Genomic DNA, 121896 nt, shown 5'->3' with positions numbered 1-121896 from the left:
ACGACGACAATAGCTCATGGTTTGGGAGAGACTTTCGAGACTGTTCAGACAGCAGCTAGAGTATGACCGCAATGAATAGTCTGATCGATTTGCAACTAGTAAGTTGTAGAGGCTAAGACAACTATCTCAAGCGTCGAAGGAGATAGGTAGCGATATGGACTGCCCTCATCCTCAACTAAGGTCACCTGAAAAAGGTACAACAATATTTTTAGTAGTGTGAGACATGCCTCGGCCGGTGATTGCTGATAGAGAGGCATCAAAGAGATGATCGAGCACACCCGGGCAGGACTGGGAATCGGCAACAGCGACCAGGGCGATGCCATCGTCTTTGTACCTCAGGGGGTAAGAATTTGTAAGGAAAGACCGCCAGGTTCATATGGCATCTCGAGCTGTGCTATGCGATAATGGTGAATAACGTATAGGCTCATTCAGCAGCACCGGCGCTAAAATTTGCCTACATCTATACCTAAGAGCACCTCAGTCGTTCTAGAGCGTCGTAGTTAGAAGGTGGTCAAACATGACGTTGATTCACAATGCTTGTCACAGGCGATGCTAGCAGTCCATTTCATACTGAGCAGTGTGCAGGCTAGGAATTTGAGTTAGTAACGACAGAACATCATACTTGGCCTAGAAAATTAAGTTCCTTAGATTTCAAAGGGTTTCACAACATGTTGATATTAGTTGTGTATAAGCGTAAACTAACTAACATTTAGCAGGTGTATTCTTCTTTATGTGCAAGTTGTAAACATTAGCATAAATTCTACAATTAGATACGCTGCTGGGATAGGAAAGGAAGATAGGTCTAAGAGGAGCTTGCGTTTCTTTGTTGGTTTCGTAATCAACGACTTCAGGTTATAGCAAATCCCAGTAATTATACTCATCACATACGACCATACCCACTGGAGAACTCGGGATCCCGTCCGCTCTCCCATACATAAGCTAGTGAGGGCCGGATTAGTAGTTGGGTCGGTGACGACCAGCGAATACCTGGTGTTGTATGTAAAATGGACCTTTTTGTCTTCTGTAAGAAATCACTCTTGTATTTTAACAAGGCTTAGACGCAGGAGGGAGGGAGGAAGGGAGGCCTTGCTTAACCTACTTAGTATTACCTTAATACGTTGTTTAGATATTGCAAGGTCTAGCAGAACAAGCTAACCTTTATCTTTAAGCTTGTTTTATTATGCTTACTATGTATTATAAAGATGTCTCCAGCCTTGCCTTGTGAAGGCTGTATTACATAGCTGAATAATGCATTTTAAGAGAACTGACTTAACGCAGTGGCGTAAGACACATGCAAATGTTGTAGAAATGCAGCAATGAAGTTGCTTGAATGATACATTATACATTGATATTAATGCTTCAAGGAACCACATCTAGGTTACTGTTGTTATGTAAAGGGTATGTGAAAAGTCATGTCGTGGTCTAGTTCCTCCTCAGTTGTTTTTCGCAACTAGAACCGCACAATGAACGGCCCCTTGGCATACCAGTCGTATGAAGGTACATAAGAGACACCTCGCTCATCTGAAAAGACCAAAGCCGCAATCAATCCTGGGGTATTGGTCGACAATGTATGCCGAGATCAACTCGACCAACTCCCTCAACGCCTCGCAAGCATACCCATAAAGTGGAAATCAGAAACAAACTAAAGAAATGGAGGGACAGCATGTTTGCCCTTCAAGGGGATCCAAGAAGCAAAACTCCCTAGAACCTTTTCTTCTGTCGGGTCTTCCATTCTGCCCGGGTCACCCTCATCAAAATATCCTCATCCTTCACTGGGATCCAGGATGTCAGCGCCTTCATGGCGTTCTCAAAGTCCGAGTCGAGAAGGACCTCGCGCAGTGCATGAATCAGAGCCGTGCTAGTAGCATGTAGAATATCGATGCCGTCCATGGTGGTCGACGAACTGGACACCTTGGGAGAATCAGAGGGGTTCTCCCCGAGGAGTAGAAAGACGTCCCAGACGCGAAGCTGGGCGGCAAAAGGGATGGATAGGTTGAAAAGCGTCAAGTACCATCGCGTGCCATATGCGGTAGGGTCGATGCAGAGCTCGGCCTGAGAATAGTCAGTACGGCGGGGCTTCATGGATCGAAAGTAATGACTGTGTCTTACCAGTTTCTTCGCGACGTCCTTGCCGTCCAGCCACTTAGTCTGCATATCGTTGAGAGCCGCCATCAGTCCATCAAAGCCAGGGCTGTAAAGCTTCTCGAGTCCTCGCAATTGCCACATGCGGACGAGCATCACAAAGCATTTCTCCTCGTCGAAGTAGCAGAGCAGTGTCGCGGCCAGGGAAGCCATGCCCTGGACGTAGCCTGTGTTTGGAAAGTAGAGCGAGAGCGCGTGCAGAACCCGAAACAGCAGACGCTGACCGCCCTTGTAGCGCTTGCGAAACATAACGTGTCTGCTGATGGTGCGAGGAACGTCGAGGTCAATCTGCACATCATCTGGCGATCCCCTACACTGGAGGCGATGGAAGTCGGTGATGATGGAGTCCTCGGACGGAGAGTCCTTGTGGGACCTGGCGTGGGTTGCCATGAACGAGTACCAGGCGGACGCTCTCCATCGGTCGGGGATGCCCTTCCACGTCCTATCGATGAGCTTCTGGTTCTTGACGTCAAACTCGAACTCCATGCCTTCGCCGTCTTTTCCCTTTTTGATGACCCTAGCCATTTTCCGCCACTTCTCGGACCTTTCCCATTCTTTCTTCTTAATGGCTTCGGAGATCTTCTCTACGCTTTCTTCATCCCCTAAAGACAGAGAAAGCATACCTCCGGCAATGTCCATCCAACGCCGTTCCTGGTTATGAGGAAGCAGGTTTCCCGCCTGCCTGACTACCGACCGAGCCGATCGGCGAGATGCGGCGGATGCCCTGGAGGTTTGCGTGTTGAGGGATCGAGCGGACACCTTCCTACTGGGTCCTCTAGAGGGTAGCCCTAGCCCGAAAACATCCCGTTTCGACAGTCCGTTCTTTTTTCTGGGGGCGTATTGCGACGACTTGAGCTCCGTTGGGGTGCCGCCTCTCGACTCTGGCTTACGCGGGTTGATGAAGCCATATCGGTCGACGTCTTGTCCCTCGACATCTTCCCAGTCTTCAAGACCGCCCGCCACCTCATACTCGCTTCGCGTTTCGGGCCTTTGGGAATATGAACTTCCAGATCTTGGAGTACCCCATGCGGGAGGCTGGAGTTCGGCGACGCTGTGGACGAGACATGGGTTAGCACACCGACTGCGAGACTAGACAGGGAAAAAGGAAACCATACGGATCGTTCTCAAGATCATCCGTCGGAATCTCGACGGTCGCCTCGAGACGATCGCCAACATCCGACGGTCTGCCTCCGTCTTCCCATCGGAGACCTTCGCCGGATTCATAGAGCGATCTCACCTTTCGAGATTCCAACTCCACGTCCTCTGACAAGACGCGAATGCTGGGAGTCGTCATGGCGGCTTGCGACGCCGAGTCAGCAGTCGCCTCTGCCGTGGTCGCTTCAGTCGTGGGTGTCTGGGTTGCGCTCATATCGTTGGCGCAGGCGTCTGTGGTGCTGGCGGCGGTACTCTGGGGCCGCTCCTCGTAATGAATGTGGAGGATTGGGGTGGCTGCTGTTGCAGGGGCATCAGCGGGGGCAGGTCCCAGCGCGTGGGCTTCGTCCGTACGTGACTTGTCCGCCATTGTTTCGTCCGTGGTTTGTGTGGGGAAAGGACGACGGCCGCCAAACATGAGACTGCCTCGATTGGAGAACGACAAGGTCTTCAGGAAATCATCATCGATGAGGTTGTCGGTAGGGATGGAAATTGAGATGGGGGAAAAGTTGCCGGGATCCTTGCTCAGGAGGTCGAGAGTATCGGGTATGTCGACAGGGGAGAGGTTAGGCGAGTTGTCGGAGGTTGTAAGAGAGGAGACAGACGGTTGGGGGATCATTTGCGCTGCTGCAGGTGACAGGTCGCTTAACCTTTTATTCCGCAATGCAACTGGGGAGTCGACGGATAAAGTGCTACTTAAACTGTCAGGCGCCTTTCGTTGGGCGATTTCAACCTGCGCGACGTGGTGGTGGTCCATGATGTCGGACTGTTTGCCGGTTGAAGGCGTGCATCGACCGGGTTGCCGCTGTTTGCTCAGAGACCACTCAGCGGCGGAATTGAGGGAGTCGTTGTCGCAGACGAAAGGTATCACACGCTCCTCTGATTGTTGTACAACTGCGATGTTTGGATTCGGGGCAACGATCTTCTCGTATGTGTGCTCCCCGTCCTCGCACTCCTCGGCAATGGTGGCCGAGGAAGATGAAGTCGCTGCAAGCCCAGAATCCCTCTTCCAGTCGTTGGCCGTGGTGTTGCAGGCAGGTGTGCGGGAGCGGAATGCAGGGTGTTGATCAATGGTGGGAGGGGGGGTCACGACGACAGGGCTGGGGGGCGGACTCGAAAGCGAAGAGGATGCAGAAGTGGAAGTGCGATGCGTCGAGACTGAGGAGGATCTTGGGGAAGCCCGCGTAAGAATAGGGATAGGAGGCTCTGCCTGGACCGTCTTTTCATAGCGGAGGGCGATGAGGCTAGTTTCGTCCTTGAAGGGCACGAGCGTAGGCCGGGACTTCAAGCGCATGCTGGCGAATTTTTGGGGCGCCATAGCGTGGTGTTCTGGGTGCTCCGGCCGGGGGGTGAGTAACCAAGCTGGGGTCGATCCGACCGTGCTTGACGGAGCCGCTGTACCAGTGCAAATGTAGTAACAAAGGCTGCCTCTGCGGTTGGTGGTGCGTCAGTAGGAGCACAACAGGCCCAAAGATGGTTTGGGATAGGTGGCCAGGGCGGTGTAAGTGGAGGTTGAGTGGCTCACCGTCGTGAAGAGCGCCGAGGGTCGGTAAGCTTAGGATTCAGGTGTGCCAATCTCAAGGTCTGGGGGGTGGGGGGGCTAGGCGAGCGCTAGCCAGATGAGAACAAAAGAAGACCCCGAGGAAAGGAATGGCGATTCGGACAGCGACTCGAGAAGCTAGGCAAGGTTAGGACAGGCTTAAGTAAGACAGGTTACAACGTCGGTGGTGGTCGAGAGTGGTGTGATGCCGGAAGGGAGGAGGAGGAGGACGACGACGAGGAGAGCGCGATGAGGCACTCGAACGAGGAGGAAGAGCTTGGGAGGGATGAGGAGGAACGTAGAGATATCGTCTTGGAAGATATGATAGGCACGAAGGATGATCAATGGGAGATGGAAAGGAAGAAAGACAGCATTGAGAAGAAGAGGAGGAGATGGCAGTATGACATACCTGTAGACGAGTTGAAGGGCTTCGTCGGGTGACGGTGTTATAAAACGCACAGGCCGCAGACAGAAAACCCAGCCGGAAGTAGTAGACGAAGGTGAAGACGAAGGTGAAGACGAAGGTGAAGACGAAGGTGAAAATGACTCTGGAGACGCGTTCGTGCCAGAGGGAATCTGGAGGTACTTAATGTCAAGCAATCGAAGCAGACAACAGAACCCCGTCGGAGCTGAAAGAGGATGTATATGTGTGTGAGAAACCCTGGTGATTGAAGGTGCAAATACAAATCCAAATAGCTGGGAAGGAGGTGAATGCGATAGGCATGGAGGAACCGAGGAGCTGGGCATCCTTTCTTTTTTCTCTTTTCGCAACATCTACCATCAACATGCCCCTCACCTCCTCCATTTCCCATCAGTCCTCGCCATATTCGCCGGGGAAAGTTAGAAAGCGGCATGAGTGACAAGTTTGATGGGCCTTCTTCCAGCCCAGCCGCGTTGCAAAAGCAGGAGGCGGTGGCAGCGGTGGTGGCAGCGCCAGCGAGAGAGAGAGAGAGGCAGTGGACATAGGGCGGTCGGGGTGGAGTACCTACCTTAGGTATCCAGGTTCCTTCTTAGGTACCTACCTAGGTAGGTAGACAGCGCAATGGATACCATATCGATACGTACCCCAGATAGCTTCCCAAACGGGTTAGAGATCCATGATCCGCCTCGATCCTATTGGCCTTGAATCGGCCTAGGACAGCCCATGTGGAGTCCTTGGGTGCGTTTTCTGGTAAGTGGGTGTACTCGTTTGAGCCACCATCACCACCACGTCAAAAGCTTTCTTTTATCTCTATTGCCGTCGTACATAGTAGTAGTAGTCAGGCACCCCGATGTGGAAGTGCATGGGAGGCAAGGGGGAGACTGGCCAGGCGACGGAAGAAACGACGACGAAGGCAGTCCACCCACGGCCAGCCACATCGTCCGTCACCCATGCGACGCAGCACAACAAACGCATCGTGATAGAGTCATTGGTCCGGGGATCTAGCTACCAGTCCACCAAAGGGCTCCGCAATTCCCCAGTTCCCGCCATCTGGTCATGCATCCCTACCCAAAAAGAATGAAGGAAAAGGAAGAAAAGAAGAGCAAAAGAGAATATACGTCACAGTCATCGACATGGCATGCGGCCAAGTCGGTGAGTGAGCCCCCCTCTTTTCTCTCTTCTCTATTCCTTTCTCTGCCAACCACCGGTCATTCCTCCAGTATTTACCGCTACTCGGGGTCATTCGACCCTTAGTCCACATTGATGCATGACGGGCCCAGTTCTTCATGACCGCCAAATCGATGGGGTCGGCCGCAACGACGATACCGGAATTCCAATCCCTGTTGTCGATGGTCGATCCGACCATCACCGCCCTGCTTATCCCGACGTACTCGACATCCCCAAATCTCACAAGGCGATACAGAAACGGCCGGCCGAGGCAACCGCGAGATTGGGTTGACACAGGTTCGAGTGGAAGAAGCAACACGACGTCTCGATCCTCCAGTGTCTCCTTTCTACCGCGCGGATCATGGACGCGACTCTCACTATCAGCTCAGCTGTCACTGTCTGTCCCAGAAAGCATCTCAATCTCCCAGGTCTCAGCTTTCCCCGGCGTGGCAGCCACTGCAGACCGCACGCCAACAAAGCCCGATCTCCTGCCCATTGAAATGTCAGCGGAAACGTGTCTCTCATACGCCCGTACTCACAAAAAGAAACGCGGCGTGGGCGACAAGGACCCTCCGGCAACCGGGATCCATTGCCAACAGGCTCCGTCGTTTGCAACCTTTGCTCTTTGTTGATTTCACAGCTCCTATGGCGCTAGACGCTGAATCTACGACATGTCGGCAGCCGCACTTGGTCTGGCGACCAATCCAGATCGTCTCAAACGCAGGGACCTCCCAGCGCGGAACCTCAGTCTTCTTCCCGTCCCTCTTCCCGTCCCACCTCTCCCTTGCTCTCAAGCCCGAGGAAGACCCGTTCCAATGCCGTCCCGTGTGCTCCATGGTGTGGATAGACCGAAAACATCCCTTGATCTGGATCAGCAAACAGGTAGGATAATTTCAAACACTCCGTGTCTTAGCCCCCCCCCCCCATCTCGTCAACCTGTCGTTTGGGTCTATCAGTTGAGATGGCATGTCTTACGATACGAACCCAGTCAACTTTGGATCGCAGTCAATCAGCCATTATACGCAGGGCGATGTCACCAAAGCTAATGTTACGCGATCAAGCATATGCTTGCTTGCTCACCATCTTTCCCGGGGGGACTATCCCAGCGTCAGACCTTCGCCAACTCTACCCCGGTCGATACTTGACGTTCCCTGATCTCCAGCAGCTCTGTCATCATCAGCTCCCGGGAGATCGGCTGAAGCGAAAGCTAAAGAAGCGAGATGCATCCGAGTCAACTCGGCCGAATACCATGCCGCATTGGGGGGAGAAAAAGCAATCACTTTGATGAATCTCTCGGAAGCAATACCAATAATGTCAAATAGATGCGCACACATCTCTCTGTCGCACATCTGCTCGCAAGTCATCCTTTACGGAGCCACAACACACCAACTGAGCAGGCCACCGCACACAACAAAAAACTGTCATTCATGCCCTTCTCCGTGTCTCGCGCAACGCTTGAAGTACTGACTGTCATCAGGCCCGACAGCACCAACAGTGTTTGCGTTGCACTTTTCGGTGCCCCCGCTTCCCTCGGGAGGGATAGCCGCAGCTCAGTGGCCCAGGAACAAAGATCTGACGTGGCACCTGGAGCCAGGTCATCCGGCCTGGACTCAAGGCCTTTCCCTCCTGCTACTGGACGGCTCCGCTGGCTGGGTATCCTCCGAACCCTTCAAAGCCCGCATCGGGCTCAGCCGGCTGAGGGCAAGTCGTCAAAGACCACAATATGCGATTGTACTAGGGTTGAACCAGTGATGCGTAGAGGGGTTCTGGAGCAGTAACTATCGCTAGTGGGGGGGGGGGGGGGGGGGGGTCAATTGATTATCAGGTCCAATGGCTTAGGCAATTCGCACATTGGCCGAGCTCCTCTCCAGGGTTTTAGCCGCCCTTCCCTTGTCCCCTCCCGCGCCCCCGGGTCGTCTCACCCGCCTAATGGCTGTGCCCTGAGACTTTGCGCTTCTGTCTTTCCTTTCGACAATTCATCTCAAGTCTCGACGAGATAGGCAAGTAAGGCAGAGACATAGCGGATACCCTCATGGGCCAGACATGGCATCACCGCTTCAGCCAGCGTATGTAACTCTCACGCACCGCCAACGTGGGTCAGTGCATACCGGCGTGAATGGATAATCAGACAACACACACATACAGAGTACACCATCCCACTCTTCTTGTTCTCTTCCTTCTCTCCTTTCCCCCGCTTCCGCCCTAGAACGGACCGTTGCGAGCAAACGGGCAAGCCGGGGCCACAGAGCCACCACATTCCGGTGTGAGTCAAACATGATCGTGAACGGCGAGGCCAGTCGGCGGATGAATGCTTTTGGTATAGACCAAGGCCTCCCCGCGGCCCAGACCAGGCTGCTGTTCGTCCTGGCCGGCACGACGGTTGACTAGTATCAAATATCGTTGCTCACACGGTGTCTTCCATCATCGACCGAGTCACTTTTGACGAGACCATGAACTGCACTCGTTTGCGGGACCTTCCAGGTCAGGGAAAATGACAATGCCACAATGTCTCCTTCCCCCGTGTTTGTTTGCCCTCCCGCGCCCATGTTATCCACACGTTCTGGATACTTACCATCGAATCAATCGCTATGCTTGTTGGGACAACATCGCTTCCATGCCCTAGACGGGTCCTTCCAACTTCTGCTTTCTCTTCCCGGCCAATTTTGCGTGCTAGATATGCCAAACGTAATAACACAGCTTGCCTACAGACACCCAAGCCCTGAGTCCAAGGTTGTCCATACAGGGAGGACCTTCCTGTTAGACCTCTTCGTTCTCCCAGTCTTTCTCGCTAAACATGGGCCCCTTGCGTGCGCCGCTGGCCTCAAGCTTTGATAGAAACTCGGGCGGCACCGTGGGGATGTATTTGCGCGCTCTCTCCCTGTTGACACCTCCGAAGCCAGCTCCGTACGAGACAAGCATATCTGTGACAGATGGTAGGGTGAAGGGAAGCATCAGTGCAGGATCCAGGAGAAGATTCTCTGGCGCATCATCGTCCTCCTCCTCGTCGCTCTGTGTCGCCGCCTGGCTCCCTGGCGTGCCCGTAATGGCCCCATTGGCGGGCTTTCCCTTCACTGGCGTCGACGGCGCACTGCTCTTGCGGTCTTCTTTCCTACGCACGTGTTCCGCCTGGATCGCGTTTAGATACTTGAGCGCGCTCTTAGGCAGCCCTCTTTCGCCGACCTCCGGCCTATAATGCGACGCTGCGTGAATAAGCTGCTGCGGGCTCAACCTCTTCAGTTGCTGCAGGGTGCCGACAAGGGCCTCAAGATCGTCAGCGCCGAGTGACGAGAAGCACTGAAGCCACTGCAATAGCTGGATGACGGGCGCCAGGTGCCGCCTCGCTGCGTCCACCGTCGTCTCGCCTGTCGACTTTGTCTCTCCCCCTTCGTAATGCTCCGGTTGGCGGTTGTTGGTCCGGGCCCAGTCCTCCAAAGTCGAGACGTTCATACGAATCTGCATCGCTTTTGTCCGTGCAAGATACTTGCGGTTGGACATGATCCGGTTGAAGAGCTCCGCGCCGAGCCAGTAGAGCAGTTGGGATATGATTTGCGCCGTGATAACTGAATGTATATCATAAAGGTCAAGAACGAACAAGGTAGACGACAGTAGGGAGGTGACGTTGCGCGGCGCAGGCTTCGCCCGTTGCTTCGGGGACGGGGGCCGAAAGCGCTTCTCCAAGGGCTCTTCTTTGACCTGCGCTTTGCGCTTGAATATCCTCCATTCGTTCTGGAATGCGATGTCTTCAAACCCCGGGATCGTTTCGTGGTCCAGCATCGCTGCGTCGAGCACCTTGTCTAGACGTCTCTCGGCGTCCCGGACGATGAGAATAAAGATCTCGTTGACGAGCTCAGATAGCTGAGCCTGAAATTCAACTGTGGCCTCTACGAGCCCGGCGTCCTTCTTTAGGTAGTGCAGCAGCAGGGTAGCGTTTGATATCCAAAAAGCTAGGATCGTCATGTCCCACTGGTATTGCTCTACAACATCGTTGATCTTGTCCATGGCGGATATCATCAGCTTGGCCAGCAGATCGGGGCTCGAGTGGTAGTGCGCGTATCGTGCGCTAAGGAATATCATGTTCGCAGGTACGGGCTTCTGTGCCGGCGATCGTTGGGGAGTCATGTTGGTGATGATGATGTCGAGAATGCGGTCGAGTTCGTGCTCCTGAAAAACAAACATTTGGTCGTGAAGGCACCGGGACCAGTCAAACTCGGGCTGCTCTTCCTCGAGTTCTTCGGGGTTCTGTTTGCGTCAGTAGGTAGAGCATCAAACACAATGCCAATTTCGGGCTTACCTCTGGCTGGTCATCCATGCCGACGTTGCCTAAATCAACCTCGAGGTCTCTGGCGCTGTCCATCATCATTCGTCTCCGCAATTCGTTTTCAGCCATCTCCTCCTCGAACCGATCCTGCGAGAACCCAGGGTTGTAGAAGTCGTCTGTCCCTGCATTGCCGATGTTGTAACCACTGTCGTGTAGATAGAAGGACATGTCACTGTCTGGCGGCACAAAGTCGAAGGCAGTGCGTCCGGACGAGGTCTTTTGCTCAGCTGAGGCACCATTGTCGAGAAGGGCCTTGGCGATGCTCTTATGCCTATTCGTCATCGCCCACATAAGAGCGCTCCACTGGTTCCGGTCCTGCTTGTCGACGTCTGCGCCGGCATCGATGAGGGCCTGCACCACGCCCTCGTGGCCCTGAATCCGGGTCAGTGACTATTCCCCTGCCCTGCAATATGCCTCAACTCACAAAACAACTCGCGTAGATCAGGGGCGGTGTTCCGTCTTCGTCCGGCGCATTGATATCGACGTAGGCTTTGGCCTTTCCACCGACAATGTTACTGACTCTCTCGACATCGCCATTGCTAGCAGCCATATTCAACGCCCTTTGGAGCAGGTCTTTCTTCTCGTCCTCGGAGAGTTTCTCATCTGTCAGTATCGTCTCCTCGTCGCCAAAGCCCGGGCCGACGCGGTGAGCGGCCTGGGCAGCAATCATCTCCATGAGGCGAGCGTCACTGTGTTTGGGACCTGTCGTGATATCTTCATCGTAGGTGCGGTCGTCTAGGCTTAGGTCGCCAAAGTTGAGCGGCTTTGCCAGGACGGGCGTCGTCAGAAATTGTGATTGACCTGCGCAATCGGTTGGCTATCGTCAGTAGGCAGTTTCCCCTCGTGGACCTAGCGGATGAAATGGGAGGGCGCGAACCTTGCCAGCCATCGTACATTTCCGTCTCAGGAACCAGCTCAACGGGACGACGACTGCGGTCGTCGAGGGACTTGGGCAAGTCATCGGGTAGTGGTCGTGGCTTCTTGTCGCCGAAACCACCATTAGCGTCCTCGAAGTCCATGGTGGGAGGAGGGGCAAGCAGGAGGCCCGGCAGGCATTAGTCGGGACGGGGGTATCGTTTTATGCGATGTGGGAAGGATGTTTGTTGCAGACGACGCACGGAAAGTTTCGTGGCGAGGTATTGTTGTGATGAGATTGTGGTCGAAGACTTTGTGTTTGTGTGTGTGTGTTGTCTCCCACTCCTGTCCGGGGGAAAAAGACTCGGCGCAGCTTGTTGGGTGATGTCGAGGTGTCGAGTTATTATGTGTGGTGTCCAGTGAAGGTGAAGAAAGGACTCACGGTGCCCGAGTCCCGCAACAGTACACGCCAATCGCCAAGGGGAGGGGGGCTGGTGGCACACAGGTCCATCGGGCTTGTTGCTTGATGTCACTAATTGATTACAGCGATGTGCTGAAGGAACGTCGTCAGTGAGCAAATGACCCTGGAACCATGTGGGCCGTGCATGCCCTGACTATCAAGTGCCCCACCAAGTTTTCTCTCCCCAAACTTTCCTACATGTAGGTGTTTCTTTTGATCTCATCCTGATGTGTTTCATTGTTTTAATCTCTGTACTTGCCTTGAAAAGCAAATTCAACTTTGGTTTGTCGGCGCGTTTGAAGCATTTGATGTACAAATACAGACTGTGTGCGTGTGTGTGTGTGTGAGAGAGAGAGAGAGAGAGAGAGAGAGAGAGAGAGAGAGAGAGAGAGAGAGAGAGAGAGAGAGAGAGAGAGAGAGAGAGAGAGAGAGAGGAGTTTCTGGTGGACATGACTCCTTTTTCTGCTTCGGATGTGATCTCATGCTTTTTGTTATTTGCTAAGTGTTCCTCCCTCGCGTTGGAGAGTATCCTATGGACATCGCCGACACTGAACGCTGAAACCCAGAGCTTCGTCACAGCTTATGCCCTTTTACCGAAGACGCGCAGTCTCTTAACCCCGCCGTCGGGAATAATGGTGATCTTAATGTGTGACACGGCCTTGTCATTGACCGTACTCGGGAAGTCGTGCTCCTGATCCGGACCGCACTTGCTCGGAGCTACGATTTCCGTCCAGCCGGCGGCATCCGCGCCTGGCTCACCGCTGTCGACCCATGAGAGGGCGTCAATCTTGACCTTTTGCGGGAAGTTGCCGCGGAAGTGCGCCGTGTCCACGACGACGTTCTGTACGAAACCCGGAGCCCCAAGGCGGACGATCGTCCAGTCGACGTGGTTCTTGGTCCGCGACCTCGCCGTCTCCCAACCATCACCCATATCCTTGCCGCGGCCCGGCAGCAGAAGGTTGTCCTTAGTGCCAAAGTGCTGGTCGCTACACGAGATGGCGACACCACCATTCTGGGCTGCGGCCAGGTCGAAAATGGCATCTTTATCATCGGGAAAGACGGGCACGGCGTGGCCGAATAGACGGAATCGTGCAATGCCTCCGTCCGGGTACATGTTGAGACGAACGTGGGTATACTGCTTCTTCTTAGGTTCGGCCAACTTCCATCCGAAGCGCTGGGAGGGACCGCATTCCTCGTTGCCGAGGATAGTCTCCCACTGTCCTCTACCGCCCTTCCACGAGATGACCTCGTCGTCGTCGAGGTTAAAGCAGCCCTCGACCGAGATAGAGGGAGCGTGGTTGCCGGAGAAAAAGGCCGTGTCGACCTCAACTCCATCGACAGTCCCAGAAGCGACGCCAAGGCGGACAATAACCCAGTCAAAGGGCTCAGTGTTGTGGCGTCTCGTTTCCCAGCCGTCATACCAGGCGCCGGTGTAGACCATCTTGCCCGGTTGTCTGATGGGAGGGGTGGGCGTCAACAGGTTAGAGGCCTCGGCAAACCACTCATCCGAAAAGGCGAGAATCTTTCCGCCCAGGGCAGCAGAGATCAAATCTGGTCATGTCAGCGGCTGACCTCATGACTACGCTTTCCCTGGCTGACCGGTGGATGAAGAGATGCTCACCAATGCTGCTTGAGCGGAAGGTCTTGTCAATTTCATCGGAGGCGACCCGAGTGGTCTTGACCTGCTCGAGGGTGTATTCATGCTCGCTGGCCATGGTGAGGGTTGGATGGCGGGGTATGGAGGGGTCGACGAATGACGCTAGGGTCGTAAGTAAGGTCGTAGCTTGGCTGAAAGGAGACAAAGCCGATGAAGATAATTCAAAGTCTAGCAACAAGGTTGGGAAGGTTCTCTTCTTCTTTCTGCTTCTTCGCTTTCTCTGTACAAATTAGAAGAAAACCCGAGAGAGTTGCGAGTGTCGTCCGATAAAGAGGAGGAAAAGCCGTGGGGAGTCGTTGCCTGCGCCGTCCGCGGCTCCTCAAAGGGGGAGCGTCGAGCGGCCAGTTCCGACGTCGGGCGGCCATAGCTGACGGCCGCATTGATGAGTTGGAGGCGCGGCCGGCGGCCAGAGGCGCGCGGCCGCCCGCGATAAGCAAGTCGCAATGATTCGAGTGAATTAGCTAACACCCAGGCAGCGGACCAATCTGCTGCTGTTGCAGCGTCCCCAGCTACCAGTTGCTTGTTGGGCGCCGGAGCTACAGTGCTGCCGCTGCGACTTCCCCGCACCTCATCAGTGCTAAGATGCGGGGGCAGTCCTGGGAGAAGAGCTGGCGCCTGAGATTAGGACTTGGGGACACGAGCGAAGGCCGGACTGGAGGCTCTTGGAGGATGGAGCTTGCTGGCAGCCTGCAGCCTGCAGAGTCAAAGTCTCATTTTACCCAAGACATCGATAATCCTGCAACGGTGTTGATCTGATAAAACCGCATCGGATACTTTGACCACTGTGGCTGTGAGTTACTGCCGCGAGGGCGTGCTGTTGCTGCATCAGGCGAGAGCAAGATGATGTCGTATATCGCAGCCAAGGCGACGGAGGGTGCCTTGTCCCCTCTCTGTATGGAATGGATGACACGCACACTGACGTTGTGTAGTCACCTTGGGTAAGTTCCATTGCCCGGCTCAGTTTTCAGTACAGAGTACTCGTCGCCAACATGGGGAGCCCAGCGGGGTCGACCGTCAGTGCCAAATGTCTTCTGTCAACCACGTTTCGAACCCCGTTGTCTTTTTTCAACTCCATGGGCCAATTGGGCTCTGTCCTGTCTGATACTTGCATTGACGCTTTGGCGTGCAACAGTTGATGAACAACAGCCGAGCGCGACGAGCGAATACGCATAGACGGTCAAAGACGGCACCGCAATGCGACAAATCTACAGCGACAATGATACCCCACCATGCTCTGCACATTAGCGTACCACTCCCTGCAATGCCCCTTGTGACTGGCGCGCAATCAGAAATACACGGCCTCCGATAGGTTGCAGCTCGAGACGAGCTCTCGTCATCGATGCCGCCATCGATGACCTCTACCAGAATGCCGCCCTCTCTTTTCCCCTTGCCTCCCCAACCCGAAGCGCCGCTGCCCACGGCAGAGAAAGAGAGTGCAAAAAAAATAAAATCAATTGCAACCACACTTAACATAGCCCATCGTGCTCTCTACCTTGGTTGGCATCGAGACACACCCTCTACTAGCCATTGTCCCCTTGAACAACGACATCGGAACAGTCGCATTCTCCGTCACCTAGATAGAACGAAGCAACCTCCCCGACGACCATCGGCCACAATGTCTTCTGCGACAGGACTTCCCGAACCCCCTCCTTCCCAGGACCGGGAACGGGACAGCGACCAGAATGAGTTGGAGCCCTTGCTCGGTCGACCCGGCGATGCCCAGCAGCCACCCGGCCAGTTCATCGCAAAGAACCTCGTCCTCGGTATGTCTTAGGATCTTGTAATCATCTCCTCGTCGTTGTTGCTGTAACTAACGCCGACCCCTTCCAGGCACCGGCATCATCGCCCAGTTTGGCGCCGTCATCTTCGTCGCCATGATTTGGGCCGCGGTCCTCACAAAGGACGTGATCCTTTTCTCGGGCCACCCTCTCGCCCAGAGCCTTGCCATTTTCACACTCACCCAGTCTATTCTCTCCCTGCAACCGACACACACTCCCGACCAGAAGCGTGTTGGCCAGCGCGTTCACGCGATCCTAAACTTGCTGGCGTTTCTCTTTCTCGTTACCGGCATCACCATTATTGAGTATAACAAGTTCCGTCAGGGCCCTGGCTCCCACTTCCACTCCGTCCATGGCTACCTTGGCGTCATCGTCTCCGTCATCCTGCTACTGCAGTATATCATTGGCTTCACCATGTGGGCCACCCCCAAGCTTTACGGCGGCGAGGACAAGGCCAAATCCATTTGGAAGTACCACCGCTGGAGTGGTTATGTCGTCCTTGTCTTATTGCTGGTGACCGTCGCGACCGCTGTCGACACGCCCTTCAACGAGAACGTGCTGAAGTTAAAGCTCTGGGCAGTCATCATCACTGCCCTCATGATTCTTGTTGGGATTGTCCCACGGGTACAGAAGCAGAAGCTTGGCATTTTGTCTCAGACTTGACGGCACGTGGATCGCTAGAAGTTGCATCGTGGATCGCTAGAAGTTGCATCGTGGATCGAGTGAGTGCAGAGTTGTCAAGGCCCAGCGATCTTGGGGGAAAAGGGAGTCACGGAGGGGAATACGATTAACAAGAAGGGCATATTGGCCAGATTGCAGGATAGTTGCTTTTCTTCGTCAAGGTCTGCTCGGGATTTGCTGTGTATTTTGCAACAAAGGTTTGGCTGGCAAGGCGCGTATACATCGCCCTTTGCGGAGTCTCTTGTGGTCATTTTACTTATGCGTTGTACTAGCAGTTACGAGTCTACCAATGTTTTTATTCGAGTTATCGTGCACGAACTTCGTTCTTTTCAATTGACACTGCAAATTGCCGCCTCACTGATTCATCTTCAAGAGCATCACGCTCAAGCATTTCGCGCGAAGCCGCTAAAAAGTAACGGCTCTTCAATGTCAGGATTGACATCTTGAGTGGTATTTGCATGAAGAGGAAACTGCTTTTCTTGAGTAAACCGAGCAGGTTTCGATTCTATTACTCAGAGCTTCGGGTACATTAATCGCGCCTCCGGGGTATACTATCCGCTACTACGTTGAATATCAAAACCCACACGTTATACAGGCGTGGACAGACGCTCTCAGCCGCCTGTTCAGCGCCTCATGCATCGACGCTAGACCAAAAGACTACTCTTCCAAACGTCATAAATATGCACAATAGGCCTGTTTCCTCTTCACCAACTGCTGCGTCATCCGTTGAACGTAAATGTCTGTCTGCCCCAATCCCATTCCAACTCCATAATTAAGGGAAATCAAGAATGTAAATCCACCATGCGTTTCTCATGCTTTTGTTTGCATCGAATGTTCATGTCTGTCGTTCGGCCTGTTTGCGTGCCGCTTGTCGGCCAAAGAGTGTAAAAAGTTTAAAATCTGCAGCATAGGTTACTGAATCTCTTGCTGCGTGTTGTCGTGGCTCCGTCGTGGATGGTTTGGTCTTTCGAATCTGGCCTGTTCGTAGCTCGGCCAATATTCGGACGCCGTCCGACCCTGGTTTCTTCCAGTGCTGGATAACAGCGCTACCGACAATGTTCAAGTCCTGGTGCTCGGGAGATAGCTAACCAGTGACTAGGGCGTTGAGGGAGAATGGCATTGCAACCTCTTCAATGCCACTGTCTCAACAACAGAAACAGCACACCACAGGCTCCTCCTCGTCGTCAAAGTGCTCGATGAATCTACTCCTGTACGGCCTCGGAGCACCCTGTCTTCGATGACTTTCCTCAGCTGGATGTCTTCCGATCTAGGGGAAGTTGTTTCCGACAGGCATAGGCCAATCGTCCTCTGTGATGCTTGACCAAAAGATCCATACCGCGACAACCGCGAGAAGCGTGAACAGGGTCTGGAAGAGGGCCCCATCAACTGCACCGTTGGTACCGTTGCAGATATGGGAGCTTACAACGTAGTTGAAGATTTGACCAATGGCAAAGAGGAGCAGAGCGGCGGTGAGATAAAGCATCGGTCGCATTTCGCCCAGAACACGGACGACGAGAATAGTCTCGAGGACGAAGAAGGCGACCAAAAAGATCAGCGGGACCAACTGGTACAAGACGTACAGAGCGATGTGGCGGTTTGGCGGTTGGTACGATGAGTCCCAGTAGTTGGTCCATTGAAACCCGGTATCAAGAGTAACGTATAGAGTGCCACCTAGGAGAATAGCAGCAGAGGCGACAATCAAGCCTATCGACAACGGTGTTCCGTCGTCAACAATCTGGTACCCGACGACGGCGTTGAGCATCAGGATCCATGTCGATGCAATGATCATGCCGATGTGGATTCCGGTGAAGGCCTGGACATTGGTCAGTTTAGCAGATCCCGAAGGGGCATGGCATGGTGAGAACTGACAATGCGAACATTTTCCGCCAAAGGGAATTCTCCGACAGTGAAGATTTCGCATAATTCAATGACGATGAAGCTGGCGAGGAACAGCTGCATTTCCCTGCGCGGCAAGTTAGCCTTTTGACGCAATGCTTGAGCCACGTCACAAGCTTACCTCCGACCTACTGCAGCCTTCTTGCGCTCTGACCGCAGCAAGAGATAAATAGATGCAATGATGGCGAAGGCTGCAAGGAGGATAGAACCAAGGTTTCCCAGCTTGCGACCTCCGCTCAAAGAGATTCCCGTTAACTCGCAGCCGCCCCATGGTCCTGATTGACTATGGTCATCGGAAAGCACCTGAGATAAGACGAGTCAGCACCATTTACAAATGAATTCGAATGGCGCATCGCGGCAAATCGAAATGCCGGTTGGACGTACATTGCAGACCGGCAGTGTTGAGTCTCGGCAGAAGTTCTGTGGAGGCGATCAGCATCATTGCACGCGTGGATCAACGTGGTGGACACAACTAACGAAAAAGTTGCCGAACTGTGTTGATCCCATTGTGGCTGACGGTTGCGGCGAGACTAATGGTCAAGTGCCAACGGGTTGGGTTTCTTTTCCTTTCAACACAACGCCGATATCGACCAATCCGCGTCGCGGGGAAAGAAACCGGTTTAAATGTCTCGTCGAACAACGGCGGGTGGGTTCGTAGGGCGGAAGTGGTATCAGGACAGTGTCGTAGATTTCAGCATGGAACGGAGAGGCTGTGCGATAGTTGCGAGAGTCGGTGACAATGATCCGAGTACTCTTCACTCGTTTCTTTAGTCGGAGGTTGGCGGATGGCAGCTGTTTTCAAAGTGAAATGGTGATGTTTGCTGGAGCAATAGTAAAATGATGTTGTCGAATGGCTGGCTGGTCGAGTGTGCAGGCGGGTCTCGTTTCGAAGCCTCGCATTTAAAATCGTGCCTAGTCGACCAAGATGCGACTTTCTTCCCGGTAGATTTCGATGCAGCTGGTTGTTTCCCCTCCTCAACGTCCTTCTACTCGGCTATGAGCGTTCGGTGTAGTCGTCGCGGATGGATATGCAATTGGAACAGCGATGCAACTTCTACTTGCGACCGGTAGAGGAACGAAATCGTGACTACTCGTGATGGTCCGACAAAGGGGAAGCAGGTGTAGGTAGGTGCAGTTGCAGTAGCAGCTCAAGCAGGCGCGATTTGACGAAAAAGCGTGAGGGATGTCGGAGGCGGCGTAGCGGGCGGTAGGACAATATAAGCCAAGTTGGTAGGGAGTGGAGGCCTTTGGCCCATTAGAGGTTTTGTGCCGTTCTCTTCTAGTAGGTACATTAATGGCGCCCAGGGGGTGGGAGTGACGGGGATGAGAATGCTAAGGCAGGCACAGGGTACTCGAGGCACGTCCTTGGGGGGGGGGGGGGGGGGGGGCATCATCCACGCCACGCCATGCCCGTCACACATCGGTGCATGATTACTACCCAGTCACTTTGCCTTGGAAGGAAAGCTGGCCAGCGGGGTTAGCAGCCAGTACGTACCTCGAAATGTGAAATAAATCACCAGGCAGTGTGGTGTGCGTGGTGGATGGTAGATTGGTAGGTAGGTGGCTGGGTAGATTGAACTGGCAGGAGGGAGAAGAGATGGAAGATACGTCCCGCTGTAATAAAACGCATCTCCTCCGCTGGTGACGCTAGGCTAATTGGCGCTCCCGCAGTGCGGCTGCAGGCGCCATGATTGGACGAAACAGTTTTTGGGACGAAAGGCTTCCAAGCGCATCGCGAACAATTGGCGGATCCTTGGAAGTGTAATTTGGCGAACCCGGTCCTCCCTGTCTTCGCCTTTTTAATTCGTGTTGACGCTCTGATCGTGTATGCTTCGTGCGCGTCGAACACTGAACGACGATGTATTCGATTAGCTGCACCCTTCGCTACTCTTCTCAAGGCCTTTTCGAGTATCCGCGACGGAAGGCCAGGAGAATGGCACGCTCGCAATAGAAATCCTTCGAGTAGGTACCATGTACATTCACATCGTCAACCTACCTACCTAGGTAGGTTGGTAGGTGATGTCCACACTGTGGCTGGCCATCCCTCCATCCGTCCATCCATCCCGTGGCGCCTGGCCTGCCGTTCGCCGCTGGAATCTCTGCCCAAAGACCTGGGGGACATGCCTTCAGCCAATGCTAATGCAGCAGACTGCAGCCGATCAAAGAGGATAAAAAACAATTCAATGCGAAAAGGTCGACGAAAAGGTCGACGAAAAGGTCGGCAGAGAAAAAGAACCTGCCGATATGGTCGAGCTGGAAAAAGCAAGCGTTCTCGTACGTTGCGCGATCTCAGGGCGATGGACGGGCCTTAGTGTCAAGTCGGCACCTAATTTGGCCCTTTTTCATGCGCGATGCGCAGGGAAGACCACCCTCTGCAACCTCGCGCCTCCCTTCCGTTCGGACACCAACCACCCCAACGACGACACGGCTACTTCACTCGGACCGTTGTAAACCCTTCTCCTCAGCCGCTCCCTCGCCATACCTCGACAGCCGTTCGCGAATTTGGTGATCGTCGCGTGCCCGTCTCACTTCAAGCTGTTGTGCACTCGGCCCCGCCCCTACGCCTCATCCCGGACTCGAAGCTCGGCCGCCAATCACAGCATGTCAGGACGCAGCAGACGCGCTCCTTCTGCTGCTTCTGTACTCTGTATCCGTATGAATATAGCTGTTGTAGACCACTGTCCTAGCACCACACCACCAAGTTACTTGTCTCCTCGGCCGAGACAGGAAGGGCACCATCATGCCGGTCCTGGGCTCCCAGGCCACCCCTTGCTCGCTCCAAGTGGGAAGAGCCACAACTACACTACCTGGCGTCCACATCTGTTCCATGCAAGTGGCACCTCGGTGCCTGTGCTTTCTTGCCTTTTTCATGGACATGGCCATGGGCCTCAACCGACACAAGTGTAAGACCCAACCAACCAACAAGGTCACCTCGGTCACGGCATCGCATCGCATCGCAATGTATTATTGGCTATGGGGGCATAAATTCATAAGGAACGCTTCGTCTATTGTATGTCGTCTCAATCAAAGATGCACCCACACTGTCGCCTGCACTAGCACTCTTCTTCGCACAAGGTCTTGCGTCGCACAGACGCGGAACCCGCAATCAAGAAGTCTCTGCAGCCTGTCACAGCCCGCATTGACATGAAGTATGCCAACACGCTCGAACGGGCCCTGCTTCCTCGGGCATCATGTTTACCTTAGTTGCTCATGATCTCATGTCCGTTTGGTGCCGGCCAAGGACGAACATCACACATAGAGGAATCCGAGCCGACTATAAGGCAAGTGTCCGTTTGTCAATCCGACACGCAAAACTCTGGCTCACCGACGTCCTGGCTGGTTTTACAACCCCTACCGACGAGATGGGCACCCTGCCAACCCGCTGCCAACCTTGAATCAAAGAAAGAACTCAGACCATCCGTGGTCCTCCAGTGCGAATACACGTCTCCCAATAACGCCATCAGTGTCCGTCAATAGGTCACCAACAAACTCCCATCGCCAGGAGGCTAAACATCGCTTGACGGTAATTTGACAATAAGATAAATATCGCGACTTCACGATCCGAACCAGCTTTGTGATTGCGACTTGGTTGCTATCCAACAGCGCCATCAGCTACGATGCAATTTGTTGGAGAGCTTTCGATCGCATCGCACACACCGCCGCCGGCATGGACGGAACCAAGCCGGGATAGGAAGGCCGCTAGCCTCGCTCGTCGCCCCAACCTCCCCGGGAGGGTCTCCTCGGGCCAGGAAACAGGATTGGTTTTCCTCTTAGGTCTTGGTCCTTTGGATCATCGTGAGCTACCTGTTGCATGCCAGGCACCAATTCCCGCTGCTTGTCCACCGCCTGTCACCTTAGTCTCCTGGACACGGTCCTCAACGCCCTAGCCTTAGCTTTGGTTCGTCGGTAAGCAGCTCCCTCGAACAGGCAAGGATTCCCCCGTAGTCTCGGCAACAATGTTCCTGGGTGCTCTCGTCACCTCCACTGGCCGCCTTCACCGCATGCCCTTCCTACAGCTGCCAATGTCTGCTGCCATCGTGGCACTCTGGGTTTGATTACCCACCAAGTTATCTCGTTCTGGCATCCGCCCTTTGGATGCCTAACGCGCAATGGCGCATGGACGGCCGTTGTGGGCATCGAAGACGGAGTTGGAGGGCGATGAACGGACAGGAGTAAGCTGTCATCTAGGACCGTCCCCCCCCTTTCTCGCGTGGCTACCGTCATTCGCGGGCGGGGGTCTCCCTGCTATTGAATGGGGATTGACGGTTGCTGGATAATTGTGGCAGCACAGCGCATCGCCCCGGAAGCTCGTTTCCGCCGAGTTAGGGCTCGTTTGCGACCAGGTTCAGTCAGAGATGGGAGGGGGCGACTGTCTGCCGGCGTTGTCGTCGGCTGTTTGAGTCCTTGAAGCACAACGCACATTGCGCTACTCCTACGGACGTGGATTTTACGAGTGTGGCAGTATGTCTGGAGTTGGGGTAACGACATCCAATCTGTTCAGGGCCCCATTGCGATGCAAGGCCTGCCCGTCAATTCGAAGCTTGCGGTAGCTAGCTAGGTGCTGTACTCCCTTGTGGGCACGATCTGTTTTTTGACATATTGATGGTGAAATGCGATTCCAACCCGTGAGCTAACGTGTGATTCGGCGCACGGGGCCAACATCATGGGCCAGCCAGCCAGCGAAGGAAGAATCGCAGGATAGAACAGTCACGATGCGGCATTGCGCAACACATACGCTTGTTTACGTTGCCCTCTACGCGATAAGTTATTTGCCCCCGCAGACGTGGGGACTGGGGTTCGGAAATAAAGTCGTTAGACCCCTCGTGGCGATCATTAGTTTAGTCCCGAGTGGATTGAATATGTCCGCAAGTCACAAACCGACATCGATCGGATTCAGCGTGTTTGAGGACTGGTTGTAGCTTGCATGGCTTCCCGAGCCATGCAACGATGTACAGAACATTGCTGTATTGATATCACTGGTGGACAGGCGTGGTCACAATAGGAGCTAGTCATGCCTGACCTGTACTCATCCCCCCTTCCCCCTATTTGCTTTTAATGACTGAATGATGTCGTTGGCCTCGTTGGTGTTATAGTCAGGTGAATGAATGTCGGAGCACAGAGCACTAGCTTCGAGTACTTCGAGTACTAGAGGCCCGCCGGTTGCAACCAGGTGGACATTCGGTCCTGAGTGTGCGAGGGACAGCTAAGATGGCATTCTGTAGAACTAATGGCTATCTTCGAGTCCGGTTCAACGCGCCATAATGATGCTTCAACAACATGCACATTGCCCTCCCCCTAGCTTGAGTCGATCTGCATGGAACATACAGAGCATGACGTTCCTAACGTCTACTGTTCCATTATTCTCTGCGAATATTACCATTATTGTTGCTATGGGTGGTGATGGTGACGGCGCGACATCATTAAGCACGTTTCCGGCACCACTAGTGAGGAGAGTGAAGCTGTTTGCTTGCCTTGGACCATGCGCACAGTCTGTCCCGAGAGTTCTATGTTCACTGGTGAAGGCGTATTGTTGAGTCGTCGGTTGTGCAGGGGCGGAGACTTCCCGGGCAAGTCGGGAGACGTTTGGTTTTGTAAACATGGCGAAAGTCGATATTACCGTGATGTTCCACATTCGAAAGCCCACAACTTACGGGCCAAGCCAAGTTCGCTCATTGTTAGATACCATGGTAGAAACGATAGGCCTTGTACCTCATCTTTAACTTTGTGCCTGCATTCAACAACTCCTATTGAGTTGAAGTTCTTTCCCTTATCCCGGATGCTGGCGACCATTGCATCAGTAGGATTTACGTATGGCTAAGTGCCAATCAATACAACCTTAGCTATGAGAAGATGGTACAGTCGGAGCTGGCTGTCGTTGCTTCTTCGCAGACGTCCATCCCCAACTCCGTCAGCACAAAGTACCGCCTGGTTGAATTTAGCACATCGGGTACGACCACCTTACTAGCGGGCCCCTCTTCAATGCAGCCGGGAGTGGGTGCCCGATCAACGCAGCCACGGCAGCCAAATATCGGACAACACAGCAAGAGCAATGCGCACTTTCGACTGGTTGCCCCGCAACAGCGACAAAACAAACGGCCGCGATGGCCGACTGGCAGGGTCTCGTCACAGTGACCGCCCCAAACAACAGCCTCACCGCATCACGTCACACCCGCACACCATAGACACACCCTCGTCCAGTATCTCTCGTCCCGCATCGACATCCACACGCACACTCGCCTCCCCCGGTAACAAACAATCAGGCCCGGCTTTCTTAAGACTGTCCCCCCAATATTACAGTCGTGAACTTCTGCCTCGACCTAGCCTGGGCCAGACATCCCCGGACAACATTGACTAGACACCGCTTTGCTTTGCGTCTTTACTTCGTTGCCTTTCTCTCTTATCACTTTCGAGAAAGCTCGTGTGGCGGACTGTCTGTTCTCGGCTGTCGCCGTTTATGCCATTTTCCCTCGAACGATCCAGCGCAGCGCAGTGCAGCAGCACGCGTTCCTACTATCGGCATCGATTTACGTTCCTCCCCAATACCCACTCACATTCCACGGCTTCTTAGCCTGAACTCACCATCGCTCACCCGGCTTCGAACTACGTTCCTGTCGTTGAGTCGCTCGGTTCGAGAACAATGGCTCCCGTGGAGCGTGAAGCTTCGAGAGATGCGGATCGCCCGCTGAGACATCAGCATTCAATGTCCTCTGATCAAGGCAGAGCCCTGGTACCTATGTAAGTGTGCAGAGATACAAAACCTTTTCCATCATCAACCATTCCCTACATCTTCTCCATGATGCGCTGGTCATGTCTGTTATTTGGCGTCGACTAATGAAGACCAGGTGGGATAGCTCAGATCCCGACAGGGCCCCGCCGCCCTTGCCCTTGAATCCGCAGTCGCCCGTCACAACCTCTAGAAAAGGGACATCGGCTGCCATCCAGTCTGCTCATGCGGCCTTGACTGAAAGAGCGCGCGAAAGCGCCATGGTCCCTGGCCCGTTGACGAAGCGTAGCACCGACATCTCACCGGAGCGCTCTCTTATCAAAGGATCCCATCATAAGCGAATGCAGTCGCTGCAACCAGGAAGCGTCAGAGACCTTAGCTTACTTCTTGAGAGTGGTCAGCAGTCCAACCCTCCGTCGCCGACAAAGTCTCCCGAGCGAACGACCCGACCCTCAACTCCTGGAGCCAACAGAAGGGACAGCTTTGCCGACTCGAGGAGAGACAGCTTCGCAGATAGCAGAAGGGGTAGCTTCGTTGACTCGAGACCGACGGAGAGGGAGGCCACAACACCGTCCTCAGTCACGAGCCAGACCCCAGTTGTGCGCCCGGCATTCAAGAGACAACAACAGAGTATCTTGGGTGAAAACCCTCCTCCACAATCTGCGACCATGCTTGCCATACAGAATATGCCGCTTCAGGTCCAACAAGAAAATGAGAACGCCCTTGGGAATGTAGCCAGCGGTTCCATCAACGCCGTCGTAAGAGCTCCTCAGCAGGTCGAGGCTCTCTCGGGGCAGATCTTGAGTCTCACCAGCATTGCCACAGCTCTGCAAAAGGACATGGCCCAACTGAGTCGACGAAGTCGGGACAATGCGACTGACTTGCTGAGCCTGAAGGAGGCCACCAAAGCCCGGGACGAGGATATTCGCAAAAGCCTGCGCGAACTCATCAACAATGCTCAGGACGCCGCCGCAAGCAGCAGGCCGAGCTCCCGAGACCCCTTCGTCAACAGCTTGTTCGTCGATAGCAAGCCTCACCACACGTCTCCACCCCCGAGCAAGGCCGCCCGCCCCTTTTCCCTGCCCAGAATTCCATCACCCAACAGCTTTGCAGCATCAATCGACCGAGACAACTTGAGCACGCCCTCACTATGCAACTCAGAATCTCCGGCCACAATAGCCATACTCGACAAAATCATCAAAGACATGGGCACAAAGGAGGGTCACGACCTTCTTCTCGCTCGTTTGACAGACGTTGCCGAGAAGCTAGCTGGCGTTGCCCCGGCATCGAAAGTAGATGAGCTCATTCAGCTCGTCAAAACTAAATCGGACGATGCTATGGTAGCCCGAGGCGGGGGCGGTGGAGGGGACGGCAGCTCTAAGCGACCCCGCGCAGCTGGCTTCGACGATGATTCTAACAGCATGGACTTCGACTTTGACCCCGGATACGCCAGTCAGCTGACCCATCGATCCGAGAGAGCATTGCACAATGAACCTTCCGCACGCACCGCGGCCCTGTCCGCTAACGCCTCAGAGCTTGTCAGCGACGAAGTGCTCAAGATTATCCGCACCGTCAAGGACAGCGTCGCCCAAGGAGGCGGCTTGACTGCAGAGGTAAAGGCTCTAGTTCGTGAGCTTCGTGGAGAGGTCCTGGGCATGGGGAGGGAGATCGGCAGGAGACTGGACGAAGTCAACACACAGCCTATGTCTGCCGAGCCATCAGCCAACAACGAGGACATCTCAAGGATCGTCCACGAGGGTCTCGATCAGATGAGAGAGCACATGGATGAGCTTCTCCGTGAGCACCGCCGCCAGTCTTCTGCCTCTGCGTCGTCAAGAGCAACCCCGGTTGACTACCAGGAAATTTACAACGCCATGAGAGCGGCACTCCGAGACTCGCAGGCCTCGCAGCAGAAAGAGCCCGATCTACGCCGGGAAGATGTCATTGAAGCTGTGAGGGTTGCCTGGGAGAGCTACAAGCCAGAGATCGAAACCCATGATCCGGGACTCGGACGAGAAGAGATCTTGGAATATCTCAAGGAGGGCCTACAGGACTACGTCGGCCAGGACGAACAACATGTTGGAGCCTCTCGAGAGGAGGTATTTCAGGCTGTGGTCGAAGGTCTCAAGCACTTCTCACCGCCGCGCGTGGATACGCCCGCCAGCCTTTCCCGGGATGAGATTCTCGAAGCTGTCCGCGAATGTTTGGAGGAGTTTGAGTTTCCTGTTGCACCCTCAGCGTTCACCCAGGAACTTACCCGCGATGACATGCTTCATGCGGTCAAAGAAGGCCTGAGCGGATACGATCTGCCAACCGCCGGGGCTCTTGTCCCTCACCAACACAACAACGAGGAGATCGTCACTCGACTGCAGGATATCCTCGATTACATGCGTGGCGAGTTCCGCGCTGTGACAGATGATGCGAAGCGAAATGCCGCAGCCAACGGCCGTGACACGGAGCACATCATCGATACGACGAAGGACGGACTGGAAAAGTTGCGTGCCGACATGCAGGAGTACATCAGCCACCTAAGCGGCACTGCCGGGCAAGAAGAGGTCACGCAGACCTTGCTTGGAACTTTGGACACCTTTAGGGACGAGATGGCTTCGCTGGTCGATCGTGTCTCGAGCGATTCAAGGTCGACGATAGAGAGCCACATGGAGTCACTGCGGGATACTGTCAACTCCTCCATGGTTCCAGCCACTCCACAAGTCAACCAGAAAGAGATCATCGAGGCTGTGCGAGATGGCATCGACAGCGTTCGTACTGAGCTGCGCCGACCTTTTGCTGGAGTTACCGACATCCTGGACGCCCTCCACGATGGCCTGACGGACCTGCGCATCAGCATCGACAAGGTTGCCAACCGGCCAGCGGACCTTACCGCTAATGACGAGATTCTGGATGCGCTGAAGTCCGGGCTTGACAATGTTCGCTCGGAGATTGATGGTCTCCGGGAGCAACAAGACCAAAACGACAAGGCCTTGACAACAATGCACGCTGGCGCCGTCGTCACAACAGAGAGTATCAAACAGGACGACATCAAAAACCTCGAGGTACTCATCACTCAACTGCGCATTAAGATTGAGGCCATGGAGCCTGCAAGCGTAGATGCTGTGGCCAAGGACGACCTTGCACGCATGGAAGACATGCTTCGCTCCTTGCAGGAGTCCGCATCGAAGGATGACATTCTTCGCCTCGAAGACATGCTTCGACTCGTCCAAGAATCGGTCTCCAAGGATGAGACTTCCCGTATCGAGGAGGTCTTACTCAACGCTCAGGATTCGGTGTCCAAGGAAGATGTGGCACGCCTAGAGGAAGCAATCCTACACATTCAGGAGTGGGTCAAGTCTAAAGAGAGTCCCGTCAGCACAGATGCTGCCACAAAGGAGGATGTCCAAGCTATCGAGACCATTCTGCGTAACACCAAAGGCCGATTGGATGACCTCATTGATAACGAACAAGCTGTGCGGAAGGAGCACCTTGACAGCCTCGAGAACACCATACTGGAAACCAGGGAGACTATTAACCTCATCACCACCCAAATGGATAGTCTCTCGAAGAAAGACGATGTGACTGCCGTCGAGGCTCTCGTAACGCAGGTTGCCGCAGGCTTCGAGGAGATGAAGGAGAACGCCGCCAAACAACTTGAGGATCCTGAGCGTGTTACAAAAACCGACGTCGAGGCCGTTGAAGCCGTTTGTCTCGACATCAAGAACGTCTTCGACCAAATGCTCAAGACAGACCTGGCCACACTTGCCAGCAAGGAAGACCTGAAAAAGACAGAAGCGGCCTTGAAGGAACTCAAGAATCCTCTGGCGGGGTTGCAGGACGGACTGCAAGAGGGTCTCAAGGCTCCGTTGGATGAGTTGAAGACCGAACTGAAGACGCCGTTGGAAGGACTCAAAACTCCGCTTGAGGATCTCAAGGCCAGGCTCGACGCCCTCATTGAATCGCATGACCAAGGAGGCGAAGACCGACAAGCCGAGATTGTTGGCGTCAGCGAACGAGTCACTGAAGTGAAGACCTTCCTTGAGGAGTTCCAGGGCCTGATCAAGAGCAAGCTCGAAGAGGGTGCCACAGGAATCGAAACGCTTGCAAAGCTTTTCGAAGGCGTTTCAACAACCGTGGAGAACAACGCGACCGTCGGTCAGGAGCTGAGGGACCTCACCGACTTGATGAAACTGGAATTCGAGGAGTCCAAGGCCGGTTTGGTCGGCGCCAAGTTGGAGTCAGACGAGAAGTTCCAGCAGATGACCGAAGCGCTGGCCACTAAGATCGACGAGAAGGTCGCAGAGCTGATGACCAAGTACGATGAATTTCACGTTGCTCTTGACGACCGCGCAAAGGCGGGGGAAGCCCGGGATGCCAGCACTGAAGAGGCAGTTCTGGGCACCAGAGCCGTGGCCGAGGAACTCAAGTCCCTCGTCGATACGCTTGGCGCTGCAGTCACCGACTCGATGGAAAAAATGGAGGAGGCGTCCAAGACAGTGTTCATCAAGGTTGAGGACCTCATGACCAAGTCCGAGGAGAACCACACGGACGGCAAGGCAGACCACCAGCAGACTCGAGATCACTTGAAGCAAGCTGTGGAGGCCGTTGAAGGCCTCCAAGGGCAGGTCGGAGAAATTCAGCCCCAAATCCTCGAGTCCGTCAAGGACATCTTGACGATTGTCGGTCAGCACTACGACTACGCCAAAATCTCAACGAACGACATTCAGAGAACCATCGAAGACGCCAAACCAGTTGAGCTGGCACTCCCGCCGATCCCCGAAAAGTACGACGACGCCGGTGTCCACGAGAAGCTCGACAAGCTTATCGAGCACGCTGCAGTCCCGGTCGAGAAGTACGACGACGCGACTGTCCAGGAGAAACTGGACAAGATTGTCGAGTATACCTCAGTACCCGTGGAAAAGTACGACGACACTGGCGTCCACCAGAAGCTTGATAAGCTTGTTGAGCATTCTCAGGTACCTGTCGACAAGTACGACGACGCACCGGTGCACGAGAAGCTCGACAGATTGGCTGAGCATGTTTTGGCTCCCATTGAGAAGTACAATGATGCAGTGGTGCAGGAGAAGCTAGACAAGCTTGCCGAGCAACAGGCGCTGCTGCCAGTCGACAAGTACGACGACGGTATCGTCCAGGAGAAACTTGATAAGCTTGCGGAACAACAAGCTCTGATCCCGATCGACAAATACGACGACGCAGTAGTCCAAGAGAAGCTCGATATGATTGCTGAACAGCAACTATTGATTCCGACCGAGAAATACGACGACGCTGCGGTCCAGGAGAAGCTCAACAAGCTGGCTGAACAGCAATCGCTGATTCCGACTGAGAGGTACGACGACGCAGTGCTCCAAGAGAAGCTGGACCAGCTTGCCGAAAAGCAGTCTCTGATCCCGACTGAGAAATACGACGACGCGGTTCTTCGAGAAAAGCTGGACAAGCTTGCTGAGCAACAGGCGCTGGTCCCGACCGAAAAGTACGACGACGCGGCCGTCCACGGGAAGCTGGACGAGCTTGTCGACCATAGCCATGCAGCCGAGAAGGCATTTTCTCAGCTCGAAACGCTCGAGAAGGTCCATCAACAGGTCATCCAGACCGCAGCAGACATATCCCTTTTCCTATCAAATCAAACCAAGAAAATCAAGGAGGAGGAGGAGGACCGAGAGCAGGCCCTACAGGAAGTCACTCTTGACTTGGAGCGGAAACTGACTCTCAAGGAGCAAATCGAGTCAAGCCTGCTAGATCTGAAGCAGGAAGAAGAAAGGCTCAGAACTTCTGTTGTTGGGCTTCGTACGGAGCAAGAGAGCCTCATCCGCCAGAAGACAAGGCTGACGGCCGATGTCTCATCCCTTGAGACCGCACTGCATATTCGTCGGGACGAACTCCACGACATGGAAACTCGTGCCGAAGGCTTGGAGCGGCGCATCCTGGAGGGTGTTATGGACCATTCTCGAGTCCTCCTTATGTCCAAGGCGACCAAGGGCCGTGACGCTATGAGCCGTAAACGTGTCCGAGACCAGAAGCCGGGCCAAGAGAATGTGTCTCCCGAGAAGCCTGCATCGCCCGCCGTCAACTTAGCGCTCTCTGCGAAACGCAACCTAAAGCCGCCTGCGCAGACGGGCGCTGCACGCCGCATCCTGTCCCTTAGTCAAATCACTAACAACGTCCCAACCGGCGGTGTTCAGCGCAGCCAGAGTGTGAGGACTGCTGGAGCCAAGGGTCATCGAAAGTCCAGCTGGGCGGGTGGCTTTTCCAAGGGTTATGGGGACCTCGACAAGGAGAACATGTCGTTGAAGGAGACTGAGGAGGAAAATTTGCCAAGTCCCGCGCCGGTGCCCGTGTCCCATGCTGACCCAATCGATGTGGCAGAGTCTCTGGTGGGCGGTGAAGATCCGAGCGACACGGAGACCTTGCGCCGTAGCAGTCACGGCAGCCGGGTCAGCCGTGGTAGTCGCGGCACGACAGTCGTTACCGAGAGCACCGACAACTACACTGGCGACGGGGACTACTCCGACTACTACGACGACAACCAGAGCGACCTGCAAAGCGATCTCCAGAGCGAGTGGACAGAGAGCGTCGTTAGCTCAAACGTCAGCTCCAACATGAGCTCTGATCTTGGTTCAAATCTGAGCCAGGAGACTCTCAACAATGACGTCGTGCTGTACGGGGAAACGGCCTGAATTGGTGAGGATGACGATATGATAGGCTTTGACATGAGCCATTGACGAGTACTGAATAACGCAACGGTTGGCGTTCACGGCAGATTGTATTAATTGGAGTGAAGTGTTTTGTTTCTTTTGTCTGTTTCTGTAGCTGGCAGCGCTAGAATGACCAGTCGATGTTTTCGGCATTGTGGATAGTCAGTTTGTAGGGTTCAGTGGTAGAATACAAGAGGAGCAACAGAACAAACGTATCGAGTGTGCGCCACGGTGAATTTGCTTTATGCGCCTCCGTGATCGAGTTGCTATTTTTCGAGACCCGCCAGATGTACTTAAAGGGCTGCGAGTGTCAATTTCCGCGAGTGTGAAAAAGGGTATGGTTACAAAAAGATACAGGGTTCATCTGGGCTCGACATGTGCAGTCACGACGCTGTCACGAGCCGTCATTATGCGGGGGTTTTCCTAATGATCTTCTCCTTTCCGTCCATCCACGGTTGCAAACAGGCCGGGATTGAAACGGACATTTCCTTCTCGTTCCAACCGGCCTCCAAAAGAGCAGCCAGCACTCTGGGGACGGCGAGCGCTGTGCCGTTCACGGTCCAGGGGAACGTGAGCTTGCCGTCAATTTTGGCGCGCGTGGCGAGCCTCCGCGTCTGATAGTCGGTGCAGATGCTGGCCGAGGTGACCTCGCCCCAGCCGTCGTTCTGCTGCTGGCGGGAGGGGAAGAAGGCCTCAATGTCGCACTTGCGCACGGCCGAGGCGCCGAGGTCGGTGGAGGGCATCTCGAGGACGCGACAATGCAGGCCCAGGGAGCCGAGGATCTCGGTTTGAATGTCGAGCATCTCCTCAAAGATATCGATCGTCTCGCCCAGGTCGGGGGGCGTCCAGGCGAACATTTCGACCTTGGTGAACTCGTGCACGCGGTACAGGCCCTTTGTGTTTGCGCCGCGGGCGCCGGCCTCGGCGCGATAGCAGCGCGAGACGGCGACGCGCTTCATGGGGAGCTCGGAGGCGTCGAGAGTCGTCTCGGCCTTCATTCCGGCCAATGGGATCTCCGAGGTGCCGGCGAGGGAGAGCTCCGGCTTGCCGCGGTCCGCGTCGGCCTGCGACTGAGCGAGCGCGTAAATCTGCTGCTCGCCGTTCTGATCTCGTGGCTGGAACCCGCAAGCCGAGCCGATGTGGCTGTATACGATGCTCGGCGGGGCAACCTGACGCCAGCCGTGTCTCGTGGCAACGGCCAACGCGTACTGGACGAGGGCCTGCTCCAGCTGGGCGGCTTCGTCAAGGAGGTAGTACCAGCCCCAGCCGGAGGTGTTGCCGGCGGCGGCGAAGTCAAGCAGGCCCAGCTCCGAGCCGATGTGGACGTGGGACCTCCACACCTTGTCTGATGCGCTCGGGATCACGGCCGGGTGCTCATTGATGTAGCTCAGCAGCTGCGGCTCGTCGCCGATGGGAGTGGCTTCGCTGGTGAGGTTGGGGATGCCGAGGGCCAGGGCCTCCATTTCCTCCACGAGCCGCGCCTCATCCTGCTCGACGGCGGTGAGCTTCTGCTTGAGCTCGCGCGCCTCTGCAAGCAGCTCCTCGCGCGATCTCTCCTTCATTTTGACCAAATCAGCGTCGTCGCGGCTCGAGGCCGGGTTGGCGATCTGGCGGCGCAGGAGGTTAGACCGCTCGCGGACGACGCGGCTGTCCTTCTGGAGAGCCTGCCATTGTGCAAAGATTTCGTTGATGCGTGCTGGGCTCTTACTTTGATCGGCATAGTTGCGGTCGATGCAGTTTTCCTCGTGCAGCTTCGCGTTCTCCCTGATGTGCCGAATGTCGATGATTGGCTTCGGCGCCCCCGGTGGTCGCTTGACGTCGGCGAAGGCGCGACGATGAGGCAAGGAGCGGTTAATGAGGCGTGGTGAGGCCGTGGGACGCAGTAAAGGCTTCGCCACCATTATTGAGTGGCGGAATAGACATGTTGGAGCTCTCCCCATGTCGATGGTCGATGGACGAGGTGCTATGGGTTTCGTGGGTGAGGGTACCTGAATGCCGCTCCTTCAGGACGAGTGAGTTGCGATGAGCTGAGGTGAAGGTGATATTGATATTTGGGTGAATCGGTTTACAGGGATGTGAGCAGGGGCCCGTCCAGGGGTCCATTCACTCTCGTTGGTGCATCCGAATCCGCCGTGTTGTGATAGTACTGAAGTAGCTCCAACGTCAATGAGACGAAAGAAAACAACGAATGGAAGTGTGTATGCCACAATCCCCTTGCTTATAGGTTGCGACTGTAATTCAAGCTGCATTCAGCGCTATCATGCTGCCGGGGTATCATTGCCGCGACGATGCTACAAACTTTATTCAAACCCACTGCGTCTTCTTGTACCTGCCAAACACCCAGGCTTCAATATCATCTTGGCTCCTTCATGCTAATGTGTACCCCATGCTCCTAGAGTCCAGCTAGCTTGGCCTGCAGCCCCTCGCATCAAACCGCCAGGTCCCATACTCTGACGTTGTTGGTGCTTGATGTCGACTTCGTTGGGCTTTGAGGCTCCGGCGGCCCCTTGTTGAAGCCATATGTCACGGTCGATGTTGGCCGTGGCTACCACCTTCAGCTGGCAGGCCAAACTAGCCCCCCCCCAAGGCCCGAGCGATCCCAAAGGCCGCAAAACACCCTGGACCTTTGCATGGTGGTTCCCTCGTTTCCTTAGAGAATCCTCAATGACATCCGCCGCATTGCGAAGGGTGTCGTTATCCGGGCCTCCTGGTTTTTCCGCCTCTTTGGCAGGCGGCTCAATCTCCGTCGGCCCATTGGGAACCTGTCTACTGACGCCCCTCTTCAGCAGTGTATTGGTTTTATATTGTTGTGGTGCACGCCCTTGCACGGGATCCCACCCCCGTTCGTGTACTAGCCTTGATACCTCATCAAATATCCTGCGTCTCAGGCCCACGACTCTTGAGCAGCCGCCAATAAAGACGATGCGAGACATACATGCCGCCCGGGCATCAATAGGCAGCTGAACAAGGTGCTGGTATATGAGATGATGAACGGGAAGCTCGTCATCATCGAAGCAACTGCGCGCGTACTGTGGTGCAAAATACGTGTTTTCGCATGGCTCGGACAGTTGTTGGAAGGGCAGAGTCAGGTGCTCGGCCGGTTCTACGGATTGAAGCAGAATTTCGACATTGCCTGTCGATTCACCTCCAGAAACGGGGGAGGGCGGGGCGGACTCGTCCTGTTCCTCGACCGTGGGTAGAGTATCCCTCTTAGGATGGTGGTGCCTTTTGACGAGGCTTGGAAAATCTTCCCGGTCGAGTTGACAACACCAAACCAGGCGGCAGGCAACCTCCTCGCACTCCTCAAAGCTCAGAGAATGTTGACCCTGGTCCCGTTCGCGACGAGTCTTCTGCCCATGTACTGGTGTTGTTGAAAGGGCGTCCTGCAGAAGGTTATGGGTTTCATTGACCAAAACTTTACCTCCACGAATTGTCCTTGTTGTACGAACTTCGCGATATTCGTACACACTTGTCAAAGTTGTTTCAGCCCAGCCGAGGTCCACGACCAATGCCGATCGAGTGCCTGCCCCGACAGTGGACATGACTGCGGAAGACATGAGAGACACAGTCGGTGCTTGGAAACGGTGGAAAAGAACATCAAGCGTGGCGGATAGTAACGGCAGAGGTATGGACGAGGAAAGAACGAGAGAGGCTCGCCGGGGCCGCGAATCGATGAGCATGAACCTGAATGACACAAATTAGTAACGTGTGGCCTTTGGAAGAACCGGGGGGGGCACACTTGTTCAAAGCTTCTCGAATAGCCCGATCTATTTTGTCTTCCACGAGACCCAAGTCCACAGTCCGTACATCATATTGCCAGAGCTCATGATCAGCTCCCCAGTTCTTGCCTACTGGACGGCGTCTCCAGTCATCCTTGTGTTCAGAGTCCCAAGTGCGAAAATCGCCGACGCGGCGTAGTTGCTCAGGTCCAAGTGACAATATTGCTTTGGGTGCAGATTCCCCGGCGAAGCCAAGCTTGATGAAGCGGGAGCCCAGCTCTATGAGAATATTTTCATCTTCGGCGCGTAGACTCGAGGGAGAGCCAAAGGTAGATGATATATTGCGCGAAGGCGTATGTGGGATTGCAGGACCACCAACACCTGTACCAGTTTCGGTGCGTATATTCGCGATGGACCGATGAGGGAGGCTCGAGGCCGCGGTGGACGACATATTGGGGGTTGCAGCAGCTTGGACGGTAGCGGTCGAGGTGAGAGCGACGCCCTCGAGGCCTAGCAGACCATGTTTCGCGTCGCTTGTGGTGGTTTGATGTTGGCAGAATGCGGTAAAATATAGCAGTTGGTTGATTCGATTGCTCGACACTAAAACAAAGGCAGGAGTGACTTTGTGCGCGTTTCGGGTGACAGATGTCCAGGTCGTTTGCAAATTCGCTAGGTTGTCACCAGCCGTATCCTTGGTTGTATTTCGAAAACGCAATAGAGCAGCCAAAATACAGCTGCAGGCGATTGTGCTTCAAATGTTGGAGCTCCAGAGTAGGCGGTGACTGGAAGAAGCATGACGCTATGGAGCCCTGTATGCAGGTAGTGGCCGGGGTCGGCGCACCCATGACATTCTTGCGGGGCAGCCCGAGTGTTGCATAATTTCGCCTAAAGTACGGACACCTAAGAATGCCTACCTAGTAGGTAGACATTGACCTTGCCACCCCCGTACCAGACTTCTAAGTCAAGTCAACAACTGGAGTCGTAGCCAGAGTAACCAACACACGCCGCCGCCCCCCAGCGATATCCGCCTCCTTGGTCTGCAACAGTGCACCGGTCACGTATTTGCACAAGGTCTTCAAAAGCATTGAATATCATGATCAGATCATAGCAAAGTAGCGGAATCGCCCTGCCACCGTGATACTGGAAGTTGTGGTTGTATCATTTTGGCTTGGCCCCAAACATTCGCCTTTCAAATCGTTGACGCACTCCATATCATCTTTCCAACGCTCAACCTCCCGGGTAACACTTTGCACCGAACACGTTCTTGCTGGCTCGACATCTGGTGGGTTTGGCGAGGGGCTCATGCACACAACTGACTTGCCATGGGGATCAAAGGGTACTGAGAACTGCAGGATCCGATCCACACGCTGCGCAGAAGAGCCCCTGCTGACATCGTGCTTTCAGAATCTACCGTGAACTTGGCACGGGCCAGAGGATATCTCTCGCCAAACTGGCCGTAGAGAAACTCGAAAGCTCAGGCAGACCATTGCGTATTGCCATTGACATTGCCATCTGGCAGTTTCAGGCACAGGCTGCACGAGGTAAGCCGCACCAGCAACCCCCATCCCGCCTGCGGAGCTGACAATGTCTTCAGGTGGTACAAACCCTGCTATCAGAACTCTCTTCTACCGCCTGGTGCGTCTTCTCAGTCTCGGAATACATCCAATCTTTGTCTTCGATGGCCCTCACAAACCGGCCTTCAAGCGCAACAAGCGCTCTGGCAGAGGAGATGGCGTTGCCACGGCCATGGCAAAGAGAGTGACCCGCCTGTTCGGGTTTCCCGTGCACGACGCACCAGGCGAAGCAGAGGCCGAATGCGCCCTTTTGCAGCAGAAAGGAATCGTCGACGCCGTCCTCAGCGAGGATGTCGACACCATCATGTTCGGCTGCACTCGAACCCTCCGCAACTGGACTGCAGAGGGAACCCGTGGTTCCAAAACACCAACTCACGTTAGCTTGTACGATGTCAACGCATTGCTGTCCACCGGAACCGGCCTGGATCGGGAGGGCATGGTTCTGGTCGCACTGATGAGTGGAGGCGACTACCTCCCCGAGGGTGTGCCTGGCTGCGGCGTCAAGCTGGCGTGCGAGGCCGCGAAGGCTGGGTTTGGAAAATCACTATGCCGCCTCAAAATTGACGACGACGTTCAGTTCGAGGAATGGAGGGCGAATTTGCGACATGAACTCCGTACCAACGAGAGTGGCTTCTTCAGAGTACGTCACAAGGCACTCTCCATCCCAGACGAGTTTCCGAGTCGGCAGGTTTTAAGGCACTACACCCATCCTGTCGTTTCAAACGCAAATACAGTCAACAAGCTAAAGACGGACGTCAACTGGGGCAGCGCGATAGACGTGCAAGGCCTACGGTATTTCGTCCAGGAGACATTTGACTGGGTGAACAAAACCGGTGCTGTCAAGCTCACGCGGGTCTTGTCCCCTGGCTTGCTGGTGAATAAGTTGCTGGAGAGGCATATGTCCAACGAAGCAACCAGCCAAACGCCAGAAGAGATGGAACACCAGGAGTCGTGTCTAATACAACGCATCACTGGAAAACGAACCCATCACAGTACCGACGGGATACCAGAGCTACGTGTAGCCCATGTCCCAACCGAAATTGTTGGCCTGGACTTATCACACGAACAGGATGAGGTTGTGTCCTTTGACCGTCAGGGTCTGGCGCTCAACAGCGACGACGACCTTGAGGCGACTCTCGACGGCGATGCTGAGACAGCGGGCGGCAAGACCAGGACAAATAGCACTTTTGATCCGAATGTACCTGAGTTGATTTGGCTGCCAGAAACGCTTGTCAAGATAAGTGTGCCTCTGACAGTAGAGGACTGGGAGGAGAAGCAGCGTTCTAAGGCTCTTCCTCGGGCATCGAGCAAGACGGTCAAGACGGCCAAGACGGCCAAGACGGCCAAGACGGCCAAAACCACAAAGACAATTAAGACCACGAAGTCCGCCAGCACTGCACCACACGAAGCGGGCGCTCTCGACAAGTGGGTGCAAATTACCAAGACCACAGGGACAAACCCCAGCACAACATCACAGGATAAGTACTTCGACGATGGTGACATTCAATTACCACCGCTCGCCCGGTCGACGCTCCGCGGCTCAAGCCCGCCACTACATTCGTCTGCCTCCGTCTCCGCCTCGTCGCAACTACCGACCTCGTTGCAGAGTTCAGTCAATCTAAGTAAGCAATCCAGGTCCAACGGGAAAGCGACGGCCGGCGTAGAACCGACCGGGCACCTGGGCGCCTGGGCACACGTTGGCTCACAGCATATGCCTAGGATCACCAAATCTCAACACCCCGCAGAGCCGATTATTTTGTCATCTAGCCCCATACGCGCGTCGTCTGCGCCTACTTGTCCGTCGCTGAGTCCGCCGTCGCCTCAGCACATCATAGACTTGTCAGGTCCCGATGACGCGACCCTCATCAAAGCGTCCAAGTCATTCGGCACTTTCTCGTCACCCAGTCAACCGACGGCCCCTTGCAGTCAGCCGTCTATCAAGACACGGCTGACCAGAGGGTCATCACCGGCGCTCTCCGGCATACCGCCCGACAACAAACAATCTATGAAGCAAACGCGCATGGATTCATTCGTCACAAATTTGCCCGACAAGCCATTGAATGTGGAAAGTCGGACACATCCAAACACGCGAGAAAGCAATGACGCACTGGCATACATCAGTGCCAGCAAGACCGTGAAGCCGAGTTCCCTCGGCCACAACGACACCAGCTTGAATATGCTTCGGATCACCAAACCTCTGGCAAGATGGATAGATTACGACGACGATGACGCGCCGCCCCCTATGGGAGGCGCTCCTGGGCGGGCGAGGAGAACGGCGGTGCCTCGGACGAGCGTGGGGGGTTTTTTCAAAGTCATCGATACGAGTGACGAGCATGAAAAGAACGGGGCGAAGCCTACGCCATCCAAACGATCGACAACGTCGGCCTGTAGGCAAAGCGAGGTTTCCATCATAGATCTTACAGGAGACGACGAATAACGATGCCGGCATGGGAGAAAAAATAGACAGTAGATTGATTATATATGAGATCTAATGCCGTTGCTTGCCAAGCGCAAGCTTCTGACAACGTCAAGACGGGACACGTGCTCGCCATCAATGGGTATCCAAGGCTAAATCCGCCCACGTTCAATAACAAGATCAAGTCAAACAGTTTCGTTTATCATCAGAAGAATAACCAGTATGCTTCATCATCTCATGCCGCAGCCATAGCTAACGGGGTGTGCACACCAGGCGTTTCATCGTGTTAATGGTCAACATGCCAGGGAAGATCACGATCTCCTACCGTTACGCATGTAAGGTAGCCGATTCCATCGGCCGTTCTCCCACTACTGGTGTCTAGCTCGAGCCCACTTCCCATCAGCGGCCGCACAATATCGCGGGCCATCGACTTGAGCTCATCTATGCGCTTTTCGAAGCGGCGTAGATTGTCGCGGCTATACAGCTCGGGTGTCAATTTCAGGAACCGTTTGCACTCGTCGTGGCCAAGATAGACCGACGAGGAAGCGCCAAGAGTGCGGTATGTGCGGCCGACCGTTGCCAAAGGCGGCACAACGGTGGGGAGGGCCAGTTGTTGTGGATTGCCGTTGCGGCTGTCGCGAGAGGCTTGCATCCGTCTGTCGGGAGGTGGAGGGCTGGTGTTATCTGCCAGCCACTGTCGAAACAAACTGACTGCAAGCCAGTCCAGATAGGATGTACTAGGTGTGACACGCTCACCCCGGGCTGTTATTAGGTTCAGCCGAAAGAGACGGCCCTCGACCCGGCTGACGGTCTCCTCGAGCTCGTCAACTTTGTCCTCAATGATGTCAAGGACTATGTCGGGAAGAGCAGCACGCAGACTGCGTTCCCCTGACGGCCATTGCCCAACGACGTGGATGAGGGCCTCCTGGAAGATAACCCTACTGCGCGCAAGGTAGCCGAGGCGAAGGTAAGATATTGGATACTTGGCAATCTGTTTCCATAGTCGTGACTGGAATTGAAGCAAGTGATGGTCAACCCTAGGGCCGACCACGGCAAGCGCGTCGTACAGGTCCGCCAGGGTGATGAGTGACTTGCATTGCACGTAAGCGTCGGCAATATTCACCCCATCCAGGACCGGTGGATAGTTGTAAAATATGCGGAAGAGGTTATCATAATCCCGTAGCAAATCCTGGTCGGCCTGTGAGAGAGGCTGGGCCGTCGTCGTCGTCGAGCTCGGCACGAGACTCAGGTTGGCCACGGAACGGAAAAAGTTGTGGCTTGAGTGGGCGGATGAAGAGTGCGAGTGACTAGATGTCTTGCTTCGCGTGAAAGGCATGGGCTGATTGCCGGTGCCGCCAGCGCCGCCGGGACCGAACAACGACGTGGTTTGGCTGCCCGAGGAGCCCTTGGGGTGGTCCTCGTCCTTTTGTACCAGCATTGGAATATCCCCATCCCCTGTTCCTGGATCCAATTCATAGCGCCATCGTTTCCTTGGGTTGACCGACGTCGTCAGGGCTCGGCTCGAGGCTGGGGCGTTCGATGACGAATCGACAGATGAGCCGTCGCCGATGCGGGCAACATCGCCAGAGGCGCCATCAGTAACTGGCTTGGACCACTCGTGACTTGTGCTGGCCTCGAAGAAACCGGATGATCGGGTGAGAGTGTGACGATGCAGCAGGTAGCGGTTGTGGTGGCTGCCAGCCTTGACTATGATCTCGACATCGCCCGAGTTGCTAAAGATGGGGAATTCATTCTGGGATACGTGGGTGGCGCCGCCGACGTGGGACCTGTTGTATCGCTTCGTGCGCGAAAGGGAGGGACGCGAAACGACCGAGGAAGGGCTTCGCAAGGTGAGAGAGGAAGCGGAGTCGGGATGCGAGACCATGAAGAAGACGTCTCAAGACCAAAGCTGCGGTGGTCGGGGGAGGGACAAAAAGCCTACGGCGGCTTGAACATGGAGAAGCGCGTCAGAAGGGTATCCCTAGAGCCGGATCCCAGTGTAAGCAAGATGCAGCGCAAGAAGCGCGGGGTTATCGGGAGATGTAAAGGTCGATGTTGAGAGCGAAATCTCGAATCAAGCAACAGATCCCTTTTTGTTTGCTGCGCAGCCTTTCTAGTTTGGAGGCCCTGGTTGCCGACGCTTGCGATGACGGACACCACGACGAAGGTGCGACGAGATGGGGGGAGTCAAGGCGAGGTAATGAAAGCAGGATAGGAGCGTTCTTTGGTGCCAGGCGACTGGCGGAACCTGACGAGGTGGAGCTATCGGACGGCTGGATGTTTGTTCGTGTCGCGATGCGCGGGGGAGAGTGCGTGCGCAAGTGCCAGGATGGGTAGTCGTGAGGGCAGGACCTAGAAAAAGTAGTGGTGAACTGCCCAAGGCGAGACGGTGTGGACCATCTGTACGAGGGGTTGAGAGGTTGAGATGGGATGAGGCGAAAGACTCAAGGGAATTGAGGCAGAACAGAGCAGGCAGATCAAGGAAAGAAGAGAGAGAGGAGAGGACGAAGGGAAGTTGGGCAGATGATTTGTTGGTTTATTGCTTGAACGGGCTCGATGGTGAGGTAATCAGGGTGCAACTAGGTGACCCGAGGCGAGGAGGAGAGACCAAGATACACAATCCAAGCCTAAGGTAGTCACAGGCAAGACTTGCACATGGGCGGCTTAGGTTCGGGGAGCGAAGACGCGACGGCCAAGTCACGAGCACCCCACGATGCGGGCAGCGGAGAGGCAAAGGAGTCAAAAGCAAGACGCAGACTAGACTTTGGAGAGCAACAACCTGAATCCAAACAAACAAACCTGGCCATAGCAGAACCACGGCGCGCAACACGCAGACGCGCACAGCAGATCATGTTGCAACGACACGTGGAACCTGCTCTACACACTATTTTTCAGTCTCTCGCATTCACATTGAGCCATCATGCTTCAGAGTCATCGTTGCAGAATATAAAACGGAGCTTGCAGGCGGGTCGGGAGGCACCGGCATGTTAGGGGAATCAGTGGATTGAAAGACCTTTCGAAATGCCCTCAAAGACTTGTATCTCAGCAAGCTCACCTTATTCATAGGCTAAGGGATACCGCTGGAGAGAAACGCTGCTTTCCGGGGACCCCCAAGAAAAAAGAGAATGGTCGAAAACTGAGTCGGTGCAGCCTAGGTATTCGCCTCTTCTTCACCGGTGTCCAACCATTTTCGTCCAGAGATGCAAGGGGGCAATCATCGTACAGATTGGCAAGGCAGACTCGACACCTCAGCAGGCTCACTTTGACCAATTATGAGCCCCAAACATGGAAGCCCAAACATGGAAGCACCACAATGACTGACTCCGCAGTTCGCATCCAGCAGAAACAAGGCACAACGGGGGCAGTTGACCGCGTGGATGGAAGAGGTCCGGGAGCTAACTGGACTCTCGGCGCCAGAGCGAAAGCCAATCATACCAGTCCAGTCTTTCTCTTCCCTCCACAGTGAACCCTGTTGGAATGTGATTGTTGGACTATCCGCAACCACGAACAAGACAAATGTCACGTGAGCGGTTTGCAACGTCTGGGGGAGCTACCATCAGAGATCTGTACTCAGGATTAAGGAGTGTCTGCACGTTTTGCACCTTGAATCTGCGGTTCCCGATGACCGTGATAGGCCCACATATCCCCTCTCCGCCACTGGCTCACTTGCCAACCAATAACATACCCGCATCCTGCAAATCTCTCTCCGTCATCTACCGCCCAGCCACTCGCCAAAGATGGCCTAGCACACCCTAACAATGCCGTTCCTCCGCCATCATGAGTATGACCATCTCCGGGGTCTTACCTCTAAACACGGGGTGGTGCCCGCTTCTGCTGCCCTTTCGGCACTGGTTTTGACCTAGTCAGTCGGTCTCACCATTGTCGACTAACACAGGCTCTTCCGCTCGCGTTCCGACTCGACTTTGCACCGGTTCTCGGCAAGCTTTTGTCCCGCAACGGTCTTGGGCACCCCGACAACGTGGCAGATCGCATTTCCCTAAACGAGTTCCGCCTGGCCGGCGGGTATATACACTTGCACTCTCATTTGAAGACAGGCAGATTCGTCACTATGTAGTAGGGACGACATATTTCGATAAAGATGCATTGGTGACATTCTACAGTGTGGCGAAGCCTCAAGTTCGTCGAGATCGGGAAGGAAAGAAAGAAGCAAGCAACTAGAGACAAACCAGTCTGGTCGATCGTGACCAGTCCCCGTGATACGCCCCCAATCAAACAGTTTTCCGCAGACCGACCTTCATGTGTGTGCCTGTTGATGATGCACATACACAAGAGTGTGCTCGTCTCACCCCATCGAATCCGATCCCACCAAGCGAGCTCTGCGATGAGAAAGACAAATACGCCCCCCGCCAAAGCCTGCCATTTTGTGATATGCGATTTCCCAAGAACAGCAAACGGAAAGAAATCAAATAGATGACGTCGCCGTGCCTGCTTGGCGTTTCGCACTTTACATCTCCATGTGGCTGTCGTTATCAGGTGCAAGCGTGCTTGGGCCGGCTGCTGCCGGCAGCTCTGTTGCGAATAGAGTGTCCTGAGCGTCGAAGATCGGAGGCGAGCACTTCAGGTTCCTCATGGCGCCTTCCGCATCCTTGCTAACAAATCGACCCTGGCGGAGGTCCTCTGCAAAGAGAAAAAAGCCCTCTGAGGCCTCGACGAGATATGATTGAAGCCCCTTGCTTTCGAGTCTAATGACAGCCGACGACACCGGGTAATGGTTCTCAATGTATCGAGCCCAACCGCGCGCCGCAGCTTGAATGTGTTGGTCCTCGCTGATACGCCTCCAACCAATACCAAGGTGCAAGGTAAATTGGTCGACAACGGGTTGTGCCGAATTGTCAAGAGAGTGTGTCTCGGAAGCGGAGACGGTTGGTGGCTGGGCGACCACTTGTGAACTACGCGTATCGCACTGGGTCAAGCGTTGAGACTTGTTGCTGCGAAGAGATGGACGTTGTTGCTGCTCGTGGAGACGAGTGATGGACTCCTTGACTTTGCGGGCGTTGTCCAGCGCTGCTTTCTCCTCGACCCAGGTGCCGGACTGGCTGCTGGCATCCGCAACATAGCCTCCTTTCTTGATGAGAACCATGCCCGGACCATATTCCCATTCGTCCTCAGATTGTTTAGGATCGGAGTGCGACTCAGGGTCGTCCGTTGTGAGGTTGGGGGCGGCCTCATCGCGTGAGCGTTTGCGACCAGCGACTCGTAGACTTCCAGCCGGCATTGCAGAGGGCGCGGCAAAACGCTGGAACGAAGCAGTTTGATCAAAAGGCGCGGCTTGGGGCGCGTACGACTCCATGCCATAGCTCGCTTGATGGACGGGTTGGGGTGAGAGAGCCATCACGGGTGAGGCAGAAGTGAAGGATCGGCCGAAGGATGACATGGCTGGCTGTGGTGTTAGACCTGTGTGAGGTAAGTTCAAATTTCAGCTTCAGATAGCTCCTCTACAAATCAAGATGTGTTAGTGGTGTGCCGGCTGGCCAGAACTGGTGATATGCGGCAGGGTGGTTGGCTAGTTGTGTCGACGCCGGAGTGGATGGATGTTTGGCGTATGGGTCGCGAAGCTGTGTTGAAAGACCACAGGACGAAGATTGGGTAATGATGATAGTTGAATCGGACGGCAACAAAGCAGGCTCAGTGCGGCAGGTAGGTAAGTAGGTTGGTAGAAGTAGGTAGGTTTGGAGGTGCCTAGGTAATGGAAGGCTGAAGCACCTGCTTAGTAGAAGGGAGGCGGAGGCTGTATGTGGATCATGAACCGAGGATGAAGGAACAAGTTGAATAGAAGAAAGGGAGTTTGCCCAGGGACGGGGTGAGATGAGATAGACGTGGAGGAAGGTGGATGGATGAATTGGCCCTGAAGATAAGGTGAGGAAAAGAGACGGACGAGGTTGACGAGGGAGTTGGGCGGGAGCAGAAGGAGCTATCCTTTTGTATTTCTACAGGTACATGCCAATTGACACGGAAGGAAAACGCGAGGACGGTACATGCGAAGGAGAAGGTACGGGACAGGGTCGACGAAAAAGGTTGGCGGAAGACAAGGGAACGCCGTCTTTCGAGCCTTCCCACCCCCAGTTTGCCAGTTGCGCAAGTGTGTCGCTGCGGAGAGAGCCTCTTGAGGAAAGAAGGTGTGAGTGATGAGTGTGAGCAGGTTCAAGACGAGAAAGTACGTACCTTGCTGCGCGTGCGTTGCGACTGGGCGTTGTGACGATCGGGAATATCCCAGCCTATCTGAAAGATCAAGAGGTACACAGCAGTGCTGGAAAAGTACCTTTTGACTCATGTGGCTTTCTATCACTCTGTCTGGTACTGGCAAAGCCGTGACTAAGTCTCGACCCTTGCACAAAGTTAGCAACTGTCAGCTTCTCATGTACCCTGGCGCATCCTCTTCCGTCTCGTCAAGTTGCGCTCGCTCGGGACCTTAGGTCGAGCCCCCCACTCCACCCTGTTTCTCGTCCTTCCCATATTAGGCTAGACTGAATGCCGAACAAGCTGGTTGCCGCAGTTGCTGCGGCTGCAGGCTGTCGGTGTCGCGCCTTGGATCCACGGGTGCAGTTTTGGGGGGTTTCCGAGCAGTCATTCGCCGGTGGTGGCCTGGATGCCTGGGGATCGGGAATGCGGGTTGCAGGTATTGCCTTCCGCCCTACTCTACAGAGTACTTTGGTCCAGTATTCTTACTCTCAGTCCATCCACCTCACGCACGCCCCAGTTTCCCAACTCACCCACCGACCCGGAATGGGCAAACAGGCTTGCTGACCATATCAGAACAATACGGATGCTGTAAGTACGAAGACATACCTAAGTACACGACATTGGCGTCCCACCTGCTTTGCATTGTAGGTGATCGACTCCCTCGACAGGTACATACAGTACGTAATCAAGGTGGGATGAGCTCTGGAACTCCATCATCCGACTCTGTACTTGTAGCTGAGGCAATGCGAGTTGGACGCCTGAGTTTTACATGTACGATAGGCTAGAACACCTGAGTTCGATTCGATACCTCACCTAACGATGAGAGATGTACGTACCTCTACCTCTTGCCTTCGGACCGGAGCACATGCGCCCCCGACTTCTCCAGGTCACGCCTTGAGACATCATTGCTGGCAGGGCGGAACTTCCCAAGTGAACATGCAGGGAGATGGAGCCAACTACCTACCAACCTATCCGTACCTATTTGTCACATATCCGCCCGTATCCGGGAGACGTGGAGCGTCGGCGTGAAAATACCACACAATACCCTCCATCCACTACATACTATTCATGTTGCCTCGGTGGTAATGGTTATAGTCTAGACTGGCTCGAAATAGGTTTGTTTGTCAAGCCGATATACAAGCTAGGAAGCGAAATGACAGCCAGAACACGACGAAGCTGAAACTCGGGAGACGGCATAAATCCGTCTCTATCTACGGATGTTGTATCTGTAGTATCCCATAACCATAATCTCCTGCCTATCTGCTACCCGCAACGTGACTGTTGACTCCGCTTCAGCGTTTGTCTGTCGATGCCCGGGCTTCTAATGCGCCTACGAATGCAAACCTCTGAGCCAATGTTGGTCTTGATCAACGTGCCGCTAAGCCCCTGGTACCATTCGTTTCTTCTTCATCGCGAGTCATTTCCTTGTTCTCGTCCGCCTCGTGCAACCCGACGGCCTACAAGCCAACGCCGCATCTCCGCATCGTACAGGACTGCTTCGTCCGAGTTCTCCCCGCCGCCGAGGGGCCCAACACGTCCCGGGGTGTCCATCCGGGTGGGACTTGTCGCTCCCGCTCGATGACGACTCGAACTTGAACCGGGGGTTGACGTCTCTGAAGCAAGGGAGCTGGTGCCCGGTGCCGTGCGGGACCCATGCAGCCGGCTTTGGTGTCGTATTTCGGCTGCTGGTGTCGCGTCATCGTAGATGGTTAGTCTTCGTAACGATACTCTCAAGGTTGGTGCAGGGTACGCGCCATGTTCATATGGCGATGTGACGGCTAGCGATCGTCTAGGGGGGCTATGGAGCATTTGGTAAATAGTACGGCTTGCCTCGCTCACTCTGATATCCCCTGATGACCGGACCGACTGCTGGGCAATATCGGTTAGCCATCTCTACGTTCAACTGTATGATCCGACATCAACGCACAATGCCGGGCTGGTTAGATGGTGAAGACGTTCTTGGTGTTGAGGCGAATGGGGGAGGGAGCGGCAGCCTCGGGATCGCCACACTCGGAGCAGGGTCGGTATATTGCTCGGTGGCCTGTCCCACTGTCTCAACGGCAGTGCCACTGAGCGTCATGTCGGTCTTGTCGTCGTCGTCGTCGTCATCGTGGGACAACTCTGAAGTGGAAAGAGCATCGTGCCGCGTGTCAGGAGGCGATCCCTCTCCAATGTATGTAAATGGGAAGTCTGTTCGTTCAAATAACGAATGCCATCGCGCTTTGGATGATGCCGTTTTATCTAATAGGTTGTTGTCTATTCGTCTTAGATCGTCATTGGAATCTTGTTGTCGCCCGTAGGCTTCAACCTCTGATAGGACCAGGCGGATAGTTGTTGCATCTAGTCGCAGCATGCTGGCACGTCTTTTTCTTCATAAGGGCTGGGAAAATCGAAATTTGAGGTACTTTGCAGGCTGGTCCATTGGAATATGTTGATAGTGGTAGGGCGCAGCTGGTCTAATAGCTAAGCTGTAAACTTACAGGACGTCGAACAACAACGGTTTGTAATGGTGGAGGCGCGGCAAGAACTTGTCATGTCGCCTCGGCTCAGACAAGAAGGAAGAGAAGAGGCTTACAATCGAATCCAGGCTGGAAAAGGCCAACATTTGACCGAAGTCAAATAATGCAGGAGGAAAGAACAGAAGCTTACCCGCCAATGACGGCTGTATCAGGGAGGTCATGGGTTTCCATCTTTTTCGCTTTAGAGCGGTTGGTTAACTCTTCCATGACAACCGGCAAAATATGTCAGTGATCTGTCAGTCTGCTGGCTTTATATGGACCTCTAGATTTCAAAGGAATGAGAGCTTATAGTGCAGCTTCGCAAGGGGGGAAGTGACAAACATGGCTGCGCGACTACCTACCTACATTGCTGGAAAAACCCGCTGTCTATCTACTTAGCTTGAGGTTAAGCAAGAGGCTGCAATCGCATTTGTTCCTGCGTAGACGCCTAGACGCCGATACGTAGCATTAACAAGACGAACTGGAGGAAAGGCGCAGAGAAGATATTTATTATAGCAAGTCTGGCCAACTTGCAAGTAATACTCTCGAAACACACGCGAGGTTCTATCCACTTGTGGTGCCACTCCCAGAGCCAAGTAGACAAAAAGCGCAGGCTCAGGGCAGGTTCCCTTCGTTCTGTGTGTTTCCATAGCGTTACTGCTTCCTGCATCCCGTTCATTCAACAAAAAGCCAATGGGCATAATCCTGCAACCTGCACTGATGAACCTACCTTGCTTCATTAAAGCAAAGGGCTGGGTTGCTTCTAGCATGAGTCTTTCAGAGAGTCCACTCTTCTGATTCCAGCTTTGTTGTCCCATCATGGCCTGTGCTTTCCGACCGCTCCCTGAGTGGATGATGCATCCCCCTCTCTCCTCCACTGCACAGCATAAACCATAGGCAGTTGCAGCAGCAGCAGCATTGCACTATACAATTCGACCTAGATCAGTTTGGCTGTGGTTCAATTGCTCACTCCCTACCACCTAACCGTCCCTAACCTTCCCAACCAACAGACAACATCCTATCCACTTTTTATTGTCCGCCGTGTCGTACCTCACCCTCACCTCACCTCTCTCTGCTCATCCCACAAGGTGTTCCAAGCCACACTCGTTATTCTTTCTTCTACCTCCTCACCCCTATCTGTTTATCAATCGCTCCCCATCAGCATTTTGCTGCTTCCATCCTGCCTGCCCCCCTCCTGTCCCGCTGCCAGCTCTTGAACACGAATCATGAATGGGGACCTCAGTCTATCGAGGGCCCTTGGAGGATTACGAATAGCCAATCCAGACGACACCGATGCCTCACCAAACACAGCCCAAGATGCCGCCGACACTCCCTTGCGGCCGACCGACCATCAGCCTGATCACCAATCCGACGCTGGCCTAGCGCCTCTAGACGACCCGACCGCACAACGAGCCACGACGCCTTACAGATCAACCCCAACAACGTCAGACAGCCTCCTACCCCCCATATCCAACACACAAGCGCCTGAGGGGCCATCGTCTTCCTACGACGGCTCGCCTAGCCACGTCGAATCCCATCGAACAAGCCCTAGCGCCGCGATGCGAGCAGATGTCTACCGCCAGCCCGTCTCGCCATATTCGGACCTCGACAGAGCCCCCGATAGTCGCACCTCGGTGTCTCCGACCCAACGCCCCATCTCTGGACTGTACAGTCAACCCCCCAGGGTACAAGAAGATGGTCAGGCACCCCATCTGGCGCACCCGCAGGCCGACCGGTCACGGAACTCGGTCTACGAATTGCTTGCAAGGCAAGACTCTAGGATTGCTTCAGGCTACCCAGGGGGCTCAACGCCGACGAGAGAGCTGAGCCACAGAGAGCGCTCTTCTAATACCGCTCGCCAATCCGAGCTGCCGCCCAGCTCTAGTTCTCTGCCCCCACGGAGAAGCTCCAAAGGGATGGCTGGTGGCTATGTCTCGGCAGCTGCAGGTCCGCGAGATCCATATGGTCCTGAGATGCCGCTGCCAAGTAGCAGCGAGGAGTGGAAAGATCGCGGTGCCGCTGTCGGGGTGCGAAGAGAAACAGATGCGAACGGCAAGACGGTCATTCGGCACGTGAAGAAAGGAGTCAGGGACTTCAGTTTCGGCCGCGTGCTCGGAGAAGGCTCGTACAGTACCGTCTATTTAGCCACCGACCGACAGACGCTCAAGGAGTACGCCATCAAAGTCCTTGAGAAGAAGCACATTATCAAGGAGAAGAAGATCAAGTACGTGAACATAGAGAAGAACACCCTCAATCGCCTTACTGAACACCCTGGAATCGTACGACTGTACTACACTTTCCAAGACGAGGCCTCTCTGTACTACGTTCTCGATCTTTGCAACGGCGGCGAGCTTCTGGGAGTGCTCAAGAAGACAGGCTCCTTTGATTTGGAGTGTACGCGGTTCTACGGCGCCCAGATTCTGGATGCCATTGATTACATGCACTCCAGGGGGGTGATTCACCGCGACCTGAAGCCGGAGAATGTCCTCCTGGACGATCACATGCACGTCAAGATTACCGACTTTGGCACGGCCAAGCTACTCAAGGATCCGAGAGAGGCGCAGACCGCTGGAGAGGGCGCGAGAGGACTACCGGAAAACAGCCGTGGAGACGCCGAAGACGACAGCCGAGCTGCGTCGTTTGTGGGGACTGCTGAGTATGTCAGTCCCGAGCTTCTGACTAGCAAAAACGCCTGCAAGGCAAGCGACCTTTGGGCATTCGGCTGCATAGTATACCAGTTGTTGGCCGGTCGTCCGCCATTCAAGGCCGCAACAGAATATCTCACGTTCCAAAAGATTGTCAACCTAGACTACGACTTTCCCGCCGGCTTTCCACCAGCAGCCCGGGACCTGGTTGAGCGATGCTTGGTCCTTGATCCGGCGCGTCGTCTCACGATCGAGCACATCAAGAACCACGAGTTCTTCGACGGACAGCAGTTCGGCAAAGGTCTGTGGAGGACCAAAGCTCCGCGGCTGCGGCCCTACAACCCTATCCCCCAGGAACCGACTGTGATTCAACTCAATGGCTCGGCCAACAGTCCCAACCATGTCAACACACCTAGAAGCTCTCAACCGCAGAGCTCGGCTATGAACAGCAGCTCTCGACCGGCCAGAATCATTACCGAGCTGCCGCCCCCGACCCAACTGGACATTGAATGGTCACCAGTGCTGACGAAGAATAACGAGAGGATTCTCAAACTCGGCGACCTGATGGTCGTCTCGAGTCCGCTACCCGCCGGCGGTCACAGCAGAGGTGGCGAGCATGGCGAGGGGCACAAAAAGCTGTCCAGGTTTTTTGGTGGCAGCACAACGAAGAAAAGACAGCGGCTAGTTATGGTGACGTCGAGTGGTCGCATTCTGCTGGCACCCGCCGGTGGAGAGGAAAAACGCGCCAAACAGGAAATATCATTACTTGCGCCTGACTGCTCGTGGAGAACCCAACTTGACGTAAAGGGGCAAACTGTCTGGTGCGTTGATGCGGTAAGTATCCTGGACAAAAAGTCTCGCCGCTCATCTAAGATCCGACAGGGTGGCGTCCACTACACGTTTGAGGAACCCAAAGGCAGTTCCAACTCTTCAGAGAACGGCTCAACGGCCAACGACTGGATAGAGTCTCTGGAGAGGGCCAAGGAACTGGCACTGTCTCAGAACCCTACAGGCTCTTACGCTGGCGACAATGGCTTCGACATGTCTTCGGCAGTCTCGAGTCCGTCGAGCACCCTTGGTGGGCGAGCGGGTGCTTACCCTGACGGCTTCAGCGTCAGCGATCGGTCTGGTCGAAATCACTTAAGCAAAAGCCAGGCCAGTTTGGAAGAATCAGCCTCCAATACCAAGCGTAATCGTTTCAGCAAACGGCAGTCCAAGAACGGACTGGGCCAGCAATTCTGACCATCAAAGTGCTGCATCATTTTATAAGATGCTCATCGAGACCGTTACGGATCTCGGGATGGAAATAGGCCTTGCGTCTCTCGAGCAAGGAGTGGATAGGAGTGGCCCGAGACTCGCGGCAAGGTTGTAATGCGGCAAAAATTAATTTCGTTTGACAGTAAGCATTTGGGAGCGTGGCGTATCGTTGGGTATGCACTCTTCGACCACTTTGCCTCTTTCGTCGTAGAGGATTGGTTTCTGCGGTTACATCGCTCGGTGGAAACATTCATGAATTAGGGGAGTTCCCGTCACTACTGGGAGTTTGAGAGGTTAATGCGATGATTGAGCACAACCCGCCCTCGCGGCTTGGGTGCCATCAAATGTATACGCCTAGCTCTACCATGCCTAATGGATAGGTACAGCCTGAGCGAGCGAGGCAATCGACATGGCCTTAGGAAGGGGTCGGTGCCTTGTGGAGATGGTAACACGAGCAGATTACAAAAACGTGAATAAAGCCATGTTTGTCGAGCATCAACGTGAGATTGATAGACAATGCTACCACAACCTGCCTAGGTAGGTACAGATGCGTGAATCGGATTTACCACAGGTAAGTGGGTGTACTGTTTGGCTAGGACATCCGGGACAACCCAGGATAAAAAGAATGGGTCTGACGCTTGTGGGGTCTACCGTCGCAGCAACTGCCCACGTTGGCCAATTAAGCCTGTTTGAGATGCTGCCTTGCGCGCGCACACCGTGCCTGCCGCCTGCCGCCTGCCGCCTCGCCGCCTGCGCTGCCTGCGCCGCCTGGCCATTCACGTTTTGCACAGGCGCGTTTGGGGAAGCGACGCGACCTAGGACGGTCGATAACGGCTTTCTCAGTCGAATCTTTCCAGTGACAAGTTTTCCAGTGATTCCTGCCTTGCGCGCATCTCATCAGAAGCTATCGCCAAAAATGCAGCCCCAGTACCGCCAATATGCCGGCCATGCTGGCGCACCGCAAGTTCCCCAGCGGGCTCCACATGTCCCAAATCAACGGAGAGGCGGCATCGGTATGCCCGTTCCTTCTTTACCCTTCTCAGCCTCAAGAGGCTTGAACATCCTTTTCCCTCCCCATCGCCTTTGTGTCTAGTCAGTTGCCGCGCGACATCCCCAGGCAAGCCCAAGACGACACGGCGACGACGAGGCAACGTCAACATTCACTTGAGCTAACTATGCCGCCCAAAGGACCCATCATGCCCCCGGGCCACCATCCTCAAGCAGCCATGAACCAGGCCGCCATGGCGCAGCATCACCCCCCCGGCCAGGCCCTTACCAGCGAGTTGGCCAAGCGTCGAAGCAGAAAGCCCACCGACAAGACGTTACCCGATGGCGTCGAGGATTGCATCGCAGATGCCGATGTCGCCCATAGATACAGAGAGTTACGCGACTTTGAACGTCGGCTGGACGCAACAATGACGCGCAAGCGTCTAGACATTGTCGAGACTGTTGGTCGCAACGCAAAGGTAGTGAGGAGCCTACTGAGTGCCCTGGTTTACTGCGCGCGAGACCGCGGCTGACACTATCATTTCAGCGCTACAAAACTCTCCGCATTTGGATCAGCAACACGGTCGAGGACCAGGCATGGCAGGGAAGCGGCCTTAGCGTCGACAGCTTCGACTTCACTCCCAGTGCCGAGCCTTCATACAAGGTCAAAATTGAAGGCCGTCTTCTTGAGGATGGACAGGAAGACGGCTCCGAGGAATATACGCAGAACTCGGATCACGTAGTGGGGGGCGGCGCCGCCGGCTCGAGGCGACAAAGCTCGTTGCCCACAGCCAAGAAACAGCGCTTCTCTCATTTCTTCAAAGCCCTGAATGTCGACTTTGACCGTACCCGCTCGAGAGCTGCATCGGACCAGACCGTCGAATGGAAGAAACCTGCTACAGTGAACGCTGCAGCTGGCGCCGAATTTGACGAGTTTACCTTCAAGCGCAGCGGGGACGAAACCATGAACATTACCATCAATCTGCACCGCCAGGAGGATCCCGAGCGATACTTGCTGAGTCCCGAGCTGGCCGACATCGTGGACATGCCGCAGGCCTCTCGTCAAGAGGCGGTTCTGGCTGTTTGGGAGTACATCAAGATGATGGGTCTGCAAGAGGACGAAGAGAAGCGCAACTTCCGCTGCGATGAACTCCTGAAAAAGGTAGAGATATCCACTTGCACTCTAGAGTGATTTTACACGAGGCCTGACTTCTGTCGCAGATCGTCAACGGTAGTGATGTAGGAATCGTTCCAAACCTCAACGATTACATCCAGCCTCACCTCCGGCCACTGCCTCCTGTCAGCTTACCTTACACCGTTCGGGTTGACGAGGAGTTCCACAAAGACCCCCAGCCCACCATTTACGATGTGCGGGTAGCGGTCGATGACCCCCTCAAGGCCAAGCTGGTACCCTTCGTAACAAACCCCGCGTATGCGAGCGCCCTCAAAGAGGTTGTTGCCATGGACGAGCAGCTAGCGACGCTAGTATCGGCTGTCGCCAATTCCAAGGCGAAGCACTCATTCTTCACGTCAATGAGTCAGGACCCCACCAACTTTGTGAGGAACTGGATGAGCTCGCAGAAGCGAGACCTCGAGGTAATCATGGGAGAGGCCACTAGGGGAGGCGGCGAAGATGCCACTGGAGACGATTGGAGACGTGGCGGCAAGGACAGCGTGTGGACATCTTCGAACGCGCGCGAGAGCGTCAGTGTCATGCTGGCCAAGCAGCCAACACAGGCCTCTAGGTAATAGAGCGCCATGGCAAGCTTGAGGGCACGTTGTATTATTCTGATATGTTACAAGGGGCGTCTCCCTAACAAGGAGACTCGGGCTGGATGGAGGGGCGTCAAAGGTTATGGCTGGCTTCGAACGATGTGCGACATCAACTTGTTTTCTCTCGATGCAATGGATAGTCGATACGATGGGCCATCGACAAGGGCGTTCTCCACAGAAGCAATATGTCCGATTCGACAAGTTGTTTCCGCCCAAATCTGCGTTTCGGCGGAGTATCCGGTGATAAAGCCAAAGTCCGTTGCGGCGTTTCCCCGCAAACGGGACCGGGCCGGTGATGACAAACCATGAGACGGTATTATAAGTTGATTACACGGCGCGAACCTCACCTCTAGAGTGGAAGCAGCACGTCGTATTGCAAACTCTTTCTCCTCTTCTTTTTCTTCCTCTTCTCGGTACACAAGTGAACCATGACGTCAGTCTTCGCTTCGGGCAACACGGCCGTTATTACGGGTGGCGCTGGGGGTGTCGGCCTGGCCATTGCCCAGAAATGCGTTGGCCACGGCATGAAGGTTCTCATCGTCGATCGCGACACGGAGCTTCTTAGAGCTGCCGAAAGAGAGCTCGGTGAGACTGTCACCGGCTTTGAGCTAGACGTAGGCCAGGTTGAGGGTTGGGAAAAGCTCAAAACGGTAGTCACGGGCTCATTCGGAAGTTGGTCAATCCATCGGTAACAAGACTGGTCCACAAAGGCTAACTTTTGTTGACTAAAAAGGTCGCATTGATCTCCTGGTTCTCAATGCCGGTGTAGGAGGCAAGTCCAATTGGCAAGACCCAGTCAGCTTCCGCAGGATCCTCGACACCAATCTATATGGCGTCATCAATGGCATCAGCAGCCTTCTACCGCTTGTGGGCGACGGACAGTTGTCCAAGTCGGCCGTCGTCATTACGGGCTCAAAGCAAGGCATCACGAATCCGCCGGGCAACCCGGCATATAACGCCAGCAAGGCGGCAGTCAAGAGCCTCGCCGAGCAGCTGTCATTCGACCTAAGGAACACGGCTACGTCTGTGCATCTCTTGGTCCCTGGATGGACCTTTACCGGACTCTCTGGTTCAAGGTCTGGCGCGGAGAAACCAGCGGCCGCCTGGACCGCCGAGCAAGTCGCCGAGTACCTGGAGCAGAAGATGGCCACGGGCCTTTTCTACATTCTCTGCCCAGACAACGAGGTGACAGAGAAACTGGATCGCTCGAGAATTCTTTGGAGTGTTGGAGATGTGATTGAGGGACGGCCGCCCCTAAGCAGGTGGCGTGAGGATTACAAAGAGGAGGCACAGACATGGATCGCCAAGCAGTTGTAAGCCTGGCCCCTGAGCTCGGCGTCAAGGTAGTGGGAATGCCATATCCCTGGGCACCATTACAAGAGGATATGGAGCGTTTGCTTCCTTCGCTGTCATTTCTCGAATGATGAAGCGTTGTATATGATAAACCTCATGTTAGATGCCTTCCTTGTCTTGGGAATACCCCGCCACCTCAAACGCCGGACGCAAATGCATGTCCCTTCGCCGCACAACCTATTCTCGGTCTCGGTCCTGTCACCTATATTCGTTCTGTCATTGTGTCCATAGAGCAAATAGCCCAAACCCCATCTACCTCATCGCAAAACCCCCATTCATGAGACGCTAAACGCTCATCTTTGCCTCGATCTAGCCACCACCCGACATACCATGCCTCTGAGGCGCCACCGGATTTGGCGGCATGTTTCTAATCTGCTTGATCAAGAACTCTCTCTCGTCGATGAATTGCTCGTCATCGGTTCTGTCCTCCAAAAAATGGGACAAGAACGTAAGTAGCTTTTCCCGGTTCATCAGCAAGATCTTCTGCACGGCAATTGACTTATGCGGGTTCGCTACGAAGACCTTGAAGACGTGAAAGCCTTCGTACTGCACCATTTTGCGATCGTCTCTCAGAAGATTCATGCATATCTTGAGGTGCTCCCCGCGATCGACGTAGGCGGTCATAACACTGTAGTTCGATCGGTCCAGCAGGATTTCGCCAAGGAGTTTGATAGACTGCCGCTTGGTAACATAGCTGTTGGATTGTACGAGGATGTTGTTATACTTGTCGAAGAATAGATCAAAGTTGACCGACAGGTATCTCGGAACCAGCTCCTTGTGTTTCGTGAGCAGTTCCTGTTGCGCAATTCACATTAGAGGAAGGTATGGCCACGAAAAGAGCTTGAGAGGCCAAGTCATCGGCCGTGCATAAGACTCACCCGAAATGTCGTGAAAGCATCTGCCGCCACTTCGAAGGAGCTCTTGTCGACCCAGTCAAAAAACCTCCAAAAGACGCCGTTACCGCTCTGCCGACGGTCCCTGTCTATGAGATTGATGCCCTTGCTACTAGACCCAGACTCGTCGTCGTCGTCGTACAGAATGATGGCGGCAGCGGCCTCCGACTTCAGGACCTCGCGAAGAACGGTACCGGCAGGCGTTGCGCTCTCCTTGTGTTCATAACCTCGACATAATTCGAGCAGTACTTGCGGGCGATTATTGACAACGTAGGACAAGGCTAGAGGGTCGCTTTTTGGAGAGGCGGTGGGCGGGCGGAAGCGGAAAACGTAGGAGAAGATTACTTGTGTATCTTTACGAGACTCGAATGGCAGACGCCAGAGGTTCACAGCAAGGAGGTATAGGAGGTCTTCTTCAATCAGCCCGGTGACGAGCTGGTATATCTGTTCGGGGCTGCTGTCGGACTCTGAATTAAGATTAGTCGCGGATTGCCCGAGAAAGAAAACGGAAGAGAAGACGTACCTTGTGTGCCTTGCAAGATGAATTTCATTTGGTTCAGTACCTTGGCGAGCTCTTCAGCCTGTGTAAGAAAAGCACGTTAGTAGCCTAAATCGATTTGAATGTAGATAACACAGGAGCATGTAACTAACCTTGGCGGGACCATTTGGACCTTCGAGCTTCGTTACATGATCTCTAGCCTGCTTGGGCAGGTCGACAGCGGGCCTCGTCCTAGCCCTGCCGAAGAGAAACGACATGGCGGTGGAGGGGGCGAGCACGGCCAGAGAGCGTGGGTTTGTGGTGTAGTTGATGTTATGGTGTTGTCGAGCAAATCCGGTAAAGTCGAGTCGGTCGATCACGAGGGCGATAGGTGGTTGCCGGTCGAACGAAGAAAGGAAGAAGTGGCTCCCTGATCGTGATTGTCGAGAATTATACCTTACACCGGAGACGAAGCGGGTTGACCCCTCGCGAGGAGATCGAGAGGGTACTGTCGTGTGAGGGTGGTTGGCAATGTGTTTGTATGGTTTCGATTAGCATCTACTCGGCACCGAAGACGGAAGGTACATGTGTGCAGTCGAGAGAAGGGGAAGTCTGGCAAAGAGAAGAAGGACAACTGGCGTGGTGCTAGGTCAAAGTCGAGTCGGGCGGGTGTTGTCTGATGATGATGATTGCTTTGAGATTGGACGGCGACGTCCCGACGCGGAGGATTTGGCGGCGTTGTTTGCGCAATGATAGTGGTTGCTTGGGTGCTAAGTTACCTCTAGTGGTCCCTTTCTGGAGGCACGAGGTACCTACTCCGCTTGTTTTGGCAACTTTTGGGTTGAGTCCCGCCTTGACTGGGGCAGGCAGGCGGTGGCAGGAGGAGCGCAAAGAGTGGTACAGCAACAGGTGTGTGCAACCGGCATTCTAGCAGTCAGTACCTACCTACCTACCTTAGGTAAGGCAGGTAAGTACCTAAAGACAGTTCAACACCACAGCCAAGAGCCCCTCTGGGCTTGGGTATGCACTTTACCTAGTAGCTACATTTACTTACTGCCCAGCCGGTTGCCCCGCGCTCCACGTTCCGAGTAGGTACGGTACCTCAGGTAGGGTAGGTAGGGAGGTAGGAAAGTTGATTGAGAAAAAATTACCCCACTGACTCACCCCTCGCACCAAAAGATCCAACGACCCCTCCAAATACCTCACGCCCCAAAGCCTCGCCCACCGAGAGAACCTGAACGCACTCTTTTGGTCTTGACTCACTCTGACCTGCGTCTTCTTCCCGCTCCCTGTGAGCCGCTTTTTCTTCTTTTCTTATTTGCTTCCTTTCTTTTTTAGAACTCGATCTCGTACACCGGCAAGAGCCAGCGGCGCAACAAACCATTCTCCGCCCCTCTTCGTCTCGAGGAAACACCGACGACAACATCCACCCCGCCGCCGTCTTCGGCGTAAGAATATTTGATTTGCCCGAACCACACACCACAACCCTCGTCGTGCATTGCCTTCGCTTTCGACAACAACAACAACAACCTCCCTCGACATCATGTCTATCGATTTTCCCAAGGAGGAGGAGGCCGTCCTCCAGAGATGGCGCGAGATCAAGGCCTTTGAGCGTCAGGTAAGCTAGTCACACTTCGACCACGGTTTGGGCTTTTTTGATCTTGGCCGTCATGCTAACGTTCCCTTTATAGCTTGAGTTGACCCAGGGCAAGCCCCTCTATACCTTCTACGATGGCCCTCCTTTCGCCACAGGGCTTCCTCACTACGGCCATCTGCTGGCCTCTACCATCAAGGACATTATTCCGAGATATTGGTCCATGAAGGGATTCCACGTCGAGAGACGTTTTGGCTGGGACACCCATGGCCTGCCTATCGAGCACGAGATTGACAAGAAGTTGGGAATCTCCGGCAAAGCTGCCGTCATGAAACTAGGCCTGAAGAACTACAACGCCGAATGCAGATCTATCGTCATGCGCTACAGCGAGGAGTGGCGCCACACTGTTGAGAGGCTCGGCCGTTGGATCGACTTTGACAACGACTACAAGGCAAGCATCTGTCTCTTGGCTTACTCTTGATCACTTTGTGCTGACATGCCTCCGCTCAAGACCATGGATCCTACCTTCATGGAGTCGGAATGGTGGGTTTTCAAGCAGTTGTTCGACAAGGGCGCCGTCTACCAGGGACACCGTGTCATGCCTTACTCGACAGCTCTGACGACTGCGCTGAGCAACTTTGAGGCCAACCAAAACTACCAAGATGTCAGCGATCCTGCCATTGTCATCGCCTTTCCCCTGCGGGACGATCCCGAGACCAACTTGCTGGCTTGGACGACCACTCCATGGACCTTGCCATCCCACCTTGGCCTGGCCGCCCACCCTGACTTTGAGTACATCAAAATCGTCGACGAGAAGTCTGGTAAGAAGTACATCCTGCTCGAGAAACTCCTCGGCACTTTGTACAAGGATGTCAAGAAGGCAAAGTTCAAAATCCTCGAAAAGATCAAGGGCAAGGACATGCTGGGCTGGAAGTACGAGCCCCCTTTCAACTACTTCTATGAGGAGTATAAGGACGTCGCGTTTCAGGTTCTGAATGCCACCTATGTCACTGATGACAGCGGTACGGGTATTGTTCACCAGGCGCCCGCTTTCGGTGAGGACGACTATAACGTCGCCCTGGCCGCTGGCATCGTCACGGAGAGTAGACCCCCTCCCGACCCGATAGATGACGGCGGTCACTTCACTGGCCGCGTTTCTGACTTTGTCGGCATGCACGTCAAGGAGGCCGACAAGCACATCATCAAGCACCTGAAGACTGCCGGAAAAATCGTGGTTGATTCTACGCTCAAGCACTCGTACCCAATGTGCTACCGATCCGACACCCCCCTCATCTACCGCGCTGTTCCGTCCTGGTTCGTTCGCATCCCTGAGATCATCCCTCAGATGCTGGAGAATATCAAGGGCTCTCACTGGGTGCCTTCTTTTGTCAAGGAGCGCCGCTTCGCCAGCTGGATCGAGAACGCGCGTGACTGGAACGTTTCGAGAAATCGGTACTGGGGTACACCCATTCCTCTCTGGGTCAGCGAGGACATGGAAGAGCGTGTGTGCATCGGCAGCATTGAGGAGCTGCGGGAGTTGAGCGGCTACACCGGAGACTTGACTGATCTTCATCGCGACAACATTGACCACATTACGATCCCCAGTAAGATGGGCAAAGGTACCCTCAGGCGCATCGAGGAAGTCTTTGACTGCTGGTTTGAGTCCGGTAGTATGCCGTACGCAAGTCAGCATTACCCTTTCGAGAACGCGGACAAGTTCGAGAAGTCCTTCCCTGGTGACTTTATTGCCGAAGGTTTGGACCAGACCAGAGGCTGGTTCTATACCCTTCTTGTGCTTGGTACCCATCTCTTCGGCCGTATTCCCTTCAAAAACTGCGTCGTCAACGGCATAGTTCTAGCGGAGGACGGAAAGAAGATGTCAAAGCGTCTCAAGAACTATCCGGTACCTGATATTGTCATGGACAAGTACGGCTCCGATGCTCTGCGGCTCTATCTCATCAACTCGCCTGTTGTGCGTGCCGAGCCCTTGCGCTTCAAGGAGTCCGGCGTGAAGGAGGTTGTGCAAAAAGTTCTCCTGCCCCTTTGGAACAGCTACAAGTTCTTCGAGGGCCAGGTGTCCCTACTGAAGAAGGTCGAGGACATCGACTACGCTTGGGATCCCAAGGGCCTGGCGAACAACGAGAACGTCATGGATCGTTGGATCTTGGCCAGTTGCCAAAGTCTGTTGCAGTTCGTCAACGAGGAGATGAGCGGTATGTAACCCCGATCTCGCCTCAACATGCGAACCTCACTAACACTTAATACCACCCTTTAGCATACCGTCTCTACACTGTCGTCCCTCGCCTGCTCGGCCTTATTGAGAATACCACAAACTGGTACATTAAGCTGAACAGGAGACGCCTCAAGGGCGAGAATGGCGTCGAGGACACGCAGCATGCGCTCAATACCTTGTTCGAGGTTCTTTTCACGCTGTGCCGTGGTCTTGCCCCTTTCACCCCTTTCATCACCGACACCATCTACCAGAAGCTGCGCCCCTTCATTCCCAAGGAGGCCGAGGCCGAAGATGCGCGAAGCGTCCACTTTTTGCCGTTCCCCGAAGTACGACAAGAGCTGTTTGACGAAGTTGTTGAACGTAGAGTCGGCAGAATGCAGAGAGTCATCGACCTGGTCCGGGTCTCTCGTGAAAGAAGGTCTGTTGGTCTCAAGACGCCCCTGAAGACCCTTGTGGTCATCCACCGTGACCCACAGTATCTCGAGGATCTCGAATCTCTCTCATCCTACATCAGAGAAGAGATGAACATCAGAGACCTGGTGCTTACGTCTGACGAGGCCAAGTACAATGTCCAGTACAGTGTGACTGCAGACTGGCCAGTGCTGGGCAAGAAGCTCAAGAAGGACATGGCGCGCGTCAAAAAGGCACTTCCGACGCTCAGTAGCGACGCTGTCAAGGAGTACTCGGAGAAGAAGGAAATCCTGGTCGACGGAATCAAGCTGGAGGAGGGCGACCTTGTGGTGAGGCGCGGGCTGAAGGAGGACGAGTCTTCTAAGAACCTGGAGACGAACTCTGACAACGACGTGCTCACTATACTGGACGCGGAGCTGTATGTTGAGCTCGCGCACGAAGGTCTCGCCCGGGAGATCATCAACCGTGTGCAGCGCCTGAGAAAGAAGGCCCAGCTCCAGCCTACAGATGACATCAAGATGGAGTACAAGGTCATCAGCGACCCTGACAACATTGGCCTCGAGGAAGTGTTTGTGTCTCAAACCAAGGCCATCGAGAAGGCTTTGCGGAGACCGGTCGACAAGCACGACGTCACCAAGTTGGAGGGCGAGATCTCGACGAAGCAGCAAAAGGGATTGATTATGGAGGAGGAGCAGGAAGTGCAGCACGCGACATTCTTACTTCGCCTGCTCGAGTTGTAGACATGAGGTGCCAAAGTTGATAGGGCGCTTACTGGCAGCGCATACAGACTCTAAATGACTGTTGGCCATGTCGAGCGCGGACCTGGAACCGCCCCCCCCCCCCCCAAAAAAAAAAAAGAGAGAGGCAAAATCACAAGTTTTACAATCGAATTGATTTCTATTGTGTTTCTACCACGCTCAGTTTGTCTTCCGGGCGGCAGCCTATCGTCGGGACCGTAATTAGTGATGCGATTGCCTCAACCACAACTGGGGGTAACGGTAGTGGCGGCTTACAAGGTAACAATCTTTTAACTTTAGAAACTCCTTGACGCACTTGTCTTTGTGGACGGCGTTGTAGTCGGCAACGATACACTTGCCGTATAACGAGGTCTATGCAGTGATCAGTGTTCTGCCTCCGACGAATGACCAAGACCATTGAGGGGGAAACCGACCTCGACCGAGCATTGGCCGACTGCCGCAGCGAACTTCTGGATGGGCCGCGTGCGTACCATGTCCACCTGCTTTGTGGATTTGGATAATATAAACTCAATAGATCGGGACAGTTGGATGAGGCGTGGTACAATGCAAGATGAGTGACAGATTGATGTGTGTTTGTAGGGGCAGCGTAGATGACATAATACAATACAACGCCATGCATGTATGCGAAACAAGAAGAAAAGGGAGTACAGAGTACCTCATCGCCGTTTTTGTTTGTTCAGGTCAGGGCACGACGTGAGGGCCTTGTCATGCACAGGGTATCCGTTTCAAAGCATATTGACACAGGGCATAGCACATTGACCAATCAAATCCACATCGCGACGCTAGGATCATGATGCAGCCCAGCCAACGGCAGGGTCTCCACCAGTGGCTGATCTGTCCAGTAGCCAAGAGAGGGAAGCGTGGACAAGGAGTAAACAGAAAAGAAACTCTGCTTGGGCACAGAAAATGGGAGGTCGGGGAGCTCCATTCGCTCCAACGCCACTACACCTACCTTCCTAGCTAGTTACGACCTTAGCCGGTTCCCGCAAGTCGACTTTGACCGCAAACCTAATCCTCGTTGACCATTATTCCTTCAACTATCGTCCTCGCCCTTGACGTTGGCCAGCTGCACTCTTTTTGCAGCCTACTTTACGCACGGTGGACATGGCAGGCTTAACAGCGCCACGCCCGATCAAGATTTGTTGCCATTGTTCCCGACCTTTCAGCGCATTTCTGCGAGTCTTGCGACGCGACTGAACACCCGCTCACCTAGTTGGGGGGAAAGAAACACGGGGGTAATTCGCCTTGGGCTGGGTCGCGACAACCCCCCTTCTCCCTCTCTTTCAGTGGCCGTGGATACATACCTTTGTCGCGCTCGAATGCCTTTTTAGCATCATTCGCTTATAATTCCTCTACATCAACCTCAAGTTCTGTTCTCAGCGACACGACTGCATCTAGGCCCAATCGCAAACCCAGCCATCACTAACACCACTGGAGAGCTTTTTTACCACCATATTATTATGCTCCTAGCTCGGCGCCAGTTCACATGCCGTCGCTGCCGTATCGCCCAGCGCTGGCTCCTCGTGACGGCATATCCAGCTTCGAGTCTGTCCAAAGCTCCGAATTCTATTACAGTGACGAAGGTGAGTGCGCTTCTATTTGCGCTATCTCAGCCACTCTTTGGGTCTATGCTCGCGCCTTGCGAACAAACAAACCCGTAAGCGCAATGCGACTAATGAATACTCGCAGATGTCGCTCTTCTGCACGATATCGTCACGGCCGCGCAGGAAATTCTCGAATTCCTTCCCGCTGGAGAGCGATTGGCAACAAACGCACTATTCCAGGCCTACGACGACATTCTGCCGCTCCATGGCCTCGACCCGGAAAAGGACCAACACATTTCCCGCCTCGTCTTTCGGATTGGCGGCGAACGCGGCGATGGATTGCTCGTGGAGAAACTCCGCGCCGTCCTATCAAGGATGGGTATCGGACTCGAATTCGACAGCCGCAGCGACGGCTCCAAGATTCTCTCGGACCATGGCAACGGCCCAGACTTCTACAGCGGTTCGCGTCACGAGGGGTCTGTTCAGCAGTCGCTCTCCCTATCGGCGACCGATCGCAACTCTGACTCGTCCGAAGATGAGCCCTCCGAAGATGAGCTCTCCGAAGATGAGCCCTCACCCCCCCAGCCAGCCCATCAGGAAAAGGTCGCGTATCCTCGTCATCCGGCATCGCACGAGACACACCACCTGGGTGATTCCGGATCTCCCCCAAGGTTGACGCGCACCGACCTGGGGCCGAACTCGTCGAGTTCAGAGCCAGCCACTTCTATCAAAAAAACACAATCACCACCGCCGCCGCCACCACAAAGTTATACGACCTTGGCAGTTGAAAACACGGAGCAAACTGGCCAAAACAACCATTCGATTGCCGGTAACAACAAGCAACAGGTCTCTGGCGATACTACTGCTAAGCCTGTAAACCCTCCCATTGCCGGTCACACGGAGAACGAAAACAAAACCCCGGCGCTCACCCGGTCCAAACCGGTGCGGAAAGTGAACTGGTTACTACCGCCGGATAACACCACTGAGCCGAGTGGAAATGGCGGCGGAGTTGTCCATCTTGAGAACGAGCCCGTAGTCCGTGAGTCCGATGTCCAAGAGCCGGCGAGGCCTGGACTTGCCGTTCAACAGCCTTTGGGGCATAAGATAGCCGTTCAGGGGTATATCACACACAAACCAGCCGAACACTCTTTTGAGCAAGGGCAACCTGTCGAAGAACCTGGTAGCCAGGTCGAACAAGAGGAAGGACAGGAAAATGGCCTGCAAACACGGGAAGACCTGGAAGCTGAGGCACGGTATGCTCTACTGGAACGACAATCACGAAAGGCAGCCGGGTATTTGCTACTCCTTAGAGGAATATCCCATTGGGAGCAACATGCTCTGGATAAGCTTGAACGGACAGCTGTGGCCAGGAGACATATCATGCGGATGCGTCACTTCGATTCGTGGGAGCTCGTGACGGCCGAGACCAGGTTCAAGGGCCGTCGCATTTTTACCACACGACTTCTAACCCTGTGGCTCAGACGCGCAGATGAGGCGATCTTAAATGATCATTGCGCCTTAGCTCATGCTCAGCGCAAATCCGTCCAGAACGCTCTCAGCCAATGGTCTGCCTCTTGTCCAACTCACATTAAACCTCAACATCCGTTCCGCTCTCTGAATATTTATCTACAACACTGGCATTCAGCCTGCGTCATTTCTTCAAGACTGCAGCCACATATTGAAGCCCTACGTCAGAGGCAGGAGTTGTCACAGGCCACCAGGATATGGCACCGTCAGGCTTCATCGCACATCAAGGGCGTTGCGTCGTTCCGCCGATTCATTGTTGTCTGCGGTTCTCTGAGTCAGTGGCATTTGCACACTCGGGTTGAGTTCTTCAGGGCCAAGTTGAGAGTCAGGCTCCTTCGTAGCTCCCTGTCAAGATGGCAAGCCGCTTGTCAGGCACCGCCATCCCTTGGCGAGGCCAATTTCTACGGCCGTGGCAAGCATGTCGACTCTCAAGGTGGCCAAGCGCCACGGGCACGGCAACCGCGAGGCGGGAAATTCCTCATGGACTTGTCAGATCGCATGCTAAAAACTAAGGTCCTGGGCAATTGGCAACGGCAGGCTTCGGTGTTGGCCAAGACCAGCACAAGCTCTCGCCGGTTTGCAGTGCATCAAGGAGCGCAAAAGGCCTTGGAGTCATGGCATTTCGATGTTGATTACAACAGAAGCCTCAATACGTGGTCGAAGCGTGGGTGCTTCTACGTCAGTGCCACCCACGCGTTGAAGACGTGGCGCTTAAAGGCATCCTGGAGATCCAGTACTCGAAAGTTATACGCGCAGTGCAGAAAACACGTCAAGGCTACCTTTACTAAAGGTCACCTCAGTCGCTGGAAGACAGTTACTCGTGCACATGGCAACATCAGCTGGGAGGCGATTCAACATCACGGTGTGGTCGAACGGGCTCGCCTCGTTCGCATGCTGGAAACATGGCGAGACAAGAGCAGAAACGATTGGGGTGCAGGCAGGCTTTTGACCGCCGCATGGGTTAATGAATGGCGGAGCATGTCGCAAGACCATGCGGGGACACATGACCTTGCCAATCAGGCCTGGGGACTGACACTCAAGTCTCGGTATTGGAGCCAGTGGCAATCGACCTTGCTACAGCTCAAGAGCCGCGAATACGTCGCACTCGATGTCCGGGAGAGAAACAGTAAGAAAGTGGTGCGGCGACTTCTGCTTCGCTGGAAAGGGGATAGGGATTTCTCCACGTCGCAGCAGTCGACGGCCACACGACCCAACCTTGCAAGTTCGCGGAGAGGTGTTGGGTTCGGACTCGGTCACAGCTCGGTACCACTCTCGAGGGCAGTTCACGAGCGAGCCGGCGGTTTATCACTCAGGGGTTCCAATATCCAAGAGGTCGGTCCGGCCGTCGAGGACGAGGATCATGACGGCGCGGGGTCAGGGCCCGACGTCGATGGGGTCGTCATGGACACGCCGACGCGATGGACAGGCATGGCATCTTCTGTCAGGCTGCCTTCCATGACACCATTCGCGCCGCTAACGACGCCGTTCGAGCGGCAGCTTCGGGAGCGTTACAACCAGAGCATGCCTCCAGCTCCAACAGGCCAGCTGAGCAGGCTTTCCTTTGCACAGGCGCAGAGACTCTCCGTGGCAGATACGCGACGGGCGCCCGATGATAGCATGCCAGAAGGGTCCAGCAGCAGAAAGTAAGAAATGATGAAGGCTTTGGATGAATGGGTGGCGGGGGATGAACAGCCCTCGACGAGCATGGATTATATGATGCGGTTTTGTAGATGTTTGCTTGTTGGAAACCATTAATGAGTAGATGAGGACTGCTTTGGTGTCTCTTAAGAACAGTTTGAGGGTGGAGGTTGGATGTTGGATGTTATCTGCTTGTCATGTGGTGCAGATGAGGAGCATCACGTCCATCAGTAGATGCCAACACCTCACTTGGGTAGGGTACCTAGGAGGCGCTTTCAGGGCGCAAATATGCTAGTCCTAGATTAGTGTGCATTCGATACAACAAAACTCGTGTAAGTATACATACTTGTATGCTGGCGTCATTGTTTGGCTGAGGTCCGGGGTGCTTTATCTTATCGCGGTGTTTGTTAGGTTGCGACGCGCTCCTGAACCCCCCCTTTCGTCAGATGTTCTGGAATAGCAGAGGTACGTATCGCCGACATGCTAAATCCTCCAAAGCCCAACCTACCTAGGTATGTGAAGCACTTCAATTGAGCTACTTGCCTACCTACCTGCCTACCTTACCTTAAGCCCATCTTTCGCATAGCTCAGCTCGCACCTCACCCCATCTCAAGACAACCAACTCGGTCCTCGCTCCATACCACCTCAACAGCACCTAAACAACTCAGTCAGCATTGCGTTCCCTGACACTCGCGCCACTTCTACCCACCTGAGCAATGCTGCTGTGGTCCTCTCGCTAGTAGGATGAGAGCAGTCCTCCCAGGCAGACCGAGGTCTGGGCTCCAAGCTCTTGCGACGGGCTTCTGGGACACGAGACACTTCAATGTAAGAAATGAACACATCCCTCGCTTCTCTTGCCCTTATAGTTGTCGTCGCCGTCGTCACATGTAGTGCTGACAATCTCCCCCCTGCAGGTCTACATAACCGGCAGCGCATTTACCATCCTCACCGATTCGGATACCGTTCTCCAGACCATCTACGACGACGACCCGAGTCATTTGCAAGCCGTAGCCTTTGATGAATCTTCGGGCAAGATTGCCACCTGTACCCAATCTGTCGTAAGAGTCTACAGGCCGTTTGGACAGCCAGAAGATGCTCTTAAGGTGCGTTGAAGCCGACGTCCCTCCGCTGCATCCATCACTTTTGGCTCGCTGCACACAGCAGCTAACGAAGCATCTACCTTTTAGTGGGGCCTTCAATCATCATTTCCAATTCCCGATCCTCAAAATGCCGCCGACGGCGTCTCCTTAAGCTGGGGTGGTACTGAAGAGCTCCTCGTTGGCCATTGCGCCCTCTACTTGTACTCGACCATTGCCGAGCCCGCGCAGTTATGGAACAAGCCTGTCCCGAACCCCCTGAAGGTCGCAGAGCTCTCGTACGACTCGGCATACATAGCTTCGGTTGGACTTCAAGATTGTCTAGTCAAGGTCTGGCGCCGATTGACTTATGGAGCCGACGATGTGCGCTTTGACTTGGCCTACTTGCGCCACCCGGACGTTATCACCAGTCTTCGATGGCGGAAGCCTTTCCATGCCGAGCAAACGGTCGAAAACGCTCTTTATACTATTTGCGCCGATAACGTGGTTCGCGTTTGGATAGGCGCAGATACGCATGCCTCTGGGCACATGAATCTTTGGGGGGCCATCGATTTGACCTCTGAACTCCGAGAACATAGCCTTAAATCTCCCCTTACCAGAGTACCCCTGGCTTCATTCATCATCGACGGGAGAGAGGTTTCAGCTGCCGCCGAGGTCACTGTTCAGCGTCGTCCAGTTCAGGAAGGCAAATGCGACACTGCTCTCGAGAACTTGATAACCCTTGCAAACAAGAGCCCCGAACTTTGTGTTGCTTCTGATGGCGCAGGAAACATGACTATATATGCTTTCGAAGACGTTGGTTCGAGAACTAACAAACCAAAGACCGCTGTCAAAGTCGCAAGCTTCGAGTCGCACCTACTCGACATCCGGTCTGGTCTACACGTTCAAATACAGAGCTATTGCGATCGACAGACCGGGCGGCTACATATACTGGCCCATGACTTTGATGGACAGATTCATGTCTACGAAGCGAACCTGGTGGAGTTCCTCGATACCATCAACGAGCAAAATCGTCTCACTCGGCGCTGTATCTGGTCCGGTCATTCGGCGCCCATCAAAAAGATGGTTCGAAACTTCAGTGGTCGAGCTGTTGTGTCTAGAACGGAAGAGGGCGAATGCGTTGTCTGGACCCACTCAGAGAAGAACAACCTCTCGCGGCAGAGCGTCATTCCGGGGAGCGCTCATATTCATCGCATTTGCGTCTTACGCAAGGGTCGTTTTGTTGTGTTTTTGGAGCATGACACCATCTCTCTATGGGATTGCCGGCCACAAAGGGCAATTTTATTAGAGCGACAGCCGTATGAGATTTCAGGGAAGCCACTCTGTCTCCTAATTCTACCACGGCAAAGGGTTGAGAATTATGCCGTTGCACAGATTGCCACGATTACCTCGGAGCAAGAAGGACTTGTCTGGGAGGTCAACCTGCCTCGGTACTCGCATCAGCGTACTGAGGCACACACCAATGGCCATGATGATACGTCGATACGAGAATTTTGCAGGTTCAAACTGAAGGATGCCGAAGGAATCGCTTACATGCTCCCTGTTGATCCGGCAGGATCCGCGCCGGTAACATCAAGCTTCCTGGATGTTTTTGCCAGGGATATCGCCATATCTTATACCCATACCGGCCGAGTAGATTTCTGGACAGCTAGGGTGGACAAAACGGGAAAACATGTTGGGTGGCTCTCCACGTCTTCAGCAGAGACCGGTCTTTCAGAGCCCGCTCTCGTCAGTGGAAGCACTCTCAAGAAGGCTGCGCTCGTTGATTCGGGGAGGTCGCAGCTATTCATATGGGACATCGGCGGCGCTCGGCTTGAGTTCACACAGGACTATGGTACGCACAACACCATCCAGGATCTTGACTGGACCTCAACGCCAGACTCGCAATCGATACTTGCAGTAGGTTTCCAGTCCAAGGTGGTCCTGCTTTGCCAGATGCGTTTTGACTACCTGAACAAGGGGCCGGCTTGGGCTGCAGTCCGGGAGATCAGCATTCGTGAGTTCACGCCTCATCCAATAGGCGACTCTACATGGCTAGGTGACGGGCACCTCGTCATTGGCTCTGGCAACCAGATGTTTGTTCACGGGAGAGACTATGACTTATCCAGTTCTCTGGTCAGCAGCCTACAACTTCCACACAAGAAGAACGGCGTCTGGGATCTTTTTGAGGCCGTTCAAAGGTTTAATGGCCCGCTGCCGGTTTTCCATCCTCAATTTCTGAGTCAATGTATCCTTGCCGGCAAAAGCACGGTGGTGCGGAACGTGCTCATGTCTCTGCACCAAACACTCAAATTCCTCATTGCCGGTGAGACAGTTGATGACTACCTGGGGTTGGATCCGGCAGTCTTTTACACGGACGAGGTGGGCACTTTCATGTATTGCAACCACCAGGAGACACCTCTCACTGACATCGCTACCAGGTATCACAGGCGTCAGAAGCCCATTTGGGGTCTCACTTCAGTCTTCAAACATCCAAAGACGAGGCAGACGAAACGTTTGGCGAGGAGACTGCACATGCCATCAACGAGCGACTGACCAAGGTCGGCCTTCGACAGCTCTCGGGACACGAGCAAATACAATTAGCGGATATTGTGGAATGCGTTGGCCTGGTAGAAAAACAACGCAGATCACTCGACGAGAACGGCGCTCGTTTCATGTTGTTTTTCCGTCAGCATGGCCTCCGCAAGGGCCGGACAAGCGAGATTCAGATGTCGTGGCGAGAGATTAACTGGGCTTACCACTCAACCAGCCAAGACATTCTCACTGACTTCGTTATCAAACAATGTCACGGTACCGTGCGCTGGGAGGATGCGCGAGAGAGCGGCATGTTCATGTGGCTTAGTGACCTCAACGCTTTGGTGAGTACTCTCCCGTTCCTTTGGCCAATGGTTGGCACAAAGTATGCTAACATTGCCTGCAGCGCACACAATTCGAGAACGTGGCTCGCAACGAATATACCAAGAGCGATATGAAGAACCCAGTGGATTGTAGCATCTACTATCTAGCCCTGAAGAAGAAGACAGTTCTTCAGGGGCTCTGGCGCATAGCTCACTGGAACAGAGAGCAAGGGGCAACGCAGAAGTTGCTGGCTAACAATTTTGAAGAGCCCAAGTGGCGGACGACAGCTCTGAAGAACGCTTACGCCCTACTCAGCAAGCGACGGTTCGGTAGGTTACATGCGACTTGACTCATACTATGATGCTAATGTTTGTGGCGTGCAGAATATGCGGCAGCATTCTTCCTGCTTGCCGATCATTTGCAGGACGCTGTAAACGTCTGTTTGAACCAGCTCAAGGACCTTCAGCTTGCTGTGGCAATCGCGCGCGTGTATGAAGGTGACCAAGGTCCGGTGTTGAGAAAGCTCTTGGAAGAGGAAGTGCTTGCTGTGGCAGCCAAGGAGGGTAATCGCTGGCTCGCGTCGTGGGTCTTCTGGATGTTGAACCGCAAGGATATGGCGGTCAGGGCTCTCATTGTAAGTCGCCACCCTATCGACCCAAATAGTGGTTGCTATTCTCTAATGCACGCCTTTCGTTGTAGTCCCCCGTCTATACCCTGGTGGAAACGCCTTATGCTCCTGATATGAGATCGAAACTCTTCTTGACAGATGATCCAGCGTTGGTGGTGCTATACTCGCAATTACGACAGAAGACACTCCAAACACTGCGCGGCGCGTCAAAGGTCACCCCACGCGTCGAGTGGGAATTTGTTCTTCACAGCGCCAAGCTCTACGACCGTATGGGTTGCGATCTTCTCGGTCTGGACCTGGGTACGTACCACACATGGATGCTTATGTGTCAGAGTATAAGGCTGACAAGCTTTTAGTTCGCAACTGGGAGTTCCTAAAACCAGCATCGAGCATGACCAACGGATTAGGCGGCGAGGTGAATCCGCTAAAGATGCTACGCCGACGTAGTTCGCTGGTGGTGGCAGACTTGCCCATGTCGAGCCTCCATGTCGCAATGAGATCCGGCGGATCGGGAAAGCAGTCGACTACCACAGTCTTCCAAGAGCCAGACTCTAGCTCGCTGCTCGACAGCTTCGGGTTTTGAAAGGGGTTCTAGAAAGGAGTAGCTAGCTCGCTGATTAGTAGCTCGAACACAATGAATGATAGCAGGTTTGTATGAGATGCGTGGAGCAAGCCGCAAGGCATCAATCAGCCTCGCTGTTCGTGCAATCTAAGTTCAGTTCTGATAGCTCGCTGTAGTGAGTCCACAAGCGTTGTTGGTCGACAAGTGGACCCCAGCAATGAGCGAGAATAGAGGTTGGCTTGCTTATTAAGCAGTGACACCTTTATTTGGTTGCTGCCAAGCACGTCATCGTCCAGCTCAGTTCCAACGTTACAGGAAGAAAGTACTGAGTACATTTTCCAGCTGGTATGCATTTGCCTGCGTGTTTGCCGAGCTCCGTCCGGGCCGTGACCGGACTCGGATTAGCGTTGGACTCAGCGACTGTGTCGGCCTCCACACGCTGACGGTGAGATAAGGATTCAATTACGGATCCCGTGTCACAACTTCGTGCATCATTGGGGAGGGGGCTTCGTCGACGCTCTGTTGCGCCGTCTTATGTAATTGAGTATTCGACTTCCTATTTCATCAAGCACGACATACCGCCTCAACCGAGCCGAGTGAACAACACGGCACCCCCTCTCTGCATACTCTCTGTCTCGTGGCTACCCTCATCCCTTTTACAAGCATTCTCATGCACATTTCGCGGCCGACAACGATTCGAACGTCGGGTTGTCTCATCCATCACAGAGTGAGGTTGTAACGCTCATTCCTCCTCTTCTACCCCCACCACGGGAATCGACCTCGAGTTTGCAACCCTTGGCGGCCCTCGTCGGTTATCCTTCGCATAACGCTCGCAATCACCACGTGAAGAAGTGAACATGGCTCCAGACCGGGGATACCGCGACGATGAAGGCGGGCACGATGGTCACAGTGTTGTCAGATCTAGCAGTACTATTCAGATCCACGACGCCAACACTGCGAACACCCTTAAGCAAGGACCCGTTATCAACGGCCGCAGCTTCACTCTTCGCGGTGTCCTTGTGGGCCTTTTGGTCGGCCTCGTCATCTGCTTCTCCAACATGTATTTTGGCCTACAGACTGGATGGGTAAGCACCATGACCATGCCGGCCAGTCTGCTCGGCTTCGGCATTTTCAAGGCGCTTTCTCGCCACCTGTTGTTCCCCTTCAGTCCTGTCGAAAACGTACTCGTTCAGACCGTGGCTGGAAGCATGGCCATCATGCCACTCGGCTGCGGGTTCGTTGGTGTGGTAGGTCTCCCTATCAACCGCTCTTCCCCTGCTGCCTGCTGCAAAATGTACGGGGAAATGGTCCAGACCGGTGGCTGACACGTTTCTTCAGATTCCCGCAATGAACTATCTCCTAGCTCCCGAGGAACAGGGACCCCTCAACATCCCTCTCTGGAAGCTGGTCCTCTGGTCCCTGGGCCTCTGTTACTTTGGCGTTGTCTTTGCTGTCCCCCTGTAAGCTGGCCGCGAAACCTTTCATCGAGCAAGTCCATTTAATCAACAAGATAGTCGACGACAGGTAATCATACGCGAGAGGCTGCGCTTCCCAAGCGGCTTCAGCACTGCCGTGCTCATTGGGGTTCTTCATGGCCAAACACGCAAGGCCGGTCCCGATGCCGTATCGGGTGGCTTTGCAAGCCTGGTCCCGGATCAGGATGGCAAGTCGGACCCGGCACCAGAATCTGTCCATGGTGATCCTGCAAACATTGCAGACCCCGAGAACGCCAACTTCGATGGCCCGGAGAACGGATCTCATGACGACTGGGCGCGGAACATGAGGCTACTGCTAATATGCTTTGGAGTCTCGGGCCTCTACACACTCTGCTCTTACTTCTTACCTGCGCTGCGGAACATCCCCGTCTTCGGCAGCCAGGCTGCTGGGGTTTGGTTGTGGACTTTGAATCCAAGCCCGGCCTACATCGGCCAGGGCATCATCATGGGTCCCGAGACAACTTTGCACATGCTCTTCGGCGCTGTCATTGGATGGGGTGTACTATCCCCCTTGGCCAAGTATCAGGGTTGGGCGCCCGGCTCCATCGATGACTGGGAGACTGGCAGCAAAGGCTGGATCGTGTGGGTTTCTTTAGCCATCATGCTTGCTGATGCCATCGTTAACCTTGGGTACATCGCCTTCCGGCCCCTGGCGCAACGGTTCCGCAGCGAAGGGATCACAGGACTTTGGCAGCGAATGGTGGATCAAGGGCAACAGTATCTGGGGACTGGACACGGTTCGAGCCAGGGCTACTCGGCTTTGAACACAGACGAAGACGGAGAAGCAACAAGCACCTCCAGGCTTTTGCCGGGGGCGACACAAGGCCCGGCCGTGCTTCGCAGAGCGTCGGCGTCGACAAATGATGGTTTCCGGTTGGATGAGGCAGACGCACTGCCGGAGCAGCAAATCAGCAACAAGGTTGTGGCTGTCGGCTTAGTATTGTCGATCCTGCTTTGCATCACGACCATCCACCTAGTTTTTGGTGACCTTGTCCCGCTTTACGCGACCGTCGTCGCTGTTCTCATGGCGCTCCTTCTCAGCATCATGGGTGTCCGAGCACTCGGCGAGACGGATCTCAACCCCGTTTCTGGCATTAGCAAACTTGCACAGCTCTTCTTCGCCCTCATCATACCTCAGTCGCATAAGTCGAGTGTGTTAATCAACCTAGTGGCAGGCGCCGTGGTGAGTCTTCAACAATGACATCCCTGTCTTGTGGTGTGTGGGCCGTTGCTGACAATTGCCATAGTCCGAAGCAGTATGTTCATCTCATCGATGGTCTCTCTGTGATGCAAGCTGACATGCCTAGGGTGCCTTGCAAGCGGGCGACCTCATGCAAGATCTCAAGACAGGCCATCTTCTCGGAGCTGCACCTAACGCCCAATTCTGGGGCCAGGTAATTGGTGCGACGGCAGGCGCCATCGTCAGTGCCTTTGTGTACCAATTGTATACAGCGTGAGTCCTGCCTGCCGTCTGTAAACGGCAGACGTGCTCATCTGCGTGAAAAGCTACTAATAATTCCATTCTAGAGTCTACACCATTCCCGGTGATCTATTCCAGGTCCCCACAGGCTACGTGTGGATATTTACAGCCAGGTTGGTCACAGGCAAGGGCTTGCCGCCCATGGCTCAAGAGTGGGCACTCGGGTTTGGCATTGTCTTTGCCATAACCACTTTTGTCAGGGCGACGACGACTGGCAGGGTGTGGCGGCCGCTGGTGCCAGGAGGCATTGCCGTGGCGGTTGGTCAGTGGTTGTAGAGGCACAGACGTGATGCACTAGCACTGACAAAGCCTTAGGAATGTACAACGTGCCATCTTTCACACTAGCCAGGACAGTTGGCGGTATGCTCAGCTGGTACTGGATCACAAGGCGAGGCGAGTCGAGTACGCCGCTGATTGTGTTGGCTTCGGTAAGCATACTTTGAAGTTTGTGCATGAAGAGACCTTTAACTGACGCATTTGGTTTTCAGGGATTCATTCTTGGCGAGGGGTTCCTCAGTATCGTCAACCTCATTCTGCAGAGCCTCGGCGTACCACATTACTAGGCCTGACATAGGATAGCATTTACGGTATGTGTGATGTTCCGCAATGTCCGAGACTAGGCCTTGGAACTAAGTAGCATATGAAGGCGGGAACAGACGCGTCTGAAGGTAAAGAGTGCGGAAGAGAAGGAAAGGTACGAACGGGGTAGGCTGCACGAGGATTGACAACCAAAACTAGAGACGCGGGATTAGAGCCTGACTTGGTGATAGTAATGACAGGGTTGGTAGCTTGATACAGAGTGTTTTGTTGCGAAACGGGACAGCACCGAATAACTTCTCATCATGTAAGGAAGGTGTCTATCAGAAAGTCAAGGCATTTGCAGTGGCGTTGTGCAGTCAGAGAAAGTATGGCGCTTTTATTCAAAAGTCCATTGGCCTCCGAGGGGCGTGTAGGTTCCATCATCTCTTCAGCGCATAAAAGGCTCGATAGCTTAGAGGCAATGACGAGCAGCGGAAGGTTGTCGTCCTTCCCCCCTAAAAGCTGACGACAACAACAGCGTAGCCCTCCGGATATAGATATCGCCTACAACCGCCGTGCATGGGTTGTGTTGTGTTAGGCCAATCCCCTCTTGTTGTTGGACGATTTGACGCTAAAGTTGCAATGACACGAAAAACTACAGAAAATAAAAATAATCCCACCTTTAAATCAGCAAGTCAGGCCAGTCAGGTCGGGCAGGCAATTAAGTAGGCACTTGCCTGCATCTGCTCCTGCGCCATCCAGATCTTGCCTTGGGCCCCAGCACAGTCCCACACAGCTTAGATGGTAGGTGAAAAAAAAAAATATCCGTCTCACAATTCATTCAACTGCCACTCCCAACCAAAGTCTGTTGAACCCGAGACCAACCGAGCCCAAATACGGACCAAAGCACGGGAAAGTTGTACCAAAAAAAAAAAAAAGAAAGACCCCCAGGTAGAAATAAGTGAGTAGAAACACCATCTTGTATTTCATACTCACAATATTATTCAGAGCCTAACGGGTCGGACCAGGAAAAAGGACCAGCGCAGACTCCACCCCTCCCTCCCTCATCGCTGCCATGGTTCAGGACGACATCAAGAACAAGGGTCTCGCCGAGTCCGATGTCTCGTCGGATGAGTCCGACTGGGAGGACGCCGAGCCCGAAGAGGAGGAGACTGTAACTTTCATCTCACTGCTAGATGACTCCATTTTCCCCAACATGAACGCCATGCTGCAGCACTGTCGCGAGAAGCACAACTTTGACCTCCTCGCCGTTCGTCGCCGTCTCGGCCTCGACTTTTTTGGCACCGTCAAGCTTGTCAACTTTAGTAACCTCCCCCCTCCTCCGCCTCGTCACTAGACAAACAAACATCAAACCCTATCCTCTGACCCAGGGTAATAAGGAGGTAGTGCTAATAATCGCCACCAGTTCGCCAACGCAGTCATGACGGCGCTGCCCTGCCCGAGGTCATATCCGCAGAGGATATTGCCGATGATCGGTTCATGAAGCCTGTCATTGATGATGATGCCTTAATCATGGCTCTCACCGAGCTGAACTTGGACGATGAATCGTCAGGGAACACTCAGCAGGCCACTTTGTCGTCTTCTGCGCGGGAAACTCAACTCGAGGAGGAATTAGAGAAGCTCAAGTCGCAGTTCGCCAGCTACCGTTCTGCTGTCGAGCAGACCCTTGACCAGCGGTGGGGAGATGACGCTGCCGTTACCACCCAGAGCGAGAAGTCCCGTGACGTCGACGATAAGGGGGCTCGGAAGGATGAGTCTCAGTACTACTGGGAGTCTTACGCCGCCAACGGTACTTTCCCAATTGCCCCCGCCTTCTTTTTATGATGGTCGTTCTGCTGACAAAGTTCCAGACATCCACGAGACCATGCTTAAAGACAAGGTCCGAACGGACTCCTACCGTGACTTTGTCTATAACAACAAGTCTCTTTTTAAGGACAAGATCGTCCTTGACATTGGCTGTGGAACTGGTAAGTGTTTCTTAGGACTAGAAACAATTGGACCATGCACGGGCTGATCGACCACTGCGATATAGGTATTCTGAGTATGTTTTGCGCCAAGGCCGGCGCGAAGCAGGTGTTTGCCGTTGACAAATCGGACATCATTGACAAGGCCCGGGAGAATGTCTTTACCAACGGGCTCGCCGACAAGGTCACCTGCATCAGGGGCAGGGTTGAGGACATTAGCCTCCCCGTCGACCAGGTTGACATTATCATTAGCGAGTGGATGGGCTACTGCCTGCTTTACGAGGCCATGATGAATAGCGTCCTTGTCGCCAGGGACCGCTTCTTGAAGCCCAACGGCCTCATCGCGCCGAGCATCTCAACCATATGGACGGCCCCCGTCTCGGATCCTGAGTACATCACCGACTTCGTCACCTTCTGGGATGACGTCTACGGCTTCGATATGAAATCGATGAAGGCCGGCATCTATGACGAGGCTCGCATCGAGATCATGCCCGAGGACTGTATCTGCGGCACTCCCTCGCAAATCTCATACATTGACCTGCACACCGTCAAGATCGAGGACCTCGACTTCGAGGCCCAGTGGAAGTCGACGCTATCCAAGGATATCCCATCGATGGACGGCTTCCTGATCTGGTTCGACATATTCTTCACTACTTCTCGCAAGGATGCGATCCCGGCAGGCCTTCAGGTCAAGGCCGGCGAGACGAGCGTGACCCGGCCCGGCGAGGTGGCTTTCACCACTGGGCCATCAGGTCCCGACACCCACTGGAAGCAGGGCTTCCTGATGAGCAAGTATCTGGAAGAAAACATTGGTGCCAAGGCTGGAGATGAGGTTTCCGGCCGCATTGTCTTCAAAGCGCCCGAAAACAACCCCCGCGCGCTGACCATAAGCAACACGTGGACTACGCCCGCCCAGGAGACGAAGACACAGCTGTGGAAGCTGAGATAAGAAGGCTGCTCCCCTCAGCGAGAGATCGCTATTTCAAGACAGGCAATGAGACGCGATTCGTGGTGGTTTATTCGGGGATAGATGCGAACAGATTGAGCGCGCTATCGTCGGCTTGAAAACGAAACGCCGCTCCTGGAGACCATCGCAATAATCTCATCGTACCCGTCTCATTGTGCGATGAAGTGACAGAGCCAAATTTCAGGTTTATGTGTGCAAGGAGTGCCAGTCGCAAATGACAATCTCCCGATGCAAAGCTGCTGGTCGGCCTCCCACCTCGGAAATGGACGAGTCTGTATGACACGCAATGTCCTAATATGCGCCCAGCGAACAAAGCTTGCCAAGTGACCTTGAGTACAGTGGTGACTCGAATGCTTATACCTATAGAGGAGTCCCTGCACAGAATGTCCTTCATGCCTTGGACCTATTTCCCATCGTCGCTCTTAGCCTCGTCTTCTTCATCATCTTCGTCACTTTCTTCCTCGTCGCTATCTTCGTCCTCATCGTCGCCGTCGGAGACGGTCTCTCCGAGTTCCCTGAGCTTTGCCTGTATAAGCATTGCGTTAGTTCGAACTCCCAACAAATAACCAGGCCGGGCTGACTGACCTTGTATTTGGCCACCTTTTCCTCGAGGTCGCCAAATACCATGAGTAAATCGTCAAGCTCATTTTGCGTTGTCTTTCGGTCTTCCTCGGCTTTCTTAACCGCCATGTCGTCCTGAATAATGATTTAGTAGCGGCTCCTTTCACAGCCAATCTCTTCGGGAGCAGATCTTACCTGCATGGCCTTTTCCCGAGTCTCACGCAGGTCCTTTTCAAGCTGCTTGGCGTTGGCCTCGAGTTTGACTACAAGGGTCTCCTGTTCTCGTGCCTTCTCCTCTAACTCTTCCCGCATAGCTTGTATCTCCTGCAGCTTCGTCTTCTTGGCCTGTATAGAGGTTAGGATCATGTGGGAGACCTGCCTCTTCTGCCTGCTCACCTTCATGAGATCAACCTCAAGTCGGCTGATAGTAGCCTTGAGGTCTGCCATGTCGGCCTCGGCCCGGTGGCGGACACGATCAGCGTCTGACTCAGCTGTCTTGCGCGCTTGCTCCAACTGCTTGCGATGCTCCTCCAATTGTGAGGCTGCTTGTATCTTGGCAATCTCCTGAGCTTGGTCGATCTGTTTCCTGAGCTCTTGCTCCAGAGCCGTGACTCGAGAGGCGGCATCCCTCTGGACCTCCTCCAGCCGCCTTTTGTGCTGTTGTTCAAGAGCTGCGACATGAGCGTCTGCCTTTCGTTGAGCTTCATCCAACTGTTTCTTGTGCTGTTGCTCGAGTGTTGCGACGCGGGACTCTGTCTTTCTTCGGGTTTGTTCGTCTTGCTTTTGATGTTCTTCCTGGAGAGACGTAACCCGGCTCTGCAGGTTTCTGTCGAGAAGGTCAATAGCTAGCAGCATCACGAAAGAAAGATGGTACTTACCGCAGCTCTGCATCGTGCTGTCTTTGCATACCCTCGTTTACTTGCTTAATTCTAGCCAGCTCCATGGCAGTCGTCTCCCGAGTCCGCCGATGATCGGCTTGTTCTTGGCCAAGTTGACGGCCAATCGTCTCGACACGTACTTGCGCTTCCTGCAAAGCTTGGTCCTTCTCCGTTAACTGAACTCGAAGAGAATCGACGAGTTCCCGCGAAACACCCTTCTGAATGCCGTTCGAGACTACGGAAATCTCCAACCCAGGATCCCGGTCAATACTACGGAGAATGCGGCTATAATTGTCCTTAAAGAAGTCGACAAACGTAGCATCAAAGTACACGTCGGGCAGCTTGCCCGAGCCCAAGTTGCCGAGTTTTTGAGGAGTGACTTCAAAGTCCCTTATAAGCGGGTCGCTTCTCAACTTGGACATCTTGTCGATATACCGCTCGCGTCCCATACGGGAGAGGAGGATGTTATGAAGATCGGCCCGGGGAATCGGCGAGTCCTTGGTCGAGAACTCATACAGCACGCCAAGTAACATGGCACAGAGCCCCTGAACAACATCGCCAGATGGGTATGGGTGGTTCACTGCCTGGATAAGGCTCTGGGTGTTGGACCCCTCTCCCAGAAAGTCGTTGACGGCGTCCAAGTCTTCGAAAAGCCAGCCAAGGAGCAGCATCAGATACCCTACCACAACCCGGCTGTCTTGCTCCCGGTTCAGTCCGGAGATGAGATGCGCAGCAACAGTCTGGATACTCGTGACGACTTCCTCTCCGTTCTTTTCGTCACCTTCGGTAACAGCCATGGCCATGCTCTTGGCCTCCGAGTTGTCGAAGACGAGATGCAACATGACAGTGGCAGCGAACCAACTGCGATAGGGGTTGGCCACCGCGGCATCGGAGGAGGGCCGCAGCAGCACCGTCAGCACATTGGCTGTCTCGTCGGCTCCGGTATCGTGTCCCTCGATGGCCCTCCGGAGGAAGTGCAGGCGAATGTTGTCGTGGTTGTAGAAGTACGCCTTTAGACATTCGCATGCTGCCAAACGCAGATCGAATGCCTCCAAATCCTGCACGCCGAGAGTAAGATCCAGGAGACCGTCGATCACGTAAACTTTGACTATGCCGTTTGCTTGACCAGCTTCGGCTGATGTGGGGGCTTCGAGGGGCGACGGAATTTGAAGCTGGGCGAATCCCTCCTGAAGGCTGGAGCTGCCCCTGATGATGTCGGCACAGGTTACTAGAGCCTGCGATCACAATCTTAACATGATAGCGCCAATAGACCAATGTGACGGGAGAGACAACCAACCTCTGCCTTGATTGGAAGCTGGGCTACGTGGCTGAAGGCCAGTTGGAGGGCATGGTACAACAAGCCGTGTTGCCAAAAGGCAAGCTGGTTCTGCGGCGTCCCCACGGCCCCAGCTACTAGAAACAGACGAACGACTGCCAGCAGTGCATAGATATTCCGATTGCGTTGGGTCTGCGCCCAAGCAGCAATCTCCGCATCCTCCCGCTGGGCCTTTTCTGCACCTTCCAGCAAGACGGCCAAACGACGGATACCCCCCGACTCGCGGAACAGGGACTGGTTGGAAGGATTCCTCCTGAGCAGGTTTGCGATTAGAATCAGACAGTCCTCCACAACACGGTCGCCTTCTGGCAGGGAGCCTTCCAATGATATGATATTGAAGAGTCGGTCGAAGGCATTTTCGAACGCGACGAGTTTCTGGATGTCGGTCGACGAGGGAGTGAGGAATGTGAGAAGGGTGATGGCTTCGTTCCTCACAGCTTCGCGATTGTCGTCAAGAACGGCTACTAGACGGGAAATGCCGAGAGGGGCCGTGAAGACGCACTCTTCCGTTCGCTCAGTTCGGGCAGAAAGGATGGCAGTGAGGAGCTGTAGAGAGTAGAGTCTCGAGTAAAAATCGGTCGAGTCGAGAAAGTCGAGCAGTAATGTTATGTTCTCTTGGCGCTGGGTGAACTCGTCAGCGAGCCATAGGGCAATCTCCTCCGAGGCTTCTGGGCTGTCTTCGTTGGGGCTGAAGAGCATTAGCAAAGTCTCAAGGACCACCTTGACGGTGTCGACATCTTCTGCATCCTTTCTGAGGCTGCCTATGAGGCTGCGAAGTGCTCCAGAGGCGACAGAAGCGGGAAAGTCTTTGGCAAAGCTGCGCAAGCCAAGTATAGCAGCACGGCGATCCTCGAGTAGTGTGGCCGAACTCAGGCGGCCGCTCAGAACCGTGATGGTCTCACCGACCGACTGCTTCGCTGGAGCAGTGGGAATGGAAAACATGCTGTTTTATCAAGCGCCGGCCATTGGAAGCTTCAGCAAGGCCATGGGCAGAGTTGGAGGGAAATGAGGCAGAGGCTTAAGAGGAGGCAGTTGTAGACAGGCCAGATCATGAGATACGACCAGCCAGGGGCCTAGATCCATGTCATGTACCTAGGCAATACCTGTCAAGACCAACGGCGACGAGCTGCACCCACCAACTGCAGTCTTATTAGCTCCAGCATACGGATACACTAGGCCATATTGCTTCCCTCGCCACTGCGATAATTCTAGAGTCTGCTATTAGCATAAGATGTTCCAAAAGGTTTATTTACTAAGACACAAACATAGATATAAGGCCGGAAAACAGATTATGTATCTAAATACCTCCCTAGTTGCGTTGGAGCTACAGATAAGGTATCTAGCACTAAGGCCGAAGGCACACTGTAGGTAGATAGCTCCCTTCCATGATCGTTACTTATTGGAGCCTCGCTAGTCCCTTGACCTACCTAGGTAAGTATGTCAAGCACTGACAGTGCGGATAATTGCGGGCTAATGTAGAATTTTCTGCACTGTAGCCATATTACACTACCATCAGAGGGCGTTGCTATCGTCTGCACAGTGTCAAGATACTTAGTCTCGAAACGATGCATTTCTCGTGCATATGTATTATCTTATCGCACCTTGGCTGGCTCATAGCCTTGCACCTCACTGTTGCAAGTAGACGCACAACGCTTGGTACGACGGACAAGATTCCATCCAGAATTTCACCCTAGCAGAAGATCATTGTCCTTCTTGTACAGTAGATTGAGCTCAGTACACTACTGTCGCTCGTCATCGAACGTCTGCTCGCTCGATATTCGCGCGCAAAACGCAGTACGCTTCAGCCCGCTTTCGTTGCCTTCTCCTTCTTTTGCGTTCACGAAGCCTCGGTGCCTCTTCCCTCACCAATTGCGACTCGCGACTACGACCGGACACTGCGGCTGTAACTGTTCGCGGCCTGAGTACTGCAGTAGAGCAGAACACTTGAAACTACAAAAACACAGCATACATGCGCCAAACGCCTGTTGCGACGTCTTCTTGCGACACAAGAGCTACCAGCTCACCTCATTTTCTGTACTGGAACCAAGAGACAGCCTGAAAAGGTCGATAAAACGGCCTCACTTGATCTGCTGTTCGTACACCGTATTGAACAACCGCCAAGATGGGTATCCCAGCCGCTTTTCGATGGCTGTCCAACAAATACCCCAAGATCATCTCGCCCGTCATTGAGGAGCAACCGGTCAAGATGGAGGATGGCTCCGAGATTCCAGTCGACACCACTGGACCAAACCCCAACGGTGAGGAGCTTGACAACTTGTATCTCGACATGAACGGTATCGTCCATCCTTGTTCTCATCCCGAGGATCGCCCGGCTCCCAAGGACGAAGAGGAGATGATGCTTGAGGTCTTCAAATACACCGATCGTGTTGTCAATATGGTACGCCCGCGCAAGCTGCTCATGATTGCCGTTGGTCAGTTATCTTCTCATCGTCTTGTCTCACAGCATGTTGCTGTCGTCCGCTAGCCACATAACTAACTTGTAATGTCACAGATGGCGTCGCCCCCCGTGCCAAGATGAACCAACAACGCTCTCGTCGATTTCGATCTGCGCAGGAAGCCCAGGAGAAAGAAGAGGATAAGCAAGAGCTTCTTAAGCTGTTGAAACAGCAGAATGGCGGTGTAGTGTCCGACGACAGTTTGGAAAGCGTCACGAAGAAGGCATTCGACTCAAACTCCATTACTCCCGGAACTCCATTCATGGATATCCTGGCGGCGAGTCTGCGATACTGGTGCGCATACAAGCTCAACACGGATCCGGCTTGGGCCAAGCTCAAGATCATTATTTCCGATGCGACAGTCCCCGGCGAGGGCGAGCATAAGATCATGAACTTTGTGCGGTCTCAGCGCATATCTCCCGACTTTGACCCGAACACGCGCCACGTCATTTACGGTCTCGATGCCGATTTGATTATGCTTGGCCTCGCAACCCACGAGCCTCATTTCAGAGTTCTGCGTGAGGATGTCTTCTTCCAAGATAGCAAGGCCAGGATGTGCAAGCTGTGCGGCCAGAAAGGACACGAGGCTCGTGCCTGTCGCGGACAAGCCAAAGAGAAGGTTGGCGAATTTGACGAGCAGGAGAAGAATCTTGCTCTGAAGCCCTTCATCTGGCTTCACGTCTCCATTCTCCGAGAGTATCTGGCCGCAGAGCTCAATGTTCCAGGTTTGCCCTTCCGGTTCGATCTGGAGAGAGCCATCGACGACTGGGTCTTCATGTGTTGTTTTGTGGGTAACGACTTTTTGCCTCACTTGCCAGCGCTTGAGATCCGAGAAAACGGAATCGACACCCTGACAGCTATCTGGAAGGACAACCTACCCTTCATGGGCGGTTATGTCGTCAAGGACGGCCACGTTGACCTAGGTCGTGCGCAGCTTATTCTCAATGGCCTGGCAAAGCAAGAGGACGCTATATTCAAGAGAAGAAAAGAGACTGAAGATCGGAAGGAGGCCAGCTTCAAGCGGAGAAAGCTGCAGGAAGAGCGCAACCCCAGATTCGCCAAACCAAAACAAGTCGACAATGCGGCAGCAGGCTTGACCTTGTTCCCAGCAGCAGGAGGCCCGAATGGTATCACCCACGATATGGTGGTTGGCCGCTCGTCCAACATGAATGCCAATACTGCCAACAAGAGCGCCGCAAGCGCCATTCGCGACCAACTCAAAGGCTTGATGTCCAAAACAGAGCCTGGCCAAGCAGCCGACGCTGGCGAGAAGGCGAATGGGGAGGTACCGAGCACTCTGGACCAGAAGTCTGTGCTTGGTAAACGAAAGGCCGAAGAGGCGGCAGCGCAGGCCGGCTCGACTCCGGCTACTGCGACGGGCCCAAGCACACCATCTGCTGCCGAAGAAGCTGCAGTAGACCATGTTAGGATGTGGGAGGAGGGTTATGCCGATCGATACTACGAGCAGAAGTTCCACGTTGACCGCAGCGACCACGAGTTTCGGCACAAGGTTGCAAGGGCCTACGTTGAGGGCCTGTCATGGGTGCTTTTGTACTATTTCCAGGGCTGCCCGTCTTGGGAATGGTACTACCCGTACCACTACGCTCCATTCGCCGCAGACTTTGTCGATCTTGACAAGATGGAGGTCCAGTTTGAAAAGGGCCGCATCTCGAAGCCGTTCGAGCAACTGATGAGTGTGATGCCAGCCGCTTCTCGCAGTGCGCTGCCCGAGGTTTTCCATGACCTCATGTTGAACGAGGACAGCGAAGTCATCGACTTCTACCCGACCGAGTTTGAGATTGATCTGAACGGAAAGAAGATGGCGTGGCAGGGGGTGGCCCTTCTGCCTTTTATTGAGATGCCGAGATTGTTGGCCGCCGTCGAAAAGAAGTACCCTCTGCTGAGTGCGGCAGATCAGGCACGCAACGGTGTAGGCAGAGACGTGCTGCTTCTGTCAGATGCCCACCACGAGTTGTACGATGAGATCACGACTGGGTTTTACTCCAAGAAGCAGGGGGCCCCCACTCTGAAACTCAACCCGCGGACTAGTGACGGGCTGGCCGGTAACGTCGAGAAAATACCGGATTATCTGCCACACGGGGAGTTAGTGTATCCCTTGGAGCGTGGAGGGATGCCTAACCTCGACTACGACAGGTCCCTAAGGTACGCCGAGACTCCAACTGCAGGACTGATTGATCTGTAAACTAATACTTGAGGCAGGGTTTGGTACACATTTCCAACAAGCACGCACCCTCACAAGTCTATGCTACTGCGGGGTGTCAAGCCTCCGGCTCCGGCCTTGGACCGCAACGACATAGAGACACTTAAAGGAAAGTCGAATCGTTCCGGACGGGGCTATGGCGGCGTCCCTTTCCAGCGCGGCGGCCACCACGACGGCGGTCGTCGGGGCAACTTCAGCTACGCTCCCGCCGGCGGGCATGGTCGTCAAGACCGCGGACCCCCATCTCACTCGAGCAACGGCAACTATGGACATGGACAACATGGATACCAGCCACCTGGACCACCACCGATCCAGTCGTCGTGGCACCCTCCGCCGCCAGGGCACCCTGGGTTCGGCATGGGACTTCCTCCGCCGCCGCCACCCGCGGGCTACGGTAACGATGGGCGAGTATCAAATGGGTCGTACCGCGGAGGCGGCTATGGCCAGAATCAGAACTACGGGCCACCGCCACCGGGACCCAACTCTCACTACGGCCATACTGATGGAGGTCAGCAGGGAGGTCGAGGCGGCTACCAAGGCCGTGGTGGTTATAGCGGTGGCCGTGGTGGTAATTATGGAGGAGGTGGCGGCGGCGGAAGATATAACGGCGGACGCAACAATTACCGGTAGATGAAGGACAGAATTTTTGTGTGTCTGGCCGGGGACGGCCTTTGTATGCGAGGAAGTCCCCCATCCAGTATGCAAGGGGCGGGGGCTTAGGAAACATTGATCATTGTGTTCTGTACGAATAGTGCAGACGGACACGAATAGTTGTAAGCTGTTGAGAGAGAAATGATCGGTCTTGAGGATGGGAGCCTACGACAATGTGTGAGATGTTTAACACAATAAACACAGCAGCTGAGACGATGTGTTTGTGTGGGCATTAGAGACTGTTAGCCGATGGTTGCAAATTGAAGAATTCCTATTGTCGGCATCTTGCCCAGTTTACTTCAGCCAAGTCCGAAGCAGGAAGTGAGTGATTGGGACTCACTGGTAGTATCATTTGTTAGGTCAAAATGGGATGCCCAAAGCAGTTAGTCTTCCCTTTCCAGCCGCCTGGGCTCGATTGCTTGGGGTACCTACCTACCTAGGTAGGTAAGGTGCCGACATATCTAGGTGGTAGGTACCTTGCAGACAGCAGTACGTACCTTTTCTTTTTTTTGGTAGGTGCAGGGCATTTCAACATTTGGGAGCCCGTCCCCGCTCCCCACCATCTCCCAACGCCTGCCTCGCCATCAGTCAGTAATATTCATTTGAATTGCTCCAAAGGGCACCTCCTGTGTAGTGCTCCGTAGATCAAGCTGCCTATGGCAATTAGGCCAGACAAATTCTTTTGATACGGGATACTGCTCATGGCAAGGTACGCCCCATTGTTTACAATTACGTACAATCGATAGTGACGACGACCTTCGACATCCCATATTTCGATTGCCTTGTCTCTCTCGCGACGCAAAGTCCACTTACCTACCAATCGACTAATCAATCGGACAATCTCAGACAAGAGGCACTTGTCACCCCTCCCCCCAAAAGCTCTGACCGCGGCCGACCGTTTGCATCCATTTCCTGGGAGAGCGCGCCATTCGTCCACAGCTTGGCTCTCAACTCCTCCACCTGATACAAGTCATACATCAACACCGACCGATACATGGCTGTTGTCCGAATCCGGTTCTGTTGCCGTGCCCAGTCCTGTTCGTGCCTTGTGCCGCCGACAGTTTGCTAGCTCTAGTAGCAGCAAGCCAACAATCGCCTCTACTACGGCTATCCGACGCTTCATCCCCCTCCCGCACCCACCATCGTCGCCTTTGCCTTCACCCTACCTCTCCGTACCTACTTCTCCTCCTCATCCTCAGCCCTCGCTTCTACCTACATACGACAATTATTCTGCAACATCGTGGCCAAGTCTCAATCTGAGCTTGAGGACGCAGAAAGACACTGGGTGCGCGCGTGCGGTCATGAGCTCTATTGTTCTGAAGCGCAGAAATGAACGGCGACGCTGGTCTCGTCGGCTGCCTGGTCGATAGGCTCGCCACCAGGGTAAGTCGTCCCGCCACGGACTTCTTTTCAATCTTGGACCTTTCGCTGATGTTGTCTTCTCTCTCTTTCCCTCTTCAGCTCCCCCACAGGACAGGAACCCACGGACAGGAGCTTCAACAGGACGAAATCGTCCTCATTACGAGGTCGACCCTTGTCAAGATTAGCACTTCTGCACTCGCCTTTGTGCTCGACTCCCTTGTCGCTCTCCTCGAAGATATAATACGAAACTACAAGGGCATCCCCCCACCTACACACCCGCCACACGTACTCCTTTCCGAGGTTTACGTTCTCGCTTTGGCTGCCGACTGCTGTACCGCCCATTGGGACCACGTCAAGGCCCAGGGCTTACGCCAACCTCCCGTCGGCACCGACCCCCGCCGCGTTGCCCCGGCCATTGTCCCCGAACCACTGGACGAGGGTCTTGTCAACCGCGTATTCGACTTGGTCAAATGGCTGGTTGAGCCCATCCCCGAGGGCTACGTTTTACCGTCCTCTACCATTCTCGACGACACACCGAGACATACCGATGGTGTAGCTCGCTCTACAAGCGGTCTTCCCTCCCCCCTCCCCGTTGACGCTGATGCTTCCGAGGATGATGACGCTCTACCCATTACTCAACTCGCCGTATTGGAGCCGTGCGTGAGGGTCATTGTTGAATACGTCACGGCCTCGACCTGGTCTTGCTCCTTCGACTATTTCAGAAACGTCGTGTATACCGTCCGTACCGCGGCCGTTGTGCAGGCCGCCCCCGGTCAATCAGCTGCTGCACCTGATGACGACAAGGCCTCCCTAGCGGTGCTCAAGATCTTGTCCTTCTTCTGGGTCGATGCTCAGAAGCTCGGACTCATCATTCAGGAAATATGTTCCAGCTTCCTGCATTTCCGAAAGTCCTTCCAGAACACGGTGGCCGTTGTTGCCCCCTTACTCATCACTAGGTGGCTTGACCGACATCCCCATGAATTCGTGCAGCAACACACTCTACACAAGCGCCTTGACGGCGGCGCTGACACTTTGTTTGACATGACGCAGACCGTTGTTGATAATGGTCGTAAGAAGGGAATGCTGTACCCATTGCAAACGACCCTACTCTTCCTTCTACCCGACGTGTTCGAAGTGGCTAGTAATCTCCGAGAGGCCAAGAGCAGTAGCATGGCTAAGAAAGTCGGTTTCTTGGACAACCTCCGGAAAGCCCTCAGGAACAAGAATGAGCAAGCCGCGTATTCCCTGGTGTCTTTGCTGAGAGCATCGCGTCACTTCATTGCGGAAGATGATGCAGCGCTGGTGAGCTACGCCATGGATGTGCAAGACGAGGTCCGCGAAGCCGTCTTCCGCCGGGGTAATGACTCTTCCTTGTTCGACCAAGATTTGATGACTGCAGCTTTTGTGAGCTTGGCTGAGCTGAGCCTGGACAGTTGTGTCGACTCGCTCAGCCAGTCGTATCTCAGTCTATCTTCGCCACAGGCCTTCAAGACGGCTGTTGTGCAAGGTTGCCGTTATTTTGCGCGCCAGAACGACTCTCAAGTTTATGAGCAACTCTTTGCAATGGCTGGACCGTTTATGCGTACTCAGCTCAAGGTATGTCAGGCGAGATGTGCTATTCTCGTTTCCTCTTCATCCTTCCCCTCGGACTGGAGGCGTTCTTCATTATCGTAGCCGTTGTTATGCAGACCAAGATAGTGACTAAGATGATAGGCCGTTGCGGATCTACCGGCAGAATCCACTGCCGTAGCTCTCGCGTTACCGCGACGTGACTCGAATCTTCACTCCTTTACGAATATGGCATGTGATGTTCTCAAGTTCTTGGACGCCTCGCCTCGCTCCCTCTTTGATGGCGACGGACAAGCCGAACCTACTACTGGCGCTGCCGACGAAGATGTCTTCTTATCCTTCTTATCGTGCGTTGTATCTGCCAACCCTACCATCCGAAGACTTGCCACCGGCGTTGCGAAGCGCCTCTTTTCAGACAATTCCATCTTGGATACCCTCCACTCCTGTGGCAGACTGACTTCTGCAACACTGAAGAGGGAATTCTGGAGGCGCAGGTATGACGATAGAAACTCCTCACGCAGACTGTATTACTGCACCTTGGCTAACTTGTCTTTGCAGCTCGCTGGTTCTGCTGAACATGTGCAATGATGTTACATCCGATGGAGACGGACCAACTATCAAGGCCATCCACGAGTACCTCGAGGCTCGCAAGTTTCTGCTGGCGTCACTGCGTGTGAGTTGTTGCTAAACCGACTGAACCCTGTCACGTATCAACTAGTTCACGACATTAACGTGACCTCATTTCGCTTTCAGGAGTTGTCAGATATTCCCGAAGGCGTTCCCGAAATCGAGGCAGCCTCTTCTAGGCTTGAGACGACCCTCCTCGTCTCGTTGTGTTCTGCCGATGTCGAAACCTGTCAGACAGTGACAGCGTGTATAGGCCTCTTCTTTGAGGAGAATAGCCTCGTCGATGTTGCCTCGGACGCTGCCAAAGGGTTCGCCACGCTGCTTCGCAACGGCGAGGTGTATGGCGAGATCGCCTCCAGAGCTTTCAGGTTCACCGGGCTCGTGGCTTTCCAGAAGAGAGTTCGTGGTCTGCTCCGTCGTCTGCAATACCCCACGAGCGGCATTCTCTCGGCGTGGGAGTACGGTTTTGAGAGGTGGCTGCTTCTCTCAAGGGAAGTCTCTATGGCGCCAGTTGATGCTGTTGACGAGAGAACGTTGACTGAATGGCGAAACTACTCGGGTTTCCTTGCGTCTCTGGGGGGCATTTGCACTGCAAACCAGGCAATCATCCTCGAGGAACCCACTCTGGGCGTCTTGAGATGGATCGACAGGCTTCCTTCAGAGAACCACGAAGAGCCTCTACTTGGCAGATATCTCAAGCTCAGCATCCAGCTCCTAGGGTGCGCAAGCGTTAGGATCAGAGAGGCTACCCGGGAGGTTTTGTCGAGCGAGGTCTCGTCTACGCTCTATCAGTCCCTCTTCAAGGCTCTTGAATCCGAACTAGAGGTTCTTTTCACGGGGGCATTGGCACCGAGCGATAAGGCGCAGGATGTCGAAATCATTTTTGCCGAACAAGCTATTTCACTTCTGAAGGCGCTTGTGGAGCGTCTCGAAAGTCCCTCGGATCTGGGTGCCGCTTCGGCCATACATCTCGGCGCCCTCGCACTCAATTTCGCCAAATTTCTCGACGGCGTCAGTGACAGCACCAACACTTTGCGGGTGAAGATCAAGGTCTGTCAATTGTGCGAGGCTGTCACGAAGAGAAAAGAGCATCTGAACCTTAGAGACGATGTGCGGATCAGGAACCAGCTCCTTGAGTATATCTTCGGTTGGATTGCTCGGCCTCGTTCTCCACGGCTCGACTCAACTACCAGCAGCTCGGGCGGTCGTCTTGATGAGGTTGTAAGGGTGCAAAAGGACCTCGACAAGGCGTGTCTGAAGTCGCTGGCCGAACTTACGTTCCGCCTCCCTCTGCAGCCTGGTGAAGGACAGACCGATGCTGGCACAAGCGAGCTCAAGTCGCAGATGTTCCACACATATTTTAATCGCTTCCTCTCGTTGCTCAACCACGAGTCTCCCGAGGGCGCCAGAAATGAACTCATGGCGGGCATGTCAAGTCGAGACGAAGGCGGATCCTCCTCGGAATATGCCATCACCATCCTCTCGAATCTGCTTAGTGCCAATATCGATGTCGGCCTGAAGCACTCCTTGAACATTGGGTACCACGATAACGTCGAGATCAGGACAGCATTTGTCAAAGTCCTGTACAACATCCTTATCCAGGGCACAGAGTTCAGCAATCTTACAGATGCTGCCGTCAGCGAGAAATACGATGAGTTGCTTGAGGTATGTGACAGCTCATAATCAACGCGTGGTCAAACTGCAAGGTCTCACATGCTGTCTAGCTTCTCACCAAAGACATGACGCTTGTTGCCGCCATGAGTGCCGTGTGTCCGAGCAGTGAGGTTGACGAGCTGACCGTCTCATTGCTTACCATTTTCGAGCACCGTGGTCTCAGCTTCGAGCTACTGGAAGTCCTCATAAAGCAAGAGATACAGGAAACAGGTAAGATGACCGTATTTCTGCTACAAATAGTACAAGGCCGGCAATTGATCATGCTTGTTGGACGTACAGATAACGAATCCGAGATTCTCCGAAGGACCTGCGTGGCAACTAAGATGCTTTCCGTTTACGCCAAGTGGAAGGGGCAGCCGTACCTCAAGGCTACCTTGCAGAAGGTTGTTGAAAGGCTGATGCTCACCTCCAAGGACTTGGATCTCGAACTGGACCCAGCCAGAGTCGGCTCTACGGATGAGCTGCAGAAGAACGCTCTCCAACTGCGTATTGTGGCTAAGGTGTTCATCGACGATATTTGTGCCTCGTCCTCCAGTATGCCGGCTTCATTTCGCAAGATTTGCAACATAGTAGGTCTTCCCCAACTGCGCGCCACGGCTTGATGAAGCTTATCATCTGATACTACGCTCCTAGATATCTACTGCAGTGCTTCCGCGGTTTCAAGAGGCCAAGTACACAGCTGTGGGAGCCTTTGTCTTCCTCAGGTTCTTCTGCCCAGCTATCGTTGCGCCCGAGGTCGAGGGCCTGGTCTCGACAACGCCTTCCAAGGAAATGCGTCGGGGTCTTCTTTTGATTGCCAAGGTTATCCAGAACCTCGCAAACAACGTGCTCTTCGGGGCTAAGGAGCCGTACATGTTCCCCTTGAACGATTTCCTCACCCAGAACATATACCGCGTCACTACTTTCTTGCGCGAGATATCTGTATGTATTCCCATCAGCCTGGCCTGTGCAATGCATCCTCTCCCGGGTACTAACCATACTGTAGGTACCTCCTGAAAATCTGGAAACCCCGCCCACCATAGAGTCATTTGACTTCGGCTCATGTGTCGCTTTGCATCGGTTCTTGTATGATCACTGGGATCACATGCGGCAGAGACTCGTCACCCAAGAGCGAAGGGACTTTGTGCGGTCGCCAGCCGAGGTATCTCGGGGTCGATCACCTGTCCTCGAACCTCTTCGCAACCTCATCACGAATCTGGGACCGCCGCCCTTGGCCGTCACCTGGAACAGGCCACAGATCTCTTCAAACACTCCACCGTCGTACTCACGTTTCCAGAACTTCATGCTTCGGAACGCCTTTCGTAGTACCGAGTCCTTCATCACGGCTAGGGCCGTGTACGACGGAGGCGAGAGCAAGGTGAGAACAAGCCAGAACTTCTCAATCGTCGTGGTCTGTCGCAGCAATAAGCTGACGGTCGTTGACAGGATTCTTTGTCCATTATATGTATCATTCTACGACATATCGATGCCGAGAACATTGATTATGATACTCTGTTGTATTGCTACTTGAAGGTACTGTTTGGACCCTATCACCTCCCCCCCCCCCCCCCCCCCCCCCCCCGCGAGAACAAGGCGAGGTCAACTGCCTGGCCGCGTCGAATAGTTTTAACTCACTGTTTTTAGATTGCAAGCCGTCTGTGGCATAAGCCCTTTGGTCTGCTCATCGATGCCACTTGCTACAATGGCCAAAACGAGCCCCAGGACGATCTGTTCAAAAAACTCGAACAACTTACACCAGTCGAGCTGTCCAAGAACCTCGTTAGGATCTATGTGTACAACATGAATAGCGCATTCAGGTAAGCAACTATTCAAAGCGCCGGGTGCCACATGGTGTATAGAACAACGGCGGACACTGATGCACAACAGGAAGTGTTTTCGGAGGCTGCTCAGAGTCTCTGCGAAGAGTGATAACAGTGTTTTCAATCCAAAGAACGTTGACTACCATTTGATTGGTAGTTTGCAAGATCTGCAAGCTCACTTCCACCTCAGCCAACTTCATCTCCCCAAGGAGACGATTAGCGTCGTGACGGACACTCGGTATGTATTTCAGCCTATTACTCGGCTGTCAAAGACAAAGGGCAAAATCGAAGTAGTCATCAAGGTCGGCAGCCAGTTCGTACAAGTTACGACCACCAAGAAACAAGAGGTCTTCCCTGGCTACCGGCTCAGCACCACCGTCAACGACATCTTCAGACTTGGCGAGGTTGAAGAAGCACCCACGTCAATTCAAACAGAGGACGACTCAGCTTTCGGCCTGCGTGCGGACAATGGCAAAATTGTCATGTACTTCACCAGCCCCAAAAAGGCCGACGTGCTGCAGACGATCCGTGGTGCCAAGGCTAAATATGGCAAGGACACAAGGGCACACAAAGCCTACGAGCGACTGATCCGTCCGCAGGATGTGCCGGGCACTCTGCTCAATCTTGCTCTCACGAACCTGTCAAGCTCAGACCATGTGTTGAGACTTTCGTCGTACAACCTACTTGGAGCCCTCTGTAAGGCATTTAAGTTCGGTGCAGCTTCGAATTTGATGTGCACTAAAGGTATGCTGCTATCTCATCGCCCTCTTGTGGCCTAGCTCGTCCCAGACATTATCCCTTCCTTGCATGAACGTATGCTAATGGCTTCAATGCAGACGTTTCTGTTCCGATGGACCCTTCTCATTTCATCATCAAGATCAGCCGGCAGTTGGCAACATCCGAACCACAGCTGACATTTGACTTCTTGACCGAGTTTTTCGTTGGCTGGGAGACCTTCACAGAGGAGCAAAAGCCCCTCAGCCTTGCATACATGGCACCATGGCTGCCGGGTCTACGGACGGCAGTTTTGGCAAATGAGCCAGACGCCGAGAAAGGCAAGGAGAAGATTGCCGCCTTGTTCCGGAAACTCATTGACGTCGCCATATCGGACCACGGCCTGACATACACACTGGAGCAAGTTGTCTGGCCCGCCATCTATCAGGACGAAACGATACTTGACATCTTTCTCGAAGAGCTCATGAGAGCAGCACTGAGTTTTAGCTTCGCCGAAGAACCAATGGAGGCTTTGTCCTCCATCGTCTCCGGCATGGGCAGCATCACACTGCGTGGAAAGGTCATTTCCCGGCTGCGGAAGGCGCTGAACCGTTCTTCACTTCGACCCACAAAATACTTGCCCGACAACGCCGTCTGGGCCGAAATCTGTGTCTTGCTCCATTTCTGTCTATCGCTGTCTTTCGACAACGGGGTCCAGTCTCAGCTGTACTTGCCCGAGATATTCCACATAGTCACCATCTTGGCCAACACCGGCGCTCCAGAGGTGCGCTTACTTGTTCACAGGCTCCTCGTGAACACTGTTCATGCAGCCTGTACTTCTTTCAATCTCGACGACACACGATTCAACAAGCTTAGGGGCAGCTTGGACTTTCTCAGCGAGCCCAGGAGCGAAATATTCTCGGCGCCGCCTCCATTCTTGCGCGACGGCGCCTCTATGTCAACGACACAGGATGCTGGGCCTTCGCTTACTGCCACCGAGAACCTGGCCGCTGTTCTGTTTGAGGTCTGCTCTGTTGCGGCACCTTCAGTCGACATTTCCAACGCCTGGAGGTCTCGATGGATGAGCTTGGTTGCTAGCACTGCTTTCCAAAATAATCCAGCCATCCAACCTCGGGCTTTCGCTGTCATGGGTTGCTTAGCGCGGGAAGAGGTGGATGACGACCTGCTCTACCAAGTACTTGTTGCTTTGCGGAACAGTGTAGGTCGCTTGGGTGAGGATACCAATAGTGACATGCTCATCTCCATCGTCACATCCTTGTCCAAAATGATGGCAAAACTACCATCGGCGTCTCGATATGGTCTTCAGCTCTTCTGGCTTGCAATATCTCTCCTACGACTAGTCCCTCCGGCGCTGTTCAATTGCACGGCTCAGTTCCTGGAGGCGGTCATGACTAACATCAGTACAGTAGGAGACTTAAGAGGTGACAAGATGGGCCCTCTACTACTTCAGGGTCGGGTCCAGCTCGAGGAGGCTGCTCTGCCTCTGGATGATGCTTACGGCATTCACTTTACGGCCGAGAACTTTCATTTCGCAGTCTGCGCTTGTCTCGCCCGCGGCCTAGCCGACACCACAACCAAGACCAATGCAACAAGAGTGCTGTCAGCCTTCTTGGACATGGCCGGCAATCCTGTAGGAGGTGTAGGCCATCCATCAGACGACATTTCTCGATCACCCTACATGGCTTTGATCCTAGCACGAACTGTAGGGAGCGACGAGCTCAGGGACAGCCTATGGCTTGCTGGAATTAACCCTCTACTGTTGGGGGATGTGACTGGGACACAACGATATGAGGACCTTGGCGGCATGAAAGACAAAGATCTCCTCCTCAACACGGCCATTGAGTTGATTGACTTCCAGTATCTGGAGGATGCGCTGCAGAACCGGACCCTTCGATGGTTGACTGAGCTCGCAACAGTTAGACCGGCCGTCATTATGCATCTGTAAGCTGTATTTATTCGCACCTTGGATAAACTCATCCTGTACCGACCACTAACATTTCTCTAGCTGCGGCCCTATTGTCTCCATCCTGGACGATGTCCTCCTGCATTGTCAAAACTCATCCACGTTAGAGTCAGCGCAGTCGCTTCTACATGCTCTCACGTCGAACCCAAAGTTCGCTATAGCATTAGACTCCACTACTGTGCTGAACGACATCCTTGAGGACATGGGCTTCAGCGGGCTGTGGCGCTCATGTTCCTTTAATTTCAGTCAGGATCAAGATAGGAAATGTTTCCTTCTTACAGAGAAGCTTATAGAGGTATTTATAAGTCCTTAAGTTATATCTACTTTAATATTATACTAATAGTAATACAGCTTATTATAGTATAGTATAAACATATACTATAGGAGGATTAAATAGGCTTATATTTAATATTAACTTTTTATTACTTTCTAGTCTAAAGTTTTCTCTTTTCTAACTTATAAGCTACTTTTATTAATAATAATTAGTGTTGAATGGACTTTATATGTGCACGCAGGTACTAAAAATGTAGGGTGAACTAAAGATTGAATATCTGTGACTGTCCTTTCTAACTACAGGATTGGGGTCGTACGAGTTCGTCCGGCCTTAAGTTATTTAGGCTAAGCTAAGTGATAATTCCCCTGTATATAAGTAAGTGCTGCACAATCTAGTCTGTGCACTCTGTTCCTAAGTTGTAGGTGTTGTATAGTTATATAATTATATTATTCTAATAATTAGATTATATACCTATATAATATAAGAGATAGAATTTCTACTTAAATTACTAAAAGTAAAGAGGCTGCTTTATGCTATACTGAGATACTATAATGTATATACATAGTAAGTAGCCTATTATAGTAAGTAGCCTACTTTCTTCTTCCTCTTCTATACAAAAAACAGCCTCTATTTATAATGTCTTAAAAATAATACCTTAATACTAATATACTAAAGAATTACTATATTATAAGACTTATATATAATTAATAAAGATAACTAGCCTAAAAGAAATAGTAACTCTTAAATAAGTTATTAATACCCTTTAGAGTACTATTATATAAAAATTAATGTATATTTAATAACTATAGCAATAATAACTTATTAATTACTACAATAGGTACTAATAACTTTGCTTATTCTAGCCTTCTAACATTTATAATTAACTTTTATGCAAAATATTACTAATTACCTCTTTTATAGCTAAAAACTACCTTTTACACTTATTATAATCCTTTATTAACATCTCTAAAGCCTCTTTTTCTAGCGTTTTATACCTCCCTTTTAAGATCCTACTTTACCTTCTTATTAACTTATTAATAATACCTTTTAGCTTATTATTGCTTTTACTATATTGCAAGCGCAGCATTTTAGCACTAATAATTGTAATAGCAAACTACTATAACTTTATTTACATTATAGGTTTCTTTAGGTCTATATTTTTAGCACTATAGTATTTAATTTTATTCTTTTATAGCTAAAGGTCTAGCATTATTATTTTAGTTAGATTATATATTTTATTATAGTTAGTAATAATACCCTATAGATTAAGGGCCTTTAACCTAATGCATTTAGGTATATTAACTTAGTTTGTAGTAAGATATAGAAGCGCTGCTAGTAAGAATTATATTTAATAGCATAGTTTAGTTTTAAGCTTAATAATAGTATAATAAGATAATAGGTATATTCTTAGTTTAAGTGTATTTTAAGCATTATAAAGGATTTAATAAAAAGGAAAAAAGCTGCTAGTGCAGCCCTATATTTAACATTAATAATAAAGTTATCTCTATTAAGGTTGCAAAGCTAACTAACTACCTTTATAACCTTTTTAAAGCTATCTCTACAACTCTTATAAGCCCTTTATAAAGGTAACTTATAGGTATACCTAATAGGTACCTTACTACTAAGAAAGGCTTGCAAATAGTTGTAGCTATTATTAACTATAGTTATTAGGAACTTAAAAAGTTAATATTTGCTATAGCTATATTAATAGCGTATTTTAAAATAGAGATAATAGTTTATAGGATTAAGTATAAGATGTATGCTTTTACTATATATTTATGCTGTATGCCTTTTTAGGCGTTACACCTTATCCTTACTACCTAGTTAGAAGGATAAGAAGCTTACTCTATCTAAATAAGTTATTAACTTAATTAATTAAGAATTTTTACTATAACTTAATAATATATAAAATATAGCTAGTTGCCTTCTTAATAAATATAATATAATATATATTAAACTTTAATAAGTCAAGAATTTTATATAATGTATATATATAGTAAGCAACGCATTATAGTAAGCAATATATATTCTCCTACCCTCTAGCTATTTATATAAGTTAATTAGGCAGCATTATATAAAATTAAATAAAACTACTTATTATCCTCTTCTTTAGAGGTCTTTTAAACTACTTAATATGTTTATACATTATATTTAACGTACATGCATAGCAAGTGGCCCATCATAGCAAGTAGCCCACTTCCTCCTTCCTCCTCAAACTTCAACTTTACATCAACATTCCTCTACATACAATAATAAGTTCTTCTTTAAACAAAAGTTATATTATCCTTGCAATTAAAGCTATTAAAAAAGACCTAAATCTATTTATACAAAAAGCAGCCTCTATTTACAACATCCTAAGAACAACACTTTAATACTAATGCGCTAGATAATTACTATACTACAAGACTTATACAAAATTAATAAAGATAACTAAGCTAAAAGAAATAGTAATTCTTAAATAAGTTATTAACCTAATTAATTAAGGATTTCTACTGCAACTTAATAATATATAAGATATAGCTAATTACCTCTTTAATAAATGCAACGCAATGTATATTAGACCCTAATAGGTAGAGAACTTTATATAATGCTAACTACAACTAAAGATGCATTTTTAATATAGAATTAACTATTAGAGGGTGTTAGCTAAAGATCCTGCAATTATACAAGCTTAGTTTACCTTTATATAAAATACAATTACAAAGTATAGAATCTATAATAATAATATTTATAATTTTAATAAGATAGGCTTCTTAATAGGAATGCTGTTGCATGCAAAGGTTGTTACAACCTTTAATTGCTATAAAAGGCTTTATATAAAGCAGCCTAGTAATTGCAAATAAGTTTCTATTATTTAAGGCGTATGTATAAATAGCTAGGCGCTACCTCTATATATTATTATTAAAAGCAAATATTACCTCCTCTTATAATATACTAATAGCTAATTCTTACCCTAATAGCGCATCTACCCTAGCAAAAATAGATAGACTATAAATAAGATTAACCTAAATTAGCTACAGCATTTTAAAAAGTGTATAAAGTCTTATATAAAGAGTATTAAGCAGCTCCTAATCCTTAATAGCTACAATAGCTATAAGTCTACTAAGTTTAATAATTACTATAAGGAATACAGCATTATTGCTTTTTGCATACCTCCCTATTTATTGCATAAGCTTTAGCCTCTTAATATTAGCTGTTTTAGTCTACTAAAGGCGTTATACAGCAAGGAAATTAAGAAAATAATGTAGATACAGATTACACATATTACTAAGGATAACTTCTTTCCTGCCTTTAAAGCAGCCTTTTTTACTTTAATAGGTAAAGAAAACGTATAAGCTAGCTTTAAATAGGCTAGCTTTATCCCTTTTAACCTAGAAGTAGTTATTTCCTACCTAGATTTTAAGCTAAAGATGCTAACACTATCTAACTTACGCTTAAGCAGCTAGGGCTCCTAAGACCTAAAGATACTAACTATAGCATATAATGCTATATAAAGCTTTATATTACTTAAGAAAAAGATTACTAGTTATTAATATAGCTTACTAACCTATTTATATAAAGTAGTTAACTTATAAGCTAAAGGTATTAGTAAGTTAGCATACAAACTAGCTCTTATTAAAGCTAAGTGCTATAGGCTTTATACAGCAAATAAGATACTAAGCAAGCATTAGAGGGCTAAAAAAACCTAACTGCATCTTAAAGGGTCCCTTAATGCAGCTAAAGCAGAAGCAATTTAGGTAGAGAAGGGGGTTGTTAATGCTAAAGGTAAAAATACACGTTAGGAGGGGGCTTATATAGAGGGGGGTAAATTGCGCAGTTAGCAATGTAGCAATTGCAAAAAGACTAAACATAACGTACAAACATATTAGGTAGTATAGGAGACCTCTAAAGAAGAGGATAATAAGTAGTTTTAATTAATTTCATACAATGCTGCTTAATTAACTTATATAAATAGCTGGAGGGTAGGTAGAGGTAGGCCACTTGCTATGATGGGCCACTTGCTATGCATGTACGTTAGTCTTTTTGTAATTACTATATTGTTGCTTATGCATTTTACCTCCCTCTATATAAGCCCCTTCTTAATGCGTATTTTTACCTTTAGCATTAATAACCCCCTTCTCTACCTAAATTACCTCTACTTTAGCTGCATTAAGGGACCCTCTAAGATGTAGTTAGGTTTTTTTAGCCTTTTAATGCTTACTTAGTATCTTATTTACTATATAAAGCTTATAGCATTTAGCTTTAATAAAAGCTAGTTTATATACTAACTTACTAATACCTTTAGCTTATAAGTTAACTACTTTATATAAATAAGTTAGTAAGTATAAGCCCTAAAAAAGAATAAAACTACTCTAGGGTACTTATTTTATTATAGGTACTATAGGGTACTTATAAATAGTATTATAGGGTACTTATTTCTATAGGGTACCTAATACTAAAATCTAATTAACTTAGTACAAATTTGCTACTATTACCTAATAAGGTAATAATAGCAATAGGTTAATAAGGTTAAAATACTAGTAACTAAGGTTAATAGGCTAAAATAAGCCTTTAGTCTAAGCGTTAACGTTAAAATAACCTCCTTAGTCTATTAAGGTTAAGATAAAACTAGATCTAAGGAATCTCTTAACTTTAATATAAGATAAAACCGGATCTAAGGAATCCCTTAACTTTAATATAGGATAAAACCGGATCTAAGGGATCCCTTTAACGTTAACCTTAATTATAACCCTTAAAAGGCTGGATAACTAGAAGTCCGTAAAGTATAACGTTAAATATACTACAGATCTAATAAATGCTAGTTTAAGGGCAGTCTCTAGTTAAAGTATAATAATAATCCTAAATAGGGCATTATTGCGACTTAGAAGGACTTTAATTATATATAGGGACCTTTTCTCCCTACCTAAGGGACTTAGAATTATTATCCTTATTACTATTACGATATAACAACAATAAAGCTACCTTTTAACCTATTTACCTCTTTTTACCTCCTTTCTATTAGTCTTACAGCAAGCTATATTAATAACTATTAATCCTTTTCTTAAGTAATATAAAGCTTTATATAGTATTATATACTATAGTTAGTATTTTTAGGTTTTAGGAGCTTTAGCTGCTTAAGCATAAGTTAAATAGTATTAGTATCTTTAGCTTAAAATATAAGTAGAAAATAACTACTTTTAGGTTAAAAGGGATAAAGCTAGCCTATTTAAAGCTAGCTTATATATTTTCTTTACTTATTAAAGTAAAAAAGGCTGCTTTAAAGGTAGAAAAGAAGTTATCTTTAGTAATATATATAATTTGCATTTATATTATTTTCTTAATTTTTTTGCTATATAATGCCTTTAGTAGACTAAAACAGCTAATATTAAGAGGCTAAAGCTTATATAAGATATAAAGAGGTATATAAAAAGTAATAATACTATATTTCTTATAGTAATTATTAAACTTAGTAGACTTATAGCTATTATAGCTATTAAGAATTAAAAGCTGCTTAATACCCTTTATATAAGACTTTATATACTTTTTAAAATGCTGTAGCTAATTTAAGCTAATCTTATTTATAGTTTATTTATTTTTACTAAAGTAAATACGCTATTAAGGTAGAAATTAGCTATTAGTATACTATAAGAAGAGGTAAAATTTTATAAGAGTATAGCTAAAGGCACTTAACTAGGTAGGGTTCTACTAGAAAGGTAGGTATCCCTCTATTATATAACTTTTGCTTAAAGATTCTAACTACATAAAGAATCTTCTCTTAAGGTGTAAAAAAGAGGTTGTAGCCTATACATTCTAGCTAAGGTATCTCTAGCTAGTTGCTTAGCTAAACCCTTATAATTACCTTCCTCTCTTAAGCCTTAGTCCTTAAGGCTGTAAAGTCTAAATTAAGGTTTTTTTAGCGCTATATTACTATACTAATGTTATTATAATAGTTAATTATTATAAGTTTTATCTTTTTATATAGCATTATTTTATTTAGAGGTTGCTAATAGTTTTAGTAAGTTGCCTTTATTAGTAGGCTTTTTTATAATTTAAATGCATTTATTAATGCCTTTATTACTATAGTTTTAGTATTACTTTATATATCTTTATATTTTTAGGTCTTTATTATTATAATAGTTACCTTCTCTTCTATCTGTAATAGTCTTTTAAGTAGCTATTATATATAAGTAGTTAGGATAAATATGCTCCCTTTATATATCTACCTTAATAGTCCTTTTAGTCTTATTAATTTTAACAAAATTTTCTTTTTTCTTTATGCTTTTCTTATATGCTTTTATTTATTATTTGTTAACTAGTAATTCCCTTTTAGTTTTTTTATTCTTTTTTTTTATATTCCCCTTTATTAACTTACTTTTAATAAGCTTTTACTTGTTATAAGTATTATTCTTTATATTGCAAACATTATTAAGGCTAAGTATAAGCCTAAAAAGGGTTTTTTTAAGCTTAGTAGTAATAGTCTACTATATATTAACTATTTTAGTTAGCTTTATTATAATAATAATAAGCTTTCTTATTATATAAGTACTTATACTGCTTACTATATTACTTATATTATTAATTATAAGAAGTATTTTATAGTATATATTTCTTTTTACTTTTAGTAATTATTTATTAATACTAACTTTTAAATAAGTTTCTTATAAACTTTAGGGTGCTGCTTAAAAGACCTAAAATACCTTTACTAATTACTGTATTAATAACTTAAATAATAAGCTTTTACCTTATAAGCGCTAGTATATTATTACTACTTTTAAGTGCCTTTCTACTACTTAAGTTAAAATAGCTTAATATATTGCTAATCCTTTATAAAGTAGTTTTTATAGCATTAATATTAATTAAATAAGTATTTAGAAGCTTACTGCTAATTATAAGCATTTAAGCCTTTTAGCTTTAATTAATATAAGTCTTATTTTTAATAGCTTTTTAAGCCTTTACTACTAACTTTTACACTAAGCTAAAATCTTAACTAATAAAGATAATATTATAAGGCGCTTTAATTAATTGCAGCCTACTTATATTTATAATAATAGTAAAGTAATTACTTTCTAATTAACACTAAAGTTTTTTATTTATAATTACTATTTTATTTACTATTTTAGTAATTATAAGCGTAATCTTAAGGAGTTTAAAAAGTAGACTACATTTTATACCCTACTTTCTACTTTTATAAGTAACTTAGTAGGTTAGCACCTATTGCTTATAGTACTAATATAGCTACTTCTTAAAAGCATACTAATAATATGTTATCTACTTTAAAGAAGGGTTCTACTTTATAAAAGCATTATTAATCTTTCTTTAAATCCTTTACTGCTTAAGCTTTTATTTACTAGTATAGTTATTATACTATAGCTACTAACTATTTACTTTCTCTTAATAAAGATAAAGACTTTAAGCTTAAAAATTTAAGTCTTAAGCTAGCATTACTTTCATAATCCCCTACTAATAATCCCCCTCCTCCTAAGGTTTAGAAGCCTTAGCCTTCTCTTAAGCCTAGTTTTGCTTTCTTAAGCCTTTCTATCTTTATTAGCTTATTAAGTAATTATTTTAATTCCCTTAATTACTTTTAGGATTATTACCCTCTTTTAGTTACCTTTTATAATACTTATAGTAATAAGAATATAGTAAAAATCTATAAGATTTACTAATATATTAGTATTATCTTTATAGCGTATGCTGCTTATAGATATAATAGCGTTAACTCTACTAGTTAAGTTCTCTTTATTTCTTATGCTAAGCATTATTATCTTAAAAAGTATAATGCCTATAAAGTAGAGGCTTAAGTAGAAACCTTAGCTTTAGGTATAAAATAAGTTAACTTTAATACTAAAGATAAAGATAAAAATAAAAATAAAGGTGCTTAGCTATTAGTAATAGTTTATTAATTAACTTAAGGTTTTTATTATATTAGATTTTAATTTCTAGTAGTTTTAGCTAATTATATAATAATAAGTATTTAGTAAAAGCTTATTAATAAAGTTATAATTAGTTTTACTTATAATATATTAGTATATTTACTAGTTTTTATAGTAGCTAAAGCTATTTTTACTTATAGCTTAGTAATAGTATATTATTTAGAATTAAGTATTATCCTATTTCTTATAGGTCTTTTATATATACTTATTATAGCTTTAAACTTTATTTTAAGCGTTTTCTATATAGATTAGTTTTTAAGTATTATATTCTACTAGCTATTCTACTTACTTAACTAAATACTTCTAGTTATTACTATATCCCTAGTAAGCTACAACCTCTTCTACTTCTTATTCTTTAAAGGCCTCTTCTAACTTTAGAAGATTTACTAAGCTCTTATTATCCTTTTAGTAAGCTATCTATAGTTTAATAAGGCTTACTAAAAAGATATTATACATCCTTTAGTACTATTCTAGTAGATATATCTAGTAGGCTTAAGTGCTAATTCTTTTTATAATTACAACTTAAATAAATTTAAATGCTAATTTCCTATTTTTAAACTAAAAGTTTTTTATTAATAATTTTATAATCTCTTTATAGTAGTACTTCTTTAGCTAGTGCTTTTAGTTATAGTATTTAGCTTAAGATTTTATAGCAACTTACTATTACTATACTACTTTATTTTTTACTACCTTAGTATATTTAATTCTTTTTTTTATACTAGTAATAGTAATATAATTACTTATTAAAATATACTTTATATACTAAAGATAATACTTATAAAGTGCTATTATTAGTAAAGTTCTAATAGTAGTATAGTAACTATTATTATAAGTAAACTTTACTTTATCTAGCTATACTACTTATCTCTTTAATAAGCTATTAGTATAAATATAAAGATACTTCTTTAAAGTCTAATAAACTTACTTAGTTTATTTATCTATTTATAAGTAGTATACTATTAATAGTTAGCATTTAATTACTTATTCTTAAGTAAATTCTTTTTAGAACTTACTTATAAATAGTTTATCTTTATTACTAATAATGCCTTCTAGCATACTAAAATAGCACTTTATCCTTTTATAAATAAGTTATATTAACTATACTATATTTAGCATCTTTACTATAAGTATAAACATTATAAACTTTATTATTTTATATATAGTAACTAAAATATAGTTATATTTAATGCTATTTTTATAAAGACTTAGTAGCAGCCTTATAATAAAATCTATTAAGATCTTCTAAAATAGATATATTAGCATTAAAAGCAATTATAGTAAGCTATATAGCTTATACTATAAAGTTTTAATGCTTTAGTATACTTAGTAACTTTATATATAGTTTTATACTAACTTCTTAATATTTTTTTAGTAAAACTTTTTTATTACTAGCTTTAATATTTTTATAGTACTTATATATCTTAATCTAAAGTTATTATAGTATTACTAAAAGATCTCTATTTATAGTATTAATACCTTTAAAATAATTAGTCTTCCTTTAAAAAAAAGTATACTTTATTTATTAAAGATATAACTTTTACTACTTTTAGCTACACCTTAAACCTTTGCTGCTTAAGTCTAGTAGAACTTATTTTTAGCTTGTAGTTTATAAACTATATTATTTAAAGTGCTAAGTAGTTAGTTGCTAAATGCTATTTTACTTATTATAAGTTACTTTATAACTAAGTATAAAATATATTACTTTAAAATAATAACTTTAGCTTTATTTAACTTTTTAGCATTTTTAAACTACTATTAGTAAGTATTTATTATGCTTTCTTTTACCCTCTAGCTTTAGGTTTTAATAACTATAATTATTATATGTTTATTAGTATACCTTATAGTATGCTACTAATATAAAGGTAAAAAGCTTTTACCTACTAACTTAGCCTTCTTATTGCTATTAAGGATTTAGAGAGATGCCTATATAGTATTAATATACGCTTATACAACCTTATTACTACTTTTTATTTATGTAATCTTTTAATGCATTTCCTCTAGAAGCTTATTAATAAGATTTAGTTTTTAGGCTAAAGTTTAAAGAATGTTTGCATAAAGTATATCCCTCTCTATATAGTCTAGCTTCTTAAATAGACTATTTACTAAGTTAGTCTTTTTTAGTTAGTGCTTTAAGTTAAAGTTAGATACTAAAAGCTTATATACCTATTAAGTAAGTCTTTTTTAGAGATCTCTTACTAAAATGCTAATAACTCCTTTTAGTGCTTAGTAATCTATAAGAATAAGAAACTTATTTAATAGTCTTTATAAGTAATAAGCTTAATACTTAAGTTCTTTAATAATAGTAAGTAATTCCTATTACTTTATATGCTATTACTATTCTATATTTAATAGCTTTTGCAACTAGTAGGTAATAGGCTGTTATTACTCTTTTGCTATTTAAGATAATATAGCGCTAACTGCTTTAGTTAATATATCTATTTTAACTTTTATTAGCTAAAAGGGGTTTTAGTGCATTAATATAGTTATAAAGCAGAAAGCTTACTAAGGTAGGTAAAAGCTTTTTCTACTAAATTAGTTTAAGTAAAAGCAGACTTTTTATTTATACTCTTTAGTAGCTTTATTATTAAGGCTATAATTACTAAATACTTAGTAATAAATTTCTAATAAAAGTTATAAAATCTAAAAAAGACTTAAAAGTTTTTAATAGATATAGATATTAACTACTTAGTAATAGCTTAAATATAAGACTACTTTATTTTTACTTTATCTTAAGTAATTATATACTTTAGGAATTTAATTTTATTTTTATAAAACTTATATTTAGAAAGCTTAGCGTATAGCCTAAACTATTTTAGCCTTTTAAGGACCTTATAAAGATCCTTTATATGCTACTTATATATCTATAAGTAGATTATAGTATTATTTAAATAAGTAATATAATATAAATTAAGTAGCTTAGTAAGCGCTTAGTAAATTTATACTTAAAATATAGTTAGTATATTAGTAAGCTTAAATAGCATTATAGTATATTTAAAGTAATTATATCTTATTTAAAAGGCTGTTTTCTATCTATCTTTTTTCTTAATTTAAATTTAGTAAAATACTTCCTTAAGGTTTATTTTTAATATAAACTTAGCTCTACTAAGTCTATCTAATAGTTTACTAATTAGTAGGAAAAGGTAATAGTTCTTAATAGTTACTTTATTAAGATTATAGTAATTTATATAGAAGTATAGTAACCTATTTTTCTTAAGTATAAATAGAACTAAGGCTTCTACTTTACTTACTAATAGTTAGATTTACTTTTAGGCTTTTATTTTATTTAGGTATATATAGAGTTTTTTTAGCTACCTTTCCTTTAGTAGGTATAAAAAGCTAAAAGAATGCTTTATTACTAGCAATAAGTTAATAGCATACTTTACTTTATTAAGCTTATTAAAAGTCTTTACTACTTTATTATTAAAGATGTTAGCTATATCTAATAGTTCTAGTAGTAGTACTACTTTATTAACTTTAGGTAATAGCATAATATTAACTATTACTTTTTTATTCTTTAAGATATAAAGTATATAAGCTTTTTAGCTGTTTTTAATTACTTTTTATATAAATACTATAAGTTTAGTAATAAAAATGTATTTATAGCTTTATGTATTTAATGCTATATTAATAATAATACCCTTTTAGCTTATTAAGTATTATACTAGCAGTAGGTTTACTACCTCCTCTAGCCTTAAGGCTTTAGCAAATAGTTACTAAAGCTTCTAAAAGTATTCTTATAAATTAAGGAGAAAGAAGGTTAGCTAGTATACCTTTTCTAGCTTAAATATCCTACTATAAAAAGACTTTAAGGCTAAAGCTTTAGCTTCTATAGGTTTTAGCTTTAGGTATTACATTAGATGTAAGCTAATATGATTAACCTAAAAGTATATATCTATATCTACTTATACTAATTATTTATAAAGCCTTTAGAGGATAATTACTTTACTTATAGTAGTAGTCTTAATAAAGACTTATTTTATAGGTATAATAGAAATAAGCTTTTTTACTATACCTATTTATTTTTTAATAAGTTAACTTTCTTTTTAAGGTGCACTTAAATTACTTAAATTTTAGCTTAAGAATAGCTATATTATAATCCTATTAGCATACTATTAGCATTTAGTTTCTTTAGATTCTATAGCTAAAAGCATTTAGCTTTAGTATAGCTTATCTTCTTATAATAGAAACACTTTATAGGTTCTATAAGTATTAGCATTAAGTAAAGATATAAAGTAAATTCTTAGTAAGGCTGTAGTAATTCCTTTAACTTTTTATAACTATTATATAACTAAGACCTTTAAAATAGAAGTAGCTTAAAAGATAGTTCTATTATAGTTACTCCCCTCTTTTAGCTATCTTTTTATAATGCTTTAATACCTCTTTTATTATAAACTAACTATAGGCGTTTTACTTCTTAAGCTATATATTAAACCTTCTTAATTAAAACCTTTTAATAGATTATTTTATCCTAAAAGTAACTAAAAAGTCTAAAGAAGAAGTTATAAGCTTCTAACTTAGATTTATATAGATTCTTTATACTTAAGTTTTAGTAGATTGCTAACTATTTAAAGAAGAACTAGCTAAGCATCTACTTATTCTATTAATGCTTATATTATAGCTCCTTTTAGTAATCCCTTTCTTAAGCATTCTAGTTAAGATGCTATTAATAAATAAACGTTAAAAATAATTCTTATATAAAAGGTTTTTTAAGGTTTTACTTATAATTTCTTTACTGCATTTATAGTAATAAAGATAACTTAAAAAAAGCTTATTTTATATGCTGCTTAGCTATACTACTTATATAAAGGTAATTTCCTACCTTAATAGTAATAATTTAGTTTGCTACTTAAGTATTAGTAGCCTCTTCTTTAATAACCTTATAGTTATAAAATAAAGGGTTTTTATAGTCCTATTAAGATAGCTTTTATGCTAAATAGTTAATAAGCTTTTAGAGTAATAGCTTTTAAGTTTTATAATTAAGCTGCTGCTATTTATACTTTATAGTGCTTTATTTTATAATAAACTATATAGTAGTTTATATTAACTATATTATAAATATAACTATTTTATTTTTAAGTTTTAGCACCTTACTTACACCTTTAGTTTAATAGTAAGGTGCTAGTAAGCCTCTACTAATAAATATATTATTTATATTATTTTACTACATACCTAAAGTTATAATTCCCTTAAAGGGGATCTAACCTAAAGGCTCTTTTAATAAGTTAGCTAAATCTCTTCTTATTTAGCTAAAAGTTAGTAATACCTTATATCTTACTTAATAGTAGGAACGCCTTAGCTTTATAAATATTAAGAGTTATAGCTTATTTATGCTAGCAGCCTTTTAGTAGTTAATTACTATAGGTCTTAATATACTTAAGGTAAATTTATTGCTCCTTTTTATTTTAAACTTATATTAGTTACTTTAAAGAGGTAGAAGCAAAAGAATTATAAAAGTATAGCTAAAGGCACTTAACTAGGTAGGGTTCTACTAAAAAGGTAGGTATTCCTCTATTATATAACTTTTGCTTAAAGATTCTAACTACATAAAGAATCTTCTCTTAAGGTGTAGAAGAGAGGTTATAGCCTATACATCTAAGCTAAGGTATCTCTAACTAGTTGCCTAGCTAAACCCTTATATATTTGCTTTTAATAATAATATATAAAGGTAGCACCTAGCTATTTTAATATATACCTTAAATAATAGAAACCTATTTGCAATTACTAAGCTGCTTTATATAAGGCCTTTTATAGCAATTAGAGGTTGTAACAACCTTTATATATAATAGCATTTTTATTAAAAAGCTTATCTTATTAAAATTATAGATATTATTATTATAGATTTTATACTTTATAACTATATTTTATATAAAGGCAAACTAAGCCTATATAATTATAGAATTTTTAGCTAATACCTTCTAATAGTTAATTCTATATTAAAAATGCATCTTTAGTTGTAGTTAATATTATATAAAGTTCTCTACCTATTAAGGTTTAATATGCATTGCATTGCGTTTATTAAGAAGGTAATTAGCTATATTTATATATTATTAAGTTGTAGTAAAGATCCTTAATTAATTAAGTTAATAACTTATTTAAGAATTACTATTTCTTTTAGCTTAATTATCTTTATTAATTTTAATTGCGTTTCTTATTATAGTAGTTATCTAGTGCGTTAATAGTAGAGTGTTGCTTTAGGGATATTATAGATAGAAGCAGCCTTTTATATAAATAGTTTTAGGTCTTTTTTAATAGCTTTAAGTGTAAAGAGAATGCAGCTTTTATTTAAAGTAAAACTTATTGTTATATATAGAGTAAAGCTAAGAGGAAGAGGGAAGGTGTAGAAGGAAGGGGAAGTAGGCAACTTACTATAATAGGTAACTTACTATGCATATACGTTAACTAAAGATGCACTTTTAATATAAAATTAAGTATTAAAAGGTATTTGCTAAAGATCTTATAATTATATAAGCTTAGTTTACTTTTATATAAAATATAATTATAATGTATATATATAGTAAGTAGCTTACTTCCTTATTGTATATAAAACCTCTATCTTTAAACTATTTATTAAAAATCTATTTTTAGCTTAAAATGCAGTAGGATTTCTATTTTAGAGTTTAATAAGAGTTAGATCTTATAAAATAGTATTTTAGATATTCCTACCTTAGTTACTATAAAGTAAATAGCATAGGTTTAAATAGAGAAAAGTAGTAAATTTACCTTAAATAGGGCTAGACCTTTAGTAAGCACCTACTAAAGGGCTACTAGTATAAATAAGCTATAACTTCTAATGCTTATAAAACTAAATTAAGTCTACTATTAAGTAAGATATAAAGTATTGCTAACTTTTAGTTATATAAGAAGAGATTTAGTTAATTTAGTTTAAAAACCTTAGTATAAAATGCCTTTTAAAGAAGTAGTAACTTCTATTATATAATATAATAAGATAAGTAATACATTCTTTAGTAAAGACTTACTAGTATTCTACTTTTAAATAAAAAGTTTAGTAGGAATACTAAAAATAGAAAATAAGGTAGTTATAGCTATAATGCAATCTATATAAACTACTATATAGTTTATTTTAAAATAAAGTATTATAAAGTATAAGTAATAATAATTAGACCATAAAGCTTAAAAGCTATTACTCTAAAAGCTTATTAATTATATATTATAAAAGCTATCTTAAAGAGACTATAAAACCTTTTATTTTATAATTATAAGGTTATTAGAAAAAAGGCTACTAGCGCTTAAGTAGTAGACTAAATTATTACTATTAAGGTAGAGAATTATCTTTATATAAGTAATAATGTATATATATAGTAAGTTGCCTATTATGGTAAGTTACCTACTTCTACCTACCCTCTAGCTATTTATATAAGTTAATTAAGCAGCATTATATAAAATGAATTAGAACTACTTATTATCTTCTTCTTTAGAGGTCTCTTATACTACTTAATATATTTATATACTATACTTATTCTTTCTATAATTGCTATACTACTAACTGCGCAACTTACCCCCCTTTATATAAGCCCCCTCTTAATGCATATTTTTGCCTTAAGCATTAATAACCCCCTTTTCTACTTAAATTGCTTTAGCTTTAGCTGCATTAAGTAACTCTTTAAGATGTAGTTAGGTTTCTTTTAGCCCTCTAGTGCTTACTTAATACTTTATTTACTATATAAAGCCTATAGTTTTTAGCTTTAAAAAGAGCTAGTTAATATACTAACTTAGTAATACTTTTAGCTTATAAGTTAACTACTTTATATAAGTATATTAGTAAACTATATTAATAACTATAGATTCTTTTCTTAAGTAATATAAAGCTTTATATAGTATTATATACTATAGTTAGTATCTTTAGGTTTTATATACTATAGTTAGTATCTTTAGGTTTTATATACTATAGTTAGTATCTTTAGGTTTTAAAAGCCTTAGCTACTTAAGCATAAGTTAAATAGTATTAGCATCTTTAGCTTAAAATCTAAGTAGAAAATAACTACTTTTAAGTTAAGCAGTATAAAGCTAGCCTATTTAAAACTAGCTTATATGTTTTCTTTATTTATTAAATTAAAAAAGGCTACTTTAAAGGTAGAAAAGAAGTTTAGATATAGTAAGCTCCTTATCCTTCTAACTAGGTAGTAAGGATAAAGTGTAACGCCTAGAAAGGTATATAGCATAAACATATAGTATAAGCATACATCCTACACTTAATCCTATAAACTATTATTTTCCTTTTAAAATACGCTATTAATACAGCTATAGCAAATGTTAACTTTTTAAGTTCCTAATAACTATAGTTAATAATAGCTACAACTACCTACAAGCTGCAAAAGGCTTATAAGGGTTGTAAAGATAGCTTTAAAAAGGTTGCAAAGGTAGTTAGTTAGCTTTACAACCTTAATAGAGATAGCTTTATTATTAACGTTAAATATAGGGCTGCACTAGCAGCTTCTTTCCTTTGTATTAAATCCTCTGCAACGCTTAAAATACGCTTAAACTAAAAATAAACTTATTATCTTATTACACTATTATTAAGCTTAAAACTAAACTATACTACCTACTATAAACTTAGCTAATATACCTAAATGCATTAAATTAAAGGCCTTTAATCTATAAGGCATTATTACTAAGTATAATAAAGTATATAATCTAACTAGAATAATATTGCTAGATCCTTAGCTATAGAATAATAAGATTAAATAATATAGTACTAAAAACATAAACCTAAAGAAAACTATAACATTAATAAAGTTATAGTAGTATACTATTATAATTGTTAGTATAGAAACGCTACACCTGCAATATAGTAAAAGGAATAATAAGCTAAGGGGTATTATTAATAAGTTAATAAGAAGGTAGAATAGGCTTCTTAATAGGAGGGGTAGAAGAGGCCTGCAGAAAAAGGCGTTTAAGGACTTAATAGAAGACTGCAATAGGTGTAAAGGGTAGGTTTTAGCAGTAAGGGAGGCAATTAGTAATGTTTTGCATAAAAGTTAATTCTATTGCAGTAATTAAAAAGTCATCTTGCTATAGTTGTTAAATATATAGTAGTATTTATATAATAGTACTCTAAAGGGTATAGAAAATAAGTTATCTTTAGTAATATATATAATATATATTTATATTATTTTCTTAATTTCTTTACTATATAATATCTTTATTAAACTAAATAGCTAATATTAAAAGACTAAAGCTTATATAATAAATAAGAAAATATATAAAGAGTAATAATGCTATATTTCTTATAGTAATTATTAAACTTAGTAAACTTATAGCTATTCTAGCTATTAAAGATTCAAAGCTGCTTAATACCCTTTATATAAGACTTTATATACTTTTTAAAATGCTGTAGCTAATTTAAGCTAATCTTATTTATAGTCTATCTATTTTTACTAAAGTAAATACGCTATTAGAGTAGGAATTAGCTATAAGTATACTATAAGAGGAAGTAATATTTACCTTCAATAATAATATATAAAGGTAGCACCTAACTATCTATATATATACTCTAAATAATAGAAACCTATTTATAATTATTAAGCTACTTTATATAAGGCTTTTTATAATAATTAGAGGTTATAATAACCTTTATATATAATAGCATTTCTATTAAGAAGCCTATCTTATTAAAATTATAAATATTAATATTATAGATTTTATACTTTATAACTATATTTTATATAATATATCTGCATAGTAAGCAGGCTAATAGAGCAAGTAGGGTACTTCTTATTGCTAGAAAAAAGGCTTTTTCTAACTATTTATTAAAAAACAGGTTCTTAACTTAAAAAGCTCTAGTTTCTAGTGTTATATTATAATAAGACTTAGATTCTAAGAAATAATAGTATAGAAAATATTATCCTACCTAAACCCTTATATAATATACCTACCTCTTATTAATAAGAGAAGTACTAAGGATGTAGAGTTATAGAGGGATAATATTCTCTATACTATTATCTCTTAAGGTTTAACTCTTATTGTTATATAATACTTTAAACTAGAGCTTTTTTAGTTAATAACCTGTTTTTTAATAAAAAGCCTTTTTTCTAGCGATAAGGAGTAGCCTGCTTGCTCTGTTAGCTCGCTTGCTATGCAGATACGTTAAAGGTAAACTAAGCCTATATAATTATAAAATCTTTAGTTACTTCCCTTTAATAGTTAATTCTATATTAAAAATGCATCTTTAGTTGTAGTTAGCATTATGTAAAGTTCTCTACCTATTAGGGTTTAATATATATTATATTACGTTTATTAAGAAGGTAATTAGCTATATCTTATATATTATTAAGTTCTAGTAGAAATCCTTAATTAATTAGGTTAATAACTTATTTAAGAATTATTATTTCTATTAGTTTATAGAGACTAGGGCTGCTAAAGCAGCGTATTAAAGTTAAGGGGAGGATCAGAGTTAACGTAGGCAGCCCTACTAAAGGCTACCTACCTACTTTGCAGGGCTACTGCAAGGCACCCCTATCTACTATCTTTTCTTCCTTTATAGCTGCACTAATTAACTAAAGTTAAGTTATTACAACTTTTATTAATATATTAATTCACCTTATGCTAATACTAATCAGTAGTTAAATATAACTATAGATACACTAGGTAAAGAAGAGAACTTTAGTAGGATATTGTAATTCCCTTAAAATTGCTACAACAATCTCTTCTATTGTTTAGTTAGCTATTAAAATTACCCTAAAGGGACTTATCTTCTATTATTTAGTTAGCTATTAATAATACCTTTGAGTTGTATTTTATTATACTACGTATTAATCTTATAAAGTTAGACTTTACTTAGTAAGTCTTTTTACCCTTTACTAAATTTTTCTTTCTTTATATTACTTAAAAACCCTTTATGCAGACTATTACAACTATTATAGAGCCTATGTAATGCAACTTTTATGCTCTTCCTTATCTACTTTTCTTTTTCTTACCTAAGTTATAAGCCTTAATGCTAATAGTAAGATGCTTAAACGTAAGTATAAGGTTAAACTAAAGGATTACAGTTGTTAAGATGTAAGGTAATAATAATAATAATAATGCAACCTTATTTCTTATAAAGACTATTACATTTTTTAACCTAATATTTATCTTTTATTAACTATTTAACTCTTTATTATAATAGTTAACCTATTAGATTCTTTATACTAACTACTAGTTATAAAAGAACTGATAACTTTTAACCTCCTTTTTATCCCTTTAGCATTCTTAAGATATATTAACCATATAATATAAGATAATATTAATAAAGCCTTTATAAGGTAGTTAGATCTTAAGAGAATTACTTTATATATTATATATGCTATTATGTAGTAAAAGGATTACTAACTATATAGTTAAGATCTCTAGCGCTACTTTATTTAGGATTTTTATAAGTAGACTACTAAGACGTTTTATACTGCATATAATACTATAAAGAAGATCTTAAGAGATACCTTCTAAAAGTAAGAAGTATATATAGCTAAAGACTAAAAAATTATAACTACTAACCTTTTTATATACCTTAAGCATTAAGGATCCTATAAGTAGTTAATTAATAAGGTAGAAGAGGTTGTAAAAGATAATTTAAAGTTTAAGGTTACTATCTAGAATAAAGCCTTATTTAATAATATTACTAAAATGCTAGTATTATTCTAAAGGTAAAGCTATTACAAGCTAGTTACTAAAACACTTATAAGCCTTAAAAAGAATAAAACTACTCTAGGGTACTTGTTTTATTATAGGTATTATAGGGTATTTAAGAATAGTATTATAGGGTACTTATTTCTATAATAGGACTCTAGGGTACTTAATACTATAATCTAATTAACTTATTAGAAATTCGCTACTATTACCTAATAAGGTAATACTAGCAATAGGTTAATAAGGTTAAAGTACTATTAACTAAGGTTAATAGGCTAAAATAAGCCTTTAGTCTATTAAGATTAAGATAAAACCGGATCTAAGCAATTCTTTAACGTTAATATAGGATAAAACTAGATCTTAGGAATCCCTTAACATTAATATAAGATAAAATTGGATCTAAGGAATCCTTTAACGTTAACCTTAATTTTAACCTTAAGTATAACCCTTAAAAGGCTGGATAACTAGAAATCTGTAAAGTTTAACGTTAAATATACTATGGATCTAATAAATGCCGGTTTAAGGGCAGTTTCTAGTTAAAGTATAACAATAATCCTAAATAGGGCATTATTGCAACTTAGAGGGACTTTAATTATATATAGGGACCTTTTCTCCCTACCTAAGGGACTTAGAATTATTATCCTTATTACTATTACGATATAACAACAATAAAGCTACTATTTAACCTATTGCTATTATTATTTCATTAGGTAATAGTAGCGAATTTCTAATAAGTTAATTAGATTATAGTATTAAGTACCCTAGAGTCCTATTATAGAAATAAGTACCCTATAATACTATTCTTAAATACCCTATAGTACTTATAATAAAATAAGTAACCTAGAGTAGTTTTATTCTTTTTAAGGCTTATAACACTCTAGCTTAAGCTTATAACTACTAATAAGAAGCTATTAATAAGGTTAGATATATGAATAGTTTACTTATAGATATAAATAAATAATTGCAAAATTATAAACTAATAATAGGAGTATAAAAATAATCTCTACTATTAACTAAGAAACACTTTAATGTAGATAGTTAAGCTTAATAGTTAATAAAGTTTATAATAATTAACTTAAAGGATAAAGAGTATATCTTTAGCATTAATAAGGATGCTTAATGTAGTTATAATAATTATCTATAATTAAGGTAATTAAAAGATTTTACCTATATCCTTAATGCTAATAAGATAAAGTATAAAGAAGATATATATAACGTCTTTAATATAAAATTAGCAGCCTTCTTTAATGCCTGCTTAAAGGTTAACATAAGACTATAATACTATACCTTTACCTTTTTAATAATGCTTTATAATAAGGCTTTTAACTTCTATTATTACTATAGTAGATATAGTCTAAAACTATTTTAAGACCTCTTAAATAAAGCAGGCTTATATATCTAAATAGCATAATACTACCTTTATAAACGTAAATAAGAAGAACCTTAATAAGTTAAAGATAAAAGTCCTTAAGATCCTTATTAAGAAACTTAAAGTTATCTAAAGGCTACTTCTAGATAGCATATAAAATAACAAAGCTATAAAGATGCAGCTTCTTAATGCTTATGCTAGAATTAAAGAGTATAACCTCTACCTATATAACTTAGCCTCTATATTAAAAGAAGTCTACTTATAGCTTTAGTTATTAATTATAACTATAATATATACTATCTCTTATTAATAATATATATTTAAAGAGAATAACTAGTATGTTACTAATTAATAATACTGCAGCTTTAGTAGAGATAACTACTTTAGAAGAGGAGGGTATTTATAAAGCACTTTATCTTTAGGTAATAGCTGCAACTAAAGCCCTCTAACTAGTAAAAAGTACTATATTTATTACTAGTATAAGTATTACTTTATGCATTATACTGCAAATAAGAGATGTAAAGTCTGTATAAAGTTTAAAAGCAACTAGCATATAAAGGATTTATTAAAAAATATATATATATCCTTTTTTAGTAGCTATAAAAGATGTAATAGTAACACCTTAAGTAATAAGAATATATATTACTACTTTAAGGTTACCTCTTCTAATAGCCTTAGTAATAAGTTAGACTTTAAATAGGGTAGCTATAATAATACCTTTATAGTAAGTACTACCTTCTTTAGTAAAAAAAGCTTTAATAGAGAAGCTTTTATATTATACTTTACTAACTAATCTATATATTATTAATTAATAAAGACTAATAACTATTATAAGAAACTAAAAGGTAAAGCAGCTGCTTTTATACTTAACTAATATTTATTAAATATCTTTTAAGGTATCCTTTTAGATACTAGTGCTGCTAACTACTTTTTAGTAGGTTAATACTAGGTAACTACTTTTTAATACACCTATTATAATATAATAATTAATATATTATAAGTTAGGTAAGTAAAAATATAACTTAGTAGTAGTAATTCTATCCTTTTAATTAAGACTATTACTATCTCTACCCCTTTTAGCCTAGTAAACTTTTATATTATGCCTATAGATACCCCTTTTCTACTATACCTTTATAATATATATAACCTTTACATTTAGTTTAATAACTTAGCTAATATTATATGCTAGAGGAAGCTCTTTATACCTATAATCTACAAATAGGGTTATTTATAGATGCTGCTAGGACTGCTAAAGCATTCTATAGTAAGTTGTTACTTAACTAATAATAAGCTTTATAAACTTTATTATTGCTTTAGCTATCTATTAATCTAGTGCCTTTATAAAGTCCTTTATAAGGCTAATTATAAAGTTAAAATAACTGCAATTAAGCACCTTATAAAGGTATGCTATTAATGCTAGATAAATAACAGCGCACCTTAAGATTTAAGTTCATATTATGCAATAAAGACTACTTTAACTATAAGATCTTTATTAATGTTATCTACCTTAAAGGAAATATGCTTATTTTTTATATTATTAACCTAGCTACTAAATTTAATGCTAGTTAATTCCTATAAGATATAACTATAAAGCTAGCATAAGAGGCACTATTAATAGTATAGATAGATGTATATTAAGGACTACCTAATTAGATTATAGCTAATGCTAGATGCAACTTTACAGCCTTAAAGTTCTAATAAAAGGCTAATGTAATAGCCTATTAAATTAAGATTATTTCTATTAAGATATATTATAGCATTAGTAAGGTAAAAGGATACTACATAATACTGCACTAAGTATATACTATTATTAAGAAAGATTACCCTATAATGCCTAAGGAGGTAGTCCTTTAAGCAGCCTTAAAGGTAATTAATAATACTACTAGCTTAAATAGCATTATCTTAACCCTCTTTATCTTTAGGGTATACCTACAATTAACTTATAACTTAGCACCTTTAGCAAGCATTATATAACATACTGCTGCTATTAGAAAAGTAAATAAAGCTATTAAGAGACTTTATGTAACGTATATATATAGAAAGCAACGCATTATAGTAAGCAACGCACATTGTAAGACTAATAGAAAGGAAGTAAAAAGAGGTAAATAGGGTAAATAGGTTAAAAGGTAGCTTTATTGTTGTTATATAGTAATTGTGATAAGGATGATGATTCTAAGTCCCTTAGGTAGGGAGAAAAGGTCCCTATATATAATTAAAGTCCCTCTAAGTTGCAATAATGCCCTATTTAAGATTATTGTTATACTTTAACTAGAAACTGCCCTTAAACCGGCATTTATTAGATCCATAGTATATTTAACGTTAAACTTTACAGATTTCTAGTTATCCAGCCTTTTAAGGGTTATAATTAAGGTTAACGTTAAAGGATTCCTTAGATTTAATTTTATCTTATATTAATATTAAGGGATTCCTAAGATCTAGTTTTATCTTATATTAACGTTAAAGAATTGCTTAGATCTGGTTTTATCTTAATCTTAATAGACTAAAGGCTTATTTTAGCCTATTAACCTTAGTTAATAGTACTTTAACCTTATTAACCTATTGCTATTATTATCTTTTTTTTTTAAATAGAGTAAGCTCCTTATTCTTCTAACTAGGTAGTAAGGACAAAGTGTAACACCTAAAAAGGCATACAGCATAAACATACAGTAAAAGCGTACATCCTACACTTAATCCTATAAACTATTATCTCTATTTTAAAATACGCTATTAATATAGCTATAGCAAATGTTAACTTTTTAAGTTCCTAATAACTATAGTTAATAATAGCTACAACTACCTGCAAGCCTTTCCTAGCAGTAAGGTACCTATTAGGTATGCCTATAAGTTACTGCAAAAGGCTTATAAGGGTTGTAGAGATAGCTTTAAAAAGGTTGTAAAGGTAGTTAGTTAGCTTTATAACCTTAATAGAGATAACTTTGTTGTTAACGTTAAATATAGGGCTGCACTAGCAGCTTCTTTCCTTTTTATTAAATCCTTTATAACGCTTAAAGCTTAAACTAAGAATACACCTATTATCTTATTATACTATTATTAAGCTTAAAACTAAACTACACTACTACTTAAATAAAATCCCTGCTAGTAGCGCTCCTATATTCTACCTATATAAACTAAGTTAATATATTTAGATGCACTAAATTAAAAGCCCTTAATCTATAGGGCATTATTACTAACTATAATAAAGCATATAATCTAACTAAGATAATAATGCTAGATCTTTAGCTATAGAAGAATAAAATTAAATAATATAGCGCTAAAAACATAGACCTAAAGAAAACTATAATGTAGATAAAGTTATAGTAGTATGCTATTATAATTATTACTATAGAAACGCTGCACCTGCAATATAGTAAAGGGAATAATAAGCTAAGGGGTATTATTAATAAGTTAATAAGAAGATAGAATAGGCTTCTTAATAGGAGGGGTAGAGGAGGCCTATAGGAAAAAGCGTTTAAAGACTTAATAAAAGACTGCAATAGGTGTAAAGGGTAGGTTTTAGTAGTAAGGGAGGCAATTTGTAATGTTTTATATAAAAGTTAATTATAGATGTTAGAAGGCTAGAATAAATAAAGTTATTAGTATCTATTATAGTAATTAAAAGTTATCTTACTATAGTTGTTAAACATATAGTAGTTTTTATATAATAGTACCCTAAAGGGTTAATAGCTATAATAGCTATAAGTCTACTAAGTTTAATAATTACTATAAGGGATATAGTATTATTGCTTTTTATATACCTCCTTATTTCTTATATAAGCTTTAGCCTCTTAATATTAGTTATTTTAATTTACTAAAAGTATTATATTATAAAAAATCAAAAAAGTTATATAAATATAGATTATATATATTACTAAAGATAATTTCTTTTTTACCTTTAAGGCAGCCTTTTCTACTTTAATAAGTAAAAAAAAATATATAAGTTAGCTTTAAATAGGCTAGCTTTATCCCTTTTAACCTAAAAGTAGTTATTTCCTACTTAAATTTTAAGCTAAAAACGCTAATACTATTTAACTTACACTTAAGCAGCTAAAGCTTCTAAGACCTAAAGATACTAACTATAGTATATAATGCTATATAAAGCTTTATATTACTTAAAAAAAAGATTATTAGTTATTAATATAGCTTACTAACCTATTTATATAAAGTAGTTAACTTATAAGCTAAAGGTATTAGTAAGTTAGCATATAAACTAGCTCTTATTAAAGCTAAGTGCTATAGGCTTTATATAGCAAATAAGATACTAAGTAAGTCCTAAAAGGCTAAAAAACCTAGCTATATCTTAAAGAGTCCTTTAATGCAGCT

The 121896-nt window shown here is 48.0% G+C and overlaps 27 protein-coding genes across 27 annotated transcripts; 14 read left to right on the top strand and 13 right to left on the bottom strand.

Annotated features, from left to right (window-relative positions):
- Window positions 1-1004: 1004 nt before the first annotated feature.
- Window positions 1005-5564, bottom strand: CDEST_06529 (Putative Rab-GAP-TBC domain-containing protein). The gene is made up of 3 exons (XM_062922688.1): window positions 3258-5564; window positions 2110-3193; window positions 1005-2052 (listed from the first exon to the last, which is right to left on the bottom strand). Exons 1-3 carry the CDS (start codon window positions 4610-4612, stop codon window positions 1702-1704), a joined length of 2790 nt encoding a protein of 929 aa, XP_062778739.1. The 5' UTR covers window positions 4613-5564; the 3' UTR covers window positions 1005-1701.
- A 958-nt stretch (window positions 5565-6522) lies between these two features.
- CDEST_06528 (uncharacterized protein) lies at window positions 6523-6714 on the top strand (the record flags this gene model as incomplete). Its single annotated transcript, XM_062922687.1, has 1 exon — window positions 6523-6714. One exon carries the CDS (start codon window positions 6523-6525, stop codon window positions 6712-6714), a length of 192 nt encoding a protein of 63 aa, XP_062778738.1.
- A 1177-nt stretch (window positions 6715-7891) lies between these two features.
- Window positions 7892-12005, bottom strand: CDEST_06527 (Putative Dilute domain, ankyrin repeat-containing domain superfamily). Its single transcript, XM_062922686.1, has 5 exons — window positions 11618-12005; window positions 11165-11541; window positions 10714-11112; window positions 8273-10661; window positions 7892-8206 (listed from the first exon to the last, which is right to left on the bottom strand). Exons 1-4 carry the CDS (start codon window positions 11757-11759, stop codon window positions 9180-9182), a joined length of 2400 nt encoding a protein of 799 aa, XP_062778737.1. The 5' UTR covers window positions 11760-12005; the 3' UTR covers window positions 7892-8206; window positions 8273-9179.
- Window positions 12006-12537: 532 nt separating this feature from the next.
- Window positions 12538-13988, bottom strand: CDEST_06526 (Putative allantoicase, Galactose-binding-like domain superfamily). The gene is made up of 2 exons (XM_062922685.1): window positions 13677-13988; window positions 12538-13606 (listed from the first exon to the last, which is right to left on the bottom strand). The coding sequence occupies exons 1-2, from the start codon at window positions 13768-13770 to the stop codon at window positions 12636-12638; spliced, it is 1065 nt and encodes a 354-aa protein (XP_062778736.1). The 5' UTR covers window positions 13771-13988; the 3' UTR covers window positions 12538-12635.
- Window positions 13989-15037: 1049 nt separating this feature from the next.
- CDEST_06525 (uncharacterized protein) lies at window positions 15038-16185 on the top strand. Its single transcript, XM_062922684.1, has 2 exons — window positions 15038-15475; window positions 15543-16185. The coding sequence occupies exons 1-2, from the start codon at window positions 15052-15054 to the stop codon at window positions 16151-16153; spliced, it is 1035 nt and encodes a 344-aa protein (XP_062778735.1). The 5' UTR covers window positions 15038-15051; the 3' UTR covers window positions 16154-16185.
- On the bottom strand, window positions 16156-19271 carry CDEST_06524 (Putative chitin synthase export chaperone). The gene is made up of 5 exons (XM_062922683.1): window positions 18545-19271; window positions 18452-18487; window positions 18189-18370; window positions 18041-18134; window positions 16156-17984 (listed from the first exon to the last, which is right to left on the bottom strand). The coding sequence occupies exons 1-5, from the start codon at window positions 18572-18574 to the stop codon at window positions 17439-17441; spliced, it is 888 nt and encodes a 295-aa protein (XP_062778734.1). The 5' UTR covers window positions 18575-19271; the 3' UTR covers window positions 16156-17438.
- Window positions 19272-23336: 4065 nt separating this feature from the next.
- On the bottom strand, window positions 23337-23699 carry CDEST_06523 (uncharacterized protein; the record flags this gene model as incomplete). Its single annotated transcript, XM_062922682.1, has 1 exon — window positions 23337-23699. The coding sequence occupies one exon, from the start codon at window positions 23697-23699 to the stop codon at window positions 23337-23339; it is 363 nt and encodes a 120-aa protein (XP_062778733.1).
- A 527-nt stretch (window positions 23700-24226) lies between these two features.
- On the top strand, window positions 24227-33558 carry CDEST_06521 (uncharacterized protein). Its single transcript, XM_062922680.1, has 2 exons — window positions 24227-24802; window positions 24910-33558. The coding sequence occupies exons 1-2, from the start codon at window positions 24705-24707 to the stop codon at window positions 31475-31477; spliced, it is 6666 nt and encodes a 2221-aa protein (XP_062778731.1). The 5' UTR covers window positions 24227-24704; the 3' UTR covers window positions 31478-33558.
- Window positions 31607-33517, bottom strand: CDEST_06522 (Class II Aminoacyl-tRNA synthetase/Biotinyl protein ligase (BPL) and lipoyl protein ligase (LPL)). Its single transcript, XM_062922681.1, has one exon. The coding sequence runs from the start codon at window positions 33433-33435 to the stop codon at window positions 31903-31905; it is 1533 nt and encodes a 510-aa protein (XP_062778732.1). The 5' UTR covers window positions 33436-33517; the 3' UTR covers window positions 31607-31902.
- Window positions 33559-33735: 177 nt separating the features above from the next.
- CDEST_06520 (Putative Actin family, ATPase, nucleotide binding domain-containing protein) lies at window positions 33736-35958 on the bottom strand. Its single transcript, XM_062922679.1, has 2 exons — window positions 35235-35958; window positions 33736-35179 (listed from the first exon to the last, which is right to left on the bottom strand). Exons 1-2 carry the CDS (start codon window positions 35663-35665, stop codon window positions 33868-33870), a joined length of 1743 nt encoding a protein of 580 aa, XP_062778730.1. The 5' UTR covers window positions 35666-35958; the 3' UTR covers window positions 33736-33867.
- A 205-nt stretch (window positions 35959-36163) lies between these two features.
- On the top strand, window positions 36164-39461 carry CDEST_06519 (Putative XPG/Rad2 endonuclease, XPG-I domain, PIN-like domain superfamily, yen1, H3TH). Its single transcript, XM_062922678.1, has 3 exons — window positions 36164-36550; window positions 36619-36755; window positions 36809-39461. Exons 1-3 carry the CDS (start codon window positions 36537-36539, stop codon window positions 39223-39225), a joined length of 2568 nt encoding a protein of 855 aa, XP_062778729.1. The 5' UTR covers window positions 36164-36536; the 3' UTR covers window positions 39226-39461.
- A 1-nt stretch (window position 39462) lies between these two features.
- Window positions 39463-41905, bottom strand: CDEST_06518 (uncharacterized protein). Its single transcript, XM_062922677.1, has one exon. The coding sequence runs from the start codon at window positions 41087-41089 to the stop codon at window positions 39491-39493; it is 1599 nt and encodes a 532-aa protein (XP_062778728.1). The 5' UTR covers window positions 41090-41905; the 3' UTR covers window positions 39463-39490.
- Window positions 41906-43605: 1700 nt separating this feature from the next.
- On the bottom strand, window positions 43606-45117 carry CDEST_06517 (uncharacterized protein). The gene has a single exon (XM_062922676.1). It carries the CDS (start codon window positions 44597-44599, stop codon window positions 43670-43672), a length of 930 nt encoding a protein of 309 aa, XP_062778727.1. The 5' UTR covers window positions 44600-45117; the 3' UTR covers window positions 43606-43669.
- A 1329-nt stretch (window positions 45118-46446) lies between these two features.
- CDEST_06516 (uncharacterized protein) lies at window positions 46447-47758 on the bottom strand (the record flags this gene model as incomplete). Its single annotated transcript, XM_062922675.1, has 2 exons — window positions 46447-47274; window positions 47333-47758. The coding sequence occupies 2 exons, from the start codon at window positions 47756-47758 to the stop codon at window positions 46813-46815; spliced, it is 888 nt and encodes a 295-aa protein (XP_062778726.1). The 3' UTR covers window positions 46447-46812.
- Window positions 47759-49129: 1371 nt separating this feature from the next.
- CDEST_06515 (Putative serine/threonine-protein kinase, active) lies at window positions 49130-51790 on the top strand (the record flags this gene model as incomplete). The annotated part of the gene is made up of 1 exon (XM_062922674.1): window positions 49130-51790. One exon carries the CDS (start codon window positions 49130-49132, stop codon window positions 51788-51790), a length of 2661 nt encoding a protein of 886 aa, XP_062778725.1.
- Window positions 51791-52743: 953 nt separating this feature from the next.
- Window positions 52744-54541, top strand: CDEST_06514 (Putative SWIB/MDM2 domain-containing protein; the record flags this gene model as incomplete). The annotated part of the gene is made up of 4 exons (XM_062922673.1): window positions 52744-52818; window positions 52903-53274; window positions 53340-53954; window positions 54014-54541. 4 exons carry the CDS (start codon window positions 52744-52746, stop codon window positions 54539-54541), a joined length of 1590 nt encoding a protein of 529 aa, XP_062778724.1.
- Window positions 54542-54922: 381 nt separating this feature from the next.
- CDEST_06513 (Putative short-chain dehydrogenase/reductase SDR, NAD(P)-binding domain superfamily) lies at window positions 54923-56223 on the top strand. The gene is made up of 2 exons (XM_062922672.1): window positions 54923-55237; window positions 55299-56223. The coding sequence occupies exons 1-2, from the start codon at window positions 54994-54996 to the stop codon at window positions 55880-55882; spliced, it is 828 nt and encodes a 275-aa protein (XP_062778723.1). The 5' UTR covers window positions 54923-54993; the 3' UTR covers window positions 55883-56223.
- A 1-nt stretch (window position 56224) lies between these two features.
- CDEST_06512 (Putative armadillo-like helical protein) lies at window positions 56225-58039 on the bottom strand. The gene is made up of 4 exons (XM_062922671.1): window positions 57463-58039; window positions 57335-57392; window positions 56797-57278; window positions 56225-56713 (listed from the first exon to the last, which is right to left on the bottom strand). The coding sequence occupies exons 1-4, from the start codon at window positions 57565-57567 to the stop codon at window positions 56228-56230; spliced, it is 1131 nt and encodes a 376-aa protein (XP_062778722.1). The 5' UTR covers window positions 57568-58039; the 3' UTR covers window positions 56225-56227.
- Window positions 58040-58462: 423 nt separating this feature from the next.
- On the top strand, window positions 58463-62374 carry CDEST_06511 (Putative aminoacyl-tRNA synthetase, class I, isoleucine-tRNA ligase). The gene is made up of 4 exons (XM_062922670.1): window positions 58463-58907; window positions 58981-59334; window positions 59395-61096; window positions 61159-62374. The coding sequence occupies exons 1-4, from the start codon at window positions 58833-58835 to the stop codon at window positions 62265-62267; spliced, it is 3240 nt and encodes a 1079-aa protein (XP_062778721.1). The 5' UTR covers window positions 58463-58832; the 3' UTR covers window positions 62268-62374.
- A 1-nt stretch (window position 62375) lies between these two features.
- On the bottom strand, window positions 62376-62940 carry CDEST_06510 (Putative NADH dehydrogenase [ubiquinone] 1 alpha subcomplex assembly factor 8). Its single transcript, XM_062922669.1, has 3 exons — window positions 62695-62940; window positions 62541-62636; window positions 62376-62468 (listed from the first exon to the last, which is right to left on the bottom strand). Exons 1-3 carry the CDS (start codon window positions 62902-62904, stop codon window positions 62445-62447), a joined length of 330 nt encoding a protein of 109 aa, XP_062778720.1. The 5' UTR covers window positions 62905-62940; the 3' UTR covers window positions 62376-62444.
- Window positions 62941-63207: 267 nt separating this feature from the next.
- CDEST_06509 (uncharacterized protein) lies at window positions 63208-67373 on the top strand. Its single transcript, XM_062922668.1, has 2 exons — window positions 63208-63868; window positions 63975-67373. Exons 1-2 carry the CDS (start codon window positions 63772-63774, stop codon window positions 67001-67003), a joined length of 3126 nt encoding a protein of 1041 aa, XP_062778719.1. The 5' UTR covers window positions 63208-63771; the 3' UTR covers window positions 67004-67373.
- A 93-nt stretch (window positions 67374-67466) lies between these two features.
- On the top strand, window positions 67467-72218 carry CDEST_06508 (Putative RAVE complex protein Rav1). The gene is made up of 8 exons (XM_062922667.1): window positions 67467-67819; window positions 67909-68097; window positions 68182-70452; window positions 70512-70949; window positions 71012-71258; window positions 71313-71563; window positions 71629-71857; window positions 71914-72218. Exons 1-8 carry the CDS (start codon window positions 67739-67741, stop codon window positions 72138-72140), a joined length of 3933 nt encoding a protein of 1310 aa, XP_062778718.1. The 5' UTR covers window positions 67467-67738; the 3' UTR covers window positions 72141-72218.
- Window positions 72219-72625: 407 nt separating this feature from the next.
- On the top strand, window positions 72626-76086 carry CDEST_06507 (Putative oligopeptide transporter, OPT superfamily). Its single transcript, XM_062922666.1, has 9 exons — window positions 72626-73366; window positions 73458-73579; window positions 73634-74798; window positions 74863-74871; window positions 74923-75068; window positions 75143-75357; window positions 75411-75523; window positions 75584-75682; window positions 75742-76086. Exons 1-8 carry the CDS (start codon window positions 72977-72979, stop codon window positions 75656-75658), a joined length of 2235 nt encoding a protein of 744 aa, XP_062778717.1. The 5' UTR covers window positions 72626-72976; the 3' UTR covers window positions 75659-75682; window positions 75742-76086.
- Window positions 76087-76689: 603 nt separating this feature from the next.
- On the top strand, window positions 76690-78548 carry CDEST_06506 (Putative protein arginine N-methyltransferase, Zinc finger C2H2 superfamily; the record flags this gene model as incomplete). The annotated part of the gene is made up of 4 exons (XM_062922665.1): window positions 76690-76939; window positions 77041-77424; window positions 77486-77602; window positions 77668-78548. 4 exons carry the CDS (start codon window positions 76690-76692, stop codon window positions 78546-78548), a joined length of 1632 nt encoding a protein of 543 aa, XP_062778716.1.
- A 169-nt stretch (window positions 78549-78717) lies between these two features.
- On the bottom strand, window positions 78718-82425 carry CDEST_06505 (uncharacterized protein). Its single transcript, XM_062922664.1, has 6 exons — window positions 81303-82425; window positions 80006-81240; window positions 79524-79953; window positions 79323-79472; window positions 79152-79262; window positions 78718-79092 (listed from the first exon to the last, which is right to left on the bottom strand). Exons 1-6 carry the CDS (start codon window positions 82281-82283, stop codon window positions 78970-78972), a joined length of 3030 nt encoding a protein of 1009 aa, XP_062778715.1. The 5' UTR covers window positions 82284-82425; the 3' UTR covers window positions 78718-78969.
- A 540-nt stretch (window positions 82426-82965) lies between these two features.
- Window positions 82966-86934, top strand: CDEST_06504 (Putative Zinc finger, CCHC-type, 5'-3' exoribonuclease, xrn1, helical domain-containing protein). Its single transcript, XM_062922663.1, has 3 exons — window positions 82966-83773; window positions 83854-85960; window positions 86018-86934. The coding sequence occupies exons 1-3, from the start codon at window positions 83464-83466 to the stop codon at window positions 86646-86648; spliced, it is 3048 nt and encodes a 1015-aa protein (XP_062778714.1). The 5' UTR covers window positions 82966-83463; the 3' UTR covers window positions 86649-86934.
- A 318-nt stretch (window positions 86935-87252) lies between these two features.
- On the top strand, window positions 87253-96892 carry CDEST_06503 (Putative Rho GTPase activation protein). Its single transcript, XM_062922662.1, has 15 exons — window positions 87253-88052; window positions 88131-89627; window positions 89745-90094; window positions 90159-90273; window positions 90354-91892; window positions 91952-92111; window positions 92181-92470; window positions 92535-92822; window positions 92887-93258; window positions 93327-93413; window positions 93525-93697; window positions 93768-94444; window positions 94537-96376; window positions 96441-96693; window positions 96750-96892. The coding sequence occupies exons 1-15, from the start codon at window positions 87999-88001 to the stop codon at window positions 96762-96764; spliced, it is 7710 nt and encodes a 2569-aa protein (XP_062778713.1). The 5' UTR covers window positions 87253-87998; the 3' UTR covers window positions 96765-96892.
- The last annotated feature ends 25004 nt before the right edge of the window (window positions 96893-121896 follow it).

Source organism: Colletotrichum destructivum, chromosome 4 (genome assembly GCF_034447905.1).
Source record: "Colletotrichum destructivum chromosome 4, complete sequence".
Classification (NCBI taxonomy): Eukaryota; Fungi; Ascomycota; class Sordariomycetes; order Glomerellales; family Glomerellaceae; genus Colletotrichum; species Colletotrichum destructivum.
The sequence above is the reverse complement of the archived record's forward strand: the minus strand, read 5'-3'. Positions and strand labels throughout refer to the sequence as shown.

Bases quoted from the DNA above. Each gene is read 5' to 3' on its own strand.
- CDEST_06529 (XM_062922688.1), bottom strand. From the start codon at position 4,612: ATGGCGCCCCAAAAATTCGCCAGCATGCGCTTGAAGTCCCGGCCTACG. The intron at 3,194-3,257 runs GTATGGTTTCCT...TCTCGTCCACAG, and splicing joins GATGATCTTGAGAACGATCC to CGTCGCCGAACTCCAGCCTC. The intron at 2,053-2,109 runs GTAAGACACAGT...GACTATTCTCAG, and splicing joins AGGACGTCGCGAAGAAACTG to GCCGAGCTCTGCATCGACCC.
- CDEST_06527 (XM_062922686.1), bottom strand. From the start codon at position 11,759: ATGGACTTCGAGGACGCTAATGGTGGTTTCGGCGACAAGAAGCCACGA. The intron at 11,542-11,617 runs GTTCGCGCCCTC...CCGATTGCGCAG, and splicing joins AATGTACGATGGCTGGCAAG to GTCAATCACAATTTCTGACG. The intron at 10,662-10,713 runs GTAAGCCCGAAA...TGACGCAAACAG, and splicing joins GCATGGATGACCAGCCAGAG to AACCCCGAAGAACTCGAGGA.
- CDEST_06526 (XM_062922685.1), bottom strand. From the start codon at position 13,770: ATGGCCAGCGAGCATGAATACACCCTCGAGCAGGTCAAGACCACTCGG. The intron at 13,607-13,676 runs GTGAGCATCTCT...TGACATGACCAG, and splicing joins CTTCCGCTCAAGCAGCATTG to ATTTGATCTCTGCTGCCCTG.
- CDEST_06525 (XM_062922684.1), top strand. From the start codon at position 15,052: ATGCCGCCATCGATGACCTCTACCAGAATGCCGCCCTCTCTTTTCCCC. The intron at 15,476-15,542 runs GTATGTCTTAGG...GACCCCTTCCAG, and splicing joins CGCAAAGAACCTCGTCCTCG to GCACCGGCATCATCGCCCAG.
- CDEST_06524 (XM_062922683.1), bottom strand. From the start codon at position 18,574: ATGGGATCAACACAGTTCGGCAACTTTTTC. The intron at 18,488-18,544 runs GTTAGTTGTGTC...TCGCCTCCACAG, and splicing joins CACAGTTCGGCAACTTTTTC to AACTTCTGCCGAGACTCAAC. The intron at 18,371-18,451 runs GTACGTCCAACC...GTCTTATCTCAG, and splicing joins CAACACTGCCGGTCTGCAAT to GTGCTTTCCGATGACCATAG.
- CDEST_06521 (XM_062922680.1), top strand. From the start codon at position 24,705: ATGGCTCCCGTGGAGCGTGAAGCTTCGAGAGATGCGGATCGCCCGCTG. The intron at 24,803-24,909 runs GTAAGTGTGCAG...AATGAAGACCAG, and splicing joins GGCAGAGCCCTGGTACCTAT to GTGGGATAGCTCAGATCCCG.
- CDEST_06522 (XM_062922681.1), bottom strand. From the start codon at position 33,435: ATGGGGAGAGCTCCAACATGTCTATTCCGCCACTCAATAATGGTGGCG.
- CDEST_06520 (XM_062922679.1), bottom strand. From the start codon at position 35,665: ATGTCGTCCACCGCGGCCTCGAGCCTCCCTCATCGGTCCATCGCGAAT. The intron at 35,180-35,234 runs GTGTGCCCCCCC...TGTGTCATTCAG, and splicing joins ATTCGAGAAGCTTTGAACAA to GTTCATGCTCATCGATTCGC.
- CDEST_06519 (XM_062922678.1), top strand. The intron at 36,756-36,808 runs GTAAGCCGCACC...CAATGTCTTCAG, and splicing joins TCAGGCACAGGCTGCACGAG to GTGGTACAAACCCTGCTATC.
- CDEST_06518 (XM_062922677.1), bottom strand. From the start codon at position 41,089: ATGGTCTCGCATCCCGACTCCGCTTCCTCTCTCACCTTGCGAAGCCCT.
- CDEST_06517 (XM_062922676.1), bottom strand. From the start codon at position 44,599: ATGTCATCCTTCGGCCGATCCTTCACTTCTGCCTCACCCGTGATGGCT.
- CDEST_06513 (XM_062922672.1), top strand. From the start codon at position 54,994: ATGACGTCAGTCTTCGCTTCGGGCAACACGGCCGTTATTACGGGTGGC. The intron at 55,238-55,298 runs GTTGGTCAATCC...TTGACTAAAAAG, and splicing joins AGTCACGGGCTCATTCGGAA to GTCGCATTGATCTCCTGGTT.
- CDEST_06512 (XM_062922671.1), bottom strand. From the start codon at position 57,567: ATGTCGTTTCTCTTCGGCAGGGCTAGGACGAGGCCCGCTGTCGACCTG. The intron at 57,393-57,462 runs GTTAGTTACATG...TTTCTTACACAG, and splicing joins GTCCAAATGGTCCCGCCAAG to GCTGAAGAGCTCGCCAAGGT. The intron at 57,279-57,334 runs GTACGTCTTCTC...ATCTTAATTCAG, and splicing joins CATCTTGCAAGGCACACAAG to AGTCCGACAGCAGCCCCGAA.
- CDEST_06511 (XM_062922670.1), top strand. From the start codon at position 58,833: ATGTCTATCGATTTTCCCAAGGAGGAGGAGGCCGTCCTCCAGAGATGG. The intron at 58,908-58,980 runs GTAAGCTAGTCA...TTCCCTTTATAG, and splicing joins TCAAGGCCTTTGAGCGTCAG to CTTGAGTTGACCCAGGGCAA. The intron at 61,097-61,158 runs GTATGTAACCCC...ACCACCCTTTAG, and splicing joins CGTCAACGAGGAGATGAGCG to CATACCGTCTCTACACTGTC.
- CDEST_06510 (XM_062922669.1), bottom strand. From the start codon at position 62,904: ATGCATGGCGTTGTATTGTATTATGTCATCTACGCTGCCCCTACAAAC. The intron at 62,637-62,694 runs GTTTCCCCCTCA...ATCACTGCATAG, and splicing joins CCAATGCTCGGTCGAGGTCG to ACCTCGTTATACGGCAAGTG. The intron at 62,469-62,540 runs GTAAGCCGCCAC...TCCCGACGATAG, and splicing joins AGTTAAAAGATTGTTACCTT to GCTGCCGCCCGGAAGACAAA.
- CDEST_06509 (XM_062922668.1), top strand. From the start codon at position 63,772: ATGCCGTCGCTGCCGTATCGCCCAGCGCTGGCTCCTCGTGACGGCATA. The intron at 63,869-63,974 runs GTGAGTGCGCTT...GAATACTCGCAG, and splicing joins ATTCTATTACAGTGACGAAG to ATGTCGCTCTTCTGCACGAT.
- CDEST_06508 (XM_062922667.1), top strand. From the start codon at position 67,739: ATGAGAGCAGTCCTCCCAGGCAGACCGAGGTCTGGGCTCCAAGCTCTT. The intron at 70,453-70,511 runs GTGGGCACTTTC...CATCGCTACCAG, and splicing joins CAGTCTTTTACACGGACGAG to GTATCACAGGCGTCAGAAGC. The intron at 71,858-71,913 runs GTACGTACCACA...ACAAGCTTTTAG, and splicing joins TCTTCTCGGTCTGGACCTGG to TTCGCAACTGGGAGTTCCTA.
- CDEST_06507 (XM_062922666.1), top strand. From the start codon at position 72,977: ATGGCTCCAGACCGGGGATACCGCGACGATGAAGGCGGGCACGATGGT. The intron at 73,580-73,633 runs GTAAGCTGGCCG...TCAACAAGATAG, and splicing joins GTTGTCTTTGCTGTCCCCCT to TCGACGACAGGTAATCATAC. The intron at 75,524-75,583 runs GTAAGCATACTT...TTTGGTTTTCAG, and splicing joins CGCTGATTGTGTTGGCTTCG to GGATTCATTCTTGGCGAGGG.
- CDEST_06505 (XM_062922664.1), bottom strand. From the start codon at position 82,283: ATGTTTTCCATTCCCACTGCTCCAGCGAAGCAGTCGGTCGGTGAGACC. The intron at 81,241-81,302 runs GTTGGTTGTCTC...TTGTGATCGCAG, and splicing joins AGCTTCCAATCAAGGCAGAG to GCTCTAGTAACCTGTGCCGA. The intron at 79,473-79,523 runs GTGAGCAGGCAG...ACCTCTATACAG, and splicing joins TTGAGGTTGATCTCATGAAG to GCCAAGAAGACGAAGCTGCA.
- CDEST_06504 (XM_062922663.1), top strand. From the start codon at position 83,464: ATGGGTATCCCAGCCGCTTTTCGATGGCTGTCCAACAAATACCCCAAG. The intron at 83,774-83,853 runs GTCAGTTATCTT...GTAATGTCACAG, and splicing joins GCTGCTCATGATTGCCGTTG to ATGGCGTCGCCCCCCGTGCC. The intron at 85,961-86,017 runs GTACGCCGAGAC...TACTTGAGGCAG, and splicing joins GACTACGACAGGTCCCTAAG to GGTTTGGTACACATTTCCAA.
- CDEST_06503 (XM_062922662.1), top strand. From the start codon at position 87,999: ATGAACGGCGACGCTGGTCTCGTCGGCTGCCTGGTCGATAGGCTCGCC. The intron at 90,095-90,158 runs GTATGACGATAG...TTGTCTTTGCAG, and splicing joins AGGGAATTCTGGAGGCGCAG to CTCGCTGGTTCTGCTGAACA. The intron at 94,445-94,536 runs GTATGCTGCTAT...GCTTCAATGCAG, and splicing joins GAATTTGATGTGCACTAAAG to ACGTTTCTGTTCCGATGGAC.